At 30.9% G+C, this 144,179-nt stretch overlaps 4 protein-coding genes and 3 pseudogenes across 20 annotated transcripts in view; 6 read left to right on the plus strand and 1 right to left on the minus strand.

Moving 5' to 3' along the window:
• Positions 1–4,933: 4,933 nt before the first annotated feature.
• LOC123226513 lies at positions 4,934–6,475 on the plus strand (annotated as a pseudogene).
• Positions 6,476–8,254: 1,779 nt separating this feature from the next.
• On the minus strand, positions 8,255–9,825 carry LOC123225662 (annotated as a pseudogene).
• Positions 9,826–22,873: 13,048 nt separating this feature from the next.
• On the plus strand, positions 22,874–78,734 carry LOC123225561 (MADS-box protein SOC1-like). 10 transcript variants are annotated; one of them, XM_044649599.1, is made up of 10 exons: positions 22,929–23,068; positions 23,173–23,334; positions 23,421–23,605; positions 29,742–29,823; positions 30,980–31,032; positions 31,140–31,239; positions 31,330–31,371; positions 31,912–31,953; positions 32,227–32,268; positions 32,370–32,698. In XM_044649599.1, the coding sequence occupies exons 3-10, from the start codon at positions 23,424–23,426 to the stop codon at positions 32,493–32,495; spliced, it is 669 nt and encodes a 222-aa protein (XP_044505534.1). In that variant the 5' UTR covers positions 22,929–23,068; positions 23,173–23,334; positions 23,421–23,423; the 3' UTR covers positions 32,496–32,698. The 10 variants fall into 10 exon arrangements, with proteins under 10 accessions (XP_044505531.1, XP_044505532.1, XP_044505529.1 ...); XM_044649598.1 differs by having other exon boundaries at positions 22,954–23,091; XM_044649594.1 differs by lacking the exon at positions 23,173–23,334 and having other exon boundaries at positions 22,889–23,091; positions 32,382–32,698.
• On the plus strand, positions 59,951–67,161 carry LOC123225562 (MADS-box protein SOC1-like). 2 transcript variants are annotated; one of them, XM_044649604.1, is made up of 9 exons: positions 59,951–60,070; positions 60,192–60,370; positions 60,457–60,641; positions 65,003–65,084; positions 65,744–65,796; positions 65,903–66,002; positions 66,131–66,172; positions 66,711–66,752; positions 66,853–67,161. In XM_044649604.1, exons 3-9 carry the CDS (start codon positions 60,460–60,462, stop codon positions 66,976–66,978), a joined length of 627 nt encoding a protein of 208 aa, XP_044505539.1. In that variant the 5' UTR covers positions 59,951–60,070; positions 60,192–60,370; positions 60,457–60,459; the 3' UTR covers positions 66,979–67,161. The 2 variants fall into 2 exon arrangements, with proteins under 2 accessions (XP_044505539.1, XP_044505540.1); XM_044649605.1 differs by having other exon boundaries at positions 66,874–67,161.
• Positions 78,735–90,449: 11,715 nt separating the features above from the next.
• On the plus strand, positions 90,450–101,884 carry LOC123225563 (MADS-box protein SOC1-like). Of its 2 annotated transcripts, XM_044649606.1 has the most exons (8): positions 90,450–90,829; positions 90,934–91,118; positions 100,371–100,452; positions 100,688–100,740; positions 100,847–100,946; positions 101,075–101,116; positions 101,579–101,620; positions 101,748–101,884. In XM_044649606.1, exons 2-8 carry the CDS (start codon positions 90,937–90,939, stop codon positions 101,850–101,852), a joined length of 606 nt encoding a protein of 201 aa, XP_044505541.1. In that variant the 5' UTR covers positions 90,450–90,829; positions 90,934–90,936; the 3' UTR covers positions 101,853–101,884. The 2 variants fall into 2 exon arrangements, with proteins under 2 accessions (XP_044505541.1, XP_044505542.1); XM_044649607.1 differs by lacking the exon at positions 90,450–90,829 and having other exon boundaries at positions 90,916–91,118.
• Positions 101,885–121,355: 19,471 nt separating this feature from the next.
• LOC123225564 lies at positions 121,356–128,159 on the plus strand (annotated as a pseudogene).
• Positions 128,160–142,489: 14,330 nt separating this feature from the next.
• The window catches only part of LOC123225565 (MADS-box protein SOC1-like), a 6,718-nt gene continuing 5,028 nt past the window's right edge, over positions 142,490–144,179 (plus strand). For 3 of the 6 annotated variants that reach the window (XM_044649615.1, XM_044649608.1, XM_044649614.1), the window contains exons 1-2: positions 142,490–142,813; positions 142,944–143,182. In XM_044649615.1, coding sequence (XP_044505550.1) covers positions 143,001–143,182 — 182 coding nt within the window. In that variant the 5' untranslated portion in view covers positions 142,490–142,813; positions 142,944–143,000. Of the gene's footprint in view, positions 142,853–142,943; positions 143,183–144,179 lie in introns of all 6 variants that reach the window. The other 3 variants (XM_044649609.1, XM_044649613.1, XM_044649612.1) reach the window with 3 other exon arrangements.

The following is a 144,179-nucleotide window of genomic DNA, read 5'->3' on the forward strand; positions in this document are numbered from 1 at the left end:
ATCTATCTTTTATTACTTATATTATCTTGTTTAGTTTGTCAATAATAAAAAATTATGGTAATATTTTATTACTAATAATAACGTGACAGGTAATATCGGTGGTAATTTGATTACTACCTTCATCTTATGTATTAAAATATTAGTAAGATAATCTTGATTTTATTATAATTATATTATTATTTATTAATTTTTTGAGATAAAAATAAATTTATTTTTAATTAATATAACAAATAATATAAAAAATATTTAAAAATAATAATATTCAAGAGCATTTAAGTAAAATAATTTACTAGTATTTTTTAATTATCCTTAACCAAACACAATAATTATTTATACCTACTAAATTTTATTAAATATAGTAATCATTTATATCCAATAATCTTTTAAGTAATCTATTTTTAAGGTAATTTTTCTATTTTGATAATAAAATATTACTCAAATCAAACGTCTCATAAGAGAAATTTATTATTTTTCATACCTTGAATTGAGAGAAATTGTTAGATTTTTAAATTAAGAGAGAGAAATATGATAATTTTTTTTAAATATTTTTAGTTGAATAATATTTTTATTTTTAATTTTAACAGTAATAAAAAATTAAGTATTTGAGTTTTTAAAAGGTAAAATGTGAAAACTTGGGCCAAAAAGTAATATTTTGGTGGGAACAGGCCTTTGGCCTTTTGATAATAAAAAATTAAACAAACAAATGGTCCCAAAAGTTTTATAAGTCACACCACAGGAGGACCCAAGAGTAAACTTTGACAGCTCAACGGCATCTACATATGATTCATAAAATCCCAAACCAACCACCTAACTGGCAGAAGTAGAGCGGGAGGAAATTTCCCTTTTCTTTCAAGGATACAATTGGAAAATTTGAATCAGGCCATGACTTTAATCTTGAATCGTTGTCAAAATCACATGATAAAGGATCTTGACATTTTTATTGCGTATCCCAAACTTTCTTACAGGATTTTAAGACCGATATATCCTATAAGTAGCCCTTGTGATCATATGGCATTTCTTATGGGCATCGATATGGTAGAACTAGGGATAAAAATGAGACGGAGAGGGGATGAGGATGGATCTTTGTTTTTTGTTATGAGAAAATTTTTTTTCATCTTTTTCCCCTCTTTTCCATAAATTTTTTTTCTCTCATTTTTATTTAAAAATAATATAATATTTATTATATATTATAATATATTTATAATAATTTAATTTTTTTAAAAATATTTTAATGTATATAGATATAAAAGATATGGGGATATTAATTAAAATAGATAATTACTTTCCCGTCTGAATGTTTTTCGGTAGCAATTCTTATTTTTTATCTTTTTAAACAAATTATATTTTTCATTCTAAAAATACCCCTCATTTAATTTCTCAACGCTTACCATAGTTTTTCGTTAATTAATTGCTTATATTTCACGATACGCATTAAGATTAAGTTATCTGTAATGAATAAAATCTATAGATTGAAAAACAGATTAATTTTTTATAAAATAATTGATTGTTATATATAAAAAATAATGGATATATCTTAAACGATACGTTTTGCTCAAAACGGTGCATTTTCTAAAAAACGTTGTGTTTTCCTCTCAAACAGGTTGCGTGAAGAGGTGAGGGAATTTGGAAAGGGGTGCGGGTGTGGGAGCAGGAATGGATGCGTTAAGAGGTGCGAGAATTTGAAAAAAGGTGTAAGAATTTGGAAAGGAGTGTGGGAATCTAGCAAGGGGTGCAGGTGCGGGAATTTGAAAAGGGTGTGAGAATTTGGAAAGGGGTGCGGGAATTGGTGCGTTAAGAGGTGCAAAAATTTGAAAAAGGGTGTGGGAAGGGGCACAGGTGCGAGAATTTGAAAGAGGGTGTGGGAAGGGATGCGGGAATTTGGAAAATGGTGCGTGGAAGGGTATGGTAATTTCTAAAAGGGTGCGACAAGCATTGCAGGTGCGTGGAAGGGTGCGGCAACTCATTGTGGCGTGCGTGGCACGGTGCGTTAACTCATTGTGGCGCGCGTGACGCGGTGCGTTGAGTGAGAAAATTACTAATAACTATTCGACATGCAAATCAAAACATCAACCAAACCACGAAGATCGACAGTCTTGCTTAAACCAAAATTACTCACCCTTGATTCACTGTCAGGAAACGTCATCGGAAAACCACGACAATGTCGTTCGAGTTATCTGCGTCGTCTCAGGTACATATTTATTGTTAACATTGATTCAGCTTTGGGACATTGGATGAGATTTAGGTTTTCATTTCGTTGGATGTCGATTGGTTGATTAAAGTTTAGATTATGCGATTGATTTTGCTAGTTTGACTGTATTGGTTTAGAATATGTGATTGATTTTGCTGGATTGATTATGTTGGTTCGTCGTTATGGGAGGATGACATGTTATTTTGGTCGCGCCGATTTCCTTTTGCATATCGTTAACACATTCACGCACACATTCACACCTACAGACCACCATTGACACCTTCACGACCATTCCCCTTCATACGCTCACACACCCCTTAACATTTTCCCGCACCCCTTCACACTTTCCCACGCCCTTTCATATATTGACGTACCCCTTAACACTTCCACGCACTTTTAACGCATCCACACACCCTTTAACATTTTCCTGCACCTGTTCACACTTTCTCTCACCCTTTTACACTTTGTCTCTCCCTTTCACATGTCGATGCACCCCTTTGTACTTCCACGCACCCTTTCATATTTTCCCGCACCCCTTCATACTTTCCCGCACCTTTTCACGTATCGACACACCCTTAACGCATCCACACATCCCTTCACATTTTCTCTTACGCGTTCACACTTGGCTACACCTTTTCACACTTTGTTGCACCCTTTCACATGTTGACGCACCCTTTTGCACTTCCACGCACCCTTTAACATTTTCCTGCACCCTTCACACTTTCATGCAACCACAATATTCATCTTCTTCTTGAAGGTGAATATCATTTCTTGATAAATCATTTGTTTGATAACAATCTTTAGGTGTACCCTATATTGGTTCTGGGCCTCTTTCACCATGTGCAAAGTCTTGAGAAAAAGGATTTCAATCAACATCGTTCTCAATACCATCATGATCATGATTTATATTTATCCTGCTACTTCTTAGTACACTTTCTGATTATGAATATATGTTATCCATAGAATGAATTTCAGTTGATGGATTTTGTTGAATCCCTTGATGAGTCTCTTGATGAATCTCTTGATCTGGTTGTAAATATTGCTCATAATTATCTCGAAATTCATTTTGCTGTATAACCACTTCAAGAAATAAGGGAGATCTTTTGCGAGACTTACATAGCTACATCATCATTCAAATATCATAATCATCTTTCAATAAATAAGGCAAATTGCTAAACTCTGTTGGATTTGACATATAAATTTTAATTTCATTAAAACTTTGATTGATACCTAAACGAGAACATACTTCTTCCATAAATCCTTCGTAATTGATTCTTCTATTGACTGAAAATAATTTCTGAAATCCACCGACATATTTTAGGTTATTACCCTCTTCGTTGTGCCATTCTCCACCAAATCTACGCATGAACATCACTCCTACCATTCTTTTCGATCGATGGATTCAAGAACAAAAATATGAGGTTAGTTTAGAATAAAATAGATTTGTACTATTGAAAATAAGTGAAGAAAGAAAAAAATATTTGTGAAATAATAATAAGGATTTCTTTCTGGAAGAAGTAAATAATTGTAGTTTTATTAATATTGCAATAAATACTTTCATCTGCTGCAAATCTACCATATCTAAATATGAATGAAGAATTAAATTCTCTTCTTATTAAAATTAATTATTAAATTTTTTTAATAAAGAGGTTTTCATTACATATGATAAGTTGTGCATGCATGCACACGTCCACGCATTAGGGTTTTCATGCACCCGTTTGATTATAATGCAATGCACCAATCCACGCACCGCCGCACCCGTTGCCATACCCTTTTCCAAATTCCCGCACCCCTTTCCAAATTCCCTCACCCACACCCTTTTCCAGATTCCCGTATCCCTTTCCAAATTCCCGCACCCCTTTCCAAATTCTCTCACCCACACCCTTTTCCAGATTCCCGTATCCCTTTCCAAATTCCCGCACCCCTTCTCGCACCTATTCTCGCACGCACCCAGCACCCATTCCCTTAGCACCCCGCACCCCGCACCCCTTTCCGCACCCTTTTCCAAATTTTCGCACCCCTTAATGCACCCCTTCCGCACCCTTCCCGCACCCCTTCACTCAACCGTTTGAGAAGAAAACACACCGTTTTGAGAAAAAAGTATCGTTTTCGATATATCCATTATTTTCGATATATAATAATTAATTATTTTATAAAAAATTAATCTGTTTTTCAATCTATAGATTTTATTTATTATAGATACCTAATCTTAATACGTATTGTGAAATGTAAACAATTAATCGACGAAATACTATGATAAATATTGAGAAATTAAATGAGGGGTATTTTTGAAATAAAAAATATAATTTACTTAAAAAGGTAAAAAATAAAAATTATTATCAAAAAATGTTTAGGTGAAAAAATAACTGTTTATTTTAATTAATATCCCTAATGGGAGTGGGAGAATAAATTAAAAAAAAGATAAAAGATTTATCTATTTTTATTTTTATCCCGTTTTCTATTATAAGAATTTTAATTATTTGTATTTGTACCTTTTTCAAAAAATCCACTCCCTAATTGTAGAGAGAGAGATTAAAAGTCTGGTTTTACAGACTGAATTGCAATCTCTAGGCAGAACTTTTCTCTTTCCAACCTCTTGATTATCTGTTTAACTCCTGAATCTGTTCGTTCTACACTTTTAAGGCCTGGACAAATGCCTGCGTGGGTAAGCAAGAAGGCAACAATGGCTGAAATCAAAATAGCAAAAAATGAGTCCTTGATGAGACTGACCAGCTTCTTAACCAAGAGTCAAGATTTGCGGGACCCATGCCTGCTGAGGCCATCCCAACCGTTGATGCATTCCCCCTATAAATACATAGGGTTTGAGGGACCCTCTTTTCAGCACAACTTGCGAAAAGATAAGAGTGAGGGCTGTCTTCGTTTTCAGGGTTTGTTTCTCTCTCTATATCTCTTTCTGTGCTGTAAATTCTATAATTTCGTTTAAATAAAGATAAGAAAATCTGTGTTCTAATGTCCTTTACTCTCCTAATCTATCACGGTATTGGGAAAAAATAAAAACTCAATCAAACTACTTCAATTTCTCTGTTCCTTGTAAAATTGTTTTAGGGTTTCCACTTTTATTCCTCCTTTAATTCCTGGAAATTCTCATCTTTCTGGATGATTCTTTGTTGATTCTTATTGGGTTTTCATCGATCTTGTCTGGGTTCTGTTTATTTTTCTGGGGTTATTTCATTAATTCAGGTTCCCGCCATGGACTCCGATTATCAAGAGCCACGTTTAGACGAAGTTAACAGCAATGAAGGACAGAGCAACGCCACCGCCACCAGGTCCGCCGCTAACGTTTCTCCATCAGAGACGTCAATCATGGACCTATCCGAATCAACGGTCCACTTGAAAGAAGAAGAATTAACAGACTCAGAAAACCAAAATTTCAATCAATCTTCTTTACCTGTAGGCCTTGTACAACGCTCGCTTGTTCCTAAACGGCCCTCCAAAGATCGACACACAAAAGTCGAAGGCCGCGGCCGTAGAATTAGAATGCCCGCCACGTGCGCCGCCAGGATTTTTCAATTAACTCGCGAATTGGGTCACAAGTCCGACGGAGAAACTATAAGATGGTTACTTGAACACGCAGAGCCAGCAATTATCGAAGCAACTGGTACTGGCACAGTCCCCGCCATCGCCGTTTCCGTTAACGGCACGTTAAAAATTCCGACAACTTCTGCGGCGAAACCCAACAGTGAAGAAGAGTTACCAAGGAAACGGCGTAAACGACCATGTAACAGCGAGTTCATCGACCTTAATGAACATAACCAAAGCTCTGCCTCTTCAGGGCTCGCACCAATTACCCCAATCAGAACGACTGCTTCACAAACTTTCGTTCCTTTTTGGCATATGGGCACATTTATGTTACCAGCAGCTCATACTGGTCTCGTTAATGGCGGCTCTAAACAGCCTCATTTGTTGGCTCCAGTTTTTAATCTTCAGCCTAGACCCACTTTGAATTTTGTTTCTCAGGATGGTGCATTGGGTTCATCAAGTGCTGCTGCAAATGTTAGTGCTACCAATACTTCTACTAGTAGTTCTAGTACTACTGCTACTCATATGCTTAGAGATTTTTCTCTGGAGATTTATGATAAGAAAGGAGCTTCAATTTCTGGGTAGGTCTGCTAATCAGCAAACGACTTAAAACCTTAGATTTTGATATTGATATTGATGATAATACAGCCTTAGTTTTAGGGTTTGGTCTGATTTTTGTAATGCTAACAAGGCAACAAAGAACAGTTTGATTTATTTTTGTTATCCAATGGGGTCGTATTCATTCGAGGCCTGCTGTGTTTTTCTTTTCTTTCTTCTTCTCTCTCTGTCTTTCTTCCCTGTAAGTTAAATGTTGCTTCTGGACTGTTTGATTTGCTGGATCACGTGATTTGATGTTTGCACGTGCGAGGTGCGGTCCAGCCTTTTTGGTGGGTCAACCAAGCCAAAACATCGCGTTGTTGACTGAATGGGTTTAACGCGGCTACTAGTTGCCTTATCACGTGATGGAGGCACGTGGTCCAGAGATGTGGACCCATCTGTTTTTTCTGCTATTTTTTCTACCTGGTTAATGGTCAACCTGCCACGCGTCATTTTCTAGATGTTTCAGTGGGACTTTTTACTTAACAGTTGACACGTCTATACTCTTATTTCTTTGGTAAACTTATCTTTTCAATTTCGTTTAGGAATGGTTTTTCTGTAGATGAACATTGGCACTTTGAGTTTCTCCAAGTAAATTTGGCCCCAATAGGTTGCTTCAATGGTTAAACTGGGGTTGCCCAAGCATTGATTTGAAAATTCGAAATTCATTAGTGACACAAGATCAAAATTTTAATTACATGATATAATTGTTATTGGAGTTAGTTAATATCTCGAGATGATTTTATCTGTTTAATGTAATTGCTTCAAGATCAAAGAAATGGGTTGGCTCAAGTAAAGTGTATTAAATTCTATATGAGAAGATTGTATTGTGTGCTTTAAATTCTTATAATGCCAGTAAAACAAGATGGATGAACTTGCTTTTGCCCATCTTGACACACAAGAAAAAAAAGAAAACAAATGGTTTCAGATTCAACCTATTAGGAACAACTTTAGACCCATGCAGAGTGCTAAGTTTACCTCAAATATATGCTGCGGTCATTTCTTTTTTCACTTCGTGAAGCATCTTAGCACTGAGACAGAGAGTCAAGGAGTCTTAGGCTGGCCAGGAGATCTTTCTTCTCTTAAGCCTTATGGGCTCAGGAAGCTTGTTTTCACCTTCAAGAGCTGCTTCGAGACTTTCTTTCACAAGCATTGTCCCCATCTTCATCTTCCAAAGCCCAAAGTCATTTATGCCAGTAAACTTGGACTACATTTTGGAGACTAGTGTAGCTCACTTGTTCGAGCCCAACTTGGCTTGGATGCCAGTTGTTGTTAGAACAAAGAGCAAATTTTCTACTTTGCACATGTGTAACTTCAAGAACATTGAAAGAAAACAAAGAATTAATGGAAAGAGGAGAAAGAAATTCAGCCACCAAGAAATGTAGTGGGTTAATGGCCAAGGTAGCTATGGACAAAGTTTTAACGAGTTTGCAGCTAAATAATAAGAAAAAAGAAAGTTTCCAAATATTGTTGCAAAAGTAACAGTCTGATGTTAAGATCCAAATGTTGTTTCTTCATGGAAGTGTTGACTTGCCTCCAACTCCATATTATTCCCAAAAGCATATCTAGGAATACCAATGGGATTAAGGTGATTCTTGAAGTGGAACAATACCTCATTGATCCATAAACAAAAAACTAATACAACATGATCGCACTTAAAAAAATAATGCATCCTTTGGTCAATGACAAACTTTTATTATAATTAGTTATAAAATGGAAATGATTTCTATTAAATGTCAATTGCAGCATATCAACTTCTATGGTATTGGTTACTCAAAAAACAATATGTGTATTCTTGTTAGGAACAATCAGTGTGTAAGAAGCTGGGTTATGGAGGTCTATGAATAAAAGATACAAAGGGATTATGGTAGACACTGACTTATCATGAAAAACTCACCATGCCTGTCCGATATTAGTAACAATTGGTCTTCAAGAAAAAACTACATCTGAACGAAACACATACTTGACACACTTAGTAATGTTCTGGGCTTCATGCAACATACACTTGTTACCATGAATGTGTTAGAGAGCCATTCCTTATAACTATTATTCAAGAAAATGAAACTTAATACGAAAGAAAAAAAAAAATTCCAAGGTTATAAAATGCTCATGCTTGCATTACAAAGAAATGATAGGGGAATGAACTAAAGAAAAAAGATTTACCTCAGCCACAAGATTATTATTTCTTAACCCATAGAAGACAGTCTCTCCTTCAACTAAAGGCTCCAAGGAAGAATCATTGGGGGAACTAGGGTCATTTTTAGCCTTGGCTTTACCACCACCACTCAAATATACTAGCAAAGTATAATGTGTGTGCTTCCTATCTCCAAGCCTGACACTTTCATCAATATGCTTTCCAAAACGTTGGCCTCACTTTTACCTGAAAATATAGATTACATATTAATTCCTAAACATAAATAAAGATTCTAGTTTGGAGGTAACAACAATTTGAGAATTCCATTAGCATATCATAGTGGACAAATATACTTGACAGAAATGTCTGTTAGTATCAAATCCACGAGAATTCTTTCTAAGTCAATCAAGATGATACCCAATTCATAAAGCAAAGAGACGGTTTGTGACTTGCGAATAAGCCTGATACAGTTTGACAACTCCTCTTGTCACAGTTTATAGCATAAAATGAATAATAAAACTGTATACACACAATTGAGTATATAGATAATTTGTCATCATGCAATTGAGTGATTTTGAATTAAAAATAAAATATCATCCAATCAATGAAAAATACTTTGTATATTCAATTATATACTTAAAAATGTGTATACATAACATAACTAAAAAATGAATACCACCTAACTAGTATGAACCTGTAGAATCTGATATTTGGATTCAGGCCAACAACAAACTTCCCCCGGATTTTAATATCAGCAAACAATTTGCCAATTCCAGACTCCCATTTTGAATCCGCAAGAACAGGATCATTCTCGATTATTATCTATATACGCTTCACCTTTTAATAGACCTAGACTCCCTTGATGAACAAATCCATTGATTCAATAACTTTAACAAATGCTTTTCATTCAGCAGATGAGAAGAAATTTCTCACCTGAAAAATTAATACTGAACAAAAACAAATGGAGAATCTGCATGAAATTGGATAGGGAAGAAAGCCTTTAATAAAACACAATAGTCAAAGTAAATAAGTCACAAATTTAGGACAAGCTTTCACACTCAGTTTGAGAAGTGAAGCATCATAAAGATGCTTCTCATAAAATAACACCTATATCAGAAACTTCAACAGGGCGTTCCTTAAAATTAGAAAAACTGATTAAAACCGAGATGACAAAATTTATAGCAAAAAGATAATACATTATAGAAAAAAGGAAAGGAAAGAGAAATGGGGGATGGAAAGAAAAGTGTACATTGAAAAGATTTGTGTCTTTCAGACAAGTAATTTGAAGGTTTTATTTAGGTTTGATGGTTGGCCATTTTGTTGCTGCAGCTTTCTTGGTTTTGTTTGCATATTTTCTATCACCCATTTTCCTCTTCTTCGTTCCCCTTACTAGCTTTAAGAAATAAGAACATTAACATACCTGCCTTCTCAACGCGGCTATTATAATAATATTATGATTTGGGCCGTCCAATTAGGCCCAACAATACTCATTGCCAATACATAAAATTTTTTTATAATAAAATTATATCTATATATTTATAGTTTAAATATACAGATAACATGTTATAATATGATTAAATAACTTTAAATTAAAAAAATACATAATTATATAATGACACATTATATATGTATCTAAATTATATACCTAAAATGAGTACACATAACTTTACTCTTATTTTTAAGTTCACTTATCTTCTTTAAAATCATTAATATTATATACATTTAGTTTTGAGTATTTAAAAGGTATTTAGATGATGTGTTATTATGTAATTAAATATTATTTTATACTTAATTCAAAATTATCTACTCATAATATATATAATGCATTATTCGGATGCTCAATTAACAACTCAAAACTAAGTGTTCATAACTTTATTGATTTTAAACTTGTAAATTTTTAATTTTCTTCTCCCACAAGTCATGCTTTTTCCAAGGGCCTATTTAGACATGTCCATGGGCCAAGTCGGGCCAGCTCTGGCTCGACCCATCGGGCCCATGGGCCAAGTTGAGTCCGACCTTAGACCCACATAGTGATGGACTTTTGGATTGGGTCTACCCATGAAATTTTTAATGCCCAAGACCCTATATATAAGGTTGCGCTGGGCCTTAGTCCGGTTGCCCATTGAAACAATTTTTTTAAAATTAATAAAAAAATTTAAACATAAATTATTTTTCAATTATTAAAATTATGGATAGTACCCTGAATATTTTATTTATAATTTCTCACTTGTGGCAGAGAAATATCATAGGTACATGATGAAAAACAATATAAAATAATATAAATAAATTTATCTACATATTATATAATTATAGACATAATATATATATATATATATATCATACCATTTATCTAAATGGATTGAAATAGATTGAATTCATTTGATATTGGATCTATTTGTAATATTTTGTAACTATAAAATTGAAATAAAAACGAAATTATAAATACAGAGAATTATAATTTGTGAATTTAGACAGTTTTTAAAAGAGAGTTGATGAGAGAAAATGAGATTGAGAAATTTATAAATAAAATTGAAAAATAAAGAAAATTTCGATTGTTTATATAAAAAAATTTAAAAAATAAAAAAACTTCTACCACAAGTAGGTTTCTGCTTGTTATAGAAGCCAACTGTCATATGTTTTTTTTTTAATTTTTTAAAATTCTCAATATTGATGAGCTAGACTGGGTTGACCCATATGCTAATATCTAGGCCCACAACTTACCTAGAAGGCCCAGGGGTAAGATGCGACACGCTATAGTGCCAGATTGGGCCTAAATTTCGGGCTTCAGACTAAGCCTCCATTTGCCCTAACCCAACTGACGTGTTTAGGCTTATTGGAATAACTCAATATAAATAAAATATATAGATATCAATCAATCACATTACAATATAAGACAAAATAAAAAAAAATACCTATAGAAATTCATCAACTTAAATAATAGGTAGAATTAGATCTATTCGAATGATAGTTAGTAGTATCTTATGATACATGATATGTATCTTACGATACAATATGATACAAGTGAAAAATGATATGCATCATAAAATGTATAAAAAATTGTTGATACAATAGACATATCATACGATATGATATGTATCTTATGATAAAATAAAAAGAATATTATTGTCTAATTAGTAATTTCTTAAATATTGAGATATCTTAAATTAAAATATTTCTCTAAATATTTATTTCCTAAATAGGGGAATATCCTAGAATAAAATATTTATATCTAAAAAATAAAATATTTACCTTTAAAAAACCTAGGTACAATAGATTGTAGACAGTTGGAGAATTTTTGACTATGCATTTTCCTTATTATGCCCTTTGAAGATGGTGGTCAGTGGCTGAACACCAATCTTGACCTGTAGTGATTACAATTGTTGACGAGAAAGAGGTTTTGTAAAAGTATCAACAAGTTGGTCATTGGAGGTGACATGAAGTTCATCTTTTTGTACTTTATCTTGAACAAAATGAAAGACTATGGCAATATGTTTCATGCATGAGTGAAATATAAGATCTGCACATAGATAAGTAGCATCGATGTTGTCAAATAACAGAAATAGTGGGCAATTGAACTCTAAGTTCATGTAATAATGATTGGAGCCATGTGTTAGCGGCTATAGAGGCAACTACTTGGTATTTAGCTTTAGTAGAGGATCGAGCAACTATCCTTTGTTTCTTAGAGGTCTAAGAGAAAACATTGTGATTGAGGAACACAACATGAGCACTGATAGATGTGTGATCATCAATGTTTCTAGCCTTGTCGACACTAGAAAAGTTGTGAAGTGTCATGAGAGAGTGATGTCAGAGCAGTTGATGTAGGACAAGCATTGATGAGGTTGTGATATTATTCACAAGGATACAAAAAGGTTGATATCATTCAATAGACAAAAGGATAATTAAGAATTCAATGCAATCTTTGCAAAACAATTTTTTTTAATCAAAACTTATATATGAATTTTTATTGATAATTGGTGAATTGATTTATTTACAATGACTTAAGCCTTTTATATAAGCTAATGACTCTCTTAAATATAATAGAAATTCTAAGTCTACTAAAATAAAAAACTTATTAAACTAGGACATTACTTTTACTAGAATTATGAATATTAATTGACTTCAAATTCTAAGAAACTTAGACTTTAAGTGCATAATATTAAATAAAGCTTTCCTAAAATATAAACTCCTAAAAGCTCAATTAATTCTAAATTAAAATAGGATTCCTAAAACTATTAGGAAAACTAATATTTATAAAAGACTATTAACTAAATTAGACCAGAGATCCTTATTTTACATGCATAAGATTTCCTATATGGCTCCCACATCATTATGCACGTCTATATCATGTCATGTCACCAAATAAGTTGCCATATCATATACCATATAATTCTCTTACGTTTGGTTTTTCCTTCCTCATTTTTTATGATTTGCACCCTATCACCCTTTTTCCATGGTCCTCTATTATTTTCCTTTTCATTCACCTTTTCCACCCAACCTACCTCTTACCTTGGATCTTCTTATGATGTATTTTTCTTCCATGTTTTAGCCACGATTTCCCTCTATGGGTTGAATGCCTCAATCCCCCATCAATAATAAGCCATGTTTGATTGTGCCACAAAGTTAGTGAAGTAGACATTTAATAGCAAACTAATGTTGAGTTATAGGATGATGCATGAATTGAGATAATTTGTTAATAGTGAAAGCAATATCTAGCGCATGAGGGAGAGATATTGTTAGCCACCAACTACAGACTTATATTCCTTTTTATCAGTGAGAGAGGTACCATCATGAAGTGTAGGAACATTGTTTTGAGACATGAATGTATGGATGTCATTAGCATGGAGCATTTTCATTTTCTCCAAGAGATCATGTATGTATTTTCGTTGAGACAACAAGATTCTAGTGCATGTAGGAAGTGCCTTTATGCTAAGAAAATAAGAAAGGTCACTAAGATCCTTTATGGAAAACTTAGGAAAATGTTGGGCTTGGGTCCTCCTATGATGAGTTGACCCGACCTAAATTACATAACTATCATGGGCAGTTGAGGAGAAGCTATGGCAGCGATTAAGGGCAATTAGACACATATTTAACGTCTCAAAAACTACCGTAGTTTTATCCAACCAACACAAAATTACAAAACATGTTTTATCATAGAAAAATCTTCCCAAAATACATTGAAATTTTTATAGAATTATTTTGGGAAATTGTGTTGTGGATATTAAATAATTATGCTCGGGATCGCATTCATCTTAAATACAATGCAAATTCGGGTATGTTAATTTATTATATTATGGATTTAAAAAATTATGACTGACATCTTATATTGGTATCAGAGCTTTGCGTTATTGTTCATGTCTATGATTCTATGATTTTGGATTCCATGATTATAGCACTTGATTATGTGTTTTTGGATTCTATGATTATGTTTCTTGTCTTTAAAATTATTTAAATTTGGATTTTGGGTTTGAATTAAATTTATGAAAAATAAATGAAATTGATGATTAGAAACATGTTAGAATGAAGCTTGAATGCGTTATACATATTTTGAATTAAAAATCACACCCAAAACATGCCTAAATAGATGATTTTTTAGGCCAAAAGCTGTGACTTTAATGCCTTGATTTTGTCAAATTCCAGTAATATTGGTGCCTAAAAATGATACGCTTGAGATTGTCGACGTGTTATGATTAATTGATCTATGGTTTTAGTTTGATTGATGGTAAGAATTGGTGACTCGATATCAATTTCTAGGGTTAATCGGGTAACGCATATTGCAATTAGGTTAGAAAAACCTGATTACTTGACCCATTTGGTCAATGGGTTAGCTAAACCCATTGGTCAGTGGCCCGAATTGGCCAACACCCATCAGGTTAGTTGATCTGTCAATGATCAAAAGTCTAGTAACAGTGTTGACAGTGCATAATAGTGTATAAAGTCTGTTTTGACGCATAGGACACTATATTGGCACGTGTAGGCATGTATAGACATTGTCTTAGTGCATGAAGGCACGTGAAACTTTAAGTAGGTGCATGAAAGTGTGTGGAACCTTTGTACAAGCATGTGACAGTGTGTTAATACTCGAATCGATGTGTGGACTCATATAAGTGGGTCACATGGTGCATGAAAGCATGCATGACCTCTTTTTGTCTCATGTAAACATGTCACGATGTTTCTAGACACATGTTTTGAATTATATAGTGCTAAATAAAATGTTAACTTATTTTTGTTTTACTTATTATGCATGTGAAATTTATTTTTATCTAATTTTCATGTAAAGGTTAAATATAATGTTAACTTATTTTTGTTTTGTTTATTATGCATGTGGAATTTATTTTTATCTACTTTTCATGTATAGGTTAAATATGTTAACAAGGACTATTATCTGAACTATAAGATGAGATCATCTGACAGTCTAATGACATATTTTGGGAGTATATGTTATAGATATAAAGACTTATAACTAGGTCGAGTATCCTTAACCAGAAAAGAGAGGATAATTGGTCTACTTAAGTCCATGCCTGATCATTAGACTCTTGTAATAAATAATATTGTCTGGGACAAGAATGTATCAAATATTTTGGGATTATGTGGATGGATTACAACTTGCTAAAGAGTGAAACATTGTAATGAACATAAAAAAATCCACTATTTTATCTCTTTTCTCAAATCAATGGAGTGCAAGGCATGTGAGCTATCGCAAATATCATATAAACTTTATTATGGATAAAATGACTCAAAGAATTGTATGAGATGATGAACTGGTTTTTCTTAATATAGGTAGAGATCAAACAATATATATAAAGAAAGGTTGACATGTAAATTGCCCTATTTTAATGATTATAAACCTTGGATTAATCATTAAATCGAATGGTGTCTGTTTAAGTACTTAAGTAGTTTTCTTGAGATGACACACATAAGTGAGATTGTTTTTGTCGATGAAGCTTGAGGTTTGACACATGTAGATATCTTTAGTGAAATGACGATGCAGGAAAACATTGACCTCCAATTGTTTAAGAGGTTAACCACGTGATAGAGTGAGACTAAGTACAAATCGAATGGTCACAAGTTTGATTACTAGACTAAAAGTCTCATGGAAGTTAACACTTGGTCGTTGATTGAACCCTTTTGTAACGAGACAAGCTTTGTAAAGTGCTATAGAGTCATTAGGGTCCCTTTTAATTTGACAGACCCACCTGCAACCAACAAGATTTTGAGTTGGGTTAGAAGGAATTAAATCCTATGTGTTATTGTGGAGAAGAGTAAGAGTAGTTTCGATTATATGATGATGGCAACGTTTTAAGAAACCATTATGTTTAGATGCATGTGATAAAGTAGTGAGATGTGAGATTTCATTGGTTGTAAGAAGATGACTTGAAGGATATATTACTAGTGTAAAGCATAACAATAAAATTTTTGGAAAAACTTTTTTGCAAGTGCTTTGAATCTTATAAAGATGTCATGAACATCATATTTTTTCTTAAGGTTGTAAAGCCAAATGTAATGACTGTAATGATAAACAAATATCACATAATATTTATATTCGTCAATGGAAGTAACAAGTGAGGTCCAAATATCAGAGTAAAGTAATTCAAGAGGATATGAACTACTAAAAGATAAGGAAGAAAATGGGAGTTTGTGAGTTTTGTTACAATGAAATGAATTACACAAGAATTTAGACAAATAAAACGCTAACATAGGTAATGTTTTGGTTGACACGAGATGACTCAAAATGGAGAATAATGGATGACCTAAGTGTTGATGTCATTGGTCAACTAAAACTTTGAGAAAGGAAAAAACTATAATTGATTGTGTGGATGGTAATGAATACGACCACTTGTAGATAGTATCCTTAGTTGCCTCTTGTAGGATTATTGCCTCTGTGTGAAAGTCTTTCACCAAAAAAGATGCGGTGAGAATTCAACAGAGACATTGTTATCTAAACATAATTGGAGAGCGAATATCAAGTTTTGTTTCATGGATAGAACACAAAGAACATTATTTAAATGAAGGAGTTTTGAAGAAGAAGATAAAAATATAGAATTGGTATGGGTGATTGAAAGATTAGTACCATCTCCAATCGTGATGTTATCATGTGCAAGATACTTGGTGTGAAGAGGCAAATTTTAAAGATCAAAATGTTAAAGTATGTGCCCTAGAGTCAATTATATTTGACATTTGTAATTGTGATTTTATATTAATTATTCATAAAGGATTTATTATTATTCAATTCATATATCAATTAATTATGTAATCATATGAATAATATGTTCATAGAACAATAGAACTATGATGAAGGGGTCAGATGACTGATTGTAAGAATCCTATGCACACACTAAGCCGTCATTCTAGAAATATCTGTAATCTTAACATTACAATTAAATAAGGTTCGTGTAATGATGATGGAATTATTATAATGTTAAGCAACTCCACCGAAATGTGGTAACAATTCTCACATATTGAAGCTATACAACTTGGTGTAATATATAGATGTATGTTGTAGACGTGTTCACTAGACTAACTTGACTAGAGGATATCCATATGAATGATTGCTTTATATCTATGGAATAAATCCTATGAACTCCACGGGTGCATGTAATCTTTTGACTTGAGGTAGCCAAATTGTCTTATGTAAGGATCGGTATAAATTGATGTTATCTAATATGCCATTGTAATTAGTGTAACCATAAAGGTAATGATTAGACATATTATGAGATACATGAAGATTATGGTTGATCAATAAAGGAATTATTACTCCTGAACATGAGAAAATATATCCCAAATGAGAATACTGAATAACATCCATGATCACTTAAATTTATGACCATATTAGGGATTAAGTGGTAGCATGATCCACGTTGGTTATTAATGTGTATTAGTTCATATCAAAGAATTACTAAAATAAACACACTTCTATGTCTTAACCTCGAGAGATATTGGTTGATGAAAGAATTGAATTACACGTAATTATAATATCGTAAAGGCTTAAAAGATTTTTATTAACACTTTTTCATCCGAGTGGCCATGATACCTTGCTAGAGACCAATCTTAGTCTATGTCTGGATTTGACCCAAATCTAGATACCGTTGACACAATGGAGAGCTTATCAGTCATAAACATAAAAGAGTTGATTCAAACTTAGAGGTAAAGATTATTTGTTGATAATTCTAGTGTTTTGGGATGAGAGAAAGACTATAAATAGACTAGACTTGTCTTATTGGATAGAAAGCCTAGATTAACCATGCCTTGACCAAGTGCATAACAATGCACCTTGCTAGTTGGCTATGCACCTTGCTAGTTGGCTATGCACCTTGTTGAAAATAGTAGTAGCTGTCTCATATAGTAAAACTAGTCGTGCACATGTTTTAGAGAGAGCTGACCATTCCACATAAGTGGAGTCGATCATGCCATTTATCATAACTTTATTTAAAAGTGTGCATTCATGAAACTTGGGACATAGTGTTTTATATCCTTAAAACTTTAGCCATCATTATCTCTTCTTCACTCGAGAACATAATATCCAATTAAGAGCTTTAGTAGCCTCTCCGATTAGATTATCCTCATTTCTTGTTCATGCTTTGCATAGATACTAAGACACCACCTCTTGAGGGTTGGATAACATACTATCTCTAAGCCATGTGAAGTTTGAAAGAGCCTTTAGCGCATGTGTCATTGTAAAGCAACCGATGAGTATTTATGCATGTTTATAAAATCTAAGTGCACAATGAGGTATCTGGGTAATGGTTTTTCCCATTTGATTTTTAAATTTCAATTTCACTGCTTTATCGGTTATTGATGCCTTGAAAACCTAACACAGAGGTGACATAATAAGATGCAACATAATCTAAAAGACATTTAATGGTTGAAAGTGCGAAATGGGGTACAAAGTGGGTTTGAGAAGTGTAGGTTGATAAGGCATTGGATTGTGGAATGTGGTTCCAAGGTATATATTTGTATGTAGAGCATCATTTTGTAGAATGTCCTTGTTGGCCAAACGGTTGACATTTTCCAAGGTAAGGTCGAGAGTTTGGGTGTTATAGGTTGGATTGTGGTGAATAATGTAAAAAGTGAGGGGTGGTAGTGTTTTCATAGAAGAATTGTTGATTTTAGTTGTATGGACAAGGCTAATTTTGATGTTGGTGGTTATTTTTAAAGGACTAAGAGGTTGAATTTTTTAGCAGGATTGGTAAAGGCAAACATGTTTATGAGGCTTTGTTTCTTTTGTGCTTTAGACTTGATGTGTGCGTCATGATTTATGAGTTTTTCATGTAACTCATCAAACATAATTAAAGTTTCTTGTACACACAAGGTTAAGCATAGACCTTTTGTAACATCCCTCCCTAGAAGTACTACCCATCGAAGGAGAAATGTTACGAATTAATATTTAGAACATCTATTTTTTTTCTTTTTAAAAATACTTTAAAATAAACGCATCATTAAAAGTATTTAGGAAGTATTCCAAGAAAATTGAAAATATGAAAGTGAACAAAAGATGTATATACTCATATGAAAACTCATTTGAAAACATCTGAAAATAGAGAGTAATCATATGTAACTGTACCATAATCTCAAAAAGTCAAAATTTGACAAGAACATGCCACTGTATGCATGTAATATAAACCAGAGGTAACCTGCTCCAACTAAATCTACCTACGTTAACCTGACCCTGCCTCACAACTACCTCGATCACCTGTACCTGCAATCAGGAAAGAAAATATGTGTGTAATCTGTTAGGTTGCAAAAATAGGTTGTTTTTACGCTTTCCAAACGTCACAAATGACTAGTTGTTGAGGAGGAATGATCAATAGTGTTTAGAATGCATAAATTACAGGTTACAAATGATGTGCGGTATAAGACACACGCTTGTTCACATAATGTTTAGTTTTGAAATGAGTTATCCTGGTGTTCTAGCAATCATCAAACATTGTAGACTGGTGAACGGTTGACTAGGGTACTAAGTCTATTTGTTTATGTGTTAAAAACACCTAAACATTGGGTAAAATGACTAAAATACCCTTGAAAATTGTTTAAGTGTTACATGGTTCAGTACAGAGAAAGACTACCACCCATTCATGCTTAAGGAAGAATGTTTTTCTAGCTTACAGAAAGGCATGATAACAAGGAATGAGAGACCTAGTTGTTATTCCAAATAGTATCAGCGAATGTTCATTCCTAAGGAAGGGGAATGTCCGTTCATAATGTTTCATAAAGGAACATTTGTGAAGGCTAGCCTTTCCCCACGAACGAAGAGAGTAACGGTTGTGGGTCTAGCACATACCTTTTTATAATAAGAAAAGTAAGAAATAATAAGAAAGGTTAGTTCTGAGAGATATTACAAATAATTTTGGTATGTAGTAATGCCTTACGTGCCAAGATATAAGTAATGATTAGACACAAGAGATGATTAGGGTGAAAGGCAGGAAAAGCTTGAAAGGATATAAAACTCTAGATGTAAGAATGCTAGACATCTTAGGATCGTTAAAGAGGGTACTATAAGTACATATTATCTACATTGCTCACAGTAGGTCATGTTCATAGTAGGACACAATACTCATAGTAGGGTATTTACTTATAGTAGAGCTTGGTTAAGATTTTGTTAAGGTGTAAGCAAGTTGATTGCATAACGAGTACTTACATTTCCAAGATGTTGAATCGCTTTTTTCAATCTAATTTGATCGCCTTAACATATAACTATGAGACATAACTTTTAGATGATGACACTTTCACTAAAAGATGATATGGTCACACCAATTGGGAATTTGGGAACTGATTTTTTAGTGATCGAGCGAGACATAGCCAAACCTAGAGATGTCATGGTCACACTAGTTAGGGATTCGGGAAGTGATTTCTTAGTGATCGAGTGGTCAATGTTTGACCTAAAAGTTATGATATATAGGCTAAATGTTTTTGAGATTAGTATGGGTACAAATATGAGATATATGACTCATCATCATTCAATTGAGAGTTAGTGTCAAACTTCGACTGATTGAGATAGTACAAGTTGAGAAAAGGGCAATTTGAGGATTATGTAAAAGTTAATGGTAGAGTGTCTTCTTACTTAGTGTTTTATCACTCATTCTCCTACTTTTATGTGTATAGGTACAAGTGATTGTGATAACTATAGAGTGAGCAGCCGTCAATGAGCTTAGAGTCGACGCAAGGGCTTATAAGATATTTCAGTTCATGTTTTATGTTATTTTGATATTTTGTTTTGGATTTTAAAAATTATGGACTACACACATTATGAGTTGATATTTTATGTTATATGTTGATTAAGCAAACATCCTTTGTTACGTGTTCTCATTAGATTTTAGATCAAAGAGCATTTAAGTAATTTTTAGTTTACATATATTTTATATTTTAATGTATGGGATGTTATGTATTGTTGTTTTACAGTAAATGCATGCTTAGTTAGCCTATTTGGTAACATTTTCCTTCGAAGAGTAGTACTTCTGAAGGAGGTGTTACATATTACTTTTATGGTTACCCCTATTATGGTGGTACATTAGATAGTATCAAACCATAAAAATCTTTGTACGAGATAGTTTGGTGACCTTAAGTCTAAGTACCACATGTACTTATCAGTTAGACGATTTATTTCATAGACACATGAGTAACTATCTATCTAAAAATCCTTTTGTCAAGTCTGTTTAATGAATATGTCTACAACGTGCAACCACATGTTGCACCAAACTGTTGTCTAAGTGTTTCAACATGTGAGAATTATCACCACATTTCGGTGGGATCACTCAATATTATGATAATCTCATCACTATTACTCGTGCCCTTGATCATAGTAATATTGAGATTATAAATGTTTTTAGAATGACCATCTAATGTATGCATAAGATTTTCGTGATCAGTCGTTCGATCATCTCGTCATGTTTCTACCATTTTAATAACATAATATTTGTTCGAACATATTATGTTAAACTTTTGTTTGCTGCATAATAGAATGCCGTTTATTAATAAATAAATAAATTACATCATTACAAACGTAAAAATCAATTGACTCTAGAATACTACCCTAACAGACATATAATTTATGTACCCATTTTGTGTACTCAAAGTTTATATACATAATTTATTAGTGGTTACTAATACTAATCTCTTATTTGCAGCAACTCAAATTGTGCATACATAGTGACTCCAAGAAAAAATGATATGTTATATTAAAGACAATGGAACCTGACATTAGGATAGGTTTTCACTGTTCCTTCATGTAGGAATTCGCTTAGTGGTTACAAAACTAATACCTTCGATAAAGAATGAATCCAATGATGAGATCATGTGGAAGTTAACAACGAATAGTGTATTTAGTGTCATTTTTACACATGACCTGTTAGTGTGTGAAATTCCATATTTTTCGGTATTTAATTTCCTTGATTTGTGATATTTAATTTGTTAATTATTTGATTAATTGCTTGTTTTAAGAAATTGGGCATTAATTGCATTATTCCGAGAAAAAATGTAAAATAAAAGGAATTTAGAGTTGTCACGTATCAAGATAGAATGACGACAAAATACATAAGAGATGACTGATTGTGGAAATGAGAGAATTGCGCTAAACTTAGACTTGAAGTAGCTAAACAATATGAAACTATAAATATCCCAATTGAATATGATTTTAAAGTGGCAAACCAACTTGTGTATTCTATCGCAATTAAAAATGATTTTAAAGTGGCAAACCAACCTGTGTATTTTACACATTACATCAAAGGTTCTCTTACTCATCACCGATATTTGTGAATTGGTAAATGAGGTTTGCACATGTAGCTTGTGAAGCTAATGAAAATTTTAAAGCTAACGAAATTTTTAATTGGATATTCAAATTTGCTTTCTATTGTTTTATTAAGTATTTTCCTATATGGCAAATCAATTATTTTTTTTGGGTAAATAAAATATAAAGAATCAATAAAAAATAATAATAAAATCTTGTTTAATGATTTTGGAGATGGGGAGAGTGAATCGTGTACTTTTCATATATGAAGGAAACACTTATCATTTAAGTTACTTGATCAACGTAGTATGTATGATAAATTAAATTAACATATGCTACTGCACAGTTAAAAAAATGTTAACAAAAGAGGGAAAAAAAAATTAACTGGAGGGTAAATTGTCGCTAACATCAATTAATAATTTATTTTTTAATTAATTAATTAGCCAAATTAATAAAGAAATAAATTAAATACACTTGACACCTCAGTTTGCATTCGTCGTTGTGATGACAAAGGTTGGTGCGTTGTCGTTCCTTCATTGGCTCCTTACGGAAATCATTGTACGATGATGTTGACAAATTTTATTCATTTTTATTACTTCGGCAAATTTCAATGCTTTTTTTGCTGTCTCTTTCTTTTATATTCTTTTATATTTTTCTTAATTTTACCAAAACAAGCTATGCAGTGAAGTAATAAAAAATCAACTTACATTTATTTATCTATTTTTATCAAAAATTTATCTGTCATTCGCTTTAGTTCTGCTTTTCTGTTTATTTGGGGCAAGATCTTCAGCTCTTGGAAAGTTGAAAGAGACAAATGATATGAAGTCAACGGGAACTGCTGAATATGGAAATAAAAACATCAAGCTAGGCTTGTGGTCTGAGTATAAAGAGGGTGATGCATCTAACTATCGCAAGGTTCTCTGCGTTTTTGCCCTAGGGTTTTGGAATTTTCGCTTTTTCGTAGCATTTTAATGTTTTTCTTTATCTTCTGGTCAGGTTGTGTGGCATTTTCCTTCTGTTTCCTATAAAATCTGAAACCCTTATCCATAAAATTGTCTTGTAAATCTAAAGGAGATAGTTTGTTTCTGGGTTTCTGCGTTTTGAATTTTCTTGTGAATACCGCGCTTAAAACAATCTCTGGGTTTTTCAGAATAATTGGTGAGATGATTTTTGCATTTCATTCTTTACATGATTAGGGTTTCCTTGAATCTGTGACTAACTCTGATTTCATGTTTAACTACCAGGCCATGGTGAGAGGGAAAATTCAGATGAAAAGAATTGAGAATGCGACGAGCCGGCAAGTGACTTTTTCTAAGCGTCGAAATGGGCTGTTGAAGAAGGCTTATGAGCTATCGGTTCTTTGTGAATCTGAAGTTGCAGCGATTATCTTTTCACAGAAAGGAAGAGTCTATGAGTTCTCGAGCTCTGGGTAAGTTCTTCAAAATCCTCCAATTCTTGATCTTGTTTTTAGCATCATAGTGTGAGCCGAAAGCAAGTGAAAACCTGTTAGCACCAACTAAATATTAAATACGAGCGGTTTTACTGGTTGTGTGATGGAGGAAAAAGAGTACAATAATCATTTTAGGCTTTGAGCATTTATCATATTTCATGTCCCTCCTTTTCGGCTGATTCGTACTACTCCGGAAAGAATCTTATTTCATTTGTACTTTTTAGATTTGGAAATTAATTGTGTAGATTTTCATATCTCGATGGTGTATTTTCCTTTGCTGGGCTCTTAGTATATTTCTTCTGCAATAAATCAAGGCGGAATTTGTCAATTGGGTTTTTATAGTATCTTTCTGTATCATCTATATAATGACATTGTTATTGCCTTGATTCTTTTAGTGAGTACTTTGTATCTGTGTCATGTTGTATATCTAGGGTTGCTAAAAGCTTCTTGCAAAATTGACCATTTCACTAATAGTACTTTGGTTCAGGCATAGGATTTTTATTGAACGATTTTAAAAATCTACCTTTATCTTTGATATACTTTGTAATTTACATTAATTATTAATTAATTCTTCCCCCTTTCATTTCATTATTTTTAGTGGGAACTTGCAACGTGGCCTAAAATAGTGTAATATTAAATGGACTAATGACCTGTGTCTTTATGGTGCTGTTTTAATGTTAATAAAATGATTTTGGTGCATTTCTGTCACAATATATATCATCTAAAGGCAATTGATGTCAATTTGTAAACTTCTACTGTTCTTTATGAATTAAGAGTTCTTTTACAAATATTGTTTGCTATTTATCCATGTACAGTGATTTGTTTTATTTTCATTTATCAAATCCTCTAACTAATTGATGAGAAGGAAATACAAGATTCTCATTGTGTAAGATGCATATGCATTGAAAAATACACTCTCTTTATAATTGGACTGGAAGTTTTGAATCATTAGTATTTAAATGCATATGTGAAATGGCAATAATTTTTTTAATGCTAGAGCAATTATCTTGATGTGTTTGAAGTTCTTGATTTTTTTTAGAATATCTAAGAGAGACATGCTCATTCATCTCAAGTTTTATCTTGTTGATCATAACACAATGCAATGAGGTAGACACTCTTATCAATTATCACTTGCCTTTTGATATTACAATAAAACTACGTGTATAAATAAATCTTAATAAAGAATATATATAAATTGAGGTGGCAATATGTGATTGACTAATGTGAGTCAAAATAATCCAATTACATGTTTTGAGGTTGTATAGATTTTTTAGTAAAAATTATTTGTACATATTTTTTATTTTATTCTATCCATTTTGCATAAAAATATACCAAAATTTCTTGAATTTCTTATAAATGCAATCTTTGGTTTATAACGGAATCATCCCAAATCTGGCCTTTTACTAAACAAACATAAGGAATCTTTGTACAGGAAATTATAGTTTCTCATTTTAAAAACTTGTCACATAATGTATGATCCATTTATTTGATTAAATACTTGTCTTATGACTGTTTAGCTCTCTTCTCAACCCAATGATTCCTGCATTTTACCCACCTAAAGTTTGATTTATATATTATATATAGTACTCTTTTCTATATATAAAAAATAATGATGATTTCAATTTATGTGTTGCAGATACCAGTCTGTGTTTTATTAATGCATGCAGGCGGAATAACAATTTCTGTATGTTAATGGTCAAATATTCTGATTCAAGAAATAGGTTTGAAAGATTAATTTGGTTTATATCTGAATTGAAGTTTTCGATCTTGTTCCAATATGGATGAGTTATTTATTGTCTAAAAATCTAGTTCAATTTCTTTTGTTAATTGTTAAGTTTCTCTGTTTTGTATTGTCAGGGTTAGTTTTATATATATGGTTAATAACATCTTAGTAAGTAGGATTGGAAGATTTGGTGTCATAATTTCATTACGTTTCTGTCCAAATCAATATATATTTTTGTAGTACCGAAGTTGATGGAAGGTTTTAGTTTAAAAAAAATTTCATGCTGGTGATTTTGAACTTGATTAACTTTTCACGTTGTCTTTTAATGAAGCTCTAAAGGCACAGTCTTGTCTTTGAAGTCAGCTTCATATGGCCTTTGAGATTATCTTTTTCACTTTTGGTTTACTAAAATCTTCTAGTTTTCTTTAGAATTCATGGTTATTTCATGATATTTCTAGAAAACGTTTTGTTTTTTAAAAAGTTATTTTTATAAAAAGGAAAAAATATACATAATACAAAAGGTATATTCCAGGTCCTCCTAGAACAATAGACCTACGGCATCCAAAATATATTTCTTCCTTCATGGTATCTTTCTGTATCATTTATATAATGGCAGCGATATTGTCTTGATACTCTTAGTGAGTACTTTCTTTCTGTGTCATGTTGTATATCTAGGGTTGCTAAAAGCTTCTTGAAAAAATGGTCATTTCACCAATGGTACTTAGGTTCAGGCATAGGATTTCTATAATACTATTTTAAAATCTACCTCGAACTTTGATATATTTTGTAATTTACATTAATTATTAATTAATGCCTTCCCCTTTCATTTTCATTATTTCTAGTGGGAAAATGCAACATGGCCTAAAATAATGAAATATTCAATGGGTTCATGACCTGTTTCTTTATGGTGCTGTTTTAATGTTAATACGATGATTTTGGAGCATTTCTGTCACAATATATGTCATCTAAAGGCAATTAATGTCAAATTGTAAACTTTTACTGGTTCTCATAAATTTTAATGAATAAAGAGTTCTTTAGCAGAGATGGTTTGCTATTTATCCATGTACACTGATTTGTTGTTTTATTTTCATTTATTAAATCCACTGAGGAATTGATGAGAATGAAATACAAGATTCTCATTCTGTGAGGTATACATACATGGAAAAAACACTCATTTGATAGTTGGATTGGAAGTTTTGATTCATTAGCATTTAAATGCATATGTGAAATGATGAAAAAATTTTCAATACTAGATCATTATCTTGATTTGTTTGAAGTTCTTGATTATTTTTGTAAGATATCTAATAGAGATGTATGTTTATTCATCTCAAGTTTTATCTTGTTGATCATATCAACACAATGTAATAAGGTAGATATTCTTATCAGTCACTTGACTTTTGATCTTAAGATACATTTGATTAAGGTAAATTATTAAAATTGAAAGATTATCACAAAAATAGATTATTTAAAAGATCAATGAGTAAAAATTACTATTATATTAGACAAAAATGAGTAGTTATGAATAATTATTATGTATGGATGGATGTAATAAAAAATATTAAGGTTATTTTTATCTAAAAATATTAATAAGGATAGAATTGTAATAAAACAAAAATTACCTTATAAAACTTGTAAAACTTAAGTTGGAAATGGTAATTAGATTAATTATATATTAACTATTATATTACCATTAGTAATAGGATATTACCAATTAAATAAAGTAATATTAATAATAAAAAATAGATTACTGAAGCAATATTCATTCCTATGAACGAAAAGCCCCTTATTGTCTTCATTTTGCATAAACATATACCATAATTTCTTGGATTTCTGATAAATGCCATCTTTGGTTTATAATGGAAGGAATCTTTGTACATGGATCGTAGTTTCTAATTTTTAAAACTTGTCACATAATTTATGCTCCATTTATTTGATTAAACACTTGTCTTATGATTGTTTAGCTCTCTTCTTAACCCAATGATTCCTGCATTTCATCCACTTAAAGTTTGATTTATGTGTTATAGACAGTACTTTTTTTCTATATAAAAATAATAATAATGATTTCAATTTATGAGTTGCAGATATCAGTGAATGTTTTATTAATACATTGAAAACCGAATAACAATGTCTATATGTTAATGGTAAAAGATTCTGATTCAAGAAATTAGCTTGACGGATTAATTTGGTTGATATCTAAATTGAGGTTTTCCATCTTGTGCCAATGTGGATGAGTTATTTATTGTCTATAATCTGGTTCAACTTGTTTTGTTACTTGTTAAGATTTTCCATTTTGTATCATCGGGGTTAGTTTATTTATGGTTAATAACAGCTTTGTAAATAGGATTAGAAGACTTTGGTGTCCCAACTTAATTTCGTTTCTGTCCAATTCAAATATATTTTTGTAGTACCGAACTTGATGGAAGGTTTCTGGTTAAGAAAAATTTCATGCTGTTGATTTTTGTAGCACAGTCTTGTCTTTGAAGCCACCTTCATCTGGCCTTTGAGAGTGTCCTCTTTAACTTTTGGTTTACTAAAATCTTCTAGGTTTTCTCTTGGAATTTATGGTTGTCTCATGATATTTTACTATATCAACTTTATATGTTGAAAATTAAACTGTTTGCTGATATAGTAATTAATATAGATCTTGGTATTATTCTAGATTGCAAAATATCCTTTGCATAAACTTTGATAGCATTAAAAAATTAAAAAAATACTTTTAACAGTAAGTGAATAAGATATTTGAAAAACCGAACATGGAACCTTCTTGCCTTCTTACAAGTTACATAAAGCTAGTTCACCTGTTGGTTGTACGTCTTTAGATGATGTAGTTTTTCTGACTTAATCAAGTTTTTCACATTGTCTTCTAATGGAGCTGTAAAGTCACAGTCACGTCTTCGAAGTCAGCTTCATATGGCCTTTGAGAGTGTCTTCTTCACTGTTGGTTTACTAAAATCTTCAAGTTTTCTTTGGAATCTATGTTTATTTCATGATATTTCACTATATCAACTTCTTATGTTGAAATTCAAACTGTTTGCTTATTTAGTAATAAATATGGATCATGGTGTTATACTGGATTGAAAATCAAACTTCTCCAAAAGTATATCTTCCTACATCTCAAAAAGTATAATATTTTTAATGTTTTAATCATAATACTATCAATAGAGCATAGGTATGAAGTACAAACATAAGGCAAGAGGGTTTAAGGGCAATGTAACTGTTCCTAAACATTAAGGGACGTCCATCGTTTACAGGGAACCTTCAGCTGGGTATTAGATGCATTTTTCTCTTATATTTGATTTTAATTTTAAATAATGCAATGATGAATTTGAAACTGAAGTCTTCTTTAAATTATACAATCTTGGATGAAGGAAAGCTATATGTTTTATAAAAGAGAAGTCTTATTTTAGTAGATTAAATTTTTTTTTTCCCTGAGGAAATAATGACCTTATGTAAAGTGGTTGTAGGGGATTTGAATGAGAGCAAACAACAAACTTAACTATTCAACTGACCCTATGGATACATGGCTGAAGAGTTTTTAAGAATATTTTTTTAAAAAGTTAGTTCAAAATTTGGAAAAAAGGAAAATCAAGCCATTTAAATTAACAGTAGATGAATATTCTATATGTTGCATTGCATATGTTTTTCATTATTCTAAAGCTAATCAGGGAGAATTGTATATTAAGATCATGTGCTTTTTAACTTGTGATTTTTAGAGGATAGCTAGTTGATCACAAAACCTGAGTCCTATAAGAATTGAAATTCAAATCTTGTCTGTGAATTTGGTTGATGAAAGGGCAAAATTAGAGCAATGTTAACTTTGGTGTGAGATTAACTTAGGTTTAGATATGAATTGAGTCAAACTCGAGTTTAGTTAAACTTGAGTGAAACTAAAATTGAGCTCGAGTTTGATCTAAAGTTGTTCAAACTTGGCTCGTTTGAAAGAATCAAACTCTAAATTTGGTTTGATATTGTAATTGATAAAAAAAAGACTAAAATACCGTTATTAAAATGACGCCTTTTTAATCAGTTTATATAAAAAATTTATGGGTTTGTGAGTTTGATGTGCTGAACTCTTCTAAAACTTGAGCTTGAAAATATTTAACTCTTAAACTCAAGCTCAAGCCCGAGTTTGCTTGAATCGAACTTATTTTCGAACTCAAATAAGTTCGGCTTGAATCTTGTCCTAGATTAGCTACTTTGACATGTAATTTAGTTAACTAAAACTCTATTGAAATGCAACAGTTAACAATAGCCATGAATGGTAAAATAGTCCATTTTACAAACGAAAAGGAGGTTAGAAATTCATCAAATGATAAAACACATTAAGCATTTTAAATTATATTTGACTTTTATATTTATGTGTTGATGACATCTCGCATTTGAATGCTTCAGAATGCAAAAGACAATCGATCGATACTTCGAATACAAAAAAGAAGTGCTAGCTAACAAGCCTGAAACGGAAGAAGGCATGCAGGTTAGAAATTCATCTTTAATTAAGTAAATTATTCTGTGATGTCTTTAAGCACAATTATCAATTTTATTGTGCATTATGAATAAGACATGCAAAATAATCCTTTCTGAGAGTAGTTCCTTCATGGGGAAGCAGTAGTCATAATCTCCTGTAATGTAGGGATAGAGCAGTGTATTCTAATTCTCTATAACTTTTATTTATGCCTATTAACCAAGAAACTCTAAAATTCACTTAATGTCAAAGTAAAGATGATCAGTAGTAACAAATAAAGTTGATTATTGGACCATAAAAAATTGTGGAACATCTAATTATATTATTATTTGCTGGCTAAAAGACTTCCCATCCAAGGTTTGCTGAAATAACAAATTCCATCCTTTAAATTTCAAAAAAACTAAAATCCCACCCATCGGTTAGTGAATTTCATTAAATGAAAAGGTAGAAAGATTTATTTGTACAGGTTTTTCTATTTTATCTTTTTTTCATTGTTCTTATGATTTTCTCTTTCCCCCATATTAGTTTTGTTTTTCCTTTTATTTTTTCTATTTTTCCTTTTCAAAACTTTAGGAGGCAAATTACAATGTTTAAAAAATATTAGGGGTGTTGAAAAAATTTTCCAAGGGTTTTAGAAATTCAAAAAAGCACAGAAATGTTTTTGAAAATTTTGAAATTTCAATGTCTCTTTGAAGTATCAGAAAATGACAATTATATCTCAAGTAACTTACTAAAATGCAATATTTTAAAGTTGGTTGGAGTTGATATTTTCTAAGAATATTAGTGGCAATTTTGTAATTTTAATGAAATGAAAGAAAAGTCATTTATAGAAAAACTTAACAAATTTACTAATAGAAGTGGATGATAGGTGATAATTTAACTTTTTAAAACCTGAAAGTTGGAAACTTCTTGTTTCATCAAACCTGCTGGGAAATAGTCATTTGGCCTTATTTGCAATGTATAAAGTCACTTATGAGCGTCTGTACAACTAGATTACTATTGTTGAACAATAAGTCAATATTGAATGTGATGGTGATGCTTTCAATATGTTCATTCTGAATGTTTGAATGATGTAGCTTTCTGAAAGCTTGTAATACCTTATCATTAATCACATCCATTTTAATGGTTTTTCTTGCAAAAATTTTCCACATGGAGCAAATGCATGCAGCATGATATAGCAAACATGGTGAAGGAGATTGAGAGAATTGAAGTTTCTCAAAGGTTAGTAATTAAACTGATACTTGCCCTACAATAGCAAACATTGGCACATAACATTTTCGTTGAAGTAGTAGATTTTTTCTGAGGTTTGAATTATGTTGGTGTCTCAGAAAGCTTTTAGGGAAAGATTTGGATTCGTGTAGCGTTGATGAACTCCTAAATATTGACGGTCAGCTGAAAAGAAGCTTGCGCAGCATTCGAGCGAGAAAGGTAATCAATAGGCTGAGCTAGCCAAATGCTAGTTGTTGGGAAATTGTTGATTGACAGCTAGTAACCTAGGCAATTACACTTTTTTTTCAGGCTGAGCTATTTAAGGAGAAGACAGAGCAACTAAAAGCAAAGGTAACAAGTTCTTTATGTAAGATTTAATATTTATAACCCAAATAAAACCATTCAATCTTAATTTCGTAGGATTTACACATATAGTATAAAATACTGAATTAAAATTTTAGGATTATAAGAATATTTAAAACTTTATAATAGAATCTGAATTTGTAAAGCTTTCGAAATTACCTGTATCTAGTGATTGGTTTTTTGCTTCTGAAACCTTCTAGAATGATAATTTTCAGTAAGTAAAACTATACTGTATAAGTTTCGCCGAAGGGGCCTAATCAATATATAGATGGTTATTAGATCTCATCAAAGGTCTAATGAACCTTAAAACTCATAATAGTCTATCTACTCAAATCATAATGTTTAAGTATATTGGACTTATCTTTATTATCATTTAAGCTTATCTGTAAACTGTTATTAGATTATTTAATTATCTGGTTTTGTTAAACCAATTTTATAATTAATGTTAACTGACATTAAGAAATTTTATAACACTCTTAATAAGGATTTGGATGTCTTCATACACTTTTTGCTTTGTTTGATATGCAGGAGAAACTATTACTGGAAGAGAATGATAGGTTAAGTTTAAAGGTGAAAATTTGAACTCTTCATTTATCTATTACTCAAATGATAATACTGGAGAAACTATTAATAGTCTATCTACTCAAATCATAATATTTAAGTATATTGAACTTATCTTTATTATTATTTAAGTTTATCTGTAAACTGTTATTAGATTATTTAATTATCCGATTTTGTTAAACCAATTTTATAATTAATGTTAACTGACATTAAGAAATTTTATAACACTCTTAATAAGGATTTGGATGTCTTCATACACTTTTTGCTTTGTTTGATATACAGGAGAAACTATTCCTGGAAGAGAATGAAAGGTTAAGTTTAAAGGTGAAAATTTGAACTCTTCATTTATCCCCTTTAAGCAAAAATCAAACTTGTATTTTTTTCCCAAAAGGGACATGAATCACACAATACACTTCTTATTTTAGTTTCGTGCGAAGCCATGGCAGACATTGGCTCAACAGAAAGGTGCAACCCATAACAGCCAAAGCTCTCAGAGTTCAAAAATAGACACCGAGTTATCCATTGGACCAACTGAAATACGTTTCTTCTAGCCAGAAATTTTCTTTCAACGAATAAAATAATTGCCTGTTTGAATTATTGTGATGCATTTAGTCATCCAGTAGAGAATATATGGTTGACATATTGATTTGATATGATCAAATATTTTAATTGATATGAGTGTATATGGATTGATGTAGTCAAATATTATAGTTTATATGGATTGATGCAATCAAATACTTTGTTACCTTGTACATACTATAGAACCCTTGTTAAGTTGTCTAACTATTTCATTGTATATTTTTTCTTTCTTATTAACATGTATCTTGATCATGTATATTCTTAGATAATATTAAAATACAAATGAGTTGGAAGTATTTGTTAGTATATGCACTAGAAACCATTTGTGTTGTTGGTTTCAGTGCATTTTTATCTTGTATATACATGTAATCATTTATTAACAAAAAAAAAAGTTCTTCTATTTGTATATGTAAAATGCTTTCTTTACTTGCATTTATATAAAGTATAGGTATGAACTATTCAAATACTTTGTTTAACAAATAAAATTGAATTATCAAATTGTTCTTTACAAATGTAATAAAAATCGGGCAATAATATCATATAGTAAACATATTGAATGTTTCTGTTGAATATTACAAGATGATGTTAGTGTAGGTGACGATGAAGGTTATGTCATTAATGCATTAGTGTGGATTAACCGTTGCTAAATTGTTTTTCAAACGTGATCAATAGCGATAAGTCATGAGCATTATATCGTAATTAATGATTTATCATATAATTATATTAGTGTATAAAGTAATCTTTTAACTTGATAAATCATAATCGGATTTGATATGGATGTGTTAGGTTCATATGGTATATAAATATGAGACTAATCATTTTTGTATGAAAGCCATGTTGGTCAAGCATTGCTTGTTTGCAAACATGAATGAAAATCAAGATGGGATTCGTTGACTCGAATATATTGGATTGATGATATTTGTTGATTTGATCTAGTTCCAAGTTCTTGAACGATTGTCGATAAATATTGAACACCAAAATCTTTAGCCAGAGTATAATATAACTCATATGAAGGGTGTTCGTAATGACGTGTTTCAAATATATCGATTGATAATTTATAGATAATCAAAATTAAGGTTTTGTTATACCATGAGTCCGAAATTGATCAAGATTGGATAACAAAATGATCTTATTTATACGGAATGTACGATTGAAGATTAGGTTAAATTGAGTGTTTCTTTATTATGGTTTAGGAGCTATGACACATTCTTAGATGTTTACCATAGTTGTTGAGTTTTCAAAGGTATTTTCGTATTATCTGAAAAAAGGTTCACGACTACACCACGGTGAACTTAAAAAGTCACACTAATAAACCAAATATTTTGAGAATAAAGATTAATTGTTTGGGTTGGCTAACACCTTTTGAAGAGTAATGAAAGTGAAATTATATAAAGTATTATATGAGTGTAAAAGCAACATTTTAAGAGTTAAAATAGAAGTGAGAAAAAATTACAGTGGTTAAAATATATATTTGATATGTATACATGACCATAGTTTAAATTAAGAATTTACAAAGACCAAATAACAAATACATATTTGTTAACTAACCCACCACTATATAAATAGACATTTAGTTTGTTTTAAATACAATTAGTTCATTCAACTAAATTTTTCTCTCGCTAAGCAATAAAACCTCTCCCTTTTTTCTACCTCACAATATTTGTGCTTTTTAGCTTAGTTGGTGCATCCCTTTAGAGGCTTCACACTTGAGAAGTTCATCTTCATCATGTCCATCAAAGAAAGAAGGTAGGAGTAGGAAAATCCTAACACTTTCTTTGCATGCTTCATTTATGCATTGATTCTTAATTATTCCTTACATACATGTCATTTTGTATCATCCTTTTCTTCACATTCTTTTAAATGGTATCAATGCCATTTTGACTTTTTACATGTTTATTTTGAGCTAAATATATGTTATTTGTGCATAAAAGTATGTATAGATGACATATGTGCACACACATGTTGTTGATTTGCCGTGAAAATCATGTTTCAAGCATATCTTGGTAATGTACCTCTTGGTGTTGACTTGTTTGCTAGGTTTTTATTTCTATTTTGTATGTTCTAATGATTTAAGATGAAGAATATATGATTTAATGCATGTATATGATGAAGTGTTCATGAGATGCATATATATGTACTTGAATGTGACATGCATGTGCTTTTTGGCTTGTGAATTAAGATTTTTAATCTTGGAACATGGACGCATGTCTCGGCCATGATGTATATTTTGATATACATTGTGATTTTTATGTTATCTTTATGTATTGTACATGAAATATATGAATTAAGTGCATGCATGTATGGTATATGTATGGAGATGATTAATGTATGAAGATATGTTAATATATGTGCATATATGTATTGAAATGTTCATATAAAAATTCTGAATTTTTAAATTTTAGTTCAAACATGCTAAATGTCAGTTTATTGGTGATTAAAGCAATTTTGGGTGAAAATTAAGTTGAATAGAATTAATGTAATTGCATATAAATTAAAAATGTGATGTATGGTAAAAAGGGTTTTACATGACATGTTGAATGGTGTAATATGTATGTGCCATGAAGGTTTAATGTATGATTTAATTTAATGTGATTAAATGATAAATTATACATATATGTCAATTAACATTTAATTGTGATTAAGTATGAGATATGCTTTTAAGTTGACATGAGATTAATATATTCATATAATATAAGACAGACATGTAAAATGTTGTTTGTATTCTTATGTAATTATGGTGCAATTTAAATGTTTGATTTAAAATTGACATGATAAGAAATATATTCATATAATTGAATTAGGAATGTAAAATGTTGTATATACCTTTTCATTTAAATTGTGATTTGTGATTTTTCAAATTTAAATATTTGGAATTAATATTATTTTATTAAGAGATTTGTAATAAATAACTTTCCATTTATTTTTACTTTATTCAGCTGCATGCCTAAGTTTTAGATGAAATCAGAGCGGTTGGATAAGGATCTAAAGGTAATCTGAATGGTGATCCAATCGAAGATATAGACTTAGGTGAATAGTTTGTCATTAGGATATATTTTCAAAAACTCCATGATCATCCCACTATGTTTTATTTTAAATATCCGAGATGTATGTATGTCATATTGAAATTAGACTTAATTAATCTTACGCTAAACCTAAAATCTTCCTAAATAAAATTATTAAATCTGTGCCTCCCATTATGAGATAATTAAATTCTATAACATAAATTTTAATATCCCAAAATTTTTATTATCTAGGGTATATGAAATTTATGTCTTAGAATTAAGTTTATGTTGTTCTTGGATAGGTATTTTAATTTTAACAAAGATTTCTATCATGTGAGGATATGATGAAAATGTTATTTTAATAAAATATTATGGTTTGGATTTAACTAGTTGAGAGTACCGAAATTTATATTATGTGAGGTATTTAGAGTGAAGGATATGAAAAACTAATCAAGATTTATATAGAGATATAAATGGAAATAGTTTCCTACTTGCTGAACTTAGTTAACCAAAATTTATATTATGTGAGATTAATTAAATTTAATAAGAATTCGATTTTTTATTATAAATTTAATCTAACAAAAAATTTTCAGATCTTGTCTAAGGGAGTGCAGGATTCGAATAAAATAATAAGAGCTAATGAGAGTATGCATTAAAAGGTTTAAATTTATACTAGATACTAATAAAACTATTTTTTTCTTTGTAGTATTCTCTAATTAATTGTGATAAATTGAGAAAATGGCCAATAATGTGTTGTTACATATTCTAGATAATAATGTATTAACTAGACCAAACTTCAAGAACTCACTTAGAAACTTGAAAATTGTTCTTAGTTTCTAAAAGACTAGATATGTATTGGAAGTGCCCATTTTGATTGATTTGGATCCAGATGCCATGGATTAAGAAAAGGGAGTTTCCAAGACCCAGCAAGAAGACAATATGGGTGCTCGAAGCTACATGTTAGCTTCAGTGAACAAAAAATTACAAACAAAGCATGAAAACATGCAAAATGCATACGATATACTCATAACCTTACAAGAGTTGTTTGGCCAAAATTCACAAGTGGTCGAATACGATTTGTGTGTGACACTTTTTAGAGTGAGACTAAGGGAATGTAGGCCTTCAAATTACCATATCATAAAGATGATAAATATCCTAAAGCAACTTAATGTCTATGGAGTTTTCATTCCCCATAGAGTCAAAGTGAATTTGATTTTCTAATCTCTCTCAAACAGTTATAAATTATTTATAACGAACTACAAATTTAATAGAATCAAACACACTCTTCCAAGGCTTCTAAATGAGATTTAAGAGTTCTACAAACAAGAGAAAAGGCATAGAGAGGTTAACACTACTTCTACAAATGCGACGAAAAAGAAGCAAAAATAACCTCGAAAGGGTCTATAAGTTGGACCAAAGAAAAAAAATTTCAAAAAGTTTGAATCCAATACAGAAAAGGCCAAAGCCATGGGATAGTGTTTTCACTGCAGAAGGGACTGATACTAGAAGAGGAATTGTTCTCTTTACCTTAAGAGCTTGAACGAAAAAAAAAAACAAGTATATTTCCTTCATTTATTATAGAATTAGAGTTAAATGTTAATTCAAATGATCAATTTTGGATATTAGATTCAGAAACTACATCTCATATATGTGTATCATTGTAGGACCTATAAAATAATTATGTGTTGTCCAATAATGAAGCTGTTTTAAAGATGGCTAATGGTGCAAGAGTTGTAGCTAAACCCATAGGAAACTGTTCTCTGACACTTCTATCTAGACATATTTTGAGATTGTATAGAGTCTATAGTTTGCCAAAACTACTAGAAATATAATTTCTAAATCTATTCTATGTAAAAATGGCTATTATGTACAGTTTAATAGAAATGAATGTTTGATTCATTTTGGAAATTGTTTAGTTGAGTATGAAAATTTCAAACTATCTGAAGGAAAATGGAATCATATCTCAAATACTCATTCATATACATCATAACACAATGGTGTATCAAAAAAAAGGAATTGTACCCTATTGGATATGGTACGATCCATGGTAAGTTTTACGGATCTACTGATGTCATTATAAAGATATCTATTACTTTTTGCTGAGCATATTTTGAATAGAGCACCATCCAAATCCGTTCAGAAAACACCATATAATATGTGGTATGACAAGCCTCCCAGTATTAATTATCTTAAAATTTGGGGATGTCCAACTTATATTAAATTAATTAAAACTAATAAGCTAAATGTCAAGTCTAAAAAGGTTGGTTCATAGGATGTCCTAAAGATTTTTTAAGATATTATTTTTACTTCCTAACTAATCAAACAATTTTGATCAGTAGAAATGCACACTTATCGGAAAAGAATTTGAAATAGAGCTAAAAGAAAAGTTTGAAATATTGATTCAAGTAAATAGCTAGAAGTTATGAATTCTGAAATAGAATCCATGCATGCTAATCAAGAATGGACAATTATTTATCCATAGGAAAGAATTGTTCCTATAAGCTATAAGTAGGTTTTTAAGAGAAAGATTGACAAGAATGGATAGGTAAAGATCTACAAAGCTCGACTCATAGCAAAAGGTTACATTCATAAGCAAAGGTTGGATTATGAGGAAACCTTTAGTTATGTTAAATCCATCCAGATAATGATAGCCATTGTTGCATCCTATGACTATGAAATTTGATAAATGGATGTTAAGACAACATTTCTCAGTGGATTCATTGAGGAAAACATATATATGAAACAACCTATAGGTTTTGTATCTATTGCTGAAAGACATAAGGTATGTAAGTTATATCGATCCACTTATAGATTAAAACAAGCTTCAAGGAGTTAGAGCATTTGATTCGATGAAATAATCAAATTGTTTGGTTTTGTAAAGAATCCAAATGAAACCTATGTCTACAAATGAGTTAAGGATCATGCCATTACATTTCTCATATATTTGATGGATAATGATGAATAAGGTTAAGATCTAATTATTTAAAACCTTCTCAATGAAAGATTTAAGAGATGCTATACATATCCTTGTAATTCATATCTATAGAGATAAAATTAAAATGATAATTAGATTATTCTAGAAATTGTACATAGAAAAATTGCTAAAGTGGTTTAGCATGGAAAACTCAAAAAAAGGGCTTTTGCCCTCCACTCATTGTATACATTTTTATAAAGATATAGGTCTAAAGACCAATGAGAACAACAATAGATATGTAATGTGCCTTATGCTTTGGCTGTAGGTGGACTCATGTATACAATGCTATGTATAAGCCTTGATATAACATAGTGTTATGAGTAGATTTCAGGCTAATCTAGGAAAAAAAAACATTAGTTGACTGTAAAATTAATCCTTATGTACTTGAGACGAACTAAGAATCTAATTCTAAGTTATGAATATTTAGAGTTAAATATTCAGGGATAATTAGGTTCTGATTTCTAGTTGGACATTGATAATAAAAAGTCTACTTCAAGGTTCATTTTCATATGTAATGAGGGTGCGGTCAGTTGGAAGAATTCCAAATAATCAACCATAGCAGACTCCACTATAGAGATTGAATATATTGTTGTGTTAGAAGCAACTAAAAAGACTGTGTAGATGTGTAAGTTCATATCCAAACTTGGTGTGATTCCAAACATGGATTATTCGATAACCATATTCTGTGATAATACTGGTGTTATTACATAGGCAAAGGAACCAAAAATGCATTAGAAGTATTAACATATTCAACAAAAATATCATATTTTGAGAGAATTCGTTAGAACTGGAGAGATATTGATACATAAGACATTGTTAGAAAAGAAAGTTTCCGAACCACAGACTAAAACAATAACATTGAAGCAGTTAGACCATCATCTTTAGAAGATGGGAATGAGATACAACAATGAATGACTCTAATGTAAGTGAGAGTTTTATTAGTGTATGCCCTTGAAACCATTTATGATGTTGGTTTCATGACATTTTTATCTTATATATATATGTAATCATTTATTAATAAAAAAAAAAGTTTTTTTGTTCATATACATAAACTACTTCATTTACTTGCATTTATATAAAACATGTATGTGACTGTTCAAATAATTTGTTTAACAAATAAAATTGAATTATCAAATTGTTCCTTATAGACGTGATATAAATTAGGCAATAATATCACATAGTAGACATACTGAATGCCTTCTATCATGAGATGATATTAGTGTGGGTAACGATGAAGGTCATGTCATTAGGACATTAATGTGGATTAACAGTTTGTGAACCATTTTTCAAACATGACCAATAGCTAGAAGTCACATGGTCATTATACCATAGTTAATTACTCATCATATGATTGTACTAGTGTAGAAAATAATCCTTTCACTTAAGATATCATGGTCGAATCTAATATAGATGCGTATGAGTCATATGGTGTATAAATACGGTCATATTCCTTATAAAAGGCCCTGTTGGTCATGCGTTTTTTGTATGCGGAGATGAATGTGATCAAGATAGGATCCACTGATTCAAAAATATTGGATTCAGGATATCTATTAATTTAACTCGGTTTTGAGTTCCTAAATGAATATCGATAAATATTAAAAATCAAAATCTTTGGCCAGAGAATAATATAAGTCATAGAAGGGTGTTAGTGATGACGTGTTTCGAATATATTGATCAGCAATTCATAAAGAATCAAAATTAAGGTTTTGATGTACCATGTGCTTGAAATCGACTAGGATTAGACAACAAAATGATCTTACCTACACGAAATGTACGATTTGGAAATTAGGTTTGATAAAGTGTTTCTTCATTATAGTTTAAGGGCTATGACATATTGCTAGATGTTTATCATAGTTATTGAGTTTCTGAATGCATATTTGGATCGTCCAAAAATGGGCTCATAACTATGCTATGATAGACCTAAAGGGTCACACTAATAACCAAATATTTTCAGAGTAAAGATTAATTATCCGGGGTTGACTACTACATTTTGAACAATAATAAAAGTAAAATAATATAAAGTGTTATATGTGTGCAAAAGTAACATTTTAAGAGTTAAGATGTAAGTGTGAAAGAATTAGGATAACTAAAGTATACGTTTGATATACATGCATAGTCACAATTTAAATTAAGAATTTACAAGGACCAATTAACAAATATATATTTGTTAACTAACCCACCACTATATAAATGGGCATTTAGTTTTTATTTTAAATACAACTAGTTCATTTCAATTAAATTTTTCTCTTACTAAGCACAAAAATCTCTCTTTCTCTCTATCTTATGACATTTGTGCTTTTTGGCTTGGTTGGTGCACCCTTTGGAGGCTTTACACTTTAAAAGCTTATCTCCATCATCTCTATCAAAGAAATAAGTTAGGAGTAGGTAAAATCTTAACACTTTCCTTGTTTGCTTCATTTATGCATTGATTCTTGATTATTCTTTACATGCATGTCATTTTGCATCATCATTTTCTTCACATTCTTTTAGTTTGATCCAATATCAATTTTTCTCATGGTATCATAATGCCACTCCATATAAAATGCAAACTAGAAGCCATTGTTTTTAGCCAACAAACATGAAAAATGAGATAGATGATTCCCCATATCTTTTTTATCATTTAGATTATCCAAGCCTAATCTTTGTACTGACTTCTTACAACGGTGACAATTTTGCTGCATGGAAGAGTTGCAAGGGCAACTTCATTGATGGAAGTTTGCTTTAACCAAACAATATTGGGACAAATTTTTAGCGAAGGAAAGAAAATGATGCGATGGTGAAGACGTGGCTTATAAATTCTTTAGGAAAAGAAATCCAAGATAGTGTTATATGCACAAAGATTACTTGCGATATATGGAATGAGCTTTGTAAAGGATACAACAAAGTAATGCCTTTTGTTTATACAAAATTGGAAAGGAATTCTCGAATTTGGTCTAAGGAGATGAGAAGTCACTAACTTAATATTTTACCAAATTTAAAACCTTGTGGGAAGAATTGTAGATTTATGACCTTATGCTAACTTATACCAATCATGTCATAAAAGATCATCAACAACGTTGAGACATAGAAAAGACACATCAATTTTTGTTTGGATTGAGTAGTAGCATTGATCGTTTGAGGTTGATAAGTAGTGCTGAAAGCTAATCTGGTACCCATTGATCTTTACAAACTCTACCAAAATAGTGCAATAAATCGTATGTCTTTATTTGACACAAAATTCGAGGCACCTTATAGAGTCTCACTATCTCTTTAACGTAGATCTGCCCTAATTAATCATAACTCGTATTATCTTTGATTGGAATGAAATGATTTGACTTAATTAATTGGTCCATAATTACTCATAATGCATGGAATCCACGTGTAACCCTCGATAGTCCAACCACAAAGTCTTTAGAGATGTGCTTTCATTTTCACTTAAAAATACTTAGAGGCTGTAATAATTCTAATGGTTTCTAATGTTCAGCCTTAATGTGCTGACACACCAAACATTTAGCAACAAAATTGGCAACATCGTTTTTCATGCTAGACCACCAAAATATCCTTTTCAGGTTCTGATATGGTTTTACACTCTCAGGGTGGGTGGTGTAAAAGGAACAATATGCATTCGTTAGGATCTTACTCTTTAAATCATCATTACTAGGAATGCAAATTCTATCATAAAACCTTAGTATATCATTAACCCTCAGTAACCCTCTTCCTTATTTGAACATACCACTCATTTAACAACTGTATTGTCTAAATCTCATAAAAAAGGTTTGACTAAATTTGAAAACCAAGCATTAATCTCGTAACCATCTCAATTTGCTCCCTCACTAAGTCCTGTTGTAACTCTCTACAAATAATGATATGAGATAAGACAACTTTTCTACCTAGGGCGTCAACCATTATATTAGCCTTTCCTATGTGGTATCTGAAGTCATAGTGATAATTCTTAACTAGCTTTAACCATCTCCGTTGCCTCATATTAAACTCATTCTTGGTGAATAAATATTTCATGCTTTTGCGGTCTGTGTACAAATTACACTTCACACCTTATAAATAATGCCACTATATTTTCAGAGCAAACATAACTGTGGTAAGCTCCAAATCATGAGTATGATATAAAATCTAGAAATCCTTGAGTTGTTGAGAAGTATATACAATCACTTTTCCTTTTTGCATCAACATAACTTCCAAACCTTGATGAAAGACATTTATGTACAAATCATACTTCTTACTCTGATTGGCAACGTCAAAACTAGTGCAGAAGTTGACCTCTGTTTCAATTCCTAAAAACTCATTTTAGATGCATCAAATCATCTGAAGGGAATAGTATTTCTCGTTAACTCTGTCAACGGTTTAGCCAACCTGGTAAAACCCTTCATAAATTATCTGTAATATTTAGCCAAACCTTAGAAACTCTAAACTTCTTTGTTTGCCTTAGGTATTTGCTAATCAAGTACAACCTTGACCTTACTAGAGTCTATCAAGATACTATCAATTGACACCACATGACCTAGGAATGGCACTCTATCTAACCAGAACTCACACTTGGAAGAGTTAGCATACAATTACTACCCACGTAGTCTTTGCAACATAAACCTTAGATGTTGCTTGTGATTCTCACGAGTCTTGAAGTACACAAGATATCATCAATAGACACTACAATGAATCTATTAATACAATCTCAGAATACCTTATTCATTAATACATAAAGACTGCAGGTGCAAAGATATCACCACGAATTCATAATGCCTATATCTGGTCTAAAATGTAGTTTTCAGAATATCTCTCTTAGCTACCTAAACTTGATGATGCCCTAATCTTAAGTCAATCTTTGAAAATATAAAAACACCCTTCAGCTAATTAAACAAATCATCAATTCATGGCAATAGATATTTATTTTTGATAGTCACTTTATTTAGTTCCTTGTAATCAATACACATACGTATCAACCCATCATTCTTTTGTACCAAATAGATCAGTGCGCCTTACGATGAATGACTTAGCCTAATAAAACCATTATCTAAAAGCTTTTGTAACTGTTTTTTCAATTCTTGAAGCTCAATTAGGGTTATTTCATTTGAGGCTTTAAAGATAGACAATATCCATAAACTCAATATCGAACTTTACCTCACTCTGTTGTGCCAACCCTAGTAGCTTGTAAAGAAACATATCCTAAAATTCATACACAATAAAAATGAATTGTAAACTCTGGATTGAACCAACATCCTTACCTATAACATGTGCCAAATAACCTGTACAACCTTTACTTAGCAATTTTCTTGCTTTAATGTTGTTGATCATCAAACTTAGTATACGACCCTTACTAAATATGAACTCTTCACCATCGTTTTTGTGGAATCTGACTTTTTTCTTCTAGTAAGCGATCTCAGCTCCATACCAACTCAAGAAATCCATATACAAGATCGTATTAAAATCAAATATGTCAAACATAATCAGTTCAACTATCATATCTTTGCCTTTTAGGGTTATTGTCTCATTCAGTAACATTAGATCTCTAGTAATTTTGTTTCCATCGAGCAATTCAATAGCCTTTGTTAGGGCCTCCCATAATGTTTTTTATTATCAATAACCTTTGTTAAGGCCTTTTTATCTTGTTTTTCTCCTAATTATTTCCTTTTAGTGTAAAATAGTTATTTCAATAGACAACTATAAAATTCCTATCTTTTAAATTCCTAAAGTTTATTTTCCTCAAAAGTACATAGTGGTGTGTCTCATGCACATCGAGGTGTTCTTTCTTATCACATGCCTTTGTATATGTTACCCACAAGGACATTTTTTTCCAATTCCACACTACCGTGTGTCAATAAATGCACATGTATGTCTTACAGTTTTCCCAAAAAATTGATTCCTTTTAATTTGCAACCCAAACACTCTAAACCTTACTTCCCAATCATTCATAAAGCCAACAATGTAATGTTAACCAAATATACACCAAAAGTATCCCTAAAGTTCATAGATAATGATACCAAACATGCATTTCCAACACGACTAACATAACAATAACAATTTATACATAATTCGCTATAATCACATATCCAAATTTCATGATAATATTATTTGACCATCCCTTAATTATTAAGAGACCCTTATTCATCAAATAACATCCAATCATAGCTCAAATCCTCGACAATCAAGAATTTAATAACAACTTACTTATCATGCAAAACATATATAGATGATACTCTAAGCCATATGATCACCCAACCAATACAAAATCAACACATATATAATCCATTCAACAATCCTAAAGAATTTTAGAATATCAATATTAGAATACAATTGGGGCTTGTGCTACCTTCCCTTAACGAACCTTTAACGATTGTCCCTTGGCTATGACTTCCTTTTGTCTTACCTTCACAACGCTTAATTTTCTGAAAACATGTGTAAATATGAGCCAAAACACATCTGAATTCGTTTTTATTTTCACTATAATAAGCGATACATGGGTGTTTATTATTTATATACTGTTATGTATGTTGTTACATGAAAATGGAAGTTTTCAAAATCCTTACGAAACTACTTCTTATCCAAAAATTCAAACATGTTGATTATGGACGGACATGTACTGTTCATACATAGTCATGCATCCTTTCCACTGTACATAGCCAAATTACGGAGATCACTTAGAAAAGGACCATTTTACCTTTTGCCATCGCACATATAGGCATGTGTCCACCCTATACAACCATGCATCATGATTTTCAACATGCTTGAATATTTCAACATAATTAATTACACACAAATCCAAAAGACCAAAATACCCTTGGGCATACCTATAGTGCGACACCATACTTACATGTTGCACATCTATTTTAAGGTACTTGAAATGAGTACCAAGTCAAGGAATCTTTTTGTCCTTATCTAGTTTTTCTTTAACGAACTACTTATAACGACTTTGATTGGGCTAATTGTTGAAAGGCGCATAGGTCTACTACATGTTATATCATTTTCCTTGGATATAGTCTAAGAAACAATCCACAATATCTCATTCTTTTACAAAAGTTGAATATTGTGCAATGACTAATGCTACTAGTGAATTGTTATGGCTTCGGTCCTTGTTTATAGATTTACAAGTCTAGTTCTCTAGTCCAATATTTTTAATATGTAATAATTAGGTTGTTCTTCACATTGTTGCAAACCTAGTTTATCATGAATGTGCTAAACATATAAAGATTGACTGCCATTTCATTTGAGATCGATTGTTCACCAAGGAAATATGCATTACTTACTTTTTGTTTTCTCATCAAGTAGTTAATCTTCTCACCAAAGTTTTAGGAAAAAACTGCTTTTCTTTATCTTCTTGACAAGTTGGGCATTCCAGATCTTTTTGTTCCAACTTAGGGAGGAGTATTGAGAATATATGGTTGACATATTAAGTTAATGTGGTCAAATATTCTAATTGATATGATCAAATATTCTAGTTAATATGGATTGATGGAGTAAAATATTCTAGTTGCCTTGTACATACTATAAGACCTTTGTTTAGCTGTTTAATTATTTCATTATATATTTTTCTTCCTCATTAGCGTGTATCTTAGCTGTATATACTTTTTGACAATATTGAAATACAAATGAGTTGGAAGTTTTCCCCAATATCAATTTTTCTCACATTGAATAAAATAGAAGAAATAATGCAACATGGGCAAGTTAGATTATTACATTTTATTTTGTTCTATTCACTAGTCAGTTTATAACCCCTTTGGCTTTGTCATTCTTAGGTTCTTGTTACTTAGTTGTAGTTCATGATTCTAGTATTGAAAATGTTTTAAATCATACTGCAAAAATATATTTCACTGTAAAAGCCAACAAGTTTCAATTTAAAGAATTGATGGACACTAATTCAAATAAGAGTGATGCTCGTTGACAAGCCAAGTCTCTGTTAGTGGTCCATTCGTGTTCAACATTCATAGTTATGAAATTTTGGAAGAATTTGAGTTACAAAGAGAGTGATGCTTATTCACAAGAAAAACAATGCTCAGTCTAATGTGTGGCAAGATAAGAGAAGTTGATTGTTGGAGGTTTGACTAGGGTTGACTTATTTTGAATAGTAGATTTTTTGAGTCAGGGATGCCCATTCACTAAAAGAGTGATGCTTGTTCACCTATGCTTTTCAAGAGAAATTTATCATTTTCAAATGTCAACGGATGCATTTGTCAACCTAATGGTTATTTCAAGTTTTCCAATACATTTCAATTATAAAAGGAGCTCATTTCAAATTGAAAATTCAAGGTTAGACAATATATTGTATCAATCTTAAGCTCATTCTTCTTTAAGCTTAACCACTCTTCTTTCTCTCACTAAGCCTAACCTTAAATTTTTTAGAGAACCCTTGTACTAAATTTGTGTAACCAGCCTTTGAGAGGCATTGTAACACTTTAAACTTGTATTCTAATCATTGTGGATGAAAATCATGTATAATTATTGTATTAGACAAAATCCCAGACAAATTAGTGTACAAGTTCAAGTGATAGTAGAACTTCAAGTTAGTTGATAAAATATAAGTCTGAACACTTTGATAAATTCAAAGAATTCAAGAACAAAAAAAAAAAAAAAAAACTGGGGAAATAAATAAAGTCCTCTAAAATGATTGAAAAGGTGAATATCTGAGTGTTAAATTTAAAGAATAGCTGAAGAAAAATAAGATAGTATCTCAATTCACTCTTCTTGATACACACAACATGATCATGTATCTGAGCAGAGGAATAGGATTTTGATAGAAATAGTTAAGACCATAATGAGTTTTATTAATCTACTTATTATGTCTTTCTAGGGTTATGCCCTAAAAACTATTGCTTACACACTGAACTGTGTCCCATCTAAACTTGTAGATAAAACTCTATATAAGTCATGGACTAGGCAAAAGCCCAATTTAGATTATTTAAGAATTTGGGGTTATGAAACTTGTGTCGAGAAATTGACTTCAAACAAACTGAGCGTTAAATCTAAAAAGTGTATCTTTGTGGGGGTTCCTAAAGGTTACTAAAAGATACTGCTTCTACCACTTGGAGACGTAAAAATTCTTTGTTGCTTAGACTGACATGTTCTTTGAGAAAGAATTTATTCTCAAGGGAACCAGTAGGATAAAGGTGAAACTCGATAAAGTTTTTGAACCATGAGACACTACAAATGTTAGACATGATAATATGCCATCACAGATGGTTCATCATATGAGGAAGTTTCTTCACTTCAGATGGAATAACCTCAATGCATACAAGAGCTACGTAGGTATACATGAGTACATTACAAGTAAAAGAGATTTGGTTTTCTCTTTACTCAGCATGGTGATGTACTAGTCATCAATGATGATAGACTTAAGAACTACGACGAGGTTGTTTTGAGTCCAAATTTTGACAAATAGTTGGATGCCATAAAATCTAAAATAAACTTTATTTACTAGAACCAAGTATGGGTTCTGGTGGATGTACCTGAAAGGTTAAAACCTATAGGGTGCAAAGGGTTTCTAAAAAGAAAATTGATATGAAAGGTAATGCGATACCTATAAAACATGATTGGTTGTTAAAGGTTTTACTCATAAATAAGACATTGACTATGATGAAACCTTTTCGTTAGTTGCTATGCTTAAGTCTATTAAGATTTTATTTACTATAGTTGCATACTATAACTATGAAATCTTTCAGATGGATGTTAATACTATTAGGGTATAGTTTGATAACATGATTCACGAGTTGTTGCCAGTGCAAGTATGATTTATTTGCCATATTCCTTCACCCCAGTAATAGGTATACAAAAAACTAAAGGGTTTTTTGGATTTTCTGTCATTGGAAAACCTAAAAAATAATAACTAGAAAAACCACCATACATTGCTTGGTCCCAGTCATTCATGGTGGGTGTAAGGTGGCATTCTTTAAGGCATTATGCCTTAGTGCAAGACCGAATAACTCTTTTTTTGTTTATTCAGCTATGCCTTAGCATGGTGCCAACTATGCACTTTGGTCGTCTTCTAATTGTGCCCCTAACATTCTATCCAACTATGCATCATTATGAAATTTTGGTGAATCCTAAAAGCACAACTGGACTTCTCACTTGCACGCTTGGTAAAGTTAAAAATTTCAATTTAGTTTTGTTTTGTTGAATTGAGATCTAACTAACATTTTCTTGATCTTTACGGTTGAATGGTAATTTTGTAAAAATTCAAGGATCAAAATGTAATTTGACATTTGGGATAACTAATAATTAAAATTTTAATTTTTATTGGTTTGTATATGCATGAATGTATGTATGCATAGTGTTTGGTACACAACCAAAGAATCTTTATGGATATTTTACTTTATTTTTTATTTTTGGGTTACAATTCTTAAATAGGGTTTATGCGTTCCGCTTTTATCCCCTTTTCTTTTTTAGATTAGGTTGTTTTTATTTTTCTTAGAAATTTGTAACTAGGAAATAAAACTATGTAATAATTGAAAACTAGAGATGAAAAGGCAAGTGTCAAGACATGAAGATGAAGATTCACCTAGGTTAACTAGTCAAAATCTTCTTAGCTCGAGAGACTTAACATTAGTTATAACTTTGTATTGACATATTTTAATTTTACATTATAGAATGTATGTATAGATTTATTTTGCAAATATAACCTAACATGTGGCTAAAATTTGATGAGACTAAATAATAAAACTCTCAATTTAAATATTGAGTTTAAAATTTAATTAGAGCCTTCTAGTATGACATCCTAATTAAGCTTCTATTCATTGAAATCTTACTCGCTAAAGTGAAAGGTACGCTTCTACTAGATGGAAAATTAGGTGATGATCATGTTGGGTCTGACTTAACTAATGCACTTTGCTTATTCGCTAAAATGAAGGTGAAGTATATTAGAGGCATGAGTAGGGAATGCATCTATCGATACAAAGAGATATGTAGTATCTACCCTATTGATACTGTGAGTTACATTAGAGGTCACATGATTTGTTGGGGTAACACCTGACTTGAGATCATGAGCTTTTGGTGATTAATTCGAACTTCTTCGCCAAAGCTAATGAGAGAATTAATGTAATAAGGTCTTGATTCACTAGAAAGTTCACTAGATTTTCTCAAGTACCATAGTGAGTGCTATTAGCTTGAGAAAAATAGTGGGAGTATTTTAATTTTTAAATCTGTAATTAAAATGAATATTAATAATTAAATAAAATTACTAATTCTTTTATTTGTAAATTGGCGATCACAAAATCACTATGTCAATCCCAACTTATAGATTAATTCTCGAAATAGAAAATAGACTTATTAGGAGCAATTTCACTGATTGTACATAAATCTTTAGATTATTCTACGATAGAAAAAGAGGTTATATATTCTTGAGGGGTCATTACCCCTCGAGCCTAGTCCCAATACCACCTAAAAGGAAAATGATACTTTTAATATGTATCTTGATGACTTTGTGGAAGTTTAGTGCCTCATGTTAACTTCCATGTCACTTGAACTTAAAAAACAACATGATGAAATGGATACGCAATCTATACTTGCACACCTTTGAGAGTTATATGACACTCGATGATATGAGGTGTCAAGTGCACTGTTTGATTACAAACTTTCTGGAAGAGGATAAGTTGACCTTTATATGGTTAAGATGATTAGCTACATTGAGCAGTTGGCAAGCTTAGGCTTCATCATGGATAATGAACTTGCCATTGACCTAGTGCTAGAATCCCTCTCTAAATTGTAGGTTAATTTTATTATGAATTTTAATCTGAATGAAAGGGAAAAAACCCTTGAGGAGTTGTTGTATATGCTTAGACAAGCTAAACAATTAATATGAAAGGTAGCTTTGACTAATCTACTTATGGTTAAAGCCCAAACATCAAAAATCAAGGCCAAACGCAAGGGAAGGTTACAACCAAGCCTAAGCCCAAGCCTAAAGCAAATAAACAACTTGATACCTCTGCTCAGTCAACAAGTAGTGTGAGGAAGGAAAAAGTTGTCTACTTCTATTGTGATAAGATAGGTCACTAAAGGAGATATTGTAAGGTCTTTTTAGAGAACAAAAAGAAGTAGATAACTAAAGCTTTTACTTTAAGTATGTTTGTCATTAAGATCTGGGTTGTAAACACAAAATGTGGTTCTTATATTTGTTCTAATATAGAGGGATTATGGAAGAGTATATTGTTTGCTAAAGAAGAGGTTGACCTACGTGTTGGAAATGAAGCTTGTGTTGTTGCATTAGCAGTAGGAATTTATTATTTTAGGTTGCCCACTGGGCCAGTTTTAGAATTAAGAAATTGTTATTATGTTCCTTCTGTTTCTAGAAACTTAGTTTCTGTTTTTGTTTTAGACAAAAAAGGATATTTATTTTCGATTATTGAAGGTATTATAACCATTAACTTAAATAATATTCTCTATAAAACAATTAAATTGCATAATGATTTATATATTTTAAAATTGGATAATGAAATTCTTCGTATGCAAAATAACAAAAGATTAAAATTTAAAGGATTTGAATACTACATATCTGTGGCATTGCATGCTAGACTATATAGGATTGAAACGTATATCAAGACTTCTTAAACAAAGAATCTTGCAATCATTTGACTTCTAATCATATGATAAATGAGAATAATGTCCATTGGGTAAGATGGCCAAAATACTATTCACTAAATATAATGAAAGAGCGACTGAACTGTTAGGGATCATTCACAACAATGTGCGTGGGTCTATGATAGTGCATAACATATATAAGGAAACCTACTTTGTCATATTTATTGATGACTTTAAAAGATATGTCTATGTGTTTTTGATGAAATACAAGTCTAAATGTTTTAATAAATTCAAAGAATTCAAGAATGAAGTAGAAAAGTAACCTAGGAAACATATTAAAGTCTTCTAAAATGATCGAAATTTGAATACTTGAGTTTTGAATTTAGACAATACTTGAAGAAAAATGGGATAATATCTCAACTCACTCTTCTTGGTACTTTACAACATAATAGTATATTTAAATGAATAAATAGGACCTTGATGGAAATGGTCAGGTCCATAATAAGTTTGACTGATCTCCCTATTTCTTTATGGGGTTATGCCTAGAAATTGTTATCTATACATTGAACCGTGTCCCATATAAATTTGTAGATATAACACCATATGAGTTATGTATTAGGTGAAAACCCAATCTAGATTACTTGAAGATTTGAGGCTGTGAAACTTATGTTAAGAAATTAACTTTGAACAATTGATCGCTAAGTCAGAAAAGTGAATCTTTGTGAGGTAGTTGAAGGTTATTAAGGGATACTGTTTTTACCACATAGAGGAGTAAAAAGTCTTTGTTGCTCGTACTTGCGTGTTGTTTGACAAAGAATTTATTCTCAAGAGAACTAGTGGGAGAAGGGTAGAACTCGATGAAGTTCTTGAACCACAAGATACCACAAATATTAGACAAGATAATGGGCCATCATAAATGGTTGATCATGATGAGGAAGTTTCTTCACTTCAGGTGGAATAGCCTCAACTTACACAAGAGCTACATATGCCTACACGTGTATATCATAAGCCAAAGAGATTTGGTTTTCTCTGAACTCAATAATGATGTACTAGTCATTAATAATGACGAACCTAAGACCTACGATAAGGCTTTTAACATCTAGATTTTAATAAGTGGTTGGATGCTATGAACTTTGAAATAGACTCCATTTATCAAAACCAAGTATGAACTATGGTGGATGCATTTGAAGGGGCAAAACCCGTAAGGTACAAATGGGTTTTTAAAAAGAAAACTGACATATAAGGTAATATGCATACCTATAAGGCATAACTGGTTGCCAAAGGTTTGATTCAAAAGTATGGTATCAACTATGATGAAACCTTTTTGTTAGTCGTTATACTTAAGTTTATTAGGATTTTACTTACTATAGCTAAATACTATGACTATGAAATCTTTCAGATAGATGTCAAAACTATCTTTCTAAATTAAAATTAGTATTATATGGAGCAACCCAATGGTTTTGTTTTTGTTGGAAAGGTAGATAAGGTATACAAGTTGGAAAAGTCAATTTATGGACTTAAGCAGACATCGTGAAATTGAAATATTTGTTTTGATGAAGCTGTCTGTGAGTTTAGATTCATAAAAAAATGAAGATGAACTTCATGTGTATAAGAAGGTTAGTGAGAGTATGATTGCATTTCTAGTATTATATGTCGATGACATCTTGATTATTAGAAATGACATACCCAACTTGCAATCGGTAAATGATAGTTATCCAAGTGTTTCTCTATGAAAGACTTAGGGAAACCACTTACATTCTTATGATTAAAATTTACTGTGATAGAAAACATAGACCATTCAACCTAAGTCAAAACATGTACATAGATAAAGTTTTGATTATATTTTATATAGAAGAATCCAAGAAAAGATTTCTACCTATATCCCACAGTGTATATCTTTCAAAAAATATGTGTCTTAGTATATAATCTAAGAGAGATAAGATAAGTAGATCCCACATGCATTGGCTTTAGGATCAATCATATATGTCATGCTATATACAAAGATTGATCTCTTATATGTCTTGAGCGTTTGTAGCTGATATCAATCTAATCTAAGTGAAAAACATTGGAACACTGTCAAGAACATTGTGAAGTACCTAATAAGGGCTAAAGATGCGTTTTTGGTTTATGAAGAGGAATTTAAACTCACTGTAAAAGACTATAGTAACGCTAGTTTTCAAACTGATTGAGATGATTACAAATACCAATTAAGGTTTGTGTTTTGTTTGAATGGTGGTGTAATTGGCTGGAAAAGTTTAAAAAAAGTACAATAGTTGATTCTACAATAGAGACTGAGTATATTGCCTAGCAAAATTGACTGTATAGATCAAGAATTTTATGATTGAACTTGGAATGGTTCTGAGTATCACCAAGTTGATTGAGCTCCATTGCTACAAGAATGGAGTGATTGCATAGTTAGAGGAGCCATGGTTTCATCAAAGGTTTAAGCATATACTTAGATGATATCACCTAATCCGAGAGATTGTACAATAAAGTGACATACAAATAACAAGGATTTATATAATGACAATTTGGATGACTTATTAACAAAGCCTTTATCATAGTAGAAGCATGATAGACATGTAATCAAACTCAACATTAGATATATAATCGATTGACTATTGTGCAAATGCGAGATTGTTAAGGTAGATGTTAGAGCCAATCAAATTTGATATTTGTGGATGTAAGAAAAAGATTTATTGTTATTCAATTTATATGTTATTTACTTATATGATAGTACAAATAATATGCCCTTAGAATGGTAGAACTATGACAAAAGTATTAAACGACTGATCGTGAAGACCCTGTATACACATTAAGTGGTCATTCGAGAAATATTTGTAATTCTAACATTGCAATAAATGATGGTACATGCAATGATGATGAGATTATCATAGTGTTGAGTGACCCCAGCAAAAGTGGCGATAATTCTCATGTGTCAAAACTGTTATAGACAAATTGGTGTAACAGATAGGTATACATTGTAGACATGTTCATTAGACTAACCCAACTAGAGGATATCTATATAGATTGTTACTCTAGTGTCTATGAAATAAACCTCTGAACATCATAGGTGTATATGATCTTTTGACTTAAGGTTGCCAGATTATCTTGTATAAGGATCAATATGGTTTGACATTGTTAAACGTGTTATCATAGTTAGGGTAACCATAAAGATAGTAATCAACCATATCGTGAGATACATGGAAGCTATGATTAATTGATAAAGAATTCATCACTCTTTAGCAGAGAAAAACATAGCTCACATAAGAATATTGAATGATATCTATGACTAATTGAATCTATGGTCATAATGGGATAAGGTTATAGTCTAATTCATATTAGTCATTGATGTGTATTTGTTCATATTGAAGAATCACTAAGATAAACACATTTATATGTTTTAACCTTGAGAGATATTGGTTAACAAAAGGATTGAATTGCATGTAACTATGCTGTTATAAAAGCTTAAGAGACATTTATTGGCACTTTATTATCTTGGTGGCCATGATCCTTTGTTAAAGGCCAATCTTGGTTTGTATCTAGATTCACCCTGAATTTGGACACTACTAACTTGATAGAGAGCTTATGGGTCACATATATAAAGGAATTGAATTGAACTTAGAGAAGTAGATTGTTTGTTGACAATCTTGGTGATCATGACCAAAAGAAAGACTACAAATAAACTGGGTTGAGAGGACTCATTTTAACCATGCCTTAACCAAGTGCTAGTCGTGCACTTGGTACGATGGTGTCGACCATACAAATGCATGATGCTAATTGATACCTTGTAACAAAACTTGTCAGCTGACACACATATATGTGTTAATCGTGCAAGTGTGTGGCCATGCTAGCTAGTACAAAAATGTATGTCGACTGTGCAAGGTTTGGCCATTTCGACCAACATATATTTGTGTGTCGATCGCTTAAGGCTTAAGCATGCTAACCAACATGCATTGGTGTGCCAGCTGTGTAAATGGCCTTAGGACATGCTAGTTATGCATGCGTGTTGAAGATGTTGTGCGTGTTTAGTATTCTAGCTATGCTCAAGTACTTGCACATATATATAAGGCTATAAGATCAATTATGTACGTCATACTATGTACAAGGATTGATATCTCATACGCTTTGAGTATTTGTAGCAGATATCAATCTAATCAAGGTGAAAAACACTAAATAATTCTCAATAATATCTTAAAGTGTCTAAGAAAGACTAAGGATGCATTCTTAGTTTATAGAGGGCAATCTAAACTCACTATAAGAGGTTATAATTACACCAGTTTTCAAATTGATCGAGATGATTACAAATTCCAATCAAGGTTTGAGTTTTGCTTAATAAGTGGTGTAATTTGTTGGAAAAGCTCCAAACAAAGTAGAGTAGTTGCTATAATAGTCTTAAGTACATTGCCCTTTTAGAAGTAATAAAAGAGGTTGAATGGATCAAAAAGTTCATAACCAAACTTGGAATGATTTTAAGTATCATTGAGCTGATTAAGCTCCATTATGACAACAATGAAGCAATTACTCAGACAAATAAGTCATGGTCTCATCAGAGGTATAAATATATACTTAGACAACATATATGAGATTGTTCAATAAGGTGACATACGGATAACAAGGATTGATATAGATGACAATTTGGTTGACTTATTAATAAAGCCTCTATCACAGTAGAAGCATGATAGACATGTAGTCTAGTTCATCATTAGACATATAAGCATGTAGTCAAGTTCTTGCGTATAAAAGCTATTGTATATAACTTAGTGTAACACATGAGTACACATTATAGATGTGTTCATCAGATTGACCCAATCAGAGGATATCCATATAGATGGTTGCTTTAATGTCTATGAAAAAAATCCTCTAAACACTATACGTGCATGTGATCTTTTGACTTGAGGTTATCAAACCGTCTCATGTAAGAATTGTTGTGGTTTGATGCTATCCAACATGTTGCTGTAATTAGGGTAATTATAAAGGTAGAAATTAGCTATATTGTGAGATACATGAAAGCTATAGTGGATTGATAAAGGATTCGTCGCTCTTGAGCATAAGAGAAAATATCTCACATGAGAATATTGAACGATATCCATGACTGTTTAAATCTGTTGTCATAGTGGGATAAGGTTATAGCCTAATATATGTTAGCCATTCATGTGTGTTAATTTATACCGATGAACCATTAAGATAGATACACTTTTATGTCTCAATCTCAAGAAATATCGGTTAATGAAAGATTGAATTGCCCGTAATTATGACATTATAAAAGCTTAAGAGATGTTCATTAATACTTTATCTTTCGGAGAGCTATGATACTTTGCTAGAGGCTACTCTTAGTCTGTGTTTAGATTTAACCTAAATCTAGACACTACCGATTCAAAAAATGCTTATGAGTCACTGTATAAAGGACTTGAATTGAACTCAGAGCTGCAGATTGTTTGTCAACAATCTTAATGTTCAAGGCTAAGAGAGAGCCTACAAATGGACTGGGTTTGCCTAATAAGCTTGAAAGGACTCAATTTAACCATGTCTTGACCAAGTGCACAACCATGCACTTAATATGCCAGTTGTGCACTTAGTAGGAGAGGTGTCGACCATGCAAATGCATGATGCCTATCGACATTATGAATAAAAGACATGCCGACTGACACATACATATGGTGTTAACCATGCAAGCTTTTTGGCCATGTTGGCCAACATATACATATGATGCCGATTGTGCAAATGATTTGGTGGAATGTCACTTGTGCATTTTGCATGCTAACCATGCATGTGTATGTTCAAGGTGTTATGCATGCTTGAAATTTTAGCCATGCTCGGCCACCTGCACATATATATAAGACATGTTTTATGGTGTGAAACATATAACACATTACAGAGTGAAAACCTAGCTATCAGTCTCTCTATTTCTCTCATTCCCATGAACATCGTGAGTCTAGTTAAGAGCCCTAGTAGCCTTTTCGCCTAGATTTCCTCTTTCTTATTTGTGCTCTATGTGGATACCAATGTGTCACCTTATGAGAGTTGGATAATGTATTTTTTCTAGCCATATTAAAGTTGACGGAGCTATCAACGCAAATATAAATTTTATGGTTAAAACATGTATCTTGGTTTGAGTTTTTAGAGTTGTTTGATTTTTAAAATTTTAAATTTTGTTGCACTGTCAGTTATCAGTACCTTGAAAACCCTACATATAGTTGCCTCCTGAAGACTTGACTTGGAAACTAAACTATATTTTTTTTGGGTAAAATATATTAGCACAAAGAAACAACCAACCAAGCTAGGGCTCAGAAAACAAACTAAGTTTAACTATCCCCAAGTGGAGGACAGTGAAGGAAAAGCTTAGAACCAAACTAGGCTTGCACTATAAACACATAAGCTAAAGATTGCTGACTTTTCTTGAAGACTTATAATAGTTCCTACAATAATAGAGTTCAAGAGGAATGAGAAAGCAACATTAATCTAACAAAATATCTACAATAGTGCAAACCTTTCAAAAAGAAAACAAAATTGTGAAGAAGCATTATACTATCCAAAAACCAAGCTTGTCTTCGAAAAGGATTGATATAGTTGTGGCTATAGTTGTTTGGCTCGGATGGCACTAATCTAAAGGTCCAAGCAAAGGTAGAAGTCTAACTTAATTTGTAGGATGCTAGAGTGTTGTTTTGAGATTGATTGGTATTGTAAGGGTTAGGGGAATGATTATAATTGCAATGCTAACTATCTTGAAGAATTCATAAAGAATTTAAAGAGGCCTTACTTAGTTATAGAAGCTGAATTATGGGTTATAAACTTGGACTTGAAGTAGCTAAATAACATGAAGCTACAAATGTCCCATTTGAATATGATTTAAGAGTGGCAAACCAACTTGTGCATTCTACAAATCACATCAAAGATTCTCTTTTCAGACTCATCATTGACATTTACAGTATGTGTCATGCGAATTGACAAGTGAGGTTTATGCACGTGGTTTATGAAACTAACGAAGTTGTTAATTGGATGTCCAAATTTGTTTTAGATTATTCTAATGAGTTGATATTCTATCAAGATCCATTAGTTGGGGATAAAATGCCTCTCAATATACTTACCTGACACACATCTTAATTTCCCTTTTTGAGAAATAAAATATAAGGGATCAATCAAAAAAATAATAAAATCTTGTTTGTCAGATTTGGAGATACAGAGAATCGAACCTTTTATGACTATACCTTTCGCTAACAAAGCAAGTATTTTATCATTTGAGTTACATCCCCAAACAAACATCAATTTCATTGATTTAATATCGAATCTTTTCATAAGCAATTAGTGAGAATTATTGAAATGTTGATCTCAATGGAAGAAATAGAAAATTATAATGTAAACTTTAATCAACATAGTATGTATGATACATTAAATTAAGACATGCTAATACATTGTATTGAAAAAAAAAAGTCACAATAAGGTGGTGTTTGGTTAAGAGTAATCAAAGATTAATTTGGTTATCTATTTTTTACTATTAACATTATTTTGTTTAGTTTATCAATAATAAAATATTTTGATAATATTTTATTATCAATAGTGATATGACATGTAATATAAAAGATAATTTAATTATCAGCTCTATTTTAAGTATCAATGGTAATTTTGATATTATTACAAGGCCAAAGGACTATTTCCCACTCAAGGTATGCTGATTTCTCAAAGTTTCCCCCGTTAACTTTGAAAATATCATTTGATGGTGCTAGAGAAGATGATCAAATTTCGAAACTAAACCCTAAGGGGGAAATGTGATTTTTTCAAACTTGGTTTAGAGAAGAAAAATTAGTTTTTAAACTTTTAGGGGGAAAAATGAAATCATAATTAAGTTTATTTTTAATATTAAATATAAAATGACGATTTTACCTTTAAAATTAACAGATTTAAACGGTCATAGATGGATAAATGATATTTTCAAAGTTAATCAGAGGAACTTTGGAAAATCAACATACCTTGGGAAATAGTCCTTTGGCCTTATTACAATTTTATCTTTACTTATTAATTTTTAGGATAAAAATGTATTTATTTTTAATTAATATAACATTTAACATAAACAATATTTTAGAATAATCATCCTAAAGACATTTAAGTAAAATAATATTATAATATTTTTTATTACCTCTAACATATTAATTTTATTAAATATAGTAGTATTTTATATATAATAATATATTTTTAGGTAATCTTTCATATATTTTTAGTAATAAAAGTTTACTCAAATTAAACATAATTTAATGTAAAAAAACCCCTCATTGGGTAAAATATTCCTAACATCAATTAATTCCATTAGTTTTTACATATATCTTACCATTGAAGGATACTTCCATCACATGATCACACCAACCGTACCAAGTTTGGAAACAATAAATTTTCACAATTTTAAGTTTCAAAAAATTAAATTCTTCTTGTTCATTCATTTATGTTAATGATTCCATTAAATTCACTTGAAATTTTATTTAAGATAAATTATTTTTTAAGTTCTATTTTTGTTTTATTTTTTATTAAAATTGTAAAAAAAATTAAAATTTTAATTAATTTTAAAATATTATATTTTAATATCAATTTTTATAATAGTAAAATATGTACTAAAATTTTAAAAATTTTTAAAATATCCCTAAGTTTTATTAAATTTTCAAAAATAACGCCCTTAACATTTTTTTAGATTGCAGTTTGCATCAATTAAATACACTTAAAGACGCTCGGTTTGCATGCGTCGATGTGATTGACAAAGGTTGATGCTTTGTCGTTCTTTCATTGGCTCCTTACGCAAATCATCGTACGATGATGCTGACAAAACAATAATCTTTCTTTTTTTGTCTCTTTCCTTATGTTGTCTATATTTCACTTAATTTTACCAAAGCAAGCTATGCAGATACACTGAATTAATAACAAATCAACTTATATTTATTTATCTATTTTTAACAAATTTTTTTCTGTCATTTACTTTAGTTGTGCTTGTCCGTTTGTTTGGGGCAAGAACTTCAGCTCTTGAAAAGTTGAAAGGGAAAAATGTATAAAGACACCGGAAAATGCTGAATATGGAATTTTCGCTAGGCTTGTGGTATGAGTATAAAGAGAGTGATGCATCTAACTATCAAAAGATTCTCTGCTTTTTTGCCCTAGGGTTTTGGAATTTCTGCTTTTTTGTAGCATTTTGATGTTTTTCTTTATCTTCTTGTCAGGTTGTGTGGCATTTTCTTCCCCGTTTCCTATAAAATTTGAAACCCTCATCTATAAAATTATCTTGGTTGTCTGACTTGTCGATCTGAAGGAGGAGATTGTTTGTTTGTGGGTTTCTGCGTTTCGAATTTTCTTGTAAATACTGCGCTTAAAACGATCTCTGGGTTTTTCAGAATAACTGGTGAGATGATTTTTGAATTTCACTCTTTTCATGATTATGGTTTCCTTGAATCTGTGACTATGTTTGATTTCATGTTTAACTACCAGACCATGGTGAGAGGGAAAATTCAGATGAAAAGAATTGAGAATGCAACGAGCCGGCAAGTGACTTTTACTAAGCGTCGAAATGGGCTGTTGAAGAAAGCTTATGAGCTATCGGTTCTTTGTGAATCTGAAGTTGCAGCGATTACCTTTTCACAGAAAGGAAGAGTCTATGAGTTCTCGAGCTCTGGGTAAGTTCTTCAATATCTTCCAATTCTTGGTATTGTTTTTAGCATCATAGCGTTAGTCGAAAGCAAGTGATTATCTTGTTTTTACTGGTCGTGTGATGGAGTAAGAGTACAATCATCATTTTAAACTTTCAACATTTATCATATTTCATGCTTCTCTTGTTCGGTTGATTCGTACTACTCCGGATAGAATTCTTATTTCATTTGTACTTTTTAGATTTGGAAATTAATTGTGTAGATTTTCATATCTTAATGGTGTGTTTTCCTTTGCACAGCTCTCAGTATATTTCTTCTGCAATAAATCAAGGTGGAATTTGTCAATTTGGTTTTTCATAGTTTTTGTTCCGTATCACCTATATATTGACAGCGTTATTGCCTTGATGCTCTTAGTGAGTACTTTCTATCTAGGGTTGCCAAATGCTTCTTGCAAAAATTGCCATTTCACCAGTTTAGTACTTTGGTTCAGGCATAGGATTTTTATAAAACTATTTTAAAATCTACCTCTATCTTTGATATACTTTGCAATTTACATTTATTATTAATTAATGCTTTCCCCTTTCATTTTCATTATTTTTAGTGGGCACTTGCAACATGGTCTAAAATAGTGAAATATTAAATGGGTTCATGACTTGTGTCTTTATGGTGCTGTTTTGATGTTAATAAGATGATTTTGGAGCATTTCTGTCACAATATAAATCATCTAAAGGCAATTGATGTCAAATTGTAAACTTTTACTGGTTCTCATAAATTTTAATGAATATAGAGTTCTTTTACAGATATAGTGTTCTATTTATCCATGAACACTGATTTTTTTTTTTATTTTCATTTATTAAATTCACTAAGTAATTGATGAGAAGGAAATACAAGATTCTGATTGTGTGAGGCATATATAAATGGAAAAAACACTCACTTAATAGTTTGACTGGAAGTTTTGAATCATTAGTATTTAAATGCATATTTGAAATGACAAAATTTTTTCAATGCTAGATCAACTATCTTGATGTGTTCAAAGTTTTTGATTCTTTTTGTAGATATCCACTAAGTAATCTAAGAGGGGTATTATGTTCATTCATGTCAAGTTTTATCTTGTTTATCATAACAACACAATATAATGCGATAGACACTTTTATTAGTTGTCATTTGTCTTTCAATCTTATAATAAAATTATATGTATAATCAAATTTTATTAATAAATTTATACATATTGAGGTGATAATATATTATTAGATGATGTGATTAGTTACTTTTAATCTTTTTTCAAAATCACCCAATTATATATTGCTATATGAGGTTGTATAGATAAGTTAATAAGATTTATTTGTACATAAAATATTATTTTTATTTTACCCATTTTGCATAAAAATGCACCAAAATTTCTTGAATTTCTAATAAATGTCATATTTGGTTTATAACGGAATTATCCAAATTCCGGCAATTCACTTATCAATCGTAAGGAATCTTTGTACATGAATCATAGTTTCACATTTTTTAAAATGGTCACACAATCTAAGCTCCATTTATTTGATTAAATACTTGTGATATGACTGATAAACTCTCTTCTCAACCCAATGACTCTTGCATTTTATCCACCTAAATTTTAGTCTAATTATATGTTATAGTACTCTTTTCTATATATAACTAATAATAATGACTTCAATTTATGAGTTGCAGATATCAGTGTATGTTTTATCAATACGTTGAAAACCGAATAACAATTTTTATATGTTAATGGTAAAAGGTTCTGATTCAAGAAAGAGGCTTGACGGATTAATATTGGTTGATATCTAAATTGAGGTATTCCATCTTGTGCCAATGTGGATGAGTTATTTATTGTCTAAAATCTGGTTCAATTTGTTTTGTTAATTGTTAAGATTTTCTATTTTGTATCATCAGGGTTAGTTTATTTATGGTTAATAACAACTTCGTAAATAGGATTAGAAGAATTTGGTGTCCTAACTCAATTTCATTTCTGTCCAATTCAATATATTTTTTTGTAGTACGGAAGTTGATGAAAGGTTTCTGGTTAAAAAAATTTCATACTGTTGATTTGTCTGATAGTTTTCACATTGTCTTTTAATGGAGCTGTAAAGGCTGAGTATTGTCCTTGAAGCCAGCTTCATCTGGCCTCTGAGAGTATCCTCTTAACTTTTGGTTTACTAAAATCTTCTAGTTTTCTTTGGAATTTATGGTTATCTCATGATATTTTACTATATCAACTGCATATATTGAAAATTAACCTGTTTGCTGATACAGTAATTATATATCTTGGTATTATGATAGATTGCGAAATATCCTTTACATGCTAAACTTCTAGATAATGTTTTTTTTTTAAAGTAAATTTTATATAAAAGAAAAATATACAGAATACAAAAGGCTTATCCCAGGTAATGGTAAATACAAAGACTTAGGGTATTTGGTTTGGATATTATTTTAATACCAAAATTAAAAATTATCTTAAAAATAGATTACCTAGAAGATTACTAGATATAAATTATATTACATATAATAAAAATAGGTAAGAATAAATAATTATTATATTTGGTTAAAAATAATACTAGTATATCATTTTACTTAAATGCAATTGGATATAATTATTTTAAAATATTTTATATGTTACTAAAATAAAGTTATTTTTGTCTTAAAAAATTAATAAATAAAAATATAATTATAATAAAATAAAGATTACCTTTATAATATTTTAATACTTAATGTGGATATGATATATTATCTATTACATTACTAATGATAATAAAATGTTACCAGAATCTTTTATTAATTATAAACTAAACAAAGTAATTTAAGTAATAAAAAATAGATGACCTAAACTTTTTTTTTTTGCCCCCAACCAAATACTCCCTTAAAGCTTTCAAGCCCGCCTGGAGCAATAGAGCAATGACACCGAAATATTTTTCTTGCTTCATTTCAAAAGTATAATATGCTTTATGTTCTAATCATAATACTGTCAGCAGAGCATAGGTATGAAGTACAAACATAAAGCAAACATCTAGTCAATTAATTCATTCCAGTCCATGTGTTGATAAAACTTGAATGAGGAATGCTGGAAAACTTTTAGCCTTGTAGAATTATATTGAACAATTCCCATCCCCCTGACTTGTGTCTTAGTTGAGCCCCTATCAACATTTTTGATATTGGGCTAGTCAACATCTAAACCCTAAATCATAGAAAGAAAGAAATTCTCATATTTCATAGCTATTTTCAATAGTAAGTTTAGCATGCATGACAATAAAGGCTAGTATGGAAGCAGCATAAACATTAAGGGATGTCCATAGTTTACATGGAACCTTCAGCTGGGTATGAGATGCATTTTTGTCATTTATTTGATTTTAATTTTAAATATCTGCAATGCTGAATTCGAAACTGAAGTCTCCTTTAAATTATACAATCTTGGATGAATGAGAGCAAACGATAAACTTAACTATTCAACTGACCCCATGGAGACTTGGTTGAAGGGTTTTCAAGGATATTTTTTCAAAAAGTTAGTTCAAAATTTGGAAAAAAGAAAAATCAAGCCATTTAAATTAACTGTACGCAGATGAATATTCTATATGTTGTATTGCATATGTTTTTCATTATTCTAAAGCTAATCAGGGAGAATTTTATATTAAGATTATGTGCTTTTTCACTTGTGATTTTTAGAGGATAGCTAGTTGATCACTAAACTGGAGTCCTATAAGAATTGAGATTCAAATCTTGTCTTTGAATTTGGTTGATGAAATGGCAAAATTAGAGCAATGTTAATCTTGCCAGTGTGAGATTAGCTTAGGGTTAGAGTTGAGTTGAGTCGAGCTCGAACTCAACTCGACTTGAGTAGAACCAAGTTTGAGTTTGAGTTCGATTCAAAATTGTTCAAGTTTGGCTTTTTTGATGGGAGTCGAGCTTTAAGTTTGGTTTAGTATTGTAATAGAACAAAAAATGACAAAAGTAAAGTTGTTTTAATGTATATTAGTCAAAATAACCTTTTTTTAGTTGATTCGTAAAAAAAGTTTCTAGATTTGCAAGTTTGGTGAACCAAACACCTTTAAAACTTGAGTTCAAAAATATTTAACTCTTAAGTTTAAGCTCGAACTTAAATTCACTTGAATCGAACTTGTTTTTGAGTTCAAACAAATTCGGTTCGAATCCTATCCTAGATTAGCTACTTTGACATGTAATTTAGTTAACCGAAACTCTATTTAAATGCAATAGTTAACAATAGCCACGAATGGTAAAAAATAGTCCATTTTACAGGCAAAATGGAGGTGGGTTCTTTAGCCTAATCATATAATAAAACACATTAAGCAGTTTAAATTATGTTTAACTTTCATATACATTTGTTGATGTCATTTCGCATTTGAATGCTTCAGGATGCAAAAGACAATCAGTCGATACTTCGAATACAAAAAGGAAGTGCTAGCTAGCAAGCCTGAAACGGAAGAATACATGCAGGTCAGAACTTCATCTTTAATTAAGTAAATTATTCTGTGATGTCTTTAAGCACAATTTTGTATTTTTTTTGTGTATTATGGATAAGACATGCAAAATAATCCTTTCTGATAGTAGTTCTTTCATGGGGAAGCAGTAGTCAGAATCTCCTGTAATGAAGGGATAGAACAATGTACACTAATTCTCTATAACGTTCATTTAAGCTTATTAAACAAGAAACTCTAAAATTCACTTAATGTCAAAGTAAAGATTAGTGGAACATCTAATTATATTATTATTTGCAGGTCAAAAGACTTCCCATCCAAGGTTTGCCAAAATAACAAATTTCATCCTTTAAGTTTTAAAAAACCAAAATCCCATCCATCAGTTAGTGAATTTTGTTAAATGAAAAGTTAGAAAGATTTATTTGTATAGATTTTTCCATTTTATCTTTTTTTTTTCATTATTCTTATGAGCATATGTACAAATAGATTACTATTGTTGAACATTAAGTCAATATTAAATGTGATGATAATTTTCACATGAAATGATGTTTTCAATATGTTCATTCTGAATATTTGAATGATGTAGCTTTCTGAAAGCTTGTAATACCTTATCATTAATAACATCCATTTTAATGGTTTTTCTTGCAAAAATTTTCCACATGGAGCAAATGCATGCAGCATGATATAGCAAACATGGTGAAGGAAATTGAGAGTATTGAAGTTTCTCAAAGGTTCATAGTTAAACTGATACTTGCCCTACAAGAGTAAATATTGACACGTAACATCTTCATTGAAGTAGTAAATTTTTCTGAGGTTTGAATTATATTGGTGTCTCAGAAAGCTTTTGGGGAAAGACTTGGATTCATGTAGTGCTGATGAACTCCTAAATATTGCCGGGCAGCTGCAAGGAAGCTTGTGCAGCATTCGAGCAAGAAAGGTAATCAATAGGCTGGCTAACAGATGAATTTCTTCCACAACTTGTAATACGTCTCGGTGGCCAAATGCTAGTTGTTGGAAAGTTGTTGATTGAAAGCTAGTAACCTAGCAATGACATTTTTGTTTCAGGCTCAGCTATTTAAGGAGCAGACAGAGCAACTAAAAGCAAAGGTAACAACTTCTTTATGTAACATTTAATATATATAACTTGAATAAAACCATTCAATCTTAATTTTGTAGGATTTACACATATGGTATAAAATACTGAATTAAAACTTTAGAATTATAAAAATACTTGGAATACTATAATACAATCTGAATTTATAAAGTTCTCAAAATTACTTGCATTTAGTGATTGGTCTTCCAATTCTGAGAGCTTCCAGAATGATAATTTTTAATAGGTAAAACTACACTGTATGAGTTTTGCAAAAGAGCCCTAACCAATATATAGATAGTTATTAAACTGATCAAAGGTCTAACAAACCTAATAACTCATTATAGTCTGTCTATTCAAATCATAATGTTTAAGTTTATAATATTTATCTTTATTATTACTTAAGTTTATCTGTAAATTGTCATTGAATTATTTAATTATCTAATTTTGTTAAACCAATTTTATAATTAATATTAACCCACATTAAAAAATTTTCTAACACTCTTAATAAGCATTTCTACGTCCTCATAACTTTTTGCTTTGTTTGACATACAGGAGAAACTATTGCCGGAAGAGAATGAAAGGTTAAGTTTTAAGGTGAAAATTTGAACTCTTCATTTATCCCCTCTAAGCAAAAATCAAATTTGTAATTTTTTCCAAAAGGGACATGAATCACGCAATACAGTTCTTATTTTAGTTTCGTGCAAAGCCATGGCAGGCATCAGCTCAACAGAAAGGTGCAACCCATAACAGCCAAAGCTCTCAGAGTTCAGAATTTGAGATTGAGTTATCCATCGGACCAACTGAAATACGATTCTTCTAACCAGAAATTTGCTTTCAACATATAAAATAATTGCCCCATTTGAATTATTGTGGTCTGTATAATCATCGTGTTAAGAACATATGATTGACGTATTGAATTGATATGGGTGTATATGAATTGATATAGTCAAATGTTCTAGTTGACATGAATTGATGAAGTCAAACACTTTAGTTACCTTATACATGCTATAGGATCCTTGTTAAGATGCTTAATTATCTCATTATATATTTTTTCTTCCTTATTAGCATGTATCTTGGTTGTATGTATTCTTAGACAATATTGAAATACAAATGAGTTGAAAATTTCTGTTAGTGTATTCTTTAGGAACTAGTGTTGTGAATTTCAAGACATTTTTTATCTTTTATATATATGTAATCATTTATTAAAAGAAGAAAAAAATATTTTGTTCATATAAATAAACTGTTTCATTTACTTGCATTTATATAAAGTATGTATATAAACTATCTAGATAATTTGCTTAACAAATAAAACTGAATTATCAAATTGTTCCCTACAGACGTAATATAAATTGGGTAATAATATCACATAATAGACGTACTGAATATGTCTATTAAATATTATGAGATAATGTTAGTGTAGATGACGATGATGATCATGATATTAGGGTATTAGTATGGATTAACAGTTGGTAAACCGTTTGTCGAATGTAATTAATAACGATAAGTCACAGAACATTATATTATACTCAATGACTCATAATATGATTGTAGTAATGTATGAAGTAATAATTTAATATGAGCTATCGTAATTAGATACGATATGAATCCTTATGATTTATAGAGTGTATAAATACAAGGCTAATCATTTTTCATACGAAAGACCATGTTTGTTATGCGTTGTTTGTATGTAAAAACAAATGATGATCAACACATGATTCATTGACTTAGAAATATTGGATTCAAGATATCCACTAATTTGATCCGATTTTGAGTTTCTAATTGAGTATCAATAAATATTGGAAATCAAAATCTCTTATAAGAATACGAAGAGTGTTTGTGATGATTTGTTTCAAATATATTTGATCAACAATTCATGGAAAATCAAAATTAGGGTTTTGACATACCATGAGTCTAAAATTGATCAAGATTAGATAATGGAAGAGTCTTACCTACACAAAATGTACGATTGAGAAATTAGGTTCAATAAAGTGTTTCCTCATCATGGTTTAGGGGTTATAGGATATTACTAGATGTTACCATAGTCTTTGAGTTTTCAAATATATTTTTAGATCGTTTGAAAAAGGCTCATTGTTACGCCATAGTAAACTTAAAATGTCACACCAATAAATCAAACATTTTGAGAGTGAAGATTAATTATCTAGCGTTGGCTAATACTTTCCGAAGGGTAATAAAATTAAATTCATACATAGTGTTATATAGGTGCAAAAGTAACTTTTTAAGAGTTAAAATATATGTGAAAATGAATTAAGGTGGCTAAAGTATATGTTTTATATATATGCATGGTCAAGCCCTTGCATTTTGATTGTTATACCAAATCACAACCTTCCTTATCCATGATACTTGCAACTCTTTAAAAAAAACCATGTAGCTAAGCAATTTCAGTCCTAACTTGACTAAGTGCTTTGTATCTAGCCCTAGTAGAAGAAAGAGCAACCGCTTTTTGTTTTTTAGAGCACCACTGTATTAAAGTCTCTCCAAAATAAATAGTGTCCACTAGTGGACTTTTGATCATGCAAATTCCTATCCCAGTCAGCATGACTAAAGGTCTCCAGTTTGGGAACAAATTTAGGTTTAAAGAATGATCCATGATTCACAGTTCCTTTCACATGCTTTAGTATCCTTTTACAAGCCTACCACTCCAACCTAGTTGGAGATTTAAGAAATTGACTTCACGTATTAACAACAAAAGAAATTTCAGGTCTTGTCATGGTCAAATATTGTAATGCACCAATTGTACTTCTATATATTGTAGGATTCTCAAGCAACTTACTATCCCCTGCATGCAATTTAAGTTCAGTCACCATAGGGTTATGGTAAGGTTTAGCATTTAGCATTTTTGTTTTCGCTAAGAGATCCAATGCATGCTTAGCCTGATTTAAAAATAAAACTGTGTCATCTCTACATGTTCAAACCCAAAGAAATAGCTTAATTCACCAAGATTTTCAAAGAAAATTCTGAATTAAGATCATTCACTAGCTCCTGAATAAACTCAGAATTTGGCCTTGTAAGTAGAATATCATCTACATATATAAAAATGTAGACAATTTTTTTGGATGCTTTAAAATGAATAGCTAGAGCTTGAAATTGATTCCTCAAACCCCTTCATTGCTAGTGACCTTTTAAGCCTCCCAAACCAAACTCTTGGAGCTTACTTCAATCCATAAAGAGCCTTTTTGAGTTTGCACACAAAATTACATCTCTCATCATCTACAAACCCCTCTGGTTTGGTCATATAAACAACTTTTTGCAACTCACTATATGTATCTTCCAATCAAAAGTAACAGTCATATAGATTATTATTCTAATTGTCGCAACCTTGAAAACAAGACTAAATGTCTAAAAAAATCAATCCCAATCCCAACAAGACCAACATGAATAAAATCAAAACTCCAGAATAAACATATAGTATTTGTATGACACCTAATCAGAGTGATGGGACCAAGCAATCCCAAGGAAGAGATAGAATTAATCACTTGTGCCATACAAATACTTGAGATTGAGAGTTATGCTGAGGGGGTACTCGTGATATAAGCTTTGCATCCATAGAAAGGATACGTACTCTATAGTATGTACTAATAGAAAAGGGCACCCATAGAGAGGTGTTATGAAAAAGATTGATTCATATGTACCATGGACTACAATAGTTGAGAAAGAGAAGTCACATGACTAGGGTGTCAAATTTTTGATACAACATAGACCCATCAACATAGAGAAATGAAATGAATTGAAATGATAAACATTCTTAGAGAAATAAGAATTCTGAAAAAAAATAAATTATTTTTCGAATAAAAATTTAGAAAGACTTAATATTAATGTATGATAAACATTCTTACTTTTTGAATGATTTGTCATTCACTCATTTTATATTCAGTCTTACAAGTCTGAAATGAGTTAATGGTGAACTACGAGGCAGTCGATCAATAATGGAGACACAAGATGATGAATTTTCTTATTTATGGTATGTAATAAATTGTTTAGTGTTTGTTATGTGAAACTGAAACATTTGATTTACTTGTTTAATCCGAATTTCAATATGGACTTTATTTTATTTTTATTTTTATTTTACTATTTAGATTCATTTTAATACTTGGTTTGATTTTGGCACAATTTATAAAAGATCATATTTATTTTATGACTCCCAAATAAATAATGTTTTGATTTTTGTACAATTTTTAATAACATTTTCTTTAAAGGGTATAACATTTAAGAAGGGAATGTTACAGTTTGTATCAGAGTCTCACTTTTGAGAAAACCAAACATTTAATTTATGTGTATTTTTGATAAAAATAGATTTCTTATAATCACCTTCGTACGTCAGCCATTGTAAGTAAAATTTTATATTCCTTCAAATGAATCTTTTAAGTGATTGATTGTGGGTTCTTTTTTTAAAAGAAAAATAAGGTGAACCAAGAGAGCCACCTGTAATACACTCGCAGCTAATCCCTCTGAGGCTTTAAATTCAAGGATATCAACCCTAGTTGCTTGATCTGAATTGAATGTTAAAGATGTTAAGAATTTAATTGAGGAGGCATTCAAGGAAAGGGAGCGTACCAATGTTCAAGTTCAAGTTAGTGAATCGGATTAGACTCCACCTACTCATGCATCGATAGAAATGACTTCCTTAGAGACTGAAGTGGTGGCCAATATTCGATTGCACCCAATTTACTCCTTACTTGTCATGCACTCGCCACATAGATTCTTGGGTACTAAAGATCCTGTTGTAGTAGAAGAATGGTTGGAATCAATGGGCATGCACTCGCAATGTTTTTGTCTGATATGACCAAGGTCGAAAAAGTTAAATATGTTAGGTAACTATTCAAGGTTGATGTACGACTTTGGTGGAATTTAACAAAAGAGTTTGTGAAAGTAACTGAGGTCACTTGGGCATAATTTAATAAGTTGTTTGAGTAAGAGTATTTAAGTGCCGATATGATATTTGTGAGAGTTCAAGAATTTATCAATATCTTATAGAGGACAAATTTAGTCAAAAATTATACCATCAGATTCAATGCAATGGCGAGATATGCTTCAAGGTTGGCAAATAGTATACGAGGGAGGATGAAAAAATTCTTCTATAGACTGAATCTAGCAATCTCCAAAAATGCCATAATTAGACAATATCCACCTTAGAGTTATAGTGAAACTTCGGAGTCGGGCTTTTAAGGCTAAGGTACTCATTTAGAAAATGACACAAAAATCCGCCACTAGCCAGTTTGCATTGTCGTTCCTTCATTGGCTCCTTACACAAATCATAGTACGATGATGCTGACGTATTTTATGCATTATTATTACTTTAGCAAATTTAATCCTTTATTTTGGCGTCTCTCTCTATTATCTTCTCTATATTTTTCTTAATTTTACCAAAACAAAATATGCACTAAAGTAATTAAAAATCAACTTATATTTATTTACCTATTTTTATCAAAAATTTATCTATCATTTACTTTAGTTATTCTTTTCTGTTTATTTGGGGCAAGAACTTCAGCATAGTATAAAGTCACTGGAAAATGCCGAATATGGAAATAAAAACATCAAGCTAGGCTTGTGGTCTGAGTATAAAGAGAGTGATGCATCTAACTATCAAAAGATTCTCTGCGTTTTTGCCCTAGGGCTTATGATTTTTTGCATTTTTGTAGCGTTTTGATTCTTTTCTTTATCTTCTTGTCAGGTTGAGATCCTCATCTACAAAATTTTCTTGGGCTTTGTCTGACTTATAAATCTGAAGGAGATAGTTTGTTTCTGGGTTTCTGGGTTTTGATTTTTGGTGTATACTGCGCTTAAAACAATCTCTTGGTTTTTCAGAATAATTGGTGAGATGATTTTTGCATTTCGTTCTTTACATGATTAATTAGGGTTTCCTTGAATCTGTGACTAAGTCTGATTTCATGTTTAACTACAAGGCCATGGTGAGAGGGAAAATTCAGATGAAAAGAATTGAGAATGCAACGAACCGGCAAGTGACTTTTTCTAAGCGTCGAAATGGGCTGTTGAAGAAGGCGTTTGAGCTATCGGTTCTTTGTGAATCTGAAGTTGCAGTGATTATCTTTTCACAGAAAGGAAGAGTCTATGAGTTCTCGAGCTCTGGGTAAGTTCTTCAAAATCTTCCAATTCTTGATCTTGTTTTTAGCATCATAGCGTGAGCCGAAACCAAGTGAAAACCTGTTAGCACCAACTGAATAATAAATATGAGCTGTTTTACTGGTTGTGTGATGGCGGAAAAAGAGTACAATCATCATTTTAGGCTTTGAACATTTATCATATTTCATTTCTCTCTTTTTCTGCTGATTCGTACTACTCCGGAAGGAATCATATTTCATTTGTACCTTTTAGATTTGGAAATTAATTGTGTAGATTTTCATATCTCAACGGTGTATTTTCCTTTGCTGGGTTCTTAGCATACTTCTTCCGCAATAAATCAATGCCTGGAATTTGTCGATATGGTTTTCATACTATCATTCTGTATCATCTATATAATGACAGCGGTATTGTCTTATGCTCTTAGAGTTTGTTTTGGGTAATATTTTATTATTAAAATTAAAATTAATATATTATTTTATTTAAATGTTCTTGACATAATTATTCTCAAATTTTTTTTATGTTAATTGTTATATTAAATTAAAAATAAAGTTATTTTTGTCCTAAAAAATAAATAAATGATTTTATAATTATAATAAAATCAAAATTAACTTGTTAACTTTTTAATACCGTATAAGAAAGTAGTAATCAGATTATTTCTTATAGCACTTGTTACATCACCATTTGTAGTAGAAGATTTATTAGAATTTTTTATTATTTATAAACCAAACAAAGTTTTCTATCTTTATCTACCTCAACCAAACACTCCTTAGTGAGTACTTTCTATGTGTGTCATGTTATATATCTAGGGTTGCAAAAAGCTTATTGAAAAAGTCGCCATTTCACCAATTGTACTTTGGTTTAGGCATAGGATTTTCATAAAACTATTTTAAAATCTACCCCTAACTTTGATACTTTGTAATTAGTAATCGATGCTTTCCCCTTTCATTTTCATTATTTATAGTGGGAACTTGCAACATGGCCTAAAATAAGGGAAATATTAGATGGTTTCATGACCAAAAAAGAGAAAGAAACGACTGCAAAGTGTCTCTTGTTTTCTATGAAGCCTGTGTCTTTATGGTGCTGTTTTATTGTTACCGAGATGATTTTGGTGCATTTCACAAAATATATTATCTAGAGGCAATTGATGTTAAATTGTAAATTTTTACTGGTTCTCATAAATTTTTTATAGAAATAGTTCTTTTACAGATACAGTTTGCTATTTATCCATTTACGGTACTGATTTGTTTGATTTTCATTTATCAAGTGCACTAACTAATTGATGAGAAAGAAATGCAAGATTCTCATCGTGTGAGGTATATATACATGGAAAAAAACGGTCACTTTATAGTTGGACTGCAAGTTTTGATTTATTAGTATTTAAATGCATGTGTGAAATGACAATATTTTTTTCAATAAAACTATAGCACCAAAATTTGAGTACCTAATTGCTCACTAGGATAATATATTATAATGCGATTAAGTAATTTTAAACAAAAAATGAAGTAACACTTATCAAAATACTCAATTGGATTCTTAAAATTGAATGCACATATCATTGCTTTAATTTTTTTCAATACTAGATCAATTATCTTGATATATTTGAAGTTCTTGATTCTTTTTGTAGAATATCTAAGAGAGACATGTTCATTCATCTCAAGTTTTATCTTATTGATCATAACAATACAATGTAATGAAATAGATACTCTTATTAGTTACTGTTTGCCTTCTGATCTTATTTGTACTCATTTTGCATATACATATATCAAAATTTATTGAATTTATGATAAATGCCACCTTTGGCTTATAACGGAGTCATCCCAAATCTGGCTTTTTACTTATCAAACGTAACGAATCTTTGTACATAGATCATAGTTTCTCATTTATAAAACTTGTCACGTGATATATGATCCATTTATTTGATTAAATACTTGTCTTATGACTGCTTAGCTCTCTTCTCAACCCAATGATTCCTGCAGTTTTTCTACCTAAAGTATAATTTAATTATTTATTATAGTACTTTTTTCTGTACATAACTAATAATAATGATCTCAACCCAATGTTTTATTAATGCATTGAAAACCCAATAACTATTTCTATATATTAATGGTAAAAGACTCTGATTCAAGAAATAGGCTTGACGGATTAATTAATTTGGGCTGATATCTAAATTAGTGTTTTCCATCTTGTTCCAATATGGATGAGTTATTTATTGTTTAAAAATCTGGTTCAAATTGTTTTGGCAATTGTTAAGTTTCTCCATCTTAGTAAATTGGATTGGAAGAATTAGGTGTCCTAACTTCGTAAAGTTTCTGTCCAAATCAATATATATTTTTGTGGTACTGAAGTTTGACGGAAGGTTTCTGGTTAAAATAAAAAAATTCATACAGGTGATTTTTTTTTTCTAGTGTCTCTACTTCATCTGTCACAGTTATCTAGAAATTTTCTAGATATGAATTTGCAACTTACTGATCAAAATCAGACTTGTGTCCCTATTGTGGCTTTCATAAAAAGTTTTCAAATAATAGTGTTTCGATGTTCATCACTTTAATCACAAATCAATAATTCCTGATAAACGATTTTTTTATTGTTGAGTAAGTTTTCTATATTTTAGATCTAAATTTCCCAAGTAGAGCAAAATTTTAATTATGAAGGAGACGCCTCTTGAATTTTAGAAATCGCATTGTATAAAGGAGAAGCATAAAAAGATTAAAGGAATACTTTAACAGTAAGTGAAGAAGATACTTGAAAAACCAAACACGGAACCTTCTTGTCTCCTGACATAAAACTAATTCACACCTTGGTTCTACATCTTTTGATGACGTAGTTTTTCTGATTTAACTCAATTAAGCTTTTTTAATGGAGCTGTAAAGGCACAGTCTTGTCTTTGAAGTCAGCTTCATATGGCCTTTGAGAGTACCTTCTCACAATGTTAGAATGTAATGGTGCTGCATTTTTTAAATTGATGTGAGCAGAGATCTAGTCACTTAATCGAATGCCTAATTCATTCAAGTCCCTGTCTTATTTGCAAGTTGTGTTGATAAAACTTGAATGAGAATGCTGGAAAACTGATAGCCTTGTAGCAGTAGATTGAACAATTCTCATCCCTTTGATTTTTGTCTTAGTTGATCCCCTGTCAACATTTTTTATGTTGGGCTAGTCACTAGTCAGCATCTAAAAAGAAGAAAGAAATTCTCATATTTCATAGCTATTTTCAGGAGTAAGTTTAGCATGCATGACAGTAGAGACTAGTGCGAAAGCAGCATAGACATTAAGGGGTTTCCGTAGTTTACATGGAACCTTCAGCTGGGTTAGAGGTGCATTTTTCTCATTAATTTAACTTTAATTTTAAATATTTGCAATGATGAATTCAAAACTGAAGTCTTCTTTAAATTATACAATCTTGAATGAAGGAAAGCTATATCTTTAATATAAGAGAGGTCTTATTTTAGTAGATTGAAAATTGGAGTCGCCATCAAACTTTATGATTTTTAAGAAAGAGGAAATAATGATCTTTAACTTTGTAAGTTGCTGTAGGGGATTTGAATGAGAGCAAATCACAAACTTAGCTATTCAACTGACCCTTACGGAGACAAGGTTGAAGTGTTTTTTAAAATATTATATATTTCTAAATAAAAGTTCGTTCAAAATTTGGGGCAAAAAAAAAAAAGTCTTTTAATTTAACAGTAGATGCACATTCTATATGGTGTATTGCATATGTTTTTCATTTTTCTAAAGCTAATTAGGGAGCATTGTGTATTAAGATTATGTGCTTTTTTACTTGTGATTTTTAGAGTCTTGCTAGTTGATCACAAAAACAAAGTCCTTAAACAATTGAGATTCAGATATTGTCTGTGAATTTGGTTGGTGAAAGGGAAAAATTAGAGCAGTGTTTTTGTTTCGCCTCTGTGAGATTAGCTACTTGACATGTAATCTAGTTAACTGAAACTCTATCTAAGTGCAACAGTTAACAATATATAGCCATGAATGGTAAAATATAGTTCATTTCTTTTAGCCTAATCATATGAGAAAACACAATAAGAATTTTGATTATGTTCAACTTTTATGTGTATGTGTTGATGACATCTCGCATTGGAATGCCTCAGGATGCAAAAGACAATCGATCAATACCTCAAATACAAAAAGGAAGTGCTAGCTAACAAGCCTGAAGCGGAAGAATGCATGCAGGTTGGAACTTCATCTTTTAACTAAGTAAATTATTCTGTGATATCTTTAAGCACAGTTGTTTTTTTTTTTTTTTTTGTGTATTATAAATAAGACATGAAAAATAATCCTTTCTGAAAATAGTTCTTTCATGGGGAAGCAGTAGTCATAATCTCTTGTAATGAAGGGATAGAACAATGTACACTAATTCTCTATAACTTTCATTTCAGCTTATTTACCAAGAAACCCTAGAAATCACTGAATGTCAAAATAAAGATGATCAGTAGCAACAAATATAGTCGATTATTGTACCGTAAAAAAATGTAGATTATATAAAATATTACTTGCAGTTGATTAAGTCACTTATCAGCATCTGTACGGTAGGTTATTATGTTAAACATTAAGTCAATATTGAACGTGAAGCTTTCATATAAGAGCAATGTCATATATACATATTTTTGGTATATAATTTAAGTACACAAATAATGTGTTATTATATCGTTAGATGTTACTTAATTTTTAATTTAAAATTATTTAATCACGTAATGATATATCATCTATGTACTTAAATTGTATACTAAAAGTATGCACACATAAGTTTATTGTTCATATATCGAGAAATGTAGAAGCTGATAAAGGAAATTTCTAAAATCATGACTTTTCATTTCCTTTAATTAAGCTTTCAATTCCTAAAATCCAGATTCCTCATCTCCTTTAATTAAGCTTTCAATTTAGAAAATCAAGATTTATCATTACCTTTAATTAAGATTACTCATTATCTTTTTATTATTGTATCATGCTTACTTACAGCTAATTAGGTTCTTAATTTTTAGACTTCGAATATTAAGATTTGACTAGGATCAAAGTTGTACATTATATGTATTTTGTTATATCTAATGTAAAATACGTGTCATTATTCTTCTATTCTATAATTCCCCTTCTCTTTTAATTTCATTGGAAGATAGCTATGAAATATGTTCGTTCTGAATATTTGAATGATGTAGCTTTCTGATGTCCATTTGAATTATATGGTGGAAGCCTTTAATGTTGTCTCATTTTTACTCATTAGACAGAAAGCTTGTAATACCATTATAATTAATCACATCCGTTTTATTGGGTTTTCTTGCAACAATTTTCCATATAGAGCAAATGCATGCAGCATGATATGGCAAACATGGTGAAGGAGATTGAAAGTATTGAAGTTTCTCAAAGGTTCATAGCTAAACTGATACTTGTCCTTCAATAGCAAACTTTGGCACATAACATTTTCGTTGAAGTAGTAGATTTTTCTGAGGTTTGAATTATATTGGTGTCTCAGGAAGCTTCTAGGGAACGATTTGGGTTCGTGCGGTGTTGATGAACTTGTAAATATTGGTGGTCAGCTGGAAAGAAGCTTGCGTAGCATTCGAGCAAGAAAGGTAATCAATGACCTGAGCTAACGGACGAATTTCTTCCACAACTTGTAATATGTCCCGGTGGACAAATGCTAGATGTTGGAAAACTGTTGATTGAAAGCTAGTAACCTAGCAATGACACTTTTGTTTCAGGCTCAGCTATTTAAGGAGCAGATAGAGCAACTAAAAGCAGAGGTAACATGTTCTTTAGTAAGATTTAATATATATAAACAAAATTAAACCATTCAATCCTAATTTTTTTGAATTTAGGATTATAAGAATTTTAGAACACCATTATATAATTTAAATCTGTAAAACTCTCAAAATTACTTAAGTCCATATGATTAGTCATTAGACTATTTAACTATTCGGTTCTGTTAAATCAAATTTATAATTAATGTTAGCTTACATTAAAAATTTTTCTAATATTTTATACTGCTTAATAAGCATTTCTGTGTGTTCATACCCCTTTTGCTTTCTTTGGAATACAGGAGAAACTATTACTGGAAGAGAATGCTAAGTTAAGTTTAAAGGTGAAAATTTGAACTGATCTTTCAAACTTGTAATTTTTTTCCCAGAAGGGCCATGAATCACAGAATACACTTCTGATTTTATTTTCATGCAAAGCCATGGCAGGCATCAGCTCGACAAAAGGGTGCAACCCATAACAGCCAGAGCTCCCACAGGTCAGAAATAGAGACTGAATTATTCATCGGACCAACTGAAAGACGTTTCTTCTAGCAAGAAATTTGCTTTCAACGTATAAAATAATCAATAAAATTATATAATTTAAATATATAAAAAAATATATGTACATATAAGATTGCCTCTAAAATAATTGTCTGTCTGAATTATTGTATTATGTATGGTCATCGGATAAAACAATAGAAATAATGCAGCATGGGCAAGTTAGATTATTATATTTTATTCTGTTCTGTTTATTAGTAATCCACTCTCCTAAATGTGTTTCATGTTTTAATTTCTTCAGAAAATTATATCAGCCTACAATGAACAATACAAATAACATAATATTTTATCTTGTTAATAAATGGTTGAACAAATTTACATATTAAAACCTTTAAATATGTTAATAATTTTAATAACTAAATCTTATTTTGGCTACCGAAAAATAAAATAACATTTTAAATAAAACCAATAATAATTAAAGTAATTACAACTATAGGATGATATAATTATATACGGTTTGTAAAAATTTAAACTATTACTGATATTGTCCTTCAACATTTCCTCAATATATTTTTAACAAATTTTACTACAACAAACATTTTTCTAAATATTTGAGTTAGTTCAAGTTAGTTAGATTACTTTTGTGTCAATCTTAACATAATTTTATTTAGTTTCGAATCATATTGAGTTGACTCGAATTAAATTTCTTGTGAAAAAGCCATAAACATAATTCAATTTTTTTTTTAATGTTATGTCATAACATGTTAACAAGTTATATTAAAAGTTGTCAATTCTACATTAAGCACACTAAAAGTCAAGCCAATGGCCAATGTCCCCTTTTCCTCACTTCCAATCCAGAAAAGGATCATTCATATAAATTCGATCATCATCTCTAAAAGATAGACCTTCTAACGAACCAAGACTCCCTTGATGAACAAAACCTGTTGATTCAGTAGATGTGAAGAATTTATTACCTTAAAAATAGAACAATGACAGCAGAAGAGTTCACATGAAATTGGCTTGAGAAAATATTTCGTTAATAAAATACAATAGTCAAACTAAGTAAGTCACAAATCCAACACAAGCTTTCACACCTAATTTGAGAACTGAAAAATCATATAGAAACCTCTTACTATATAACTCCTATAGCAGACTGTAATATCCTTATTCCAAATAGTTTAGCTCACTGTCAAGATATTATTCGTTTTAGACACACAGTATCATAATTTTGGTTCTGCGCTTTGCAATTCAAAATATTTATTGACAATTTAAAAAGCTTATATACTATTTAACTAGCTGAATCTTGGCATCCCCAAACAATATATAATGTACAAACAAATCCAACACTCTTGTGTTTTACTAATGTTGAATTTGCTTAAGGGTATCACAATCACCCCCTTCATGAGAATTAGCGCTCTCGCTAAGATTTGCCCTACTATCACTTCAGAGGACATATTTAGAGTTGTTCTAATAGCATTTGTAACATCCCTAGTTCAAATAGTCTAGTCAATTGTCAAAATATTGTCCACTTTAGACACATAGTCAATTATGGTTTTGCTTTTAGGTTTTGTAACCTAAAATGTGTCTTGACAGTTTAAGAAACTCACAAACTATTTAACCAGTAAAATCTTGACATCCTCAAATGATGTAGGATGTACAAACAAACCCCACACTAGCAATTGATGTACAGACAAGTATAACATTTCTCTTATACTTTGTTGATATGGGATTCGCTGAAAAGTGTCACATAAAAGCTTGAACTACAATTAAAACAACTGATTAAAACTAAGATGATAAATTTATCTAGCTAAAAAGATAACACATAGAAAGAAGGAATGCAAAGAAAAGTGTAAAGTAAAAAGATTTGTGTCTTTGAGAGGAGTGATAGTTGGCAGTATTATCATTGCAACTTTCTTGGTATTATTTGCACCTTTTCTTTCTCTCATTTTTCTCCTCTTTTTCATCTCGTTACTATATTTTTGCTATTAAATTGTGGCACCTTTAAGCAAATCTCACATCGATAAAACACGTGAAAGATATTGGGTTTGTCTATACATCAGTTAGAGATGACAAGATTTGATTGGTTTAAAAAGCTTATGAGCTCTTTAAGTTGTTAAGATATATTTTGGGTTGTAAAGCTTAAAAGCAAAACCATGATAGACTTTGTGTTCAAAGTGAACAATATCTTGACAGTGAACTACGTTATTGGATCAGAGATGTTACAATAATATCAGAGTTGTTTCGTGTATTCTCTTGAGAGACGGTGGGATAAACCTTAACAAAGACACTGAGTCTTATAAAAGGTGGTGTATGTGACACCGTTAGACAAATCCTACATCGACAAAACATAAGAGATATTTGGTTTGTTTGTACATCCTATATCGGCTAGGGATGAGAAGATTTAACTAGTCAAATAGCTTATGAGCTTCTTAAGCTATCAAGACACATTTTAGATTGCAAAGCCTAAAAACAAATCCATGACGAACTTTGTATCCAAAGTGAACAATATTTTGATAATAGACTAGGCTATTAGACTAGAAATGTTATATAAATATATATAAGCAATAAGCATTCATAAAAATAAAATGCCTGTTGTTTACAGTCATTTGGCCCAACCCAAATTTCTTTAAGAAATAAAAACATAGTTGTCTTTTCTATGCAACCCTTAAATAACTGAGTAATTGTCACAAAACTTTGCATTGATATGAACTTTGTATCTTATGATGACACTAAATTTCACACTTAGTTAGTCCACTTAAAAAACACAAACACTAAAAAATATAGAAAATGAAGAGCTCACAATATATAAGAAAAAGTACCTAACATTTTTATTAAACTCAAAAAGCATTACAAGCTTATTACTGGTAGTGTTTATAATGATTTTTCACACACTTCCCTACTTTACAAAGCCTACAATTTATAGGCATCATAGATGGTTAACATCCCCAATCATTTAGGTTTTACCCTAAGCACTAGTTTACAACATAGGACATATGCTTTCATGGAAATCAAACCATTTGGATGTTGCTTGCCTTTTTGCACACCACCTGTCTTGTCTACATGCGTGATCCTTTTGCTTGGTACGCCCACATGACCTACGTGACTTGTCTTAGCCCAATACACACTTGTCTACCCCACCACCATTTTTTGCCTATTTCTTTGAGTGCCTATCTAAATTATGATTGCCTATAATGTTTTTCATGTTTTTGAGTCTCCTAAGGCCATCCAAAAGTACCACTATGCATCTCATACACATAGCATCAATAGGCCCATGCTAGCTTGCTCAAAGATGTGTGTCCTATTTATTGCTTGCTGATAGCAATGTTTTACGCAAGTAACGTAACCCTCATACAATAAAGCAAGACTATGAGTAGCTACTTTGAGCATTCAAATGGTTACATACTTGATGTGTGTTATTATGTGTTGGATGTTACTTTATTTTTAATTCAATATCACTTAATCATTCAATGACACATATCAAGTGTGTACTTAAATAAGTATACATAATTTTATTATATATAATAATAACATTGTAATATTATGATTTGAGTTGTCTAATTAGGTTAACGATAAATTTCCCACTCAAGGTTTGATGAAATGGTAAATTTCCACCTTTTAAGGTTTAAAGAACCAAATCTCACTTATCATCTACTTTTGTTAATGAATCAATAAAGTTTTATTAAAAATGATTGTCTTTCCCTTTTATTAAAATTACAAAATTGTCATTAGCATCTAATACAAATATCAAATTATCTATATATTCTTATTAGTTTAAAAATTTATCACTTAAACCTAAAAAAAAATCAAAACTTTAACCAACTTTAAAATATTGCATTTTGGTCAGTCATTTAGGGTATAACTATTATTTTTGAAACTATTAAGAGTATATTAAAATTTTAGAATTTTTAAAAACACTCTTGAACTTTTTTCAAATTTCCAAACCCCTTGGAAAATTTTATTAACACCCCATAATATTTTAAAAATTGTAGTTTTTAAAATGGCATTCCTACCCTTGTTGTTAATGATAAAAATAAAAATAAAAAAACTATAAGAGAAAATAAAAAAATAAAAATTCACTACCCTTTCTATTAATGAAATTCACTAACAAAAGTTTATGATGAGTGAGAATTGTTTTTTTTTTTTTTAATTTAAAGGATCATAGTTTGTCATTTCAATAAACTTTGTGTGAAAAATTGGCTGTTAGCTTTTTGAGATTTATTGAGATTAGAGGATGTTGAGCTCGATAATAGTTTAACCTATGAGGAACACCCAATGCAAATTTTGGATAGACAGGTAAAAGAGCTCAAAGACAAGCAGATTCCCCTAATTAAGGTCATTTGGAAGAATCATGATAAGTAGAGCAAGACATGAGATAGAGGTTTCCAAAACTCTTTGAGTGAATTTTATGGATGAAATACTTTTAGGTACCTTTAAGGGTATTATTATCTATTTAAGAAATTTTAATTTTGAATTAGGCCTAGTGGCCAACCCATATATATATAAAGACTAATTGATAAAAGTTTTAATTATTTAAATGGCCAAAGGGCTTATTCACACCCCCCTTCCCCCCCCCAAAAAAAGTATATTGTTTTTTCAAATTCTCCTCTTAACTTTAAAAATCTCAAATACCTACCAATGACTAGTTAAAATAACGGTTTTAGGGATAAAATTATTATTTTATCTATAATATTAAAAATTAACTAAAATATAATCTACTTTTCCTTCCTTAAACTTTAAAAACTAAAAGTTTCTCTCTAACCTAAGTTTTAAAAAATGAAAGTTCCCCCCTAAGGTTTAATTTCTAGATCTATGATGCCATTGTCAACGATCTCTCCATTCAAAAGCTTCCTCTCCCTCCAATGATCTCTCTCTACTCAATTGGACATTTGATCGATGTCCAATAAAGCTTGGGAGACAACGGGAGATGAAGACGAATATCCCGTCTTCATTTGAGAAAACGATCATCTTCCCAAACATCTTTTTCTAGAAAGGCGAAGAGTTTTGTCTTCCCGACAAAGCTCTTTGTCTCCCGTCGTCTTTCAAAATTCATTGGACACCAATCAGGCTTCCAATTGAGTGGAGAGAGGCCATCGGAGAGAGAGAAAGCTTGAGAAGGGAGAAACCTTTGACAATGGCATCAGAGATCTGGAAACTAAACCCTAAGAAAAAACTGTCATTTTTTAAAACTTGGGTTAAGGGGAAACTTTTAATTTTTAAAATTTAGGGGGGAACAAAAGATAAAATTTTAAAGGGTTAGAGTTCTGTTAATTTTAACTGTCTATGGGTAGATAAATGAGATTTTTAAATATTAAGGGGTGGGAACTTGAGATTAAAGGATGCTTTGGGTGGGAAATATTCCTTTGGCCATTATTTAAATCATTAAATTTGGAGTCCAAGTTAGACTAGGATTAAGGTTAGTTAGGTTACCTATATAAGTCACCTTCCACCTAAGGACTAAGACTTTTTCTTCACTTAAAAAGAGAAAAGAGATAATTTAGGGAGACAAAACACCCGTCGGAAGGAAGAGAAATCCAGTAGCCTTGAGAAAAGATTTGGTAGCCAAGAAAGGAGATAAAATATTGTGTTTGGATTTTTAGAGCACATTTATAAAAGATTTTCTTGGTTTTTCAATTTCACCGTTGGATTTCTCTGATTTTTAAATTATTGGTAGAAGACTCATTATTCTTTATTTTGAATGGTAGATATCATGTTTTGTTTCTCAAGTAACCTATTATCTTTTTGAAACATGGCTGAAAATTTAAGTATGTAGGTTGAACTTCTTCTCTCAATTTCTTTATTCTTGGCTGGAATTTTTGGATGTTTAGAATCTTGTAATTATTACTTGAATATCCTTGATGCACGTGGTGAATTTTTGTATACGTTATTGGCTGTTTTGATAGTTCTTGAGGCTGGATTCTTAGAGAGTTTCCAATTGCTCAAAATTAAGAAGTTTTGAATCTTTGAATGTTTATTAAATCAAATCGTGCATGTGTTGAGTGTAATCGATACTATGGCCTATTGTAATAGAGCTTTATAAGCTAAAATTCCTCGGATTTTGTCCATCACACATGAAGGAAATTTAATCTTGGAGATTTGGTGTTGGGTCCACAAGAATAGCATTAGTATAAAGGCAACTGAGGTGTGATTTGCATGGAGTTTTACAGGTGTTGCATGCTATGAGTTTTGGAAGGATTTAGTATAATGTGAGTATTAGGTGTTAGGTTCTTGGTTGGAAAGTTCCAATGAGAATAGGTCATGTTTTATACCATAAATTCCATCTTCCAAAGATGTCAGTAAGCTTTCAAGAGGTATCTTGTGAGACTACCACACATATTTTTTAATATAAGATATTTGTTCTAGGGTTTTAATAGTAATTATAAATTAAAGACAAGGGAAAAGGCACCTAGCGCCTTTTTGAATTAGACAAAATTACCTTTTTACCCCTAAACTATATGCATAATGGGGATCTAAATTAGAAAGATCTAGAAAAGTTAAAAAAGAGATAGCTAGCCCAAGTAGAGTTGCTCAACTGTATGGAAGATGACACATATCTCATTTGAACTAGACTCAAGTCAAAGATAGAAAAGCTTAGAATATTAGTGTATACTCAAATATCCACCACTTGAGATGAGTTATGTGAAAGCAATAAAGCTAGACAAGAGATAGACACCAATAAGATGCATCATGCACTCAGTGTTAAGGTGTCTTAGCTAGATAGTACAATTTAAGAGTGCATGGTTAGGGAATGGCTTTATACTTAGTTTTTCATATGGCCAATAGGATGCATTACATATATGCTAGTGGTGGGGACCATTCAAGGATGGTATTTTAGTTAGCAATCTCATAGCTATGCATATGTGGTAAAGAAAAGATAACAACTAGTTTTCTTGTGTGACCTGGGTATCATAGCTAATTAGTCCAATAGTTTAGCTAGCATGTGCACGAGGCACAATAGTTAGTAGACATGATATGTGTCAATTGCTTTCACTAAGTATTAGATATGTCAAGATTATCCTAGGCCTTTGTAGTCTTTGTGAATGGCCTATATTTAGGGCACAAGGGTGCCAAGTTATGACCACATCAATCCCTAGCCTTAGAATGACAATTTCAATTATGTCTTATGATAAGTGTCAAGAGGTCACTTACTTACTGAGTGTTTTTCACTCACACGTTCATTTTCTATAATTTTGCAGGTAAATGCGAGTATTAAGACATATAGGAGAGCCAACAGTCCAACTTATGTCTTTACATGAGGCTGAGGGAAAAAACATCATTTTTAGAATTTATGACATTCTTGATATTTTATTATTAGCATGAGAATTATAGGACGTATGCACATTATAAATATGGTTATTATTATTATCTTTTGGATTTCAAACATTGAGTTATAGATTTATGTATAAGGATCTTACCATAACTAATATTTCAGACATTATAAATAAGGGTCTTACCATAACTAATATTGGGATTGAAGAATTTTTATTTACACTTTTTTGCATGCAAACGAGTTAAGAGTTTTTATTGCGTGCTCATATTTCACTGTATTCATTAAGTAGGTAAGTTGTACACATCTCTTCAGGTCATATTTCGTATAGGGGTATGTATTTGAAGAGGAGTGTTACATTCATAATAAATACTAATCACCCATAGTGGGGTGTGGTGAGCCACAACAAGCTCAAAATAAACTGTAGTCCAATAGTGGTGTAGAGAGTAGATTGCATAATATATTACTCATGTCCCTATTTTGACTCAATCTGATCGGCAAGATAGTGATAGTTTAGCTTAAAGTAAGCTTTCACCTGTTGTGTGTCAAGTAGAAATAACATCTTGAGGGTTCACTTGATATGTGGCATGAGGACTCATAGTGAGGCAATTTCAAGGGATCCATTAGATCCCAAGATGTAAATAGTTAAGAGTTCACGTTATCCAGGTGGAGTGAATAGCTCATTCTCAATGACCAAGATATTGTGAGGTAAGTCTATGGACAAAACATGAATTTGGCAAAGTTTACTCTATGTTCTTACTTATTGAATATTTATCACTTACCCTTTCCTATTTTGTAAGAGATAAAATTGAGTGATGGATGCAATGCAAGGATTCGGTAGACATGAGAGAAATGGACAATTAGGTCATTTTATTTTATGTTTCATGTATTTTTATGTTTTCAGTAAACTATAAACAACCAATTATTGTATTTGGGCATTTAAACTTGTGTTTTAGTTGAGACAACCTTTGTTCATTTTTTGTACTTTGTTTCTTTAAATAAATAGAGTTATTTTAGTCCATTATTATTAAAGTTATTTTATTGTTTTGTTTCATTTAAATAATTATGTTGGTAGTCAATGTTATTAATGTTTTCCTCTAGAGAACAATACTTCTAGACAAAGTGTTACATGGTGACTCAAATTGTGCATGCATATTAGCTGTAAGAAAAAATGACATGTTATAATATCTAAAGTAATCTTAAAGGGCAATTTTGGTATTTCTTATATTTTTACATTTGGTTTTAATTTTTTTTTAAAAAGATTTTTGGATAAACATCTCTTCATTTGGCAAGCCATGTTTGGCGAGAAAAGAAAAATGGACTCATGTCCATGCTTTAGTTATCTGCAATTTTTTATTTAAAAGAGGTTGCCTAGTCTGATGGCATTGATTATTCTCTATTATTTTTGTGAGTCCAGAAAATAAGAGAGAGGGAGAGACAATTGTACGTGGAAGCAAGGAGGCCATTTGACCAACAAAGGGGATTTTCCCGCAAGATAAAGACTGATTTCGACTGTGAATCATCTAGCATCAAAAGTGACGTAAGTAGGATTTATCTTTATCGTTTGGAAATCAAACTATATGTGGGATATATTTTTTTCTTTAGATTTTAGAGTGATAATGAATATTATATGATATGGAAATATTGAATATTAAGAATTGGGACGATGCTTGTATGATTGAAAGTGATAATATTGGAGTTTTGCTACTGTAAATTGTAAAATGTGAAAAGAAAGTTGGTTTGTATATTGTGTGGTTGTATCAAATACCTTCCATGAAATCTTGTGAAAAGTATGTTCAGAATAATTGATTTTTGTCGTGATGTTGTGTTAAGAGGGAAACCTTACGTGATAAATGCAATGTTATAACATTGATGGTTCAATTTATCAATGGTGTATGGTTCTGGAATTTAGATTATACTAATTAATGAATTACATATCTATTTTATTTTATATTGATATGAGTCTTCAAGAATTGTATTTTGAGAATGATTTGAGCATGTTAATATGAAATTTCTACAAGAAATTTAATGAGTTTGATAATGAGATGTGAATTGTTTGATTAAAAGTATAATAAATGTTATGTACTAGTAATATTAGATTATTGAATTTTTATTATCTAGTTATGATGTGGTGAGTTTTGGTGACGGAAAAAGCATGAGTTATACGGTTGAGTTCATGAAAATTGATGCTTTGCGTAGAACATGGTCTGGTAATGATAGAATTACTTGTCAGAATGGAAAAAAGAATGTTGGACATGGGTCTAAATTTTTGTATGAAAATCAAGAAAATAATACCACAGTTTTGTCATCGTTTGGCTACTGAATTTCGAATGCATACGGTTTAGTGATGTTGAGATAATGGTTTGGAAAGATACATGGTCACGTAAAGATTTGTACAATCATTCGTATGGTAGAAATGACACTAATATCCTTAAATTAGAGTGTGCCTTTATAGCCCGAAATAAAATAGATTTATAAAGGGCATTGCAAGTGCTTGTACTGTTGTGGCTTGATTGTGTATGGATGCACAACTATGCCCTTAATGAGGGGCTGATTGTGCGAGAGAATTAAATTTCTACACCCGCATGAAGAAGGATGTATGATTATGTGTCCATCTGATTTTATAAATAAAGTCTTAATTAAGAATTTTTGGTTTAAAGAATATTACGAACATTCAATTGAATTCTCAAATGAATAAAATCAAACCTCTTGAATAGACATAGAGTATTCATATGACACATAATTAAGAAGTTGGGACAAAGAGATCCCAAAGAAGAGATAAAATTAATCATTGGTGTCATATAAATACTCGAGATTGAAGGTTGTATTGAAGAGGTGCCTGTGATATAGACTATGCACCGATAGAGAGACGTTGACCCATAGAGAGGATACATAATCCATATTATATATCCATAAAGACCGACACCCATATAGAGTTGTTATGAAAGAAATTGATTCATATGTACTATGGACTATGATAGCTAAGAGAGAAGTCATATAGTTAGGGTGTCAAATCTTTGATATAGTCTAGACCAATCGATATATAGAAATGAAATGAATTAAAATGATAAATATTCTTAGAGAAATAAAAATTCTAAAAAAATTGAACTATTTTTCTAATAAGAATTTATAAAAACTTAATAATAATATACAATGAATTTTCATTTTTACTAAGTGATTTGTCACTCACTCATTTTATATTCGGTTTTGCAGGTTTGAAATGAGTTTGTGGTGGACTATAGGACAACTAACCGATGGTGGAGGCATAAGATGATGGATTTTCTTATTTATGATGTGTAATAAATTGTTTAGTGTTTGTTATATGAAACTAAAACACACCATTTACTCGTTTAGTCTAAATTTCAGTATAGACTTTATTTTAATTTTTACTATTTAGATTAATTTTAATACTTGGTCTGATTTCCGCATAATTTATAAAAGATTCTAGTTATTTTATGACTCCCAAATAAATAATACTTTGATTTATATTATCTCTCAATTTATAATAACATTTCCTTGAAAGGGTATGATCCTTGAGGATAGATTCCTTGTGTCATACTAATTGTCTTCGTACATCAACCACTATAAATAAGATTTTATATTCCTTTATCTGAATCTTATAAGTGTTTGGTTATGGTTTTTTTTTTCTAGAAAATTAGGAGAACTAAGAGAGCCAGAATTAATACACCTGCAACTAATACCCTCCAGGCTCAATGTTTGGGGATGTCACCCCAGTTGCTTAACCCGAATTAAATATTACAGACGTTAAGAATTTAATTGAGGAGGCATTTAAAGAAAGGGAGCGTACCAATGTTCAGGTTCAAGTTAGCGAATCAATCCAAGCTCCACCTACTCAGGCATCTATAAAAGTGACTTCCTCAGAGACTCAAGCGGTGGCCAAGACTCAATTGCACCTAATTTACTCCCTACTTGCCATGCACCAACCGCAAAAATTCTTTGGTACTAAAGATATTGTAGTAGCAAAAAAATTGTTGAAATCAATGGAAAGTGCAATGTCTTTGATTGACACAACCGCGGCAAAAAAAGTCAAATATGCTATATATCTATTCAAGGTTAATGCATGACTTTGGTGGAATTTAACAAAAGAATTTGTGAAAGTAACGAAGATCACTTAAAGAGAATCTAAGAAGTTGTTTGAGCGAAAGCACCGAAGTGTAGATATGATATTAGTGAGAGCTTAAGAATTCATCAATATCTCACAAGGGATAGATTCGGTTAAAGACTGCCACCAGATTCAATGTAGTGGCAAGGTATGCTCCAGGGTTGGCAAATACCGAACAAGGGAGAATGGAAATTTCATTTATACACTGAATCTAGCATTCTCCAGAAATGTTATGATTGGACTGTAGCCACCTCAGACTTATAGTGAAGCATTGAGTCCAGCTTTAAGCGCTGAGGTATTTATTCAAAAAAGTGACACAAGAATTGGCATCTATGCGTTGTTGTTCCCTCATTGGCTCCTTAAGCAAATCATTGTACGATGATGCTAAACATGTTTTATCAGTATTATTACTTCAGCAAACTTTAATGCTTTATTTTTTGTCTCTTTCTATTATCTTCTCTATATTTTTCTTCATTTTACCAAAACAAGAGATGCAGTGAAGTAATAAAAAATCAACTTATATTTATTTACTATTTTTATCAAAAATTTATGTGTCATTTGCTTTAGTTATGCTTTTCTGTTTATTTGGGGCAAGAACTTCAGCTCTTGAAAAGTTGAAAGGGAAAAATGGTATAAAGTCACTGGAAAATGCAGAATATGGAAATAAAAACATCAAGCTAGGCTTGTGGTCTGAGTATAAATAGAGTGATGCATCTAACCATCAAAAGATTCTCTGTGTTTTTGCCCTAGGGATTTGGAATTTTCGCTTTTTTGTAGCGTTTTGATGCTTTTCTTTATCTTCTTGTCAAGTTGAGATCCTCATCTATAAAATCTTCTTGGGTTTTGTCTGACTTATAAATCTGAAGGAGATAGTTTGTTTCTGGGTTTTTATTTTTTGTAAATACTGCGCGTAAAACAATCTCTGTATTTTTCAGAATAATTGGTGAGACTACTTTTGCATTTCATTTTTTTTTTCTATGATTAGGGTTACCTACTTACCTTGAATCTTTGTGACTAACTTTTATTTCATGTTTAACTAACTACCAGGCCATGGTGAGAGGAAAATTTCAGATGAAAAGAATTGAGAATGCAACGAGCCGGCAAGTGACTTTTTCTAAACGTCGAAATGGGTTGTTGAAGAAGGCTTATGAGCTATCGGTTCTTTGTGAATCTGAAGTCGCAGTGATTATCTTTTCACAGAAAGGAAGAGTCTATGAGTTCTCGAGCTCTGGGTAAGTTCATCAAAATCTTCCAATTCTTGATCTTGCTTTTAGCACCATAGCGTCTACCGAAAGCAAGTGAATACCTGTTAGCACCAACTAAATAATAAATATGAGTTGTTTTTCTGGTCGTTTGATGGAGGAGTAAGAGTACAATCATCATGTTAGGCTTTGAACATTTATCATACTTCTTGCCTCTCTTTCCGGCTAATTCGTACAGCTCCGGATAGAATCTTATTTCATTTGTACTTTTTAGATTTGGAAATTAACTGTGTAGATTTTCATATCTCAATGGTGAATTTTCCTTTGCTGGGCTGTTGGTATACTTCTTCTGCAATAAATCAATGCCTGGAATTTGTCAATATGGTTTACATACCATTTTCTGTTGCATCTATATAATTACAGTGTTATTGTCTTATTGTGCTCTTGGTAATGTTTGGTTTAGATAATATTTTATTATTAAAAATAAATTATTATTTTAAAAATAAATTATTTAAAAGATGATTGGATATAAATTATTATTATATTTGATAAAAAATATTAATATATTATTTTATTTAAATGACTTTAAAGAATATATTATCGAAACGTAATATAAACAATTAAAATAGATTATTAGAGTAATTTTTATCTATCCCAACCAAACACCCCCTTAGTGAATACTTTCATTTTTGTCAAGATATATATCTAGGGTTGCTAAAAGCTTCTTGAAAATTTGGCCATTTTACCAATTGTACTTTGGTTCAGGCATAGGATTTTCATAAAACTATTCTAAAATCTACCTCTAACTTTGATACTTTGCAATTTACATTAATTATTAATCGATGCTTTCCCCTTTCTTTTTCATTATTTATAGTGGGAAGTTGCAACATGGACTAAAAATAGTGAAACATTAGATGGGTTGAAACGACTGCAAAGTGCCTCTTGTTTTCTCTGAAACCTGTGTCTTTATGGTGCTGTTTGATTGTTACCGAGATGATTTTGGTGCATTTCTATCACAATATATATTATCTAGAGGCAATTGATGTTAAATTGTAAATTTTTACTGGTTCTCATAAATTTTTTATATAGATAGTTCTTTTACAGATACAGTTTGCTATTTGTCCATGTACGGTACTGATTTGTTTTATTTTCATTTATCAAATGCACTAACTAATTGATGAGAAGGAAATACAAGATTCTCATCGTGTGAGATATATATACATGGCAAAAAAAGAGTCACTTTAAATTTCGACCGGAAGTTTTGATTTATTAGTACTTAAATGCATGTCTGAAATGACAATATTTTTTCCATAAAACCATTGCATCAAATTTTGAGTACTCAGTTGATTACTAAAATGCTATGTCATAATATGATTATGTGATTTTGAATAGAGATGAAGTAACACTTATTGAAATACTTAATTGAGTACTCAAAACTGGGTGTTCATATCATTGCTTTAATTTTTTAATACTAGATCAATCATCTTGATGTGTTTGAAATTCTTGATTCTTTTTGTAGAATATCTAAGAGAGATATGTATTCATTCATCTCAAGTTTTGTCTTGTTGAACATAACAAGACAATGTAATAAGGTAGATACTCTTGTTAGTTACCGCTTGCCTTCTAATCTTAATTGTACTCATTTTGCCTATACATATACCAAAACATATTGAATTTCTGATAAATGCCACCTTTGGTTTGCAATGGAATCATCCTAAATCTGGCTTTTTACTTACCAAACGTATGGAATCTTGGTACATAAATCATAGTTTCTCATTTTAAAAACTTGTCACAAGATATATGATCCATGTTAATGTTTTATTTTATCGAGTTTGAATATTAATCAGAGTTTCGGATCGATTTTCAGTCAAGAATTTGCACAAGAATCATATAATAAACCATACACAAGTCAACACACCAATATTTACTTGGTTCGGGTTCAAAAGATTAGAACCCTACATCCAAGGCAGAGGAATCCTCTAGCAAATCCACTAATTTGTAAGTAAAATAGTACAACTTACAGATTCAGAAGCCGATCTAGCATTACAGACACAAACGGAGACGAATCCAACCTTCCGACTCGAATCCTTCCTAAACCCGAGCACCACAGCGACCTTGTACACTGACTCAAGTGTTTAGACAACTAGATCTAAGCAAAATAGTGGACTGACGCAGTTCTTGTAAACCTAGCAGAGAAGAATGAAAAGAATCCAGAAGAAAAAAACAGCCTATTTTCATCTAAAAATAAAGCAGCCAACGGAATGCCTTTTTTCTTCTATTCTTCTATTCTTTCTAGAACCAACTAATGGTTATAAACCATTAGTTAAAGCAAAAACCCAGCAAGGACAAAACTACCCCTGGATAATAACTATAGCCTAAACTTTGCTCAAACTTTGCTCCTTATTTACAAGATTGCCATTAGTTTATGTCATAGACTTAACAAAACTCCACCTTGACAAAAACTAATATATCTAAGACTCCTCTGCAGACCACAACACATTTACATTGAACAAATTTTGAGCAAATTCAAGGCATCCTTAAACTTACTCAATGACACAGGCTTTGTTAAGATGTCAGCTGGATTGACATCTGTTGATATTTTCTTCACATTAACTTTACCAGCAGCCAACACATCTCTGATGAAATGCAACCTTACATCAATGTGTTTAGTCCTCTCATGAAATGCAGAATTTCTGGACAAGTGAATAGCACTCTGTGAATCACTGAAGACTTCTGGAACATCAATATTCAACCCCAATTCAGAAATAATTCCCTTCAGCCATAGTGCTTCTTTAACTGCTTCAGTTAATGCTATATATTCAGCCTCAGTTGTTGAAAGTGCCACAATGCGTTGCAAATTACACTTCCAGCTTACAACATTTCCACCAAAGGTGAAAACATAACCAGTGAGGGATCTCCTTTTATCAAGATCAGCTGCAAAATCTGAATCACAAAATCCTTTCACAGAAAATAGGTTAGTAGCATCAGCAGTATAACATAAACCATAATCAGATGTACCCTTCAAATACCTCAATAACCATTTTGTTGCATTCCAATGTTCTTTACCTGGATTACTCATAAATCTGCTAACAAGACTAATTGCATATGCTATATCAGGTCTAGTACCTATCATTGCATACATTAGACTTCCTACCACATTAGAATATGGTATATTCTTCATGAAATCAGATTCATCAGAAGACAAAAAACCAGCAGATTTTAATTTAAACTGAGCACCCATAGGAACATTCACACACTTTGCATTGATCATATGATATAGTTCAAGTACTTTTCTAATATAAGTAGATTGAGATAAAGTCAAACATCTTTTCAATCTATCCCTACTTATATCCATACCTAGTATTCTCTTTGCAGGACCCAAGTCCTTCATTTCAAATTCAGAATTCAGCATACATTTCAAATCAAGTAAAGCATTCATATCCTTAGAAGCTATAAGCATGTCATCCACATAAATCAGTAAATATACAAAACTGCCATTTTCAATTTTCTTAAAATAAACACAGTGATCATAACTGCTTCTAGAAAATCCAATTAAAAGAACAAAATCATCAAATCTTTTGTACCATTGTCTAGGTGACTGTTTAAGACCATACAAAGATTTATGAAGTAAACAAACCTTATTTTCATTAGCAGGTTTCACAAACCCTTCAGGTTGTTCCATGTATATTTGTTCTTCTAATTTTCCATACAAAAAGGCAGTAGTAACATCCATTTGTTCTAATTCTAAATCAAACAAAACAACAGTAGATAACATTAGTCTAATAGATGTATGCTTTACCACAGGAGAGAATACCTCATTATAATCAATGCCTTCTCTTTGTGAGAAGCCTTTAGCAACAACTCTTGCTTTAAATCTTGCTTGTTCAACACCAGGTATACCAGGTTTTCTTTTGAAAACCCACTTACATCCAATTACCTTTTTACCTTTGGGTCTATCTACAAGTGACCATGTGTGATTTTTCTGTAGAGAAGCCATCTCAGTCTCCATAGCTTTCATCCAATCATCCCTGTATTTACTTTTACACACTTGCTTGAAATTAATAGGTTCATCCATTTCTATCACATCACCTATCTGTAATGCATATGAAATGAGATCTGCATGTGCATACCTAGAAGGTAATCTAATTTCCCTTATAACCCTATCTCTAGCAAGCTGATAATTGGACAAATTAGGACTACTATCAGATTGAGAACTTTCTTCTTGATTCGGTAGTGGTGGTTGCTGATTCAAGTCTGAGATTTCGTACTTTGAAGCACGAATTTCATCCAAACCCAATTCAGGTCCACCACTAGACTCTTGAGACTGCCTATGTAAACTAGACTGTGGTGTCTCCACCTCAATTTGAACTTGTCCAGACTGAGTACTAACAAACAAGTCTTTATAAAATTTTGATTCATTAAAGACTACATCTCTACTTATCACACATTTTTTATCATCAATCAACCACAATTTATAGCCTTTTGTACCTGTAGGATAACCCAAAAAAACAGCTTTTAAAGCCCTAGGATTTAATTTTCCCTGATTTACATGAACATATGCAAGACATCCAAAGGGTTTCAAATGACTTAATGATGGTGGTTTTTTATTCCAAAGTTCCATAGGTGTTTTAAAATTCAATGCAGATGAAGGTGATCTATTAATCAAATAACATGCAGTGGCAACTGCCTCTGCCCAAAATCTTTTGCTTAAACCTGAATCTGCCATTATACACCTAACTTTATTCATAATGGTTCTATTCATTCTTTTAGCTAACCCATTTTGTTGAGGTGTTTCAGTACATGTTCTATGCCTAAGTATTCCTGCTTTCTTACAAAAATCTGAAAAATGTTTATTACAAAATTCCAATCCATTATCTGTTCTTAAAACCTTTATTTTTTTGTTAGTTTGATTCTCAACGAGTGTTTTCCATTCTTTAAAACAATCAAAGGCTTGATCCTTATGTTTTAAAAAATACACCCATACCCTTCTAGAGTAATCATCAATAAAGGTTATAAAGTAATGAGAATTAGACAAAGAATTGGGGATCTGTGGAGATCCCCACAAATCAGAGTGTATATACTCTAAAACATCCTTAGTTCTTTGAGTAGCAGAGGCAAATTTAAGTTTATGTGACTTACCCAAAATACAGTTTTCACATAAATCCAAATTACCAATCTTATCAAGATTAATCAATTTCTGTTTACAAAGTTCATGCAATCCAGCAACACTTATATGTCCAAGTCTTTTATGCCACAAAACAGTTTCATCAAATTTAGGATTTAAATTCATAGAATCTGACATAATAGAACCTTCCAAGATATACAGCCCCTGATTTAATTTCCCTTTCATAACCACTAAGGACCCTCTCATTACCTTAAGAACACCATTTTCAGATTTAAAAACATATCCATTTGAATCTAAAGTACCTAAAGAGATTAAATTTCTTCTTAGATTAGGCACCAACCTCACATTTTCAAGAATTTTAATAGAACCATCATGCATTTTAAATTTGACACTACCAACAGCAATAACATCACATGACTCATCATTTCCCATAAATACTTTACCTCCATTCAAGTATTTAATGTCAGTTAGCCAATCTTTCCTAGGTGTCATGTGAAAAGTGCAGCCAGAATCCATAACCCATTCCTCACTAAGCATTCTCTCTGTTAATGTAAGAGCCTCAGCACTCCCATACCCTTCTAGGAAATTTACTGTGTCATGGTTTTCATAATTGTTATTATTATTATACAATTTCTTTTTCTCTGGGCAATTCTTCTTAAAATGACCCTCTTTATGACACTGCCAACAAGTTTTCTTACTTTTAGATTTGGATCTAGAGGTTTTCCTATTTTTCAGATTATTTCTCTTTTCAGTTCTACCTCTAACCTGAAGCCCTTCATTGATTGCCTTCCTTTCAAATTTAATTTCTAAATCTTTTGATTTTAAGGCACCCAATACATCATCTAAAGACAAAGACTCCCTACCATATTTTATTACAGCTTTAACATCTTTAAAAGAATCAGGTAAAGAGTTCAAGATGATTATTGCTTGGTTTTCATCAGATATCTTCTCTTCTATATTAGTCAAACTAATGACAATTTTATTAAATTCATCCAGATTATCATCAAGAGATTTATTAGAATCCATTCTAAAACCAAACAATTGTTCCTTCAGGTAGATTTTATTAGTTAGAGACTGTCATATACAGTGACTCTAATTTCAACCAAATCTTTGCAGCAGTATTTTCATTATCAACCTGTCTTAAGACATTATCAGATAAATGCAAGATAAGAAGACTATATGCAGTTTCTAAAATTTCAGATTTCATATCAGGGTCCATATTTTCAGGGAGAGCAGATTCACCACCCAATGCCTTAGCACATTTTTGATGAACAAGAACAGCATGCATTTTCTTTCTCCACATATTAAAATCACCCTTCCCATCAAATCTTTCAACATCAATTTTTGTTTGACCCATTGTTAATCAAGTATTTACTAATCCAGTTCTTTACAAGCCACAATAACAGAAAGAGATCAAAGCAAGCTATTTATTTATTTTATTTCTTTAAGCCACAGTGACAAAATATCTAAATAATGAACAGTATAGTCACAATCGGCAAACAGAGAACAAATAGCAAGCAAAAATAATTTCAGCTCTTTCAGAACAACAATTTCAGAATGTAAAGAATATCAAGATAAACAAATCTTGAACCAAGAAACACTCCAAACAATTTTCTTCAAACAAAAATAACAATATTCAACTCAAGAGTGCTCTGATACCACTTGTTAATGTTTTATTTTACCGAGTTTGAATATTAATCAGAGTTTCGGATCGATTTTCAGTCAAGAATTTGCACAAGAATCATATAATAAACCATACACAAGTCAACACACCAATATTTACTTGGTTCGGGTTCAAAAGATTAGAACCCTACATCCAAGGCAGAGGAATCCTCTAGCAAATCCACTAATTTGTAAGTAAAATAGTACAACTTACAGATTCAGAAGCCGATCTAGCATTACAGACACAAACGGAGACGAATCCAACCTTCCGACTCGAATCCTTCCTAAACCCGAGCACCACAGCGACCTTGTACACTGACTCAAGTGTTTAGACAACTAGATCTAAGCAAAATAGTGGACTGACGCAGTTCTTGTAAACCTAGCAGAGAAGAATGAAAAGAATCCAGAAGAAAAAAACAGCCTATTTTCATCTAAAAATAAAGCAGCCAACGGAATGCCTTTTTTCTTCTATTCTTCTATTCTTTCTAGAACCAACTAATGGTTATAAACCATTAGTTAAAGCAAAAACCCAGCAAGGACAAAACTACCCCTGGATAATAACTATAGCCTAAACTTTGCTCAAACTTTGCTCCTTATTTACAAGATTGCCATTAGTTTATGTCATAGACTTAACAAAATCCATTTATTTGTTTAAATACTTGTCTTATAAATGTTTGGTGTCCCAACTTGAAAAAGCTTCTGTCCGAATCAATATATATTTTTGTAGTACTGAAGTTTGATGGAAGGTTTCTGGTTGAAAAAAAAAAATTCAGACTGGCGATTTTTTTTTTCTAGTTTCTCTACTTAATCTGTCATAGTCATCTAGAAATTTCCTAGATATGAATTTGCAACTTACTGATCAAAATCAGACTTGTGTCCTTATGGTGGCTTTGATAAAAAATTTTCAAATAATAGTGTTTCATCACTGCAATCACAAATCAATATTTCCCCGTAAACGGTTTTTTTATTGTTGAGTTAGTTTTCTATATTTTAGATCTCAATCTCCTAAGTAGCACAAAATTTTAATTATGAAGGAGATGCCTCTTGAATTTTAAAAATCGCGTTGTATAAAAGAGAAGCATAAAAAAATTAAAAGAATACTTTGACAGTAAGTGAATAAGATATTTGAAAAACCAAACATGGAACCTTCTTGTCTCCTGACATAAAGCTAATTCACATCTTGGTTCTACATCTTTTGATGATGTAGTTTTTCTGATTTAACTCAATTAAGTTTTCACATTCTCTTTTAATAGATCTGTAAAGGCAAGAGTCTTGTCTTTGAAGTTAGCTTCATATGGCCTTTGAGAGTATCTTCTCACAATGTTAGAATGTAATGGTGCTGTATTTTTTAAATTGATGCGAGCAGGGATCTAGTCACTTAATCGAATGCCTAATTCATTCAAGTCCCTGTCTTATTTGCAAGTTGTGTTGATAAAACTTGAATGAGAATGCTGGAAAACTGATAGCCTTGTAGCAGTAGATTGAACAATTCTCATCCCTTTGATTTTTGTCTTAGTTGAGCCCCTGTCAACATTTTTTATATTGGGCTAGTCATTAGTCAGCATCTAATAAGAAAGAAAGAAATTCTCATATTTCATAGCTATTTTCAGGAGTAAGTTTAGCATGCATAACAGTGGAGACTAGTGTGAAAGCAGCATAAACATTAAGGGGTGTCCGTAGTTTACATGGAACCTTCAGCTGGGTTTGAGGTGCATTTTTCTCATTAATTTAACTTTAATTTAAATATTTGCGATGATGAATTCAAAAATGAAGTCTCCTTTAAATTATACAATCTTGGATGAAGGAAAGCTATATTTTTTAACGTAAGAGAAGTCTTATTTTAGTAGATTGAAAATTGGAGTCCCCATCAAACCTTACGATTTTTTAGAAAGAGGAAATGATGACCTTTAACAATGTAAGTTGTAGGGGATTTGATGAGAGCAAACCACAAACTTAACTATTCAACTGACCCCCCTGGAGACTTGGTTTAAGTGTTTTTTTAAATATTATATATTTCTAATTAAATGTTAGTTCAAAATTTGGGGGCAAAAAAATAGCCTTTTATTTTAACAGTTGTTGCATATTCTATATGGTGTATTGCATATGTTTTTCATTTTTCTAAAGCTAATTAGGGAGCATTGTATATTAAGATTATGTGCTTTTTTACTTGTGATTTTTAGAGTCTTGCTAGTTGATCACAAAAACAAAGTCCTTAAAGAATTGAGATTCAGATATTGTCTGTGAATTTGGTTGGTGAAAGGGCAAAATTAGAGCAGTGTTTTTATTCTGCCTATGTGAGATTAGCTACTTGACGACATGTAATTTAGTTAACTTAAACTCTATCTAAATACAACAGTTAACAATATATATGCATGAATGGTAAAATATAGTCCATTTCTTTTAGCCTAATCATATGAGAAAACACAATAGGCAATTTGATTATGTTCAACTTTTATATGTATGTGTTGATGACATCTCTCATTTGAATGCCTCAGGATGCAAAAGACAATCGATCGATACCTCGAATACAAAAAAGAAGTGCTAGCTAACAAGCCTGAAGCAGAAGAATACATGCAGGTTGGAACTTCATTTTTAATTAAGTAAATTATTCTGTACTATAGATTACTATGTTAAAGTCAATATTGAATGTGATAATATATAATGATGCTTTCATATAATAGAGAAATGTAGAAGTTGTCTCATCATCTATTTTACTCATTAGACAGAAAGCTTCTAATACCATTATAATTAATCACATCCGTTTTAATGGGTTTGCTTGCAACAATTTTCCACATGGAGCAATTGCATGCAGCATGATATAGCAAACATGGTGAAGGAGATTGTGAGTATTGAAGTTTCTCAAAGGTTCATAGCTAAACTGATACTTGTCCTCCCTTAGCAAACTCTGGCACATAACATCTTCGTTGAAGTTGTAGATTTTTCTGAGGTTTGAATTATATTGGTGTCTCAGGAAGCTTTTAGGGAAAGATTTGGGTTCTTGTAGTGTTGATGAACTCCTAAATATTGAAGATCAGCTAGAAAGAAGCTTGCACACCATTCGAGCGAGAAAGGTAATCAATGGCCTCACTAACAGATGAATTTCTTCCACAACTTGTAATATGTCTCAGTGGCCAACTGCTAGTTGTTGGAAAATATTTGATCGAAAGCTAGTAACCTCGCAATGACACTTTTGTTTCAGGCTCAGCTATTTAAGGAGCAGATAGAGCAACTAAAAGCAAAGGTAACATGTTCTTTATGTAAGATTTAATATACGTAAACAAAATAAAATGATTCAATCCTGATTCCGTAGAATCTGTGAACATGGTATAAAATATAAGATTCAGATTTTAGGATTATAGGAATACATGAAACATAATTATACTATTTGAATCTATTAAACTCTTGAAATTTCGTATATTCAATGACTAGTAATTTATTTTTGAAATATTTTGAATGACAACTTTTAATAAATAAAACCATATTGTATGAGAGAATCTTTTATTAAGATAATATCATTTAAGTGTATTGTACTTTTCTTTATAATCACTTAAATTCATTTATAAAATGTATTATTTAATTATTTAATTTTATTAAATCAAATTATAATTAATATTAACTTACGTTAAGAAATTTTCAAACACTTTGTACTGCTTAAAAAGCATTTCTGTGTCTTCATGCACCTTTTGCTTTCTTTGAAATACAGGAGAAACTATTACTGGAAGAGAATGCAAGGTTAAGTTTAAAGGTGAAAATTCTGGACTGATCTTCCTATATCCCCTTAAACAAAAATTAAACTTGTAATTTTGTTTCCCAAAAGGTGCATGAATCACACAGTACACTTCTGATTTTATTTTCATGCAAAGCCATGGCAGGCATCAGCTCGACAGAAAGGTGCAATCCATAACAGCCAAAGCTTCCAGAGTTCAGAAATAGAGACTGAATTATTCACCGGACCAACTGAAATACGTTTCCTCTAGCCAGAAATTTGCTTTCCACGTAAAATAATTAATAAAACTATATATATATATTTTTAGTTTATAATTTAAATATATAAATAATATATCATCATATAATTAGATGATTTTAAATTAAAAATAAATTAATATTTATTTATATAATGATACATTATTTATATACTTAAATAATATATAGTATATAAATAATGTATTCACATAGTATTATACTAAAATAATTCTGTTTGAATTATTCTGTTATGTACCGTCGACTATAACATAAGAAATAATGCAGCATGGGCAAGTTGGATTATTATATTATATTTTATTCTATTTATTAGTAATCAACTGTCCTAAATGTGTTTTGCATTTGAATTTCTTCGTGAAATTGCGTCAACCTACAATAAACAATACAAATGACATAATATTTTGTTTTGTTTGAAAATGGTGTAACAAATTTACATATCAAAACCTTTAAACATATCAATAATTCTAGTAGTCAAATATCATTCTCATTATCAAAAAATAAAATAAAATTTTAAATAAAATCAAGAATAATTAAAATAATTATAGCCATACGATGATAAAAATATATAAAAATTTAAGTTTCTGTTGATATTATCTTTTAGTATTTCTTTAATATATCCCAAATAAATTTTATTATAATAAACATTTTTCTAAACATTTGAGTCAATTTATGTTAGTTTGAGTCACTTTTGTATCAATTCTAATATAATTTGATTTAGTTTTGAATTGTATCAAGTTAATTCAAATTAAATTCCCTTTCAAAAGCCTCAACCCTAATCCAACAGATGTATATATATATTTTTTTTGTGCTATGTTATATTATATTATATTAACAAGTCATATCAAAAATTGACAGTTTTATATAAAACACATAAAAAGTTGAGGCAATGGCCAATATCCCATTTCCTCACTTTTGATCCAAAAAAAGTGGCAATGGACGAATTTAGTCCTTGTCCATCTAATAACTGACTGCTGCCAAAGATCAAGGTTTATAATGAAATATTTAAAACAAACAAAATTATTGGATGAAGTCGGGTAGTAAATAAAATCTTTAACGGGAGATGTGTCAATCATTAACAGAATTTTCTCCATTTTAATGGGAAACATGTATAACATTGATTAGTTTTGAAATAAAATATATATGATTCACGTCTTTCCCTAAAAATATTGCATCAAAATAAATTTTATACGATGATAAGCAATTTTATGTATTTTTAACTTTGAAATTGAATACATAATAGAATAAGCTAATTCCTTATTTGATTTCCTTACCAGAAAGTTTTTCAGAGTAGTTAACCATGTCACCCAGAAGCATGACCCAAAAACTATCAAAGCTGTACCTAATGCCCAAATTCCTCAAAATACCAAAACTTGATTTGAAATTGTCTCCCAGAAAGAACAAAATGATACCAAAAACAGAAAAAGCTTAGCCTCAACAAGTTCTTTCCCAGATCCAGAGATCAAAGAATTCAATTCTAGATTGAATCACTTAAGAAACTTTATCCAGCCCAGGAAAGAAGAAAAAATGATAACATGACTGATTTGTTGAATAACCTCTCAAAATGATTCTCACTAAAAAATGAAAAACTATAAGTACAATGTCTTTTGTACAGAAATAGATTTATCTAACAGCTGGAACTAGTTGTAGAGAATCAATCTTGGTCGTCGACAACGAAAAATATCTCCATAGACGACATCTTGAACGTTGGTCAGAAGAAGGAACAGTAGCTGCAGAAGACTTTAAAAACCTTCGCTAAGAGGAGCAAAGAACAAATAATCCGATGGACAATGAAACCCCTTCTCTTGATATTTTGGTGAAACAAAAACGATGCATTTTGAAATATCTTCAAAACACAGTTTTTTATAGCCTTTAATCCACACTCTAGCTACAAAATTCTGTTAATTTGAAAAGCACTCCATATTCTTCATATCCTCCCTCAATCAAAAAGTATTTCATGCTTTTATGTTTGAAGGGAAGAATGTGTTAGCATGATCAATACATAGTTATTTCCTAAAGGATAACCAACTCAGCTTTCATTTCTCCTTTGTAAGACTTCTTCTTCAGGCATCTAAAGTCACTCAAACAGAACTGCATGGCTTGATTTCACACCATTCTATCACCTTAAGCTTGTCCCTTAAGTATTTAAACTTGACTGCAGACAATGGTTTTTGTTAAAATCACTGCATTCTGATGTTCAGTTGGCACATAGTTGACAACCAGTAGATCTTTAGCAATTAGTTCCCTAATATAGTGCACATCAACCTCCACATACTTTGTTCTACGTTGAAAAGCAAGATCGCGAGCCAAGGCCCCTGCACTTTGATTGTCATACCAAATCACAGTCTTCCCTATCCATGATACTTATAACTCTTTAAAAAGACTATGCAGCCAAGCAATTTCAGTCCCAAAACTTGACTAAGTGCTTTGTATTCAGCCTTAGTAGAAGAAGGAGCAACCACTTTTTATTTTTTGGAGCACCACTGTATTAAATTCTCTCCAAAATAAAAGCAGTGTCCACTGGTGGACCTTTTATCATCCAAATTCCTAGTCTAATTAGCATCACTAAAGGCCTCTAGTTTGGGAAGAAAACTAGGTTTAAAGAATAACCCATGATTCACAGCTCCTTTTACATACCTTAGTATCCTTTTACAGGGCTGCCACTCCAACCTAGTTGGAGATTTAAGAAATTGACTTAACCTATTAGCAACAAAAGAAACGTCAGGTCTTGTCATGATCATATATTGTAATGCACCAATTGTACTCTTATATATTGTAGCATTTTCAAGCAACTTACTGCCCCCCGCATGCAATTTAAGTCCAGTCACCATAGGAGTACTGTAAGGTTAACATCTTGCATTTTTCTTTAGAGATTCAATGCACACGTAGCCTGATTCAAATATAAACATGTATCATCTCTATGTGCTTCAAAGCCTAAGAAGTAGCTTAATTCACCAAGATTTTTTGAAGAAAATTTTAAATTAAGATCATTCACCAGCTCCTTAATAAACTCCGAATTTGTCCCTGTAAGCAAAATATCATCTACATATATATAAATGTAGACAATCTTTTCCAGATGTTTTAAAATGAATAAGCTACAGTCTGATATTGATTCCTCAAACCCCCTTATTATTAGTCACCTTTTAAGCCACTCATACCAAGCTCTTAGAGCTTGCTTCAATCCATAAAGAGCCTAATTGAGCTTGCACACAAAATTACATCTCTCATCATCTACGAACCCTTCTGGTTGGGTCATATAAATAGGTTATTGCAACTTACCATTTAAGAAAACATTGTTTACATCAATTTGATGTATTTTCCAGTCAAAAGTAACAGCCAAAGAGATTGTTATTCTAATTGTTATAGGTTTGATAACAAGACTAAATATCTCAAAAAAATAAATCCCCGAGGTTGGTTGAAACCCTTTTGCCTCTAACCTGGCCTGTAACTTGTTTACATGCCCATCAAAGTTATATTTAGTTCTAAAACCCATTTGTGGTGAAATGCATTCATTTCTTTGGTCATAGGAACCAACTCCCGTGTTTCATTTCTAAGGCATCTGTAACAGTTTTTTGTTCTTCACGGTTGAGGGATCGTGTGATTGAGGGGAAGACTCTTGGAGGTGGTAACTGTCTTGTTTTGGACCTTGTTATCATGGGATGGTTAGAAGTGTTTGAGGATTTGAATTGAGATTCTTACTGCATGTTTCTTTCTATAGGTATTGCAAGGCAACATTACTTCAAATCTTACAGTGGGGAACAATTTAGACGTGTTAGTAGGAAATTCAAGTAAATTCAAGCAAACTTTATTAACACTATGGCATGTCCAACCCAAATTTATCGATCACAATCTTTATGAAGTTTGCTTCCAAATTTGAGCTAAGTAAAATCATTCTGTAAGCGAAGTCTCGATCTACACATTGAAGCATTGTGTACTTACAACAAAAAGAATAAAGACAGATTCTCATAAAAGCTGAAAATCAAAATTTGTATCACATATTGGCACTAGCGATAATTTATACACTGTGACAAGGTATGCTAACTAATCTATGTTGGGCAACAAAGCATTTGCATGAACGATCAAGCCTTTCTTCAGTACCCATTCACTTTGCATTTCACAAGGAAAGTTGGGATTGTATGTTTGGTTCTCTAATTGAGTTGCCCAAGTTCAACATCACCAAACTGGAATTGCTCTGAGCAGCATGATTTCACATAAGAAGCAGTTGAACATGATTGAATACCTAGATGAATACAACATGAATATACATTCAAGTAAAGGGGAAATGATAGTATATTAGAAGAGTATTTACATCATTAAAAATTTTATGCAAGAGAAGCATTGTCCAGCAACTTAAAGATAAAAAAACAGGCATAATGGAATTTTCCAACACCATTTCATTTCCAGTATTACAAAAGAACTCTTTACTGCACAAAAATTTGTTCTAAGGTTTTTTGCTGATATCATCTGCCAGATTTTTCTTCACGTTGAATTTCTTACTGTGCAAACTTTACCTAACTTGTTCTAAACCTGAAGGTGTTCTTGGAATTCAAACTATTCAAATCCTAAACTTAGCAGAACACTGCCCTTAGGTTGAGCCCCTATTTGGTTATTTCTTCATGGAAGTGTTGACTTGCCTCGAACTCCATATTATCCCCAAAAGCATATCTAAGAATACCTGAAATACCCAATTATTTGGTTATGGGTGAACTTGAGGGGGCTATGGAAAATGTTATGCAAGTACAGGGCTTAAGTGGAAAATTTTCCTTTATTTAATAATAAAGCCATTAGATTTTTGTTCTTCAACGGGAAGAAACCAGAAGCGCAGACGAGAGAAAAGAGAGGAAGAAAGGGAGAGAAGGGAAGAAAGAAAAGAGAAGAAAGAGGAAGAAGAAAAAAGAAGGAGAAAGGAGAAGAAAGAGAAAAGAAAATTATAGAAAAAGGGAACAGGGTATTCAATTGTTTTTCAAATAATTTTAGGATTTGATTTTATTGTTTAATTTAGAATTTTCAAAATTTTGATCATGTTGTTTTAAAAATTTAGTTTGAATAGGTGGAAAAGAATGAAGATTAACAGAAGATTTCAATATCGGCTTGAGGACTACTCAAACCAATGAATAGGAACAAAACCTTTTCCTATAGTCTTTTATACAAATTTTATAGTATTTATTATGAATCCTTGAAAATGGTAACATAGATTTTGGCAGAAATCTCTCATAATAAAGGAAATGAAAGTTTCTTTATGCATATGATGGATTTTGGTTTTGGGTGACTGTAAAGTAAATGTTACATTATCATGTGAATTTAGAATACTTACGTAAATTATGTTGTATGTAACTGAGAATTGCAGTGAATTAAAATTCTATTTGATGACCAACTGAAATTGTGGAAATTGATTTAATTTATGTTTTGTGTTGCAATTGAGTTAGGAGTGGTTAATTGATGCTTATATATGATTAGAATTTTGCTTAAAGTGAGTTAATGGACATGGTGTGTGGTAGTTAATCCGAAGGGAAATCTAAGTTCAATGTAAATTATGAGCATGTTGTTGATTTTGCTTAATTAATATTGTAGTTGACTGTAGAATTGTACATGAATTAATTTAGTATGGTGGCTATGGTAGTTGTCGATGATTCTTGTCCTAAAATTTACAATATCTAGTCATTTTATTATCTATATGGTGATATGAAATGTTATCATATAGATGTTCTCGGCTATTACTATTATGCGACTGGGGCACTGTCTGTGTAGTATTTCATGCCAGGTATGAAAGATTTGAGTGTTCTGCCCATGTGAGATTACAATATACGGGGCATGACAGATTTTCCTTGATATGATATTTTCCCTATATATATATATATATATATATATATATATATATATATATATATATATATATATATATATATATATATATATATATATATATATATTATACCGTGTGATGTCTACTGTTAATTATTTTATAATTTCGGCGTGTATGGAAACTTATAAATTAATTTGTTTCATATCACAATAGTTATTGAGTTGAATGTGGAAATTCATAATTGATTTGTAATGTCCATGTGGGATAAAGTTCATGCTATTAAACTTTCATTAATAGTGACAATGTGATTGTGCAAGAGTTCTTGTCTAGAATAACCATAAAGGATTTAATGTTTCTAAGAGATTATTCTTTTCTCCTTGTAAATGTTGAACATGAACAAGGGAATTGTATTATGAGCATTTCCAAGTTTATGTGCATGATGAGCATGTGGTTTAAGCATATTAACTTGTGTTGGATTAAGTATAGTATGTCCTAATCTAAATGCTTCGATTCTTCCTTTAGAATGTAACATTTGCATGTAGTTGATATATTATCACATATTATTTATTCTTTGACATGCATTCAATATTCTTAAGAATTTAACTTGCCGGCTCATTGAGCCTTTCAGCTCACCCTTATAAACATTTTTCCTCCAAGGCATCCTCCAGATCGTGTTGCGTAGTGTACCATTGGGTTGTGCCATAGCGTGGCATCTTTAATAGGTTTCCAATTTTTGCATACATTTAAGGGATTATTTTTTAGAAACTTTTGAAATGTGGAAAGGTCGGAGGCCTAATTAAGCTATGTTCATTATTTTGAATTGAATCAGGATGTAAAAAATTTTGTTATATATATGACAAGGCTGGAGGCCTAATTAAAAGCTTATTTTATGATTTCTGTATTTAAATTATGTTGTTATTTTGGCATGCAACCATGATAAAGTCGGAGGCTTATAGATGATGTTATATTAAGTGCTCTTATATGGTGTAGAATTTTCAACAGTAATACAAAATGCATTTCAACCTTTTGAGCCAGTAAAGGTGTTTTCGGAGGTTATGGGGTTAGCGGGTTGGGATGGGTCCTATCAATACCAGTGGAAACACTTAATGTAACACCTATAGGAAGGTTTCAAGGGCAAAACAATCTTTATGTTTGAGTTTAATTGATGTCTGAAGGATTTAGTGTGATTCTAAAGTCAAAGTATGAGTTTTGGGTGACACGCATTTGTGTATAATAAGATCATGCCCATGTGTCATTACCATATTAATCAGATAAGGAGATTCCATGTAAAATTTAAATTACGTGACACATGGTTGTGTATAGGTGGTACACACCCTTGTGTGACGTTGCATGTTTCCAACTTTATAAAAGGTATATTACTAAGTTTTAGGAATTATTATTCATAATCCCTAAATGCATGAATTTCCCTGAAAAAGAAAGAGCGAAAGTTTGAACATTCGACTATCTTGTGGCAATTTTGACAACTTGACTCCGACGATGAGGATAGGAGAAAAACTTGAGAGAAAGAGGCATGCTTGTGTGTGTCGTCTTTTACAAAATTGATATAAGTGGGACCTGCTAGTGTCTGTCTGTCAAGTTATATATAGGTAGGCCTGACCTCTACTACTAACCATTATCTCCACTCTGGGTGCCATCATGCCCACTTTGTTCCGTTGAGGTAGTAACTCAGCAATTAGAGGCTACTCTAGTATCGGTAGGGCATGAATTAGGTGCCCAATGTTTTCGGATGCCTCTTTATTATGCATGAGGATATCTTTAACTATCCAATAAATAGCTTGATTGTCCACTGATAACATAAATAAGAGTGATAACTCCTTCCTTCTCACATACAAAGTTGTTATCTGGCTCTAGCAAGCCATGAACATAGTTGAGCCTTCATAATTGTTGCTTCATGTGGATACCAAGGAGCAAACCTATGCTTGGTATTGATAGTGACTTCTTTGTGACCTCTCTCTATCAACGAAAGACAAAAAAGCCACCCACACATGTATATCTAATAAACACCATATGTTTTTTTGTATGTTTGTAATCTTACTATAGGGATTACCTACAAGAGAGTTTTACAGATTGTTTAATATTAAATTAAATTTTTTTAATTTGTTATTCTACCCTCAAGTGATTAATTCACAAAAGATTATACCTATGAATTTATTTTATTTGATTGCATAATATTTGTTAATATCAGCTATCTATAATTTGTAAATTACTGTTATGAAAACTACTGAAGCATCTTTGTGATTGATGCAATGAGAATGTAAATTGATGTTGATTTTATTGAGTTTTCCTCTCTCAGTTTTGTTGGAAATTGTCAAATTTAATATACAGGTTATTAAAATTTTTGTTGAAGGTTGAATTGGTTTCACATTATTGTGTGAAATCGTCGTGTTGCTACACGTTTCGAAGGTTGCTACCAACGTGAGTACAGTTTATGTGCCAATGTTATGAATGTTTTTATTGGATTTGCAATTTTAAAATAGGACTGTATCCTACCTTTTCTCAATTTTCAATATACTTCTCTTCTTACCTAACTCCCCTCGAATGTAACTTAAGGTTTTTATTTTATGAATGTAAAATTAGAATATAATTTATTTTCTTTATTAGAAAATTGTAACTAGGAAATAAAATAGTTTACTCTTGAAAAATTGAAGACGAAGGATTGTTGAAAACTCGAAGAGAAAGACTTAAGTTGACCAGTTAATTCCTCATGGCTCGGGGAATTGACATTAGTTTAAACTATATACTGGCATATTTAAATTTACATTATAATATGTATGTTGAGTTTTATTTTTAAAATAATCACCTCACATGCTGAACAATTACAATTGGTGAGACTGTAATAAATCCCTAAAACATATTAAGTCAAAAATAACCAATATGATGTTTCAAGACAAGCCACTATTCAATGGAACCTTGTTTGCCAAAATGAATAATATACTTCTACCAAGCAAAAGACCAATGATTATTTATATTAGGTCTGACTTAACTAGTACACCTAGCTTATTCATGAAAGCGAAGGTGCAAGTGTATTAAAGGCAGCGTTAAGGACATGTAATTATTATTGCATAGACGATATGTAGTATCCACCCTATTGTAAACGAAGAGTCACAATTGATATCACAAGATTGATTCATGCTAACTGCTGAATTAGAGATCATAGATTTTGTGATTAGTTTGATTAACCTACCTGTTGATTAATTCAAATTTGTTTGCCAAAACGAAGGGGAAAGTTAACGCAATAGGATCTCAGCCTACTAAGAAATCTACCAGGACTTTTCGAGTTCAACAAAGAGGTTTGTTTACTTGAATAAAACAGTGGAAGCATTTATTTGACGAAATACCACATTAAATAAATAAAAATCAAAATATGACTATTTTGCTTTTGTAAAATGGACTTAACAACTTACCTAACCTTTAAAAAAAATTTGAAAACAAGTTTGGGTTGAACATTAGATATCTCAACTGGTAGCAACGCCTACAAACTGTACTAGAAGAGAAGAAATCTTGTATGCAATAGTAAAAGACTTACCACTATGCCCAAAAATGGTGTTATGCTTTCAAAAAACATGAAAATGATGCAAGAATTGCATGGAACATCATATTATCTCCGTTGACCCCTAATATGCAAACTAATAGTTTGTCTGATAAAGATATAATCAATCATTTGCATAAGATCTTCCTAGATCATGCTCTTTTAGAGCAATATCAGGTGATGAAATAAATTCTTAATAAAAAAAAATGGATGATAGAGCAAAGAATAGAACTCACATGTTTAATATAATTAAATTAATTATGTTGGACGCTTAGGTATTTTGATTATGTTAAAACTAAGCTTAAAATTGTTAATTTATATTTATTGAGCTAATTAAGTCCATGACATAAAATTCTTATGATCGGAAGATAGGCGAAATATATATTTTTCATCTTTTCAAACATGGAACTCCCATCCCCAAATGTGGGACGCTTATCCCCTATGGGATGTCGGTTCCTTTGCTCATCCCATAACCATCCTTGCAAGTCTGGAGCTCTCATAAATTGTTTGTCAAATGAATAGGGATGCCCATTCCTTTAACAGTCCTCTGCTAGTCTCCTTCTGTTTAAAGCTTTTAGAATTGAATTTTGAAAGTGTAAAAAGATGGACGCTCATCCCTAAAGTGGTACGTTGCAAGAATTAAACCATTAGACGACTATTTCAAAGCCACTGAAGTCAGAATATGTAAGAGAACGTTTGTCTTTTTCTGTTTTTAAGGCCAAAACATCATTATCGAAGTTCAATGAATATATTATCCCAACCAACAGTCATTTGAGCCATTCCAACCATTCAAAACTATAAATTGAAGACTTTTTGATAAGGAATAGGTTAAAGAATATAATGTAAAGAGCTTAAACTCATTTCTTCTCTAACTTCTCACATAAGCTCATAACTCAAAATTCTTGAGAGATACATTTGTGTCATTTTCTTGTATCAACTTTGTAGAGGCATTAACAAATATTATTTTCTATATTCAAACACTTAGGTGAAATCTCAGATAAACTATTGTGGTGGACGTAATCCTAAAGAGCTAGTGTACATAAGGGAAATCTCGAAGAACTATTGTAAAAAGACGATATCTTTACGAGTGAAACTTTGAGCGGTTTGCTTGAAGAAGTGAATATAGAAGGCTTAGAAGAGAAAACTTCAAACCATTACAAACTATTAAGCATTTCTATCTTTTTCTCGTTATCTTTAGTTCTATATATGTTTGTTGTGATAATTTGTTAAATATTGATTTTGTTTGATTACCCTTGTTAAGATTGCTTAAGTGATTGATTTTGATTAAATATTTGTTTGAAAAATTTTACATTTATTTGTTTGGTTGAGCTTGTTTAAAAATTTGTTCAAAAGTCTTGATTTGGTTAAAATTTTTAAATAATCCTATTCACCCCTTTTACGATTATTAGTCATTTGGGATTTTTCAAATTGAAAAGGTCAAAACTCTGGGCTTACCTATAATGAATAACATGACCTTTAACCTAGTTATCTTATCTCTACCTAAACCTTACACTAAGTTCATTATGAACTATCTGAAGGATAATAAAGGAGAATCCATAGAATGAATGTTAAGGATGACATTGTATGTTGACATACACATAAGAATGGCCAAACTGAATTCTAAATCTCAACCAGTACCTTAGGACACACGAAACCCTCATAATAGTGCAGTTGACAAGAGTAAGGTAATTTGCTTTCAATGTACTGAGTCAAGCCATTGGAGCAAACACTGAAAAACCTTACTTGCTAACAAAAGGAGAAAGATCAAGTCTTCAACTTTAGGTATGATTGAAAAATCAAACCTTTTCTTGAAATCTCGCATTATTTAACATGGGATTTAAGATTTTCGCATTTGATTTACGTGTAAGAACCAAGACATAGTGGATGTTTGCTAAGAGAAGAGGTAGACCTACGAGTTAGAAATACAACAGGTGTACACCACATTAGTTATAAATCAATGTATTCATTCTTGGTTATAGACAAGATAAAAATAAATAAAAACTAGTTGTAATATTTTTCAAAAATAAAACTTATGCAAGAGTTATAACTATGATTATTTCAATAATTCTCAATCATATAAATGAATTAGACCATTAATTTGAGATATAAAGGACTTAGTCATGACTAGTATTTAGAGTTATTTGATTTTTTTTCAAACAATGTATAGTAGTTATGTTTGTCAAAACAAAGATGAGTTTGTCAATGTATTACTAGCTTTGGTAAGAATATCATTCAACTGTTGAATATCGTCTTAATGACAATTATTAAACAATATTATGTCAAATGGCACAAAAGACTTAGTCATTGTTAGAATTTCTATTCATTCGATTTTTGTCGAATGATAGATATTGGCTATGTCTTTTACACAAAGGTGACTATGTCAACCTCTCAATGTTTTTAGTGGAAGCATTATTCAACTGTTGAATTTTTTTCAAACAATTAGAATTAACAGTTAGTGTTGAACACAACAAATTCTAAATTTCAACCGATTTATTGAAAATTCCAATGAATATAATTTGTACATCTTTGAAGAAATTCAAGAATAAAATAAAAATTTGTTAATGCATGAATTCAATTATTTAGGTTAAACCAAGAAGGTAAACACATAAAACAAAATATCCAATTCACTACCTAAGGTGTAGTGGCAATTTTAATACCCACTAAATGTTCTAAGGCAATACTTTAGATTCTAACCCACATTTATATCTATAGCACATTTTGTGTTGTATACATTAGATTGAAGTCCAATGATTTATTTAACAATGGTAATGACACTAATGTTAAGAAATTAATTTGAGTTAGTAAACCATATGTTAAATAGACCTTTTTGTGTAATATTTAAAGAAAACTTAAGAATATTGCCCTTCCAACATCAAACAAGTTTTAAAATCTATTTTGGAAGATTCTTTTAGACGTCATTCTCTAAAAGATTCAGTGGAAGGATAACAGAACTCAACTGAAATCTAGCTCACAAGGAAGATAGACATAAAATATATGATGTACAATCAAAAAATGGTCGATCATCACAACAAAGATTATTCATTCCTAACAGGAAACGGGTAATCAACTTAAGTATACAGAATAATGTAGGAATGATAAGGTGCATTATGAGTTTATAAAAGTTAAAATTCTCATAACTTTTATAAATGCACTAGACATTTATGACTTTAAAATCTGAGACATACAAGTGACGTTAAAATCAAGATGAGCTCATAATTGCTACAGACCATTAAAAGTTTAACAATTAATTATCAAGAGCAACTCCATTGGATAAAACTTAGAATAGTTATGACCATATCACAAACAATGGTATTAACCTCAAATAGAAGTTAATCGGGTATGCAAGTTGATGAGTTATATTTGAGAACTCGTGTGAACACAAAGTCTAAAATATTTATAGAAATAAATCATAAAATCTTTTATTTTCACTTAGATGAATATGATATCTGTATACGAAAGCAAGTGGGAGTACAACAACAATTCTGACATTGTATACGTATATGACGACATACATATCAGAATTAAATGTCATATTTGCAGTTGGCATAAGAATTAGATGATTTAGTAATCCTTCATAAAAGAACTTAAACAAGGTAGTTCATATCCTCACCTGATCTATTATTGTAAATCGCATAAACTATTAAGTTAAAGTGTTTGTGATAGACGAAGGTTGAAAGGATTCAATAAATAGGAATCTGAAAGGATTCTCCTTCGTCATGAGAATACATGTCTCTCTTATATTATATGACGTTAAATATGTAAATTGAGAGATAAAGATGATTAGATTTCTATTAACGTCAGCTCTTAAAATGATCATGAATATCATGATATACAATCAAAGTTGATATCTCAATTTTTAAAGATATCAATTGTGTCCAAATAAGTGTCATTGGACGATACACTAGAAGATATCCTTAAATTCCTGAAAATGAATATGGATAATTCCTAAAATCTTGAAGGATGAAGTCACTGAAAGAGGAACAGTGACATTAGACAAATCAAGTTGAAAATAATGAATATTTAGAGGATAAGTCTTATATACCTAGGTTGAATATATTCTACATTGAAAGTCGAGTATGAGACATTTAAAATACAAGACTTTAAACGATATATTAGATCGTAAACTTTGACTTTTTGCATCATTGAATTGGCATTTTTAGTACCAAATAAATGTTGCATAAAAGTCATGGTTTCACCAAATGATCTAATTTTGTACTCTAATGATTTCATCCTGTCAATAATTATTGACAAGAAGAAAGGTTAATTGCCTTTAGAAAACTAAATAAATGGATTATATCAATAAATGTTTTATTATGGCAAAAGCAGTAGTGGGTGTGTACGGTCATTAAATGTTGTTTGCATAGATAATTGGCTATAGTGCAAGTGAAAGATTGTTAAGGTTGGTGCCCTAGAGTCAATCTCTATAATGATACAATTTCATTAATGAATGTCATATTTATAATTTCCAGTAGCATTTCTTTGTCCATAATACATATTAATATATGCTTAGAAAAATGTCTTAAGAATAGTTAAACCATGATGAGAGGATCAGTGCTTAACACTTGATTGTGAAAACTTTATATGCACATTAAGTGGTTGTTCCTAAAACATCCATAAATCTAATATTACCATAACCAAGAGCATAGGTAATAGTCATAGAGTTATCGTAATACTGAATGACCTTATCGAAAAATGATGATAGTTCTCATGTGTCAAAGTTGTTTGTTAACAACTTAGTGCAACATATAAGTACACATTGTAGACGTATTTATTAGACTAACCTGCCAAAATGATTCTATATGGATAGTTACTCTAGTATCTATGAAAAATATCTTTTTAATGAATAGAAGTATATGTGATCCTTAAACTTGAGATCATCAGACCATTTTGTAGAATGATCGATATGGTTTGACATCAATCCAATGTAGTCCGATTAAAGGATTTCAAAAAATATGGTGATTGACTATACTGTGATTTGTATGAAGGTTATGGTGGATCAATAAATGATTTATCATCCTGAGCATGAGAGCTGATATCTCAATTAGGACCTACTGATATATGTCAATGAGTAATTAAATGTGTGGCCACAATGGAATTGAGTTAATGCTTGATTCAACATTACTCAGTTATTGACATAAGTCAATCTATATTATTTGGGAAGTCTTGAGGAAGACACTTAATTTGTATCTCAACCTTGAAGAGATATTGTATGGTGAAATGATTGAATTGTACAAGTAACGATATCACTGCCAAGTTAAAAGAAGTCATATGTTAAGCTCTACTAATGGGTGGTCATAATGTCTTGCTATAAGCCAATCTTGGTCTATGTCCAGACGGATGTCAAGTCAAGAGCTGAACACAAATCTAGTTACTATTGACTTAGTAAAGAGCCTATGAGTCATATACAAAAGGAGTTGATGAACTTTGGAGGCAGAAAGAATATCCAAGTTAGATTCGATTCAGATTCTTGATTGAGAATCTAGAGACTTGAAAAGGTTTATATATGTATGGAGAATAGAGTAAATGATTATTTCTCACTTAAAGTTTGATGAAACAATAAATTCCCACCTTTTAAGTTTTCAAAAACCAAATTCCCACTTGTCATCTACTTTTGTTAATGAATCAGTACATTTTTCTTGAAAATGACCATCTTTCCCTTTTATTAAAATTAAAAAAATAATCATTAACACTTAATATAAAAATCAAATTATCTACATATTCTTACCATTTTAAAAATTTATCACTACTTCAAAAAAAATCAAAACTCTAACCAATGTTAAACTATTACATTTTGGTCAATCATTTAGGGTGACTACCATTTTTGAAACAATTGAAGAACATATTAAAATTTTAAAAACACCTTTGAACTTTTTCTGAATTTCCAAATCCTTTAAAAATTTTATTAACACCTATAATGTTTTAAAAAGTGTAGTTTGCCCTCTAAACTCTTGAAAATAGAAAATATAAAAAATATGGAAGAAAAAGAAACTAAAAAGAATAAAAGAAAATAGAAATAATAAGGGAAAATATCAAAAATAGAAATATTTATACAAAATGACATTCCTACCCTTTCCATTAATAAAATTTACTAACAAAAGTTGATGATGATTGAAATTTTGATTTTTTTGAAATTTATAGGATGAGAGTTTTTCATTTCAATAAACTTTGTATGGATAATTGTCTTTTAGCCTTTTGAGATTTTTTTGGAGAATAGTGTTATACGTATATATTTTAGATACACAGATAATATGTTATTATGTGATTGGATGTTACTTTATCTTTAATTTAAAATATTCAATTACATTATGACACATCATCTATGTATGCATAGTTTTATTATTTTTTAGATTAGAGGATGCAAATTTTAGACATATGGGTAAAAGAGTTAAAAAACAAGCAGATTCCCCTAATCAAGGTCATTTAGAGGAATCATATAATAGAGGAGGCTACATGAGAGGTCGAGCAAGACATAAGACAAAGATTCAAACAACTCTTTAAGTAAATTTTAAGGACGAATTTTTTTTTTTAGGGGGGTGAGGGAGGAGGAGATGTAATAGCCTTTAAGTACCTCCTATGAGTATTATTATCTTTTAAGAAATTTTATTTTTGGATCGGATCATGTTTGGGCCTAGTAGTTAACCTATATATATATATAAAGACCAATTGATGGAAGTTTTAATTATTTAAATCATTAAAGACTCCACCCAAATTAGGAGTCCAAGTTAGACTAGGATTAAGGTTAGTTAGGTTACCTATATAAGTCAACTTTCAACCAAGGATTATGACTTTTCCTTCACCTTGATTAAATAAGAGAAAAGAGATAATTTAGGAAAAGGAAACATTTTTCAGAAGGAAGAGAATTCGATAGCCTTGAGAGAAGATTTGGCAACTAAGAAAAGAGAAAAAACGTTGTGCTTAGATTTTTAGTACACCTTTGTAAGAGATTTTCTTATTCTTTTAATTTCACCATTGAATCGCTCTAATTTTTGGATTACTAGTAGAAGACTCATTGTTCTTTATTTTGAATGGTAGAGATCGTATTTTGTCTACTGTTATCTATTTGAAACATGGCTAAAAATTCAAGTAAGTAGGTTAAACTTCTTCCCTCAATTTCTTGATTCTTGGCTAGAATTTTTAGATGCTTGGAATCCTGTAATTGTTAGCTTAATATCCTTGATGCATTTGGTGAATTCTTGTATAAATTATTGGTTGTTTTGATAGTTCTTGCAACTAGATTCTTGGAGAGTTTAAGGCTTACTCAAGATTAGGAAGTCTTAAATCTTTGAATGTATATGTTAAGTGTGGTGAGTATTATGTCCAGCTGTAATAGAGCTTTACAATTTGAAATTCCTTGGATTTGGTTCATCACCTATAAAGGAAATTAAATCTTGGACATTTTATGCTAGATCCATAGGGATAACATAAGTATGGAAACAATTGGGGTGCGATTTGCATAGAGTTTTACATGTGTTGCATGTTATGAGTTTTTTGGGAAAGATTTGCAAGGTATAAACCAAGAATAATGTGAGTGTTAGGTTCTTGGTTGGAAAGTTTTAGCAAGAATAGCCCAAATTTTGGCCAAAAATTCCATCTTCTGGGGACATCAACAAACTTTGAGAGATACCCTATGAGACTACCACCCATGTTTTTTAATATAAGATATATGTTCTAGGTTTTCAATATGAGCAAACATTCAAGGTAAGACAAGCATCCATGTGTAGTAGTAATTATAAATTAGGGTCAAGGGAACATGCACCTAACGCCTGTTTGAATTAGATAAAATTACCTTTTTACCTCTAAACTATGTGTATAATAGGGATTTTTGTTAGAAAGTTCTAGAAAAGTTAGAAAAGACATAGCTACCCCAAGTAGAGGTGTCCAACTATGTGAAAGATGACACAGACCCTGTTTGAACTAGATTCACATTGAAAATAGAAAAAACTTAGAATATTAGTGTACACTCAAATATCCATCAGCTATGGCAAGTTATGTGAAAGAAATAGGGATATACAAAAAATATATAATCATGAGATACATCATGTACTTGGTGCCAAGATACCTTGGCCACATAGTACAATTTGAGGGTGCATCGTAAAGAAGTGGTTTTATACTTAGTTCTTTACATGGTTAGTAGGATACATTACATACATCCCTGTGGTAGGGGTCATCCAGGGATGGTATTTCAATTAGCAATTATATGGTAAAATAAGGATTACAACTAATTTCCCTGTATGACTAAAGTATCATAGCTAGTTAGCCCGACAGTTTGATCGACGAGTGCACAAGGCACAACAATTAATAGACATAAGAGGTGTCAATTGCTTTCTCTAGGCATCAAATATGGCTTATGTTTAAGGCATAAGGGTGTTAAGTAAATGACCACATTCAAAGAAAGAAAGCGCACTAATGTTTAGGTTCAAGTCAGTGAATCAATCTAGGCTCCACCTACAAATGCATCAATAAAAGTAACTTTCTCAGAGACTCAGATGGTGGCTAGGACTCAATTGCACCCAATTTACTCCTTACATACCATGCACCTGCCGTAGAAATTCTTAGGTACTAAAGATCTTATAATAGCAAAAGAATGGTTGGAATTAGAAATTCTTTGCTTTATTTGACCAAGGCCTAAAAAGTAAGATATGTCAAGTACCTATTCAAGGCTGATGCACGACTTTAGTGGAATTTAACAAAAGAATCTGTAAAAGTAGCTAAGCTCACTTGGGTAGAATTTAAGAAACTGTTTGAGCGAGACTATCGAAGTGTTGATATGACATTTGTGAGAGTTCAAGAATTCAACAATATCTCACGAGGGACAAATTCGGTCAAAGACGATGCCACCAAATTTAAAGGAGGATGGAAAATTTCATTCGTGGGCTAAATCTAGTAATCTCTAGAGATGTCATGATTGGACAATATCCGCCTCAGACTTATAGTGAATCTTTGAGTCATGCTTTAAGGGTTTAGGTATTTATTCAAAAAAATGGCACAAGAATCAATAGCTAACTAGTTTGCATTTGTCGTTCCTTCATTGGCTCCTTACAAAATCATTGTACGATGATGCTAACATATGTTATCCATTATTATTACTTCAACAAACTTTAATGTTTTATTTTTGGTGTCTTTTTCTATTATCTTCTCTATATTTTTCTGAGGCCAAAAGACTTATTCTCTTGTAAGGCTCAGTGTATTCTCAAACTTCTACCTGTAAAGTTTCAAAAACTCAAATACCCACCATTCTATTAAAAATCTCAATTAAGGTTAAAGGTAAAATTGTTATTTAGCTAAAAATATTTAAAAACTAAAATTTTATCACATTCCCTCTCTTAGTTTAAAAATCTAACAAATTTTTCTCACCTAAAGTTTAAAAAGTGTTCATTTCACCCTTAGGATTTGTATTTTTTTAATGTTTTCTTTGAGACTAGAGTCGGTCTTTCCACCATCTTCTGTTAGTGGCCAAAGAAGAAGGAAGGACAACAGATCTCGTCTTCGTTCAATGTGCAATGAATTGAAGAAGGAAGATGGGTTGCTCACTTTTGTCGATGTCTCACTTCATCGTGCTTAGACGATAATGGGATGATGCTCGGATGACACTCGATATGTCATGCGACAGGATGATGATCAGTCACTGACGAGATTTGTGGATTTGTTGCCTTTCCTTCTTCTTCTGCCACTAACGAAAGCTAGGTGAGAAGGTCGGCTCCGATTACTGGAGAAGACACTAGAAAAAATGCAAAGCCTAAAGGGGAAATAGACACTTTTCAAATTTTGGGTGGGGTGGAGTTGTTAGATTTGGTAGAAATATAATAAATTTTTAGTTTTTTTAATATTTTTATTTGAATGATATTTTTACCGTTAACTCTATTGAGAATTTTAATAGAAAAGTGAGTATTTGAATTTTTGAAATTTTATGGATAGAAGTTTGGGAATGCACTATACTTGGGTGGGAATAAGTCTTTAGGCCTTTTTCGAATTTTACCAAAACAAGCTAGTTAGTGAAGTAATAAAAAATCAACTTATATTTATTTATCTTTTTTAATATGAAATTCACCTGTCATTTACTCTCTTTTTTTATTTTTTCGCTAAGTTATAAAAAATATATATATATATATATGAGGAACTTCAGCTATGCTTTTCCGTCATTTACTTTACTTTACTTATGCTTTTCTGTTTATTTGGGGCAAGAACTTCAAGCTCTTGAAAAGTTGAAAGGGAAAAATGGTATAAATTCACTGGAAATGGAAAATGCTGAATATGGAAATAAAACCATCAAGCTGGGCTTGTGGTCTGAGTATAAAGAGAGTGATGCATCTAACTATCAAAAGATTCTCTGCGTTTCTGCCCTAGGGTTTTGGAATTTTCGCATTTTTGCAGCGTTTTGATGCTTTTCTTCGTCTTGTTGTCAGGTTGAGATCCTCGTCTATAAATTTTTCTTGGGTTTTGTCTGACTTATAAATCTGAAGGAGATAGTTTGTTGCTGGGTTTCTGGGTTTGGATTTTTTGTATATACTGCGCTTAAAACAATCGCTGGGTTTTTCAGAATAATAGGTGAGATGATTTTTGCATTTCATTTTTTTATATGACTAGGGTTACCTACTTACCTTGAATCTTTGTGACTAGGTTTCATTTCATGTTTAACTAACTACCAGGCCATGGTGAGAGGAAAAATTTCAGATGAAAAGAATTGAGAATGCAACGAGCTGGCAAGTGACTTTTTCTAAACGTCAAAATGGGCAGTTGAAGAAGGCTTATGAGCTATCGGTTCTTTGTGAATCTGAAGTGGCAGTGATTATCTTTTCACAGAAAGGAAGAGTCTATGAGTTCTCGAGCTCTGGGTAAGTTCTTCAAAATCCTCCAGTTCTTGATCTTGTTTTTAGCATCATAGCGTGCACCGTGCACCGTGCACCGAAAGCACGTGAATATCTGTTAGCACCATCTAAATAATAAATATGAGTTGTTTTACTGATCGTTTGATGGAGGAGTAAGAGTACAATCATCATATTAGGCTTTGAACATTTATCATATTTCATGCCTCTCTTCCCGGCTAATTCGTACAACTCCGGATAGAGTCTTATTTCATTTGTACTTTTTAGATTTGGGAATTAACTGTGGAGATTTTCATATCTCAATGGTGTATTTTCCTTTAGTATACTTCTTCTGCAATAAATCAATGCCTGGAATTTGTCAATATGGTTTTCATACTATCTTTTTGTATCATCTATATAATTACAGTGTTATTGTCTTATTGTGCTCTTAGGTGCATTTGATTTGGATTACGTTTTATTATCAAAAGTAGAATATTATCTTAAAAATAGATTATTAAATATAAATCATTATTATATTTGATAAAAAGTAATAAAAATACTAATATATTATTTTACTTAAATACCCTTAAATAATGTATTATGAGAATCTAATATAAGCAATTAAAAATATATTACTCTAGTAATCTTTATGTATCTCAATCAAATACCCCCTTAGTGAATACTTTCTTTTTTTGTCATGTCATATATCTAGGGTTGCGAAAAGCTTCTTGAAAATTTGGCCATTTTACCAATTGTACTTTGGTTCAGGCATAGGATTTTCATAAAACTACTTTAAAATCTACCTCTAACTTTGATACTTCGTAATTTACATTAATTATTAATCGATGCTTTCCCCTTTCATTTTCATTATTTATGGTGGGAAGTTGCAACATAGACTAAAAATAGTGAAACATTAGATGGGTTGAAACGACTGCAAAGTGCCTCTTGTTTTCTCTGAAACCTGTGTCTTTATGGTGCTGTTTTATTGTTAACGAGATGATTTTGGTGCATTTCTATCACAATATATATTATCTATAGGCAATTGATGTTAAATTGTAAATTTTTACTGGTTCTCATAAATTTTTTATATAAATAGTTCTTTTACAGGTGTAGTTTGCTATTTATCCATGTATGGTACTGATTTGTTTTATTTTCACTTATCAAATGCACAAACTAATTGATGAGAAGGAAATACAAGACTCTCATCTTGTGAGGTATATATACACGGAAAAAACACTCACTTTAAAGTTGGACTGGAAGTTTTGATTTATTAGTACTTAAATGTATGTGTGAAATGACAATTTTTTTTTCAATAAAACCATTGCACCAAATTTTGAATGTCCAATTGGTTATTAAGATGATATGTCATAATGTAATTGAGTGATTTTGAATCAAAGATAAAGTGATAACTATTGGAATACTTAATTGAGTACTCAAAACTGGTTGTCTGTATCATTGCTTTAATTTTTTCAATACTAGATCAATCATTTTGATGTGTTTAAAGTTCTTGATTCTTTTTGTAGAATATCTAAGAGAGACGTGTTCATTCATCTCAAGTTTTGTCTTGATAATCATAACAAGATAATGTAATGAGGTAGATACTCTTATTAGTTACCATTTGCCCTCTGATCTTAATTGTACTCATTTTGCATATATATATACCAAAATTTATTGAATTTATGATAAATGCCACCTTTGGTTTGCAAGGGAATCATCCCAAATCTAGCTTTTTACTTACCAAACGTAAGGAATCTTTCCAAATTTTTAAAACTTGTCACAAGATATATGATCCATTTATTTCATTAAATACTAGTCTTATAACCGTTTGGTGTCTCAACTTCAAAAAGTTTCTGTCCGAATCAATGTACATTTTTGCAGTACTGAAGTTTGATGGAAGGTTTCTGGTTAAAAACAAAATTTCATACTGGCGATCTTTTTTCTAGTTTCTCTACTTCATCTATCATAGTCATCTAGAAATTTCCTAGATATGAATTTGCAACTTACTGATCAAAATCAGACTTGTGTCCCTATTGTAGCTTTGATAAAAAATTTTCAAATAATAGTGTTTCATCACTTCAATCACAAATCAATATTTCCTCATGAACAATTTTTTTATTGTTGAGTTTTCTATATTTTAGATCTCAATCTCCTAAGTAGCACAAAATTTTAATTATGAAGGAGATGCCTTTTGAATTTAAAAATAGCATTGTATAAAAGAGAAGCATAAAAAATTAAAAGAATACTTTGACAGTAAGTGAATAGGATATTTGAAAAACCAAACATGGAACCTTCTTGTCTCCTGAGATAAAGCTAATTCACATCTTGGCTGTCAATCTTTAGATGATGTAGTTTTTCTGATTTAACTCTATTAGTTTTCACATTCTCTTTTAATGGAGCTGTAAAGGCAAGTCTTGTCTTTGAAGTCAGCTTCATATGGCCTTTGAGAGTATCTTCTCACAATGTTAGAATGTAATGGTGCTGCATTTTTTAAATTGATGTGAGCAGTGATCTAGTCACTTAATCGAATGCCTAATTCATTCAAGTCCCTGTCTTATTTGCAAGTTGTGTTGATAAAACTTGAATGAGAATGCTGGAAAACTGATAGCCTTGTAGCAGTAGATTGAACAATTCTCATCCCTTTGATTTTTGTCTTAGTTGAGCCCCTGTCAACATTTTTTATGTTGGGCTAGTCACTAGTCAGCATCTAAAAGGAAAGAAAGAAATTCTCATATTTCATAGCTATTTTCAGGAGTAAGTTTAGCATGCATTACAGTAGAGACTAGTGCGAAAGCAGCATAAACATTAAGGGGTGTCCGTAGTTTACATGGAACCTTCAGCTGGGTTTGAGGTGCATTTTTCTCATTAATTTAACTTTAATTTTAAATATTTGCAATGATGAATTCAAAACTGAAGTCTCCTTTAAATTATACAATCTTGGATGAAGGAAACCTATATTTTTAACATAAGAGAAGTCTTATTTTAGTAGATTGAAAATCGGAGTCCCCATCAAACCTTATGATTTTTTAGAAAGAGGAAATGATTACCTTTAACTATGTAAGTTGTTGTAGGGGATTTGAATGAGAGCAAACCACAAACTTAACTATTCAACTAACCCTATGGAGACTTGGTTTAAGGGAGTGTTTGATTTAGGTAATATTTTATTATCAAAATAGAGAGATTACCTTGAAGATAGATTACTTAGAAGATTACTAGGTATAAATGATTACTATGTTTGATAAAATTTATGAAGTATAAATAATTATTGTGTTTAGTTAAAGATAATAAAAAAATACTAGTAAATTATTTTATTTAAATATCCTTAAATATAATTGTTTTTAAATATTTTTTATATTATTTGTCATATTAATTAAAAATAAATTTATTTTTGTCTTAAAACATTAATAAATAATAATATAATTATAATAAAATCAAGATTATCTTGATAATCTTTTAATATCTAAGGTAAAGATGATAATCAGATTACCATCTGTATTACCTACCACGTTAGCATTGGTAATAAAATATTACTGTAATATTTTATTACTGACAAACTAAACAAGGTAATAAAAGATAGATTACCAAGGTAATCTTTAAACATTGGAACCAAATGGCCCTTAAGTGTTTTTTAAAATATTATTTATTTCTAATTAAAAGTTAGTTCAAAATTTGGGGAAAAAAATAGCCTTTTAATTTAACAGTTGTTGCATATTCTATATGGTGTATTGCATATGTTTTTCATTTTTCTAAAGCTAGTTAGAGAGCATTGTATATTAAGATTATGTGCTTTTTTACTTGTGATTTTTAGAGTCTTGCTAGCTGATTACAAAAACAAAGTCCCTAAAAGAATTGAGATTCAGGTATTGTCTGTGAATTTGGTTGGTGAAAGGCAGAATTAGAGCAATGTTTTCTTTCGCCTGCGTGAGATTAGCTACTTGACGATATGTCATTTAGTTAACTGAAACTCTGTCTAAATGCAACAGTTGACAATACATAGCCATGAATGGTAAAATATAGTCCATTTCTTTTAGCCTAATCATATGAGAAGACACAAGAGGCATTTTGATTATGTTCAACTTTTATATGTATGTGTTGATGACATCTCGCATTTGAATGCCTCAGGATGCAAAAGACAATCAATCTATACCTCGAATACAATAAGATAAGGAAGTGCTAGCTAACAAGCCTGAAGCGGAAGAATACATGCAGGTTGGAACTTCATCTTTAATTAAGTAAATTATTCTGTACAATAGCTTACTATGTTAAAGTCAATATTGAATGTGATGATGTATAATGATGCTTTCATATAATAGAGAAATGTAGAAGCTGATAAAGGAAATTCCTAAAATCAAGATTTCTCATTTCCTTTAATTAAGCTTTCAATTCCTAAAATCAAGATTTATCATTACCTTTAATTATGATTATTTATTATCTTTTTATTCCTTTATTCCTGTATTATGCTTATTTACAGGGTTCTTAATTTTCAGATTTCTAATATTAAGATTTGATAGGATCAAAGTTGCATAATATTTATATTTTGTTATATCTAATATAAAACACAAGTCATTATTCTTCTCTTTTATAATTCCTCTTTTCTTTTAATTTCATTAGAAGCTAGCTATGAGATACGTTCATTCTGAATATCTGGAAGATGTAGCTTTCGATGTCCATTTGAATTTTATGGGGGAAGCCTTCAATGTTGTCTCATCATCTATTGTACTCATTAGACAGAAAGCTTGTAATACCATTATAATTAATCACATCCGTTTTAATGGGTTTACTTACAACAATTTTCCACATGGAGCAATTGCATGCAGCATGATATAGCAAACATGGTGAAGGAGATTGCGAGTATTGAAGTTTCTCAAAGGTTCATAGCTAAACTGATACTTGTCCTCCATTAGCACTCTGGCACATAACATCTTCGTTGAAGTCGTAGATTTTTCTGAGGTTTGAATTATACTGGTGTCTCAGGAAGCTTTTAGGGAAAGATTTGGGTTCGTGTGGTGTTGATGAACTCCTAAATATTGAAGATCAGCTAGAAAGAAGCTTGCACACCATTCGAGCGGGAAAGTTAATCAATGGCCTCAGCTAACAGATGAATTTCTTCCACAACTTGTACAATGTCTCTGTGGCCAAATGCTAGTTGTTGGAAAATTGTTGATTGAAAGCTAGTAACCTAGCAATGACACTTTTGTTTCAGGCTTGGCTATTTAAGGAGCAGATGGGGCAACTAAAAGCAAAGGTAACATGTTCTTTTATGTAAGATTTAATCTACATAAATAGAATAAAATCATTCAATCATAATTATGTAGGATTTGCGCATATGGTATAAAATATAAAATTCAAATTTTAGGATTATAGGAATATTTGTAATGTCATTATACAATTGAATTCATAAAGCTCTCAAAATTACTTGTATCCAGTGACTGGTCATCTGTTTTTGAAATATTTTGAATGGCAACTTTCAATAGATAAAACTATATCGTATAAGGGGATCATACTAATATATAATAAGTTATTAGACATTATCAAAGGTTCAATAAATTTTAAAACCAGCACTAGTACTGTTTACTAAGAGAATGTCATTTAAATGTTTTATACTTTTCTTTGTAATCACTTAAATTCATCTGTAAATTCTCATTATAATATTTAATTATCTAATTTTGTTAAACTAAATTTATAATTAATATTAACCTACGTTAAGAAATTTTCTAACACTTGTACTGCATAATAAGCATTTCTGTGTACAACTTTTGCTTTCTTTGAAATACAGGAGAAACTATTACTGGAAGAGGATGCAAGGTTAAGTTTAAAGTTGGAAATTTGAACTGATCCTCCTATATCCCCTAAAACAAAAATCAAACTTGCAATTTTTTTTTTTGTCTAAAAGGGCCATGATTCACACAGTATACTTCTGATTTATTTTCATGCAAAGCATGGCAGGCATCAGCTCAACAGAAAGGTGCAACCCATAACAGCCAAAGCTCGCAGAGTTCAGAAATAGAGACTGAACTCATAACGGTTCAAGCTTTACATTCATAGAAAAAAAATATACCTAAGTATATAAATTAAGCTCTTCCAACTCTGTCAAATAATTTTCTAAAAGTTTTTCTAATTAGGCAATATATAAAAGTGGGCAGTTCTATTGATATGAAAGTCTAATAAACTTTCATTGGCCAATTATTTAATTCATCTTGGCCAACATATCCTAATTTAGCATATTATATATTTACATTCATATTCATTCATGTATGAAAAGCAAATAATGAAAAGTTACCCTTATTATAATAAAAGGTAACAAACACCATATACCCATTTAACCAACAAGCCAAATCTATAAAAAAATTAATTCTATTATATTTTGATAAAGCACTAAGAGAAATTCAAATTATATTTTAGTTTTAAAAAAACAAATACCTTGAATAAAATTTGTCGAATATTTAGAGTATATTAGATTTCATGTAAGTATAAGATTTGATCACCTTGCAAAACTCATTTATTCGTATCCATTCCTCTTACTGCAACTTTTATGTTGTTATTTATATACATCTAATTCACCTTTTTCAGAATTCAATGTAAATTCACTAAAGATCCTCTATCATGCACTATTTGATCGATAGCTTTTGAGTTCATAATTCATGGAGGATAATACTCAGTGAATATCATGATATTGAATCTAAAGTTGTATTACTTTATGAAGAATGAGATAATATTATTTTCAGCTCCGTTTATTCACAAGCAAAATTAACTCTCATTGCTTTTATTGCATTTATTCATTTTGTTTTTGTCTCTTCTTCTAGTATGCTTGTCATTCTTATGTTTCAATTCCTTGTTTTTATTCTTTGAACATTATACGACCTCTTTCCCCTACTCATCCTCAGGCCACTTACTTTTGAAACTCAACTCTACAACATATGCATGAGTACTAGGTCTAGTTATATTAACGATGTTTGACCTCTAGTTTTATATAACAAGAACTACTAACAAAAGTCTTTATATTCTCATTGTGGGTTATATGTTCGTTATAGGCTCCCACTTTTAGGAAAAAATCATTCTACTACATAAACTTATTGTTCATTTATCAGGTTGTGCTTAGTTGACTTCAATTCTATAATCATATCTGACATTTTATCAAATTCAACGGTTAGTTGCCTTTCATTTGGGGACTACAGTTTCTCTAAACTTTTCTATCAAAAATCGTACTTATGACATATGTAGTTAGGCATTATTAGTATTTGTATACCAAATTGTTCATGGAACTAGTAAATACACGAAATGAGTCTTGCTTCTTTCATGCGTGATGTGTGTCCACATCACGTTTGTGTAAGACATCATTTCGGTTTTTATCCTTTAGTCAGCCACGACTCTATTTTAGCCTAATTTACGGCCTTCAAAGTTTTTTGTTCATCTAGGATATTGTGCATTTTAAATGTCACATATTGAAATTATCCTTATTCGATATTATTCTCATTCAAATAAACCATTATCTCTTAGGATATTATGGTTACCTAGATCACAATGGCATATATTAGACACAACTTAATCAATATAACCAAATGCACATTAATTGTCACAATCATACATTAAAATTTAAAATATATCACATAAGACATAAAATCAAAAGTTCACTATGTTCCCAATCATCTTCCATGACTCAAATATTTGACATTTTAAAATTCAATCTAATTGTACAAATATTAATTTAGGATGAGAATTTCACGAAATTCTTGCAATCTCAGAATTCTCACATTTAACACATAAAATATATGATACAACATATGAATCATTTATTATGCGTAAGATTATTTCATCAACTCATATCATTCTTAGAGTCACTTTATCCATAATAAAGTCTTTATAAAATTTGCAGTAGGTCAAATACTTCGCATTTTGTTAATTTAAAAATAACGTCAAAGTGGTGGATTTTCACCCATACGTTACTAAGTGTAACTCTTTAGCAAACTGTAATATATCTGCTCAGTCTTAAAAGTTTTTGAATTCTTATCCCAAACAAGATCATTAATTACGGGTCTAATAGTCAAACATAGATATTATTAAACTATGTACTATCTCTTTTCTAATTAAGAAAGTATTACTAATTATATATATAGTCTCCACATACACCATTAGAGCATCAAATGATCACATCATATACTTAATATATTGGTCCCTAGTCAATAATCTCATATTAATTAGAAATATGTGTTTTCGAGACTTGGAATGAGGTATTACATATTTTTACATGCGTAGGACCCATGGAACACATTTCATGCACAATCCGAGCATCACACAGCTACTATGCTCCATAAAAGGGTTTCAAAGTTGTCCATGCGCTATCATAGGCCAAAATACGACCTTATGTGTTAAAAATCTACAATTTGGTAGGTCAAAGTTGCAATTATACTTAAGTATACTTGTAATTTATATACTTTTCACATGTTAAAAAATCTACAATTTAGTTATTGTTATTCAATTTTGAAAACCCTAACTAACACAAACTACCACTCATCCAAACCGTAACAATTTATAATGAAAAGAAGGTTACTAAAATATTCTATTTGAGTAAAAAGGTCAAATATATCACATTTTAGTTCTCTCCTCTTTTGGTAGTTAGTTTTGGTGGTTATTAAAATCAAGGCTATAATCTTTAATAAAATATTTCTCATTTGTCTAACTGGCATCATCGACTCTACCAATGATTTCTGATTCACTTACCTTGAATTGACTTACATTGTTGACTTCACCATTAACTCTCGATTCATCTATCTCAAATTGATCACCATTGAAATCCTCAATGAAGATGAAATTGAGACAAGATGAGAACACCAACATGACTCTTCCATTGATTTCATTGAGATGAGTAAATGAGATCAAGATCAATTTCATCAATTTTGTTGATGTCATCAAACTTTTTGATTCAACCTTTAACTTTTGATTCATTGTAATTTTTCTCTTGTCATTTATTCTCCACCCTTTTGCTTGTTACAGTTTTTCCCCATCTTCGTACCTTTTATTTAATTTAGCATATTTAAGAACATTCAAATAAAATGATATCATAATATTTTTTATTAATACAAATCAAATATAATAATTATTTATATATACAAATATTATTAAACACGTTACTTATTTATATTCCTAACCGTCTTAGTGGTATTTGTTTTTATTATGGTAATAAAAGATGATTCAATTCAAATAAACCTTAACTTAGATCTGACAAAATTTGACATAACTCATTAACTCGATGTGACATGACACGAAAAATATCAGATTAGAGTTATGATTTTTTACATGACAAATAGTTCAGGTCAGGTTTGGATTGGCTCCAAAAAATCATATTGCGTTTGGGTCAACACAAAACCAACCTAAACTAACCCAAAAATTGGTAACACAATTATTGAATTAGTATTATTATCGGTAACACTATTACTAAAATTTGGTACCCAAAGTTAATCCAATATAGTTGAAACACATATTTACACCAAAGATTGGTTGTTTGGTTAAATTGGTAACTCTATTACTGAATTATTATTATTATTATAGTTTCAAATATAATTTACATATTTATTTTGCACCATTTTCTCTTTATGTTGATTCAAAAGATAATGACTTTAATTTGAATGAGCTCACAGAAGATATTATTGTTACTAATACAAGTAAAGAAAATATTCAATAAAAACAATGTTCTAACACTCCACTATATTATGATTTTTCTTGTTAAAATTTAATTTCAATTCTTTCATTAGTTCAATTATGATAATTACTTTAAATCAACTTTTAAATGGTTTTGCTCCTTGAAACATTGTGCAGGTTAATTGAATATCTATTTGGAGGAGCTAGTCTTAGGAATTTTGACAAAAATTCATTATCTTCTATTAAAGACATTCATTAACTCTTTTTGATAGATTTATAAAAAGCTATTTGTAGTTTATTTGTTTTTTTATTGGTTTGTTATAAATACTACTAATTTGAGTTTATGATGTTTAGTGTATCATATTCATGTATTTGTTAATAGTTTTAATATTTATGATAATAGCATTCATTATATAGATTGGAAATTAAATTTCTTAAATATTTGATAAGTTTTTAATCTCATTAATTATCAATAGTATTATTTTGAAGTTGAAGTTGTAGATTTATTTGGGTTATTGATTATAATATTTTGTTTTTAATTCTTACAACTGATTATATAAAGAGACAATAAATAAACTATTAATATTAATCTAAAATAAAACAATTTTGTTTTGACAAGATGTCGTTTCGTATCAAAATGTTTTTTCCTAAGGTTTTTTTTTCTTTTTGGTTGAACTTTATTAGTCCATGACATATTACAAAATATATTGTTTCGCAACAAATCATATTGTTACATATTGTGTTTTGATACAACTTTATCTATTACATAATTTAGGTTAATTTAAATTAAATCAGACTAATCCAAAAATATTTAAATTTCAAAAAACCAAATCCTCATCTTATAAGTTTCAAAAAAACTAAATTTTTATCCATCTTTCAGTTTCATTAGTATTTTTTGTATGGTTTTCTTAAAATGATTATTTTATCATTTTATTAAAATTACAAAACTTTTATTAACACTTGATATAAATCTCAAGTATCACTTGCACGGCGTCCGCCTTAGTTGCTTGCATTAACACTTGCACGGCTGCCGTGTTGTTGATCAGTGAGAATTCCAGACTCGCAAAACTTAAAGTTTTTATCTGAAACTTTCCATAGCGTCCGCCTTAGTTGCTTTATCAATTCTGGGTTACGCTTTGCTTTTAGAAGGCTTCAAACGGGTTCCTCCGGAGTTCCAATCGTGGCTGAAAGTGAAGGCAGCTGGTTCCGTCTTTATCTAGGACTGTTCATGAATGTAGAAGCCATATTTAGCAGAATTTGCCTTTCGCCCTTGTTGCTATGTGTAAGAAATAATAAAATAAGGCGATTTCTTCGTTCTTTGGGTTCATTTCATTTCTTCAGGTACTGTGCTTCATTTGAAATCTATTCCAACTTTTTAATTGATTTGATTTTGATGAGATGAAATACTGTAGATGAGTTTCCATACATGGAATTTCATCCTTGTCCAGTCTCCTTAATTTTTTTCTCGGGTTCTGATTGAAAGTGACAGAGAAGAAAGGTCTACAGAATTGATAATATATCAATAGAAAAATCTTGAAGCCATAAAATTTTGTTAAAATTCCCAGTTCCCAATTTGTTTAAATTAGAATTGATTATGATTAAAAATTTTTAAAAAATCCAATTGAAGAAATTCTTCTTTTTAATAGTTTGCGGTTTGCTATTATGGGTTTTGATTTCTTGCAATTTTAATCATTCTTTGATATTATTAATTAAATAATAATTATATATTTAAATTTAATAAATTTTATTAATTTTATTAATTTTAATAATTAATAAATAAATTTTATTAATTTTAATAATTAATAAATAAATTTTTAAATTTTTAAAATTTGAGATGTGAAAGAATGACAATAGGCCAGCCAATCTTGAGTGGGAATATGTCTGTAGTCCTTTATAAAAAGTTTAATTTATTTCATCCGCTTGGAAAGAGAGAGATGGTGACGGTGATATGATTGAGAAGAATGAAAAACGTAATGAAATAAAATAGAAAAAAAAGAGCAAAAAATTAATTAAAGATGGGACAGATTAGAAAAATTAAAATCCATAAATACTTTTAAAAATAATTATTTTATCTATTTATTTAAATTATAAAATTATCACTAAGACTTCATTAATATATATACATATATATATATATATAATTATCAATATATTTTTATTAAAATTTTTATTAATTAGAATCTTAAAAAATATATAAAAAAATAACTAAATTTAAAATATTGTGTTTTGAACATTTGTTTTAGCACGTAATTGTTATTTTTTAAATTATTAAATTACATATTAAAATTTAAAAAATACTTTAAACCTTTTTTATGGAATTTGCAAAACTCTCTAGCAATTTCATTAACAACTTTAATAATTTGAAAAATTACAATTTACCTCTCAAACTTTTGAAAATAAGAAATAACAAAATAAAAATAAAAAAAAGAGAAAAACAATATAAAAAGAATAAAAGGGAAAATAAAAAAATATATACAAAATAACTTATTTATCTTTTCACATAATAAAAGTCATTAATTGAAAACGAATAATAGTCAGGATTTTTAAAACTTAAAAGTCCGCATTTGTCATTTTAACAAACGTTGGCCGACACCTAGTCTTTTGGAATAATTTTTCAAGAAATAGTCATAAAAATTTTACTCCTTTGTCTTATCTTTCAAGGTTACTTATTTTAGGGAAATTATCAAAAATGGCCAAAATACCCTCCCACTAAGCAAAAATGCCCAAAATAACTATTTTCAAGCAAAAATACCCAAATTCACTATTCCTAAGAAAAAATGCCCATGACTTTTTCTAAAACGTCAAAATTACCCTTCCCTTCATTTATATAAACCTCTTCACTCACTAGAAGGGGTTAAATGAAATTTTATTAAAATTAGGGGGTATTGTGATATTAAACATTATAAGAGCATTATAAATTTCTCAATGAAATTTTAGGAATAGATAATTGAGAGGTCAAACAAAATGTTATTAAAATTTGGGGGGCATTTTGATATATCGACTCGTATTTTTTAGATTTCCGAAGAATTTTTCGATTGTTGCCATTCTAGGGTTTTTCAATTTTTAGAATTCAAAATTCAGTTCTGTTTTTATGAATTTCACCGTTTTACGAGATATCGACTCGTATTTTTCAGATTTCTGAAGAATTTTTTGATTGTTGTCATTCTAGGGTTTTTCAACTTTTAGAATTCGAATTTCAGTTCCGTTCTTTCGAATTTCACTGTTTTAAGATAGATCGACTCGTATTTTTCAGATTTCTGAAGAATTTTTTGATTGTTACCATTCTAGGGTATTTCAACTTTTAGAATTCGAATTTCAGTTCTGTTTTTTTGAATTTCACTGTTTTACGATAGATCGACTCGTATTTTTCAAATTTCTGAAGAATTTTTTGATTGTTTCCATTATAGGGTATTTCAACTTTTAGAATTCAAATTTCAGTTTCATTTTTTTGAATTTCACCATTTTACGATAGATCGACTCGTATTTTTCAATTTCTGAAGAATTTTTCGATTGTTGTCATTCTAGGGTTTTTCAACTTTTAGAATTCAAATTTCAGTTTTGTTTTTTCGAATTTCACTATTTTACGATAGATCGACTCGTATTTTTCAGATTTCTGAAGAATTTTTTTATTGTTACCATTCTAGGGTATTTCAACTTTTAGAATTCGAATTTCAGTTCTGTTTTTTTTAATTTCACCGTTTTATGATATATCGACTCGTATTTTTCAGATTTCTGAAGAATTTTTTGATTATTGCCATTCTAGGGTATTTCAACTTTTAGAATTCGAATTTCACCGTTTTACGATGCATCACTCAAATCACATATAGAATGAAATCAAATACATATCTATATATAATGACAGATAAAGTACATTGTACACATACGCACATACAACAAATATATACATACGAACATATGAGAACGATAAACAAACAACGAGGTAACTAAATATACATCCGTGAGCTACTCGATACAGTGAAAATACAACTGCGATGCTAAACGTCGACGCATAGAGGTAGACGACTCTCGGGGAAAATCGTAGCTCCATGACAACGTCAAACACTCAAAAAAACGTAACATAAACACGCCACAGTCATCGGAGCCCAATCCCTACTGAAGGACATCTGTCGCTCGATACAAAGCGAGGGAATCACGTCGTGGAGTCCTCCCAGAAGCTATCCAAAAACTCATCGCGTCTAATAACGCGGGAATGAATATCATATACGGTCGCATGCGTTGCTCAAAAGACCCCATATTCCCCGAATATGATACCTTCGAATCGTATACCGTAATCGACCACTCACGAAAATCTATAACTCCGATGACCCAATGTGCGTTGTCGAAGTTTATAGGGATGTAAACCTATAAACAGTGACAAATTTTAGTTAATTATCATTGTCGTCAACCAATTCAATGTAATAGAAATATATTACACTATACATGATCGACCATCCCTCATGGTTTGTACAACAATCCCGGGGTGTACGCTACCTCAACCATCCTCTTAAAAAGCCCCAAAAACTTAAACTCGTCAATCGATGTTGTCTGCCAACTCTTCCAAGCCATCTCAATATGGCCTCCGAAGAATGTGTGGGCAGTCGCTCAACACTAGGAAACAATCGCACGGTGCTCGTCCTGGTGTCGATGTAATAAAGCCAAAAAAGAATCCACATGCTAAAATGGTATAAACAAGTTCACGTGTTAGTTATTGATAAATATATCAAACTTTTTACCAAATTATATAGTATAGACAACTCACATCGTTGGTCAGCCACTCGCGCAACTCTACAATAAGTCACCAAAAGTTGTCCTTCGACTTCGATCCGATGAAATAGATATCATGTGTGTCAGAAGCCGTAACTCTGGTATACCATGTGAGGAAAGATTCCTCACGCTCTAACACAGAGGATGGAATGGTCGGGAGTTACCGTTTCGCCCTCCCTCTGAGTGGATTTGTATACGGGGTGCAAACCAGCGGACCCTTTCGGATGATCCGACCACATGTTGTACGAACCAGCTGCATGATACAAAAAACTATTAATTCATTATTTCATTCTACATTACAATTAACATTAATCGATTTATTTTACCTTCTTTTGCGAGAATTATCCTGCACAAATTTTAAAAATTCGTTAGACATTCAAAAAAAAAATATGTAAACAAATGTATTCATGGAAAAAACATAAAAAGAAAAAAATACGAAATAATCAAAAAGGAAATGACAAAACTTAACAAATAAGATTGTTCGAATTCTAGACGTTGAAATACTTTAAAATGTCAATAATCGAAAAATTGATCGAAATCTAGAAAATATGAGTCGATATAGCCAAAAATGGTGAAATACGAAAAAACTGCAATGAAATGTGATTTCTATAAGTTGAAATACCATAGAATTTTAACAATTGAAAAATCAACCGAAAATAAGAAAATATGAGTTGATATATCCTAAAACGATGAAATTCAAAAAAACGAAACTGAAATTCGAATTCTAAAAGTTGAAAAACCCTAGAATGACAACAATCAAAAAATTCTTCGAAAATCTGAAAAATACAAGTCGATATATCGTAAAACGGTGAAATTCAAAAAAACGGAATTGAAATTCGAATTTTAAAAGTTGAAAAACCCTAGAATGGCAACAATCAAAAAATTCTTCAGAAATCTTAAAAATACGAGTCGATATATCATAAAACGGTGAAATTCGAAAAAACGAAAATGAAATTCGAATTCTAAAAGTTGAAAAACCCTAGAATGACAACAATCGAAAAATTCTTCGAAAATCTGAAAAATATGAGTCGATATATCGTAAAACGGTAAAATTCGAAAAAACAGAACTAAAATTTGAATTCTAAAAGTTGAAAAACCCTAGAATGGCAACAATCGAAAAATTCTTCGAAAATCTGAAAAATACGAGTCGATATATCGCAAAAAGATGAAATTCAAAAAAACGAAACTGAAATTTGAATTCTAAAAATTGAAAAACCCTAGAATAGTAACAATCGAAAAATTTTTCAGAAATCTGAAAAATACGAGTCGATCTATCGTAAAACGATGAAATTCGAAAAAACAGAACTGAAATTCGAATTCTAAAAATTGAAAAACCCTAGAATGATAACAATCAAAAAATTCTTCAGAAATCTGAAAAATACGAGTTGATCTATCGTAAAACGATGAAATTCGAAAAAACGGAACTGAAATTCAAAAACACGAATCAATATATCCTATAAACGAAAAAATCGAAATATTAAGTTGAAATTACGTCATTACATCGTAAATTGTGTCAAAAAGCTCCAAAATTCAAAAAATCAAATCTCGAATTTGAAAATTACATATGGAAAAACCCTAAAATAGAAAAAACAAATATAAAATTCAAAAACTACACGATCAGAAACCCTAGATAACAAAATTCCCAATTTACCCCCTTATGAAAATTCTTTTTTAAAACAAGTCAACTGTTATATGGCAAATTTCAGAAAAACCCGTTGTGTTCTAAGGAATCTCCCCTGGCTCCCCAATATTTTAACAAAGCTATTTTACCCCCCTAACCCACGGTCAATGTCTGCTGACCGTGGGAGAAATCGTTTGACCGTGGGAAATACTGTTCCCACGGTCGGACTGTCGATCCTTCGGTAGCCATTTTTGACCAAAATTTGGTTGTTTTGGCCTCCGATTTTTTCATAAATCAAATCTACATGTTGTATAACACAAAACCCCTCACCTCAATCAATTTAATGAAAACAACCAATAATCAAAACATTTTAAGCATTGTTCAAATCAAAACTCTAAAATTTCAAACCTCAAAATCTCAATCAAATCTCAATAATATGAGCAATAACTTGATTCAAACAAGATTACGGGAGATATACTAACCTTCTTTACCATTTGCGGTTGCCGGAAAGTAAGAAAATCGACGGAAATCTGGTCAACCATGGGATGACCGTAGGAAAGTGGGAAATTTTGAATTTTCTTTGAATTTGTACAATGAAATGACCGTGGAAAGTAAGGAAATTTGCTGTGTTTATATATGGGGGCAGTTTCGTCATTTCACAAAACCTGGGCATTTTTGCTTAAACCTGAATATTTTGGGCAGTTTTGCTTAGACCCCTAAATTTTGGCTATTTTTTTATAATTTCCCTTTATTTTATGTTGTGCGGTTGGTGGTGTTGGCCATTTCTCATTGTGCATATGCTATGCAAAGCTTCCTTATCCCTGGGTCTATATTGTAATCCTGAGGAGCGCAAAGATATAGAGATGATAATTTTGGACTTCTTTCAATACTACATTTCTAACTGATTTTGGGCTGTCTATATTGAAGAAATCTACGGACTAAAATGTTTAATACGAAGTATAAATGAGATGAGGATACTAATCTCTTATTAGTGACAACTCAAATTATACATATATAGTGACTTTCAGAAAAAATGATATGTTATATTAATGACAATGGAACTTGACACTAGGGTAGGTTTTCACGGTTCCTTTCTACAGGGATTTGCCTAGTGATTGCAACACTAATACCTTCAGTAAAGAATGAACCAAATGATGAGATGGAAATTAACAATGAATAACGTATTTAGTGTCAGTTCTTGATATGACCTCCTCTTGAGAACAAACCAATCTAAGAGTGAAACAACTTGAAAACACCGATGGAGTTGTCATGTTCCTCAACAAGTTTCTCAAGATTGACGAGGGGAGTTGAGATAATTGCAAATTATGTCAATACTATTGGGATGCTTAAAAAATCTTCTCAAGGAAAATATCAGTTGAGATATTGTTACGCATAATATCCATTGATCGCTTCCTGAGGACGTGACTTGGAAACTAATTAAACCCTGATAGTGTTGTTTTGAGATTGATTGGTATACTATAATCAAGTAATAAACTTTAATCAACATGGTATGTATGATCAATTAAGTTAACACATTTTAATACATTCTACTAAAAATGTCACAATAAGGTGGTGTCTGGTTGAAAGTAATAAAAAATTAATTCGATAATCTATCTTTTATTATTAACATTATTTCATTTGATTTGTCAGTAATAAAATATTTTAATAATATTTTATTATTTATAGTGATATAACATGTAATATAAAAGTAATCTAATAATCACCTTCACCATAGGTATTAAAAGATTTTTAAGATAATCTTGATTTTATTATAATTTTATCTTTATTAATTTTTTAGAACAAAAATATTTTTTTCTATCAATTAGTATAATAAGTAACATAAAAAATACTTTATAATAATTATCCCAAAGACATTTAAATAAAATAATATCTTAGTATTTTTTTATTACATCTAACCAAATAAAGAATTATTTATACTTATTAATTTTTATCAAGTATAGTAATATTTTACATTTATTAATCTTTTAAATAATCTATTAATCTTTCATTTCATTTTTTATAATCAAAGACTACTTAAATCAAATGTAACATAAAAAAGAAAGCCCTAACTGGCTCCTAACACTATATATATATATATATATATATATATATATATATATATATATATATATATATATATATATAGAGAGAGAGAGAGAGAGAGAGAGAGAGATATATATATATATATAGAGAGAGAGAGAGAGAGAGAAAGAGGCCAAAGGACTATTTTCCACCCAAAGTTTAGTTCATTCTCAAAGACCTACCTATAGTGTTTCAAAATTTTAAACACTCATCTATCACTCAATTTTTATTAAAAATTTTTATTAGAATTAATGGTAAGACTGTCATTTTATCGATTATATTAAAAAAGGCCAAACGACTAGTTCCCACCCAAGGTATGTTGTAATGACAAATTTCTACTATTTAACTATGGAAACATCAAATACTCACTTATGACCGGTTAAATTTAACAGAACCCTAACGCCTGAAAATTTTATCTTTTTTTGCCCCCCTAAACTTTAAAAACTAAAATTTTCCCTCAGCCTAAGTTTTAAAAAATGGCAGTTTCACCCTAAAGTTTGGTTTTGAAATCTCTGGCGACCTCTCCGGCTCCATTGTCGATGGCCTCTCCCTCCCGAAACATCCTCTCCTTCCGACGATCTCTTTTCTCCCATTTGAAGGGTCGATCGGCTTCGTCTTCGTCTGGAAAAACAAAGAACTTCGCCTTCCCCAACGAAGTTCTTCGTCTCTCAAGGCATCTCTAACTCTGATCGGCCCTCCAAATGGGAGGAAAGAGATTGCCGAAAGGAGATGATACTTTGGGAGGGAGAGGCCATCGGCAATGGAGTCGGAGAGATCGTCGCAGATTTCAAAACCAAACTCTATGGTGAAACTGCCATTTTTTAAAACTGAGGGTGGGGGAAAATTTTAGTTTTCAAAGTTTAGGGGGGTGAAAATATATTATATTTTAGTTTATTTTTTAATATCATAGAGAAAATGACAATTTTACCCTTACCACCGTTATTTTTAATTGGCCATGGGTAGGTATTTGGTGTTTGCATAGTTAAAGGGTGGAAACTTGTCATTACAGCATACCCTGGGTGGGAAATAGTCGTTTGGCCTTAAAAAAATTATAATTTTATCTCATTTTCACCTTTAGTTTTGAAAAACTCACAATGTCACCCTAGCTTCAATTTTTTAAGTTTTGAAAAATGACTCCCTCCCCCACATCCTTAGGGTTTTTTTCTCTTCTCTCTCCAACCATCGACGACTTTCTCTTCTTTCTATATTGTCGATGAACGAAGACCAATAAACTTAGGGGAGAACCAGCAAAGAACGAAGAATGAAGGGAAAGATGAACTGACAATGATGACGAAGAACAAAGGGGGAGAATTGGCTCTGAACGACAAGAATTGGCTTAAGATGAAGCTTTTATCGTGTGATTTGTCTTCTCCCAAAGTCGAATCAACAAAAAACGAAGCGGATCGTCGTTGTTGAGGCTATGATTACTCTTTGTAGATACTCCCCTAGGTTTGTCGTCATCAGTCTTCCCCTTTCGTTCTTCTTTCTTCGTCAATTCTCCCCTAAGTTCGTTAGTCTTCGTTTGTCAGTGACAAAGAAAAAAGAGGAAGCCACTAGTGTCGATAATGGTGGCCGGAGAGAGAAGAGAAAAAAAACCTATGGATGGGGTGGGGTGGGGCGGGGGGGAGGAGAGTGATTTTTCAAAACTTAAAAAATTGAGGCTAAGGTGACATTGTAAATTTTCAAAACCTCGGGTCAAATTATAATTTTTTAATATAACTAATAAAATGATAATTTTATTTTTAACCTTAATAAAAATTGGATAATAGATAGAGATTTAAGAATAAACCAAACTTTGAGTAAAAAATCCCTATATATATATATATATATATATATATATATATATAAAAGACACCAATGAAAAACACATTTTATACTTGTTAATGGTTACATTAAATTTGTATTAAAATTATAAAATCATTATTAATATTTAATATAAATATTAAATTATTTATATATTTATATTAATTTAAAATTTTATTAAAATATTAAAATTCTAAACCATTTTAAAATATTAAAAAGTTTAAAATTTTTTAAAATATCTCTGAATTTTTTTAAATTCTCAAAAATAACGTCCTTGATATTTTTTTAAGTTACAGTTTGCATTAATTAAATACACCAAACACGCTCAGTTTGCATGCCTCAATGAAATTGAATTGACAGAGGATAATGCGCTTCATTCTTTCACTGGCTCCTTGAGCAAATCATTATAAGATGATGTTGACATATTTTATCCATTATTATTACTATAGCAATTTTTAGTGCTTTTTTTGTCTCTCTTTCTTTTATCTGCTCTATATTTTTCTTAATTTTACCAAACAAGCTCTGCAGTGAAGTAATAAAAAATCAGCTTTTATTTATTTATCTATTTTTACTATTCTGTTTATTTGGGGCAAGAACTTCAGCTCTTGAAAAGTTGAAAGGGAAAAGTGGTATAAAGTCACTGGGAAATGCTGAATATAGAAATAAAAACATCAAGCTAGGCTTGTGGTCTGAGTATAAACAGAGGGATGCATCTAACTATCAAAAGATTCTCTGCGTTCTTGCCCTAGGGTTTTGGAATTTTCGCGTTTTTGTAGCATTTTGACGCTTTTCTCTATCTTCTTCTCAGGTTGTGTGGCATTTTCTTTCCGTTTCCTGTCAATTTTGAAACCCTCATCCATAAAATTATCTTGGGTTTTGCCTGACTTGTAAATCTGAAGGAGGTAGTTTGTTTCTGGGTTTCTGCGTTTTTATTTTTTTTGGTAAATACTGTGCTTAAAACAATCTCTGGGTTTTCTTTTTTTCAGAATAATTGGTGAGATGATTTTTGCATTTCATTTTTTTTATGATTAGGGTTACATTGAATCTGTGTGACTGAAGTTAATTTCATGTTTAAGTAACTACCACGCCATGGTGAGAGGAAAAATTCAGATGAAAAGAATTGAGAAGGCAACAAGCCGGCAAGTTACTTTTTCTAAACGTCGAAATGGGCTGTTGAAGAAGGCTTATGAGCTTTCAATTCTATGTGAATCTGAAGTTGCAGTGATTATCTTTTCACAGAAAGGAAGAATCTATGACTTCTCGAGCTCTGGGTAAGTTCTTCAAAATCTTCCAATTCTTGATCTTGTTTTTAGCTTCATAGCGAGAGCCGAAAGCAAGTGAATACCTGTTACCACCAACTAAATATGTGTTGTTTTACTGGTCGTGTGATGGAAGGGTGAGAGTACAATCATCATTTTAGGCTTTGAACATTTGTCATATTTCAAGTGAATACCTGTTAGCGTCAACTACTCCGGATAGCATCTTATTTCATTTGTACTTTTTAGATTTGGCAATGAACTGTGTAGATTTGCATATCTCAATGGGTATTTTCCTTTCTGGTGCTGTTAGTATCAGGTAAAAAGTAAATTTTGTCTGATGATCATGCCTGGAATTTGTCAATTTGGCTATCATAGTATCTTTCTGTATCATCTATATACTGATAGCCTCATTGTCTTGATGCTCTTATTGAGTTCTTTCTATCTGTGCCATGTTATATGTCTAGGGTTGCTAAAAGCTTCTTGAAAACTATTTTAAAATCTACCTCTAACTTTGACACTTTGTAATTTGAAATTTACATTAATTATTAATTAATGCTTTCCCCTTTTATTTTCATTATTTTCAGTGGGAACTTGCAATATGGCCTAAAATAGTGAAATGAAATATTAAATGGGTTCATGACCAAAAAGAAAAAGAAATGACTGCAAGGTGTCTCTTGTTTTCTCTGTAACTTGTGTCTTTGTGATGCTGTTTTACTGGCCTAAAATAGTGAAATGAAATAGTAAATGGTTTCATGACCAAAAAGAAAAAGAAACGACTGCAAGGTGTCTCTTGTTTTCTCTGTAACTTTTGTCTTTATGATGCTGTTTTACTGTTAATAAGATGATTTTGGTGCATTTCTGTCACAGTATATATTAATTATCTAAAGGCAATTGATGTAAAATTGTAAGCTTTTACTGGTTCTCTAGGAATAAAAAGTTCTTTTACAGATAATGTTTGCTATTTATAAATCCACTAATTAATTTATGAGAAGGAAATAAAAGATTCTCA

The sequence above is a fragment of the Mangifera indica genome, chromosome 9, assembly GCF_011075055.1.
Source record: "Mangifera indica cultivar Alphonso chromosome 9, CATAS_Mindica_2.1, whole genome shotgun sequence".
NCBI classification, from domain to species: domain Eukaryota; kingdom Viridiplantae; phylum Streptophyta; class Magnoliopsida; order Sapindales; family Anacardiaceae; genus Mangifera; species Mangifera indica.

Bases quoted from the DNA above. Each gene is read 5' to 3' on its own strand.
- LOC123225561 (XM_044649593.1), top strand. From the start codon at position 22,996: ATGAAGTCAACGGGAACTGCTGAATATGGAAATAAAAACATCAAGCTA. The intron at 31,954-32,226 runs GTGAAAATTTGA...TTTGATATACAG, and splicing joins ATGATAGGTTAAGTTTAAAG to GAGAAACTATTCCTGGAAGA. The intron at 32,269-32,369 runs GTGAAAATTTGA...TTCTTATTTTAG, and splicing joins ATGAAAGGTTAAGTTTAAAG to TTTCGTGCGAAGCCATGGCA.
- LOC123225562 (XM_044649604.1), top strand. From the start codon at position 60,460: ATGGTGAGAGGGAAAATTCAGATGAAAAGAATTGAGAATGCAACGAGC. The intron at 65,797-65,902 runs GTTCATAGTTAA...TTGGTGTCTCAG, and splicing joins AGTATTGAAGTTTCTCAAAG to AAAGCTTTTGGGGAAAGACT. The intron at 66,753-66,852 runs GTGAAAATTTGA...TTCTTATTTTAG, and splicing joins ATGAAAGGTTAAGTTTTAAG to TTTCGTGCAAAGCCATGGCA.
- LOC123225563 (XM_044649606.1), top strand. From the start codon at position 90,937: ATGGTGAGAGGAAAATTTCAGATGAAAAGAATTGAGAATGCAACGAGC. The intron at 91,119-100,370 runs GTAAGTTCATCA...TGAATGCCTCAG, and splicing joins TATGAGTTCTCGAGCTCTGG to GATGCAAAAGACAATCGATC. The intron at 100,741-100,846 runs GTTCATAGCTAA...TTGGTGTCTCAG, and splicing joins AGTATTGAAGTTTCTCAAAG to GAAGCTTTTAGGGAAAGATT.